This window comes from Perca flavescens, chromosome 4 (genome assembly GCF_004354835.1).
Source record: "Perca flavescens isolate YP-PL-M2 chromosome 4, PFLA_1.0, whole genome shotgun sequence".
Lineage (NCBI taxonomy): Eukaryota > Metazoa > Chordata > Actinopteri > Perciformes > Percidae > Perca > Perca flavescens.
Genome location: NC_041334.1, coordinates 11,800,984 through 11,937,310, shown reverse-complemented (window position 1 = coordinate 11,937,310; position 136,327 = coordinate 11,800,984). Strand labels below are relative to the sequence as shown.

Sequence of the window (136,327 nt, the reverse complement as noted above, 5' to 3'; positions counted from 1 at the left end):
TTGGATCTTTAACCTGTTTTTCCAATTTTCTGTTTTTTATTCAGAGGATCAGAAATTGAGAAAATTACAAAATTGCATCTGAGCTCCAATTATTCAATACTGCAATGGTATTCTCTACTTTGAGGAATATGCAGGTCATTAACTGCGTATGGACCAAAAAAAAACGGATAGACTTTGGAGTCAGAGGTGCTTGCAACTGATGGTTATGAGTGGGGGGCGGGGCGTAGCTAGATGGAACGGGGGCGAGAATACCATTGCAGTGTTGAATAATTGGAGCCCAGATACTCTGAATAAAAACAGAAAATTGGAAAAACAGTTTAAAGATCCAATTTTTTAATTTGTCAAGGTGGGAAAAATTGGATATTGGAACCCATTTTTCAGTTTTTCCAAATGACCATTTGTGCTTATTGAACTGATAAGCACGAGCACGTTCATGGCACACACATAGACCACGTTCAAATATTCAAATTATAATAATTATAATTAGCCTCAATGTATCATATACAAAACATCAAAGAGACACACAAACACCAATGACAAGACGAAAGCTGTGTCGGAAATCTCTCGTTCACTCATTGGCTGTTATATGATTACAGTGTTGTGCACAGTCATGGAAAACCTGGAATTTAAAAATCTGATTTTCCAAGCCTGAAAATGCCATTGTATTAGTAGCTAAAATTCAGTATTAGTAAAATTCTCAAATATTTTGGAAAAGTCATGGCATTTTGTTGTTTTGTGGTCTAATGAAATTGATTGTTAAAGGTCTAAGCCAGTGCAGGTTCCCAACCTTTTTTCCTTGGCGCGCCCCCTACTCAAAAGCTGAGCCCCCCGAAACCGAAGTTGAGGTAACTCTCGAGATAGAGCCTTAATTATTTTTTTTTTGAGTTATCAGCACTTTTACGTTTCTCCGCCATGTTTCATTCAAATAGTGATACCGTGTCTGATAGTAGCTAGCAGCTGACTTGTTGACAGCAAGGGCCCCAGGTTAAAGTGATGGTTCGGAGTAATTTACCCTAGGGTCCTTTGCACCATGACCTCGAGCCAAACACCCCCCCAGAAGCTTTTTTCACCTGGGTCTAACATTGAGCGAGTTAGCGTAGAGTAGCGTTAGCCGCTGAATAGCTTAGCGCTGGGGCTAATGGACCCACGTTTGTATCTCTTAAATGACCCCACTAATAAGGTCCGAAATGATACCAAAGGTCTACACTAGTACATATAGGTTATGCACTCATAAAACAATGGATTTGGCTCGTTTGGCTCGAGGTCATGGTGCAAAGAACCCTAGGGTAAATTACTCCGAACCATCACTTTAAAAGGTCCCGGAGGTTTGGCCTACTAAATAGCCTGCCTACAATTTTAAGCGAGAACAAAAATATATGGTTTTTATACAGACTTTTGTATACATTATATATTCTAGTGTATTATCATAATTTGTTTAACATGTGCAAATATTCTTTTTTTTACCTCAACCTCAAACCAGGTAAAGACTTACGCACCCCCTGTGATCTTTGCCGCCCCCCTGAGGGGTGCCCGGACCCCAGGTTGGGAACCACTGCTCTAAGCGATGTTGGCTGACGTTACTTCTTGTTGACATTTAAAGTATTTTCAAACAAAACGAAGACTAGCTCGCTCCTCCCTCTTCCCTACTCCTCTTCCCGTTCCCTCCCTTCTGTGCTTCAGCGCACACAATCGGCTCTGTTTCCCCTCATGCTTGAAAGCCAGTGCCAGACTGATAAAAGTTATTGTAAGTGTTTTTTTAAATTATTTAATTACATTTTTTTTTTTAAATAATGACAATGTATTGACAGTGTTTGTAGTTTGAAGTATTTTAAGTAAATATGACCATTGAGAGGTTTAAAAAAAATCCTGTTAATTTGGAGTAAAGTATACTATGTTTGTGTTATATGTTGCAAATGGTCATGGACATTTTATTATGGGTTCTGGAAAAGTCATATTAAAGTTTTAAAATTTGTCCATGGAAATGTGTGGGAACCCATAAATACTTTAAAGGTCCCATGGCATGAAAATGTCACTTTATGAGTTTTTTTAACATTAATATGCGTTCCCCCAGCCTGCCTATGGTCCCCCAGTGACTAGAAATGGTGATAGGTGTAAACCGAGCGCTGGGTATCCTGCTCTGCCTTTGAGAAAATGAAAGCCCAGATGGGCCGATCTGGAATCTTCTCCTTATGAGGTCATAAGGAGCAAGGTTACCTCCCCTTTCTCTGCTTTGCCCGCCCAGAGAATTTGGCCCACCCATGAGAGAGAGACATCATGGCTTTCAAACGAGCAAAGTGGCAGTTGGTCAAGGCCACACCCCCACCCTCCACCTTGCCGCCCCCTCTCCTCCCTCAATAGCTACAGACACAGAAATGGCACATCCTAAGGAAAGCTCACTGTGGGACTGGCTCTAGTGGCTGGAATTCTGCACCAAGGCTGAATTTTGGGAAAGAGACTTCAGATACATTATTAGGGGACCACTAAGGTCTATATAAAAGAGACTTCAGATACAGTATTAGGGGACCACTAAGGTCTATATAAAAGAGACTTCAGATACAGTATTAGGGGACCACTAAGGTCTATATAAAAGAGACTTCAGATACAGTATTAGGGGACCACTAAGGTCTATATAAAAGAGACTTCAGATACAGTATTAGGGGACCACTAAGGTCTATATAAAAGAGACTTCAGATACAGTATTAGGGGACCACTAAGGTCTATATAAAAGCATCCAAAAAGCACCATGTCATGGGACTTTTAAAGCTAACTGACTCTTAATAAATTACACTGAACAGGGGCCAAATTGTACTGGGACATGTATCCACCCAGCAAGAAAAGATCTAATGGCTTAAAAGCACTTTTAAGCATGTTTTATCTGGCCCATACATATTTTTTAATCATAATATTAAACATTTAATTACTTGGCAGGGCTGCAAAATGAGCAACTTGTCAACATGAACACTTTAGCGGTTTTATTTTTAATTTATTTTGTTCCTTTATTTTGACAGCCCCTCCAGGGCCAGTTACTTCCTGGCGATTGACCCCCATGTTATTTCAGTTTGAGACCCTTGCTCTAGTGAGCGGTGAATTGTGAAATGTCAAACAATTGTGAATCATCAACATCTTGCATCATCACTGACAACTACAGCATCACATAACTGTCATTTTTACATGTATATGATGCATTTTGGTAGCCTGACGTCTTACTCAGATTCTAGTCAGAATATGAGTCTGATACTGCTCCATCGGGCTGTGATTATGGGGTGTGTTTCAACCGAATCAGGAAAGAAAATGACTGCGCTCAATTGGATAGACCTACAACCAATCAGAGCAAAGGAGTATGTGACGTCCCGTAGGAAGGATGGCAAAAACATCTTTCCGGTCGATAAATGCCTTGATCGCGGTTCTCTGTTCCTCTTTTAAAATGAATGCGCTGTCGATATCTTCTATACACATCTCAATTCTCCAGCGGAAGCCACCTTTGTAAACAAATTCAACCCAAGCGCTCTTTAGTGACGTGGTTGATAACGTTACTGTTGATCATCTGTCCATCATCGTATAAAGCCCGTCCTAACAATTTGGTTGGTCCAAACAGCTCTGGTTCGAGCATAGTTGCTCCACAACGGATCAAGTCCAGACCAAATTTCCCGACCTCAAATGTTGTGGGCGGGGCTAAGTTTGGCTGGCATCCAGGATAGCATTGTGGAGTTGTTTTATAAAAAGTAGTGCACATAAATGTAAATGGACTGTGTTTATCTAGCGCTTTCTAGTCTTAACGACTATACTCAAAGCACTTTTACATAGCACAGACACACACTCATTCATCCACTGGTGGCCCAGGCTGCAATACAAGGTGCCACCTGCTCATCAGATAAACATTCATACACATTCACACACCGATGGTGCAGCATGGGGAGCAATTCGGGGTTCAGCGTCTTGCCCAAGAACATTCCGACATGGGACTGCAGGGCCAGGGATCGAACCACCGACCATGCCTCAAAAACTCCCTTTTCCATTCCATTGATGACATATTTCTGGGCACTATTTAGTAAAGTATATACGCAGTGAGGCATTTCACTTTGAGCTGAAATTGTCCACCTGCTGCCGCTGCCAGATGTAAAGTCAGGATGTGTTGTCTGGAAACCATCAATTTCTGCACCAAATTCTGTACCAGTCCACTACAAAGATGGCTAAGGTGGCTAAAAAGATATTTGGATATCACATGCCTGAAATACAGTTACTATTACAAACCAACAAATCAAATAAGAAAGATTCGATGATAATAAATAACAATAATAATCAAAGAGGTTAAACAGAAGGAGAGAATTCAAATGCTTCTGAAATGATTTAATGTCAATTCTTTTCAGGCAAGACACACTTTATGCAAATGAGAAGGTAAAAAATAAAGGATTGATGGAAATTGGAACAGAAACTGAAGCAGCGGCTAATCTGCGAGAGTTTGTGATTTGGTTGAGGACTTTTTTTCCTGCAGTGAAACTAATCTTTTGAATGGTTTTGCTTCGTTTTGTAAAAAGTAGTGCGCACAGAGGGCATAGACACTATCTTCTGAAGTTGAGTTAATTCTAAATCAGTATTTAGGAGTAACAATAGACCAGAAAACCAGTTCATCAGCTAGCGAGCGAGCTACCAGGAAATATCTAATCAGTCATCAATCAATAAATCACATCAGCCAGTGACATCAGAAGTTATTGATTGGAAGCAGGATTGATTGCCTGCTTGAAATCCTTTTCTCCCTGCTCCTGTTCGGCCATGGAATGTTTGTTACTTTATTCCAGGTTATTGCGTGAAAATGTGTGTACACTGAAGTTCCAGTTTATGCTGGTGGCCTGCCCTTGCTGCGCCCAGCCTCTTGCCCAGTGCATGCTGGGACAGTCTTCTGCTTCCCATGCTGACAAGTCTAGAAGCCAAAGTAAGTCAGGAGAACAGCTGCTTCTCTGTGCTGTACCTCAGCGTGGCAGCCACTAGATGGAAGCAAAGGCTGCTGGGAGTTCTAACATGACTCAGCCCCGCTGTCTGTGCTGCACTGTTACAGTCAATTAGTTACTCATTTTAAATAATACAATTTATCTTTTGAAAAATGTTGTTAAACTTATATATTATTCTGAGCTATATTATTTTGCAAATGTCTTTCAGATCTAGAGTAGAATAAAGACTTGTGCTTATGCTAAATACGACTAATATTATGAAACATTAAAGAAAAGAAAAGAAGAGGAGAAAAAAATAGAAACATTATGCAAATGTCTGGAAGAAAAAAAATAGAAAAACACTATTTTGACAACAAGGACCCTATTTTAACGATCTAAGCGCACAGCGTGAAGCGCATGGCGCAGGTGCGTTTAGGGTGTGTCCAAATCCACTTTTGCTAGTTTGACGGCAGAAAAAAGGGTCGTCGTGCGCCGGGCGCCTCGTTCAAAAGGGTTGTACTTAGTGTCTTCATTAATTCATAGGTGTGTTTTGGGCGTAACATGCAATAAACCAATCAGAGTGTCATCTCCCATTCCCTTTAAAAGCCAGGCACGTTTGGACCTTGGCGCATTACTATTATGATGCCGGATTTGCACCGTAATTTTATTTGTAATCTTTTGCATGTTTGTGTGCTGCTGCGCTTCCCTGTGTGTGTGTGTGTGTGTGTGTGTGTGTGTGTGTGTGTGTGTGTGTGTGTAACAAGCATAGTGTGCGCACGCTGTGCACAAGCCTAGGCACATTTTACTAAAATAACAATGAAATGCTGCGCTATTGACTTTAGACCAGGTGTTTGTTGGTCAATGGCGTGATCACTAAACGCTGGCTCAAGATAGCAATACGCCAAGAATTCACCTGAACACACCTCCCTGTAAGACCAGCACGCCCATGGGCGCAAAGATGGGCGCAGGTGCATTTGCAATTTAAACATCGTGGATGCTGGACTGGAAATTGACAACTGTGTCGGTCTTAAACTAGCAAAGACACTTGCGTTGGGCTTTGCGCTGCGCCGGGTGCAAGACAGGGCCCTTATACTTTAAAAAACATGAATCATGCTCTTCTTCTTTTGCTTCTTCTTCTAGCCTACTTAATGTACAGCACCTTTCAAAACAGAAATGCAATGTGTTTTGCATAGGTAAATCAAGATTTTGACATTTCAAAATGACAAATGTATTACAGTTGTGTGTAAAAAGACTCTAAAGTAATTTGGCATTTTGCGTAGAGTGTGTTAATTGATAAATCATTTTGTATTTTAAGTTTTTATTACACTTTGTATGTGTTTTGTGTAGTGTTCTACCTCGTATCAAGCCTTATTGTAATGTGTGAATACACTAAGCTAATGAGATGAGTAAACTCAGGCAGCTAAAAGGACAACAATATGAAATATAATATAAATAGATTACATAAGTAAGATAAACAAATAAGACAACTGAATAAATAGAAAATAGGGCATAACTGTCATCAGAAAATTTATTCTGCATGTTTTATTACGATATACTCTATTATTTTTGGCTATACTGAATTATCTTACATCTGCTGCATCAACTGTGATCTTGATCCCGTCATATACTGTATAGAACTTTATGGGTTGATAGTTAAGGGATCAGTTTTTTGCATGTATGCTGTTTTTTTCACAAGATGACTGTTTATTCAGAAGACATTCAAGAAAATAAAAAAAGCCTTTAGATTCTCCCTTATGTCAAACAACCTGCAGATGCTAAATACATGTTATGGTTGTCATTTCTCAGACAGCTTAACCAGTTTGCTGTGATCTATAAGTGTATTAATATAGATTATCGTCATTCTCCCCAGGAAGCGTTTCATCTTAAAATGTTCTACATCTATTTTAGAAAGGTTGGTCTGACTGAAATGTATTACTCAATACTCTATTTCTTTTTTTAAATAGCACTTCCTATCCTTAAGTTTCAGAATGACTCATAACTTCAACGAAGAGCGTCATTTCCATCTCAACTTTTGGGGAGACTTGTACTAGTTCAAGCCAGTAGTCTATAACAACAAGAGAAGTTTGTTTTGTAATCTTTTTTAATTTCAATATCCGGTATATTCTCTTTCTTGTAAAGGGAATCTCTGGACTCGTGTATTGTCACGTCATAATCATTTCCTATCGGCCGCCATGCTGAGGTGGGAGTGGCGTACCTGCGTCACGGAGCTTACAAAGTAAAAAGTGAAGCAGAATAAGAGGGACACAGACTGACTGGGAGACTAGAGTCATTGAGAAGAGAATGTGTTTCTGATTTGTCGTGATGTTTCCCCATCCAGTTACGTTAATGTTTTGTTCGCGTCTTGAATGTCTACAAAGGAACTATCAACTTAGTGTCCAGGCTGATGGACGCCGCACCGAGAACTGGGCTGGTCCGAAATGGCACCGACTACGACAAAGTCAGGCCTCTCACTCTTACCTTCAGTAAGATATATTATATACAGTACAGGCCAAAAGTTTGGAAACACCTTCTCATTCAATGTGTTTCTTTATTTTCATGAACATTGTAGATTCTCACTAAAGGCATCAAAACTATGAATGAACACATATGGAATTATGTACTTAACAAAAAAGTGTGAAATAACTGAAAACATGTCTTATATTTATATTCCTCAAAGTAGCCACCCTTTGCTTTTTTTGATAACTCTGCAAACCCTTGGTGTTCTCTCAATGAGCTTCATAAGGTAGTCACCTGAAATGGTTTTCACTTCACAGGTGTGCTTTGTCAGGGTTAATTAGTGGAATTTTTTCCCTTATTAATAAAAAAGCTAAGGGTGGCTACTTTGAAGAATCTAAAATATAAGACATGTTTTCAGTTATTTCACACTTTTTTGTTAAGTACATAATTCCATATGTGTTCATTCATAGTTTTGATGCCTTCAGTGAGAATCTACAATGTAAACAGTCATGAAAATAAAAAGGAAACGCATTGAATGAGAAGGTGTGTCCAAACTGTTGGCCTGTACTGTATATATTAAAGTGCTCATATTATGCTAATTTTCAGGTTCATAATTGTATTTAAAGGTTATATCTGAATAGGTTAACATGGTTTAATTTTCAAAAAACACCATATTTTTGTTGTACTGCACATTGCTGCAGCTCGTCTTTTCACCCTGTGTGTTGAGCTCTCTGTTTTAGCTACTGAGTGAGACATCGCACTTCTGTTCCATCTTTGTTGGGAGTCGCACATGCGCAGTAGCTAGATAAGGACTACTAGCCAGTCAGAAGCAGAGTATGAGGGCGTGCCATGCTAGCAGCTAGGCGAGCATTATAACGTGTGTTACAAAGTGATGAGCGTTCGCCACGGAAGTAAAGGCTGGACTACAATAGAGCTGTTTGGAGCAGTTTGTGAACAGTTCTTCCTGTTGGAGAAGTCCCTTTGGGGTGGACTTGGGGCTTTTTCACATATACTTACGTTAACCTATAACATGCACAAAAAAAGATATATAACACAATTAAGGAAAGGCAAAAATCCAAAAAAGCATAATATGAGCACCTTAACTAAATCAATGATCATTAAAAGCAGCTCAAGCCCCCCTTGAGCAGAACTGGAAAGGAAAAGCCTTTTAAATGGCAAGTTCAGTTTCAGAGCCCTTCCAGATGGTTTTCTTAGCATGTACTCTTGATGTGAACTGAGTAACAACTGGCGTACGTCCAGTCTCAAATACCACTTGAGCAATAAAAACTTGAAGAATATCCTTTTAAAAGTACATTTAGAACAGATTAATTCTAAACATCTTAATTAATCTGTGATTAATCGCAAGTTAAATGAGGAAAATCATACGATTGATCGCGGTTAAATATTTTAATGGGTTGACAGCCCTAATGTTTAAATATAATCTGTTATGTACTGTATATAGCCTATGTTTACTAAGCATTCACACCGTTTTTTTGTATAATAATTTGTACACCTTTGTGGACACAAACGGTCATCAATGGATGTCCCTGCTCACTTAATCACTAATATTTTTTATTTATAGAAGTGACTTTTGTCAGTTTGAATTTCAGAATTTGAGAAAAACAATTGATTCACATATAAGTCACGATTTGTATCTTCTTGGATTTAATCCTAAAATAAAGCTCTGTGGTCAGAGGTTGATCACAATGCATTTGTATTGTAAATAGCACATGACATATGATTATTTTGAGGTCTGCTCTGTCCAGCTGCAGGCTGCCTCTGGATTGGTCGACATCCAGCAGCGAGACGGAGAGCTGCCTCGCCTTAATGCAAGAGTCCAGTCACTGCAGTCTTCAATCAACCTGAAGGACTTTCAATCGATACGTTATGAAGTCCTATAACTCAGGTCTTGCTGTCCGGCTCCAAGCAGGAGAAAGATCTATTGAAAATCAATGAAGTCACAGTTTACCAACACAGCCATATGGTCCGAAGGTGACAGCTTTGGAAAAAAAAAAAACAGGAACCAGAGCAAGAGGGACAGGTGGAGAGATACAGGCAGAGAAAGGCAGCTGCGACCACATACGTGCATGCATCCACACGTTCATGCATTCACACACACACACACACACACACACATATATTGTATGAAAAACATATGCACACCATGTAGCATTGTATCTTTGGCTTGGGTTTAGGAATTGAGCATCCCCATGGTACATCGGTAAGAATGTATGAAGGACAACAGTTGTTTCCGTTTAAGCCATTTATTTACACTCTGCAATATTCAGGGCAAAGGCAGATGATGAGGCTTCACGGTTTTGTGTGGATATTTTTTTTTTTTACGCACGACCGAAGGATTTGTGCCTGAATTGTGAGGACAGAGAACCCTCACATGCTGCCCCACACCGCTGCCTCAGGTTGCTGACAGCCAGAACAAAGGGAAATGGGCGGTACTTATAGACTAGGCCATGATTGGTAGTGAGTGAAATCAGGTGAGAATGATTAAGTCCCTGCCATGAGTGGGCCAGTGAAATAGTATGGCTCTATTCTACACACCAATTCGTATGATATCCTATGATAGCCGGCCACCAGTCACGTGACGCCGGCCACAGAGCTCTGTGAGCTGTCGGTCGTATCGGCGCCAATTGCTACTTGAGTTTAGCCGATAAAAAAGGTTACTGGGAGCCGGCTACAGAGCACTGTGAGATGACAGTCCTTTCAGGCGCTGTGGTAGTTAAGTTCAGCTAACAGTAAGCGAGCGACGTGCAGCGTTGACAGTTAAGTTTAGGCGCCAAAACGACGAGTTAAGATTAGAAAAAAAGATTGTGGTTTGTGGAACTTCCCTCCCCGGGTGAAAAGCCCTGTGTTTGGGCGCCTGGGTAGCTCACCCGGTAGAGCGTGCACCCATATGCAGAGGCTCAGTCCTTGTGACCCTGACCTCCTCCCTACGCGGCCCAGAACACTCTTATACAGCAGCAGTCAATGTGGTGCGTACAGTAATAAAAACGTGGAATACATACGAATTACAGTGCTTTACTTTTCGTAGCTTTATGTACGAATGGTTCATTAGAACAGCCTGAACTGACGGAGCAAGCTATAGAGCCTCTGTTTGCAGCTAATAAAAGAGATAAAACAGGAAGAAATTAAGACAGGCTGACAACAGAAAGCAAAACTGCTTTTCATCAATTCAACCTTTGCTCATATAGAGTGGAAATGCAATACAAAAACAAACAAATGTAACCAATATTACATACAGATGTAGCACAAAAATAACATTTGAAGCATACAAACATGGTTAAAAGATTGTAACTTCCTCTAAAACCCGAATGTTTGTGTGGAATTAAAACAAATGAGGTCCAGTGTGTTTGCTTTAGGCGTGTTGGGAGGCATATTTTTTTTTAACAGAGGGTTGAAGTCCTCTCCTAAGGCCATCACCTGTCAGAAGACAGAGAGAATAGCAGGAAGATCAACAGCAGTGGCAAAAACACTGGAAGAAATTTCAGTAAAGACGCATGAGAAAACAGAGAGACGGGAATGCAGACAGACCAAAGACTGACACTGATGAAAGCACGCATGCACTGTGGTTGGTACGGATCGAGATGTTGAAAAAGAGGATTTGCCTCTGTGCAGTTTGTAGACATGTGAATGAGCATTTAGGGTTAACATGTTAGTTAATGGTCCCCGTCTCTGTGCTGCGGGTTTAATCTCAATCGCATGTTGGGAGAGGTTCAATTCCTCAGCCTGTTCTTTTGTCTGCATCATCTGTCACTCTGACACACAGAGAGAGAGAGAGAGAGCAAGAGAGAGAGAGGATGAAGAGGTATGTGTTTCTCCATGGGAGTGTGTGTTCTACAGATTTTGTGCACGTGTGTTTAAAAGAAAGACAAGATTGTCTCCTCATTCACAGTCTCTCAACGTTTGTGTTTTACACTAGACCAAACTAGGGCAGGGGTCTTCAACGTTTTTTAAGACCCATTAACTGAGAGAGAGAGAGAGACAGATTAGTATACTACATACTATATATTGTATACAATTAAGTTGCATATTAAACTGGGCCTATAATAAGGTGTAGGGCGGCCACGAGCCTTTATACATACCTTTTTAGTGCATAGAATTATAAGCTATTAAAATATTTGATTTTATATATCATGTTTTAATGTTAAAAATACATGTGGCACAGTGGTGACTACCTTACCTTTAGGCCAGTAAGCCTATCATCAATGTGTTGTTTTTTTTCACAAAGAGGCGGATTTATAGTTGCTAATAATATGTTGGAATTATGTTAAGAAATTTAAATTTTTGAAACAAATTGAACAATTTTGTGGCCCCACTGATCTCCCTAGGGGCCCCGCACTCCCTGTTGAACATCCCTGCACTAGGGCATTTACCAATTGTGTAGTTTAGTAGTCATCAACCATTCCCCAAAAGGCTACGAATAGTTGAATATTGGCAGGATATATGCAATCTCACCAATAAACATGAATGTCCTAAGATTTCATGAAGTTTATGAATGTAATTCGTTGATTGAAAAACATCAATAGTGTTCTGACACACAGCGGAACAAGCTGTCATGAGGACACATTTTCCTCAGATGTGTAAACTATAAAATAGGCTATAAACTAAAAATTCCAAAACATAGCCCACAGGTTCAAAATGTCCATTTTCTTTCACCAGCCAAATGGCAAGTACATGTTCAAATTTTACCAGCCACTCAATTGCCATTGCTTTTTTGGCTGGTGAGTGAAGCAGATCTACCAGCCAATTGCATATTTTACCGGCATTTGGCTGGTGGATGGTGCTAATTTGGAACCCTACTCACCACAATAAAATGCCATAATGAAAGTGCAAAAATAGAAAATATCCAACATCTGTGTGTTGACAGTAACTCGCTGTCGCTACAGTCCTTACTTTTTGTCCTCATTTTGCACTCCTAGTTAGCATTTCAATCAGGTGAGACTAAAAAAAGAAAAATATTTATTATACAACTGCATGATAAAATGTACAAAGTCTTTTGGAGATTAGACTCCATCAAATTAACAATTTTTTTAAAGGGGTAGAGAACAGGAACATAACCCCCCGATGGAGTCTAGACCGTATCCGGTCGGCAAAACTTCAACGTTCTTCAGTGCCGTTCTTTGTTCTTTTCTCAAAGAAAAGCTTAACTCCAAGTCTTTCAGAGTCACGGCCTAAAGACCGTTGTTCGCCAGCAGCAGCCATCTTCTTTGTTTTCAAGTAGCAGGGAATTCACACGGAACCGTCGTAACTCTGCCGTCATTATGTTAAACCCGCCCACCGACTCTATACACGATGTGATTGGCCTGACTAGAGTTTGGTTTTTCCAGCTTACAAGCCAACGGAGAGTTACTAGATGACCCTGGCTGCATATTTGCAGCCAGGGTCATCTAGTAACTCTCTGTAAAAACTTTCACAACAATCCATGAAATAGTTGTTGAGACATTTCAGTCTAGACCAAAGCGGTGGACCGACCGACGCACATTGTCATCCATATACATCCATAGAAAGAGACACAGTGCTTCTAAAACACACTTTTTTTTTCATCTGAAGACAGCAATAAAAAATCTTGCATGTCCAGAACCGTTGTTTTTCAGGAAATGAAAAAAGGCTAATTGGAAAATATTTCATTGAGAAATTTTTCTCAGACGAAATCACCTCATCACTGTATTTGTAAAACCCACAGACAGACGTAAAGGATGACCAATAGCATTGGTTAATGAACACATTTAAATGATGAAATATGGAGATAAGAGGTTTCTGCCTCGAAAAAAAAAAAAGATGTATAATTGCTTGTTAAAAGCTTGTTAAATGAAGCCATGCAAACCCTTTTTCATTCCTTCAACCAGCTTCTTTAAAGGTCGGCGTAGCCATGTGTGCGCATATCCAAAAACCTGTTGATATCCAAGTCCTTGATAATGTTGAAAAGCTCTCCTTTTTATCGAGTCTGCAGCCTTGCAAACTGTTGGCTGGTTGGTTTGTGTACAACAACCATAGCAACGCACAGAGCTGACCATAAGTCGTAAACAGGCAAGAAACGGTAAACTGTGGTAAAAAAAAACAATTGAGACGCATATTCCAAAAGTGCTGTATACGTGTCCAAAGAATACCTCTAAAACCCAGAATAATACCAGAATATCCCACATGTCTTCAGAAAAATGCCTTATTCGGAATATCCAAACGGAATATGCTTGTTTACATGACCTGTATCAAATTCCGAATATTGTCAAATCGTGAATAATAGTGAAATACTGATGTGCATTTACACAGGGTTTTTCAACAGTTTAAGGCCAGTTTATGGCTCACAGTCAGCTCTGTGCGATGCAATGGTTGCTACACACGAACCAACCAGCCAACAGTTCAAGTGAGTCGGTAGAGATGCATGCCCAAAAGAAAAGAAACACAGCTACTTTTAAACATAGACAAAGACTTGGCCGTCAACAGGTTTTTGGATACGCGCAAACACCGACCTTTTCAAGAAGCTGGAGTGACGCTGTGTTCGTTATGGTCCAACAAGTCTGTCACCGCTGGTAAACTCTGAAAAAACCCTGATTTGCACGGCAACATGTAAAGGGGAATATTAGTGGAATATTCACTTCCATTAGCCATGTCAAACAGCTTAGTCAGAATTGTCTTTTTTGGAAAATAAGGGCCAAAACCGGAATATTACAGTATGTGTATCCAGGAGACATCATTTTGTTTGTTTCTGACATGAGCTACTCATTAATACTAAGAGATGTTGACCAATAAGCACCAAAGAATAAGAGGCTGCACGTGACTGTGGTAGCTGCACATGATGAATATATTAAACCTATATTTGACAGCAGCAATATTTTTTTCTGTGCAGTGGAGCTTGCTGCAGAATGAAGGGATCGTTTATTACGCAGATTGTTAGACCAAGAGCAGTTGTTACTATCTGGCATGCATGTAATCTGCATATACAGTATGTGCCACTGCACACTGCGTCTGTCCTGTATGAGGCCAACACAGTCTCATTACAATTCAAGAGAATTGGGTTGGACTCAGCTGTGTGAGACGATGAGTTAGCAGTCCTTTGTGCTTTTTACTCATTTCTGTCAGTTTTTCAAAGAATATGCAATGGTAAGATATTTTAAATAGTCGTAATAACATTGAAATATTGTTGATGCCTTTTAGCCAATTAAAACCGAGTGTCCGGGAAATGAATCAAATCCATACGTTCCACATTGGGTGAAGAAAGTTGAGCTGAGGACGGCATTATCTGCTCCATCCCAATATTAGCTCCATTATCTAATGGGTTTGGATATGACTGCACTGCTGCACTTACAGCAGTTGCTGCTACAACACTGCGTGTCATCAAATATCTTCCACTATTACAGACTCACTTATTGGGTTGATTAGAGCAACGGAAGGAGGGAAGAAATGAGAGAGAAAAGCTGAAAAGTGACAAATGTTGGCAATACTGTTGCTAATATCACTTATTAATCTCCATTATAAGAGTGCAGACTCATTTTCTTGTTATCACAACAGCAAGAGGGGGTGGGGGGAGGATAAAAGAGTTGGAGAGAGAAATGGACGGAGCGACGACAAAAGAGAGGAAATGGAAGAAAAACGATTGTTGGCACACTGTTGTGAATTTCACTTTACTAACTTCATTACACGACGAAACTTGGCTGTTGTGCTATCAGGACAAATATGTTGGTGTTTGTGCAACCCGTTCTCACTCCAAACTCCTAAAATACTGACGCTGTGGCTCAAACAGTGGCTCTCAATTAGAGTGCGGATCGGGACGCGGTTTTTCTGTCCGAGCCCGGCCCGCGTCCGACAGAGCAGTAACCGAGCCCGGCCCGAGCCCGACAGGCATCAAGATATTTATGTCCGAGCCCGACCTGAGCCCGACACGCTTAAAATCTTTTTTTCTCATACTAATGACACATGTACGTTTGTAGGAAAGCACTCGGAAATGCCCCCCGCGGGGGGCAACAAGTGCAAGTTAAAACAGGCTCTCGCACCTACATAATAAGCTTTTTGAAATTGAAAATGTTCAATGCCTTATCGCGCTGATGTGACCGAGCCCGACCTGAACCTGTACATCATTTCTAAATATCTGTCCAAACCTGCCCCCCCCTCCAAACGGGCCCCGACGGGCTTGGTTCGGGTATCCATCCTCTACTCTCAATGTCAGATACCGACACACTGTGCAGCCCTTTAGCGTCTCTATGGAACGCACCGGGCCGAGCAGCAGCTCGACCGCGGCGCTGTAAGATGACGTAGTATGAAGAGCGTCGACGGTAGCGAGTAGTACGAAAGACCCAAAATCCACATCAGGACACAGTGGTGGATGCTGAAAATGAGCAGAATATGGGACCTTTAAGAAATAGTAGAACAAGCGTATCAATATGCTGTGCTGATGCTTTAAATGTAATAGGAGAGTTTAATAACGTGAATAAATGTGTCACGCAAATCACTGTCTGTATTGTTTGTTCAATCGCGTCGGCGGTTAGATTGTATTTGAGATAACAATGGCGCGATGGTAAACCGCTATAATCCGCTTTACTTAGCCCAGACAAGCCATGCACGCACGCACGCACGCACGCACACATGCACACACACACACACACACACACACAAGTCTGTTTCACTATCTTTGTGGGGACCCGTCATTGACTTAATGCATTCCCTAGCCCCTTACCCTAACCTTAACCATCACAACTAAATGCCTAACCTCAACCCTTAATCTCACCCTAACCATAACCTAATTCTAACCATAATCCTAAAACCAAGTCTTAACCCTCAAACAGCCCTTGTGGGGACCCGAATTTTGGTCCCCACAAGGCTGTGCAGACTCCACAAGTATACTGTATTCTCCGGTTTTTGTACCCCACAAATATAGTAAAACACACACACACACACACACACACACACACACACACACACACACACACACACACACACACACACACTTCAAAGAGGAGATGTGCGTAAGTGCGTTGGTGTAATTGTCAAGACATAAGATTGAAGTCGATTGATCCTATTAGGTTTTTCTGTAGACACGCATGTGAACACATACATTAAAGACTTTCACACACACACACCCCAATGAACTGCACATTACCAAACTCTCTCTCTCTCTCTCTCTCTCTCTCTCTGTGTGTCACGAACACACGACACAGTGTGACTCAGCTGTGTCATATTCACAGTTAAGAGGGAACAGAGCAGGGAGTGCAGAACTAAAGAACGCCTGTCAGGTTTATTTCTGTCTCAGGCTGGCTCTTGCCTGGGCGACGGTGCGGCTGTGAACGGCGCTTCATGCTCTGATCTGCTGCAGTCCCACTTCCCCGTCCCTTCTCTCTGCTCTCCTGCGTAATGGCAAAAATAGAAATATAAAAAAAAAAAAAAAAAAAAAAAGCCGCAAAGTGCTACAGCATCCAACCTTCTTCCTTCTTCATCTACACAAACTCAAAGTAATGCAAACACCAAACATTAAGCATGAACTATTTGTCCAACTTGTACTTCTGTCGCTGCACACTGATAGAGATTTACTGATAGTTGATAGAGAGATTTAAAGAGATAAATAAGTTATGTTTGCTGCTCACGGCACAGTTTTTATAGGTTAATTTAACTCAACAGACCCCTCTTCTTTCCAAATGCACAAATATAGAGAGAATTAAATGGCCATTCAAAATGCTGACATTGTTATTTGTTAGTTCATATTTAACTACTTTAAGCACTAAGTTCACTTTAATACCTACTTTCAAAATTCTGTAATTTTGGTATGTAGGCAAATCAGTTCAGTTCTTAATCACTTAATGATGAAGTATGTCCATACCAGTATTATAATTGTCAATGTCAAGTTAATTTCATCTTTTATTGGTTCAGGATATGCATATGCATCTGTTGCAAACAGCTACTTTCCTTTATATTGGATGCCATTCTGCCCTAATAACTGTTGAAATTAAAACTGTTGTTTTGGTAATAACACTCTTGGCACACTAACACTACTGTATACCCTGCCGGCATACGTTAAACAGAGCCAGTCCAAATTCCAGGATCGACAAACATATAAGTGAAGCCAAAAGTTTGAAAAGGAAAAATTATTGTAAATTCATTCAATGTTTTCATGACACCATGATGATTAAAAAGGAGATGCAATACCACTGGCAGGACATTCACCGGCAACACTTTACTTGAAGGTATCTACATAAGAGTGTCATGACACTGTCATGAACACATGACACTGTCATGACACATGAACCCTAACCCTAACCCTGACTTGTCATGAGAAAAACCAAATGACACTGAGGGGCCATCCAAACGGAAACGCTTTTTGGTCCAAACGCACATGTTTTGCATCGTTTTGGCCGATCGTCCACACATATCCCGAAACGCACTGCCTGAAGACGCACTTTTTTGAAACCTGGTCCCAGGGTGAAAAAAATTTGTTTGGACTTGCGTATCGATGATGTCATCGCCACACCCCTCGCCCTCTAGCCTTCGACCTCTTACCCCGCGACGACGTCTCATAACAACAACAACAGCTACATAAACATGCATCCGTCCTAATCATGGATGTATTAAGAGAACGGGTCCTAGGGGACTACAGATGAAAAATAGCCTTTTGGCTAATTCTGGCTTTTTTAACCATGTTTGTTCATGTGTTTTATGAAATTGCACTGTCCCCTTCTAAATAAACCAATAAATCAAATCAAATCAATGCCCACAACCACACGGCATGGAAGGTAGCATATAGCTAGCTAGCTTGTGTTTGGTTTCTTCTTCTACTGTCTGTTTGTATACAGCATGCTCTGCCTCTTCTTCTCCGCCTCTTCTTCTCCGTTTTTGGTGAATTTCTCTATCAGAAACAGCGCCACCTATAGGCGTGTTGAGTCATTTACAAAATGGATCCTAATTTTTGTGGAACGATGCCAGGGAAGACGGGGAAAAAAGATCGTTTTGGTACGTGTGGACGTGGCCTTAATGACAGAAGCGTTATGTCATAAACGTTTATGATTTCTTTATAATGTTTACGACACGTTCATGAGAGTGTCATGTCACTCTTATGTAGACACCTTCAAGTAAAGTGTAACCGATTTACCAATATATTGTCTTTCTTTATGATGTGCTATCTGTATGCCTTGATATACAATTAAATACAAACACTGTACTGTAAGTTGTCCTGTAAAACTCGTGAACTTGTGATATGTTCCGACTCTTACATGATCGTATCACATAGGTCAACTATATCTTCATCGCATGGGACAGCTGAGGGGAACTTCCATGTGCGTTGCAGGCATCAACGTAATTGTGTGGAACGATGGAAGTCCTCCGAACCCCAGACCAAATCACCAGTATGTCGCGCTAACACAACAATCACCTCCGGGTAGACAACTGGCCGTTGATTTGAATGGCGGAGATATGTAAAATCGGCAAAACTTGTTTATTTATGTTGTCATTTTCAGCCCAAACTGTAACGTTTGAAGATATACAGTTAAACACGGAGGTCCGACCTATCTGACGTCTCTGCTGTTTCTGTCCTGTGTTGCTTTGCTAGCGTCTTTGATAAACCAAATCTAGCGTCACGGACAGCAACATCTCACCGCCTGTCGGACTGACGTCAGGAATCCCACTGGGTACGTTGTGATTCCTTGTTGTTCCCGACCGCCTTGATCTCATCTAGAATTCAGAATTTGATCCATTTAGTCCAATAACATTTGGAAAGTCTAAGGACAGTAGCCCGCACCGCTCCAAAACTCAAACAGTGTATTGGATGCACAGCAGTGGCAAGGATCAAAGAACAAAAAATGCTGGCACTCACAGATGAGTACTCTTTTTATTTAATGTGGGCAAAAAAACCCGAATGTGTTTCAGCTAGAAGCCATCACCAGCGTTGACTTAAAGAGGAGCCGTTAAGGTTACATTATTTTATCCCTTTAATGTGTGCGGGTTGCCAACAGGAAGTCAGCCGGCTTGGCCAGCAGGAGTCTCAGGAGAGTGCTCTCAACCGGCTCGGCTGGAAAATGACTCTGCACATGCTCCACAGGCCCAAAAACATGGCAGCATGAGGAAGCCTGTAGAGGCTTCTTTGTCAAATGCGCCTGGTGAGAAACTTTCATAGGACTGAATGGGAAGCCATCTTTAAAACCTAGTTCTCCTTAATACATCCATGGTTGGCCACCTGTCCTCTGTTGGATTAGAAAAAGATGCTGGGAGGCAGAATTTCGAAATAAAATACTTGCAACAGCATCATTACCACACAGTGCAGTGCCGACTCCAAAATACATTTTAAGTGTGTTGTTTTTTGGTGCACACTGTAACTGTTCTTGCATAACAGTTTCCTCTGCTGATCCAGACTGAAGAGGTTCCAGGGCCAAGGGTAGCTGCTCTTTTCACTAGGGATGGATCAGAACACATTGATCATCGCCATGGCTGCCAGATGATGTCACCGTCGTCACGGGTAGCCAGGGAAACATTCTCCTCTCACACTGACTCCAATCTGTCTTCTCGCTGTGAAACTTTGGCCTTGATCAGACGTTTGTGTGTGTGTGTGTGTGTGTGTGTGTGTGTGTGTGTGTGTGTGTGTGTGTGTGTGTGTGTGTGTGTGTGTGTGTGTGTGTGTGTGTGTGTGTGTGTGTGTTAACCTGTACTCTGTATGCATATATTGTGTTCAGGCCTGTGTTTCTACATTTTTCCAAAGCTTTTATGTTGTGAGAAACAATTTGGAGTTTCAGACTTTAAAATCATGGATATTGTATTGTGATGTCTTTGTATTCCTACTTGTGCATTTAAAAAAAAAATGTTTGTAGGATTTCTATTCTATTTTTCAATTTCGAAATAAACATTTGATTACAAAAAAAATAGGAAAAAGAAAGCATGAACATTTTTTAAGAAGTTACCTCAATTGGCAGTTAGAGTAAGTTTCAGTGTTAATATAACTAGGTTTAGGTTATTTGTAGCGGTAGAGTTAACCATGTAGCCGTGTTTATTAGGTTATAATTATGTGTTAGGGAATGTATAATGCCACTGGGGGGCGCTCACAAGTATAGATAAATGTGTGTGAGCATGTGTGTGTCATAGGCTGTGCAGTCGCAGTGTGTTTCTCTCTCTGCCAGGACTGGCACTCCGAACAACCAGTAATGAGATCTCACTTCTGGCTCGCCTTCCTGCAGCGATGGCGTCAGCACACACAGAAAAAGACATCCTCCAATTAGACACAAATATACTCACTATGCTTGAGAGATACATACACAGGAAAAAGAAAAAAAGAATAAGAAAACTGATCTGTGTGAAAATGTGTTGCGACTCAGTTCGCTGTTTTGTGAGTGAAAAACAATTCTCTAGGGTAATTGACCTCAGTGTTCTGTTCTTTGTAATATTGATTGAATGGTGCAGCAAACAGGGAAATGACACCATCACTCCTGAATGTTCAAGCTAAGCTAAATGATATTTTCTGTAATTGTTTCCTCACATGGACGTCTGCCAGAAATTAAATTCCTTAATTATTTTGTTTTGTCATCGTAGTATTATTTAGGGCTAAAAGTTGTCAAGTATATAATAAGTAAATATTTTGAAAAAAAAAAGAAAAGGTAATCCTTAGGTAAATAAAGGCCAGCATGTGGTTTTAATTATTGAATGGAATGGGGGTTTCCAGGTACTATCCCTGAAACCCGCACTTTTAAATGTCCTCAATATTATCTAAACACCTGGTTACAGTCAATGAGTCAAAACTAAAACAAAAAAGGCCTTCTATGCTTGTGAGAAATAAAAGTCAATTTAAGAGGAGCATATGTGCATGTAATATAGCTGCAAAGTGGAAGGAGCTATTTCATGTAGCTCTGGTTCTGGAAGTCAAAGTTCAAATTCGGTGATATGCGCTGTGTTGGGGACCAAGAGTTTGGTTAAATCTGATTTTAACCAAAAGGCCTCAGATTAAACTGACCTCTGGATACAGGACACACATGTGCTCAGAGGCAAAGGAACATGTGACCAAGACAAAGGAATCTTGGCCTGTATGTAAACCCCAAAGCCGGGGTAATTCACACCTCTATGCAAAGTGACAGCCAGAAGGGAAACGCCGCACAACTGGCAGGAAGTCAAAGAACTACAAGATTGTAGTCTTCACCCTTTCAAGAGTTTTGAGTCTTCCTATTGGTTCAGCGGGACCATAAACACAGCATGGGGCCTTAACCTATAAAAAGTCTGATCCTAGGAAAATCCTCGTCTTCACTTGCAACTCCCGTTGCGGAAAGGAGGCGCGCAAGCGCTTGTGCTGAACTTCCATTTTCTGGAGAAAGTGGATTTTATTTCGGTGGATCCTTGAAAATGCACCAGTGTTTTCATATCTGCAGTGAGAAGGACACAACGTTTTTCTTCTCAAAGTCGACTAAACTTGCCCCTTGCTGCTTTTGGAGGGAAGTTTCTCCGTGGCTGCTGACGAGCGCCAAGGGATTCGTTCTGTTTCATTTCTGTGGAAATCTATGGACAGAAACAAACGGACTGAACACACCGTAAGAAGGCTTAGGTCTGGGCAGAGATAAGTAGTGTGTTTATTAATGAGCAAAGGGTTCGCTACCATTATTGCCATTAATGTGATCTGATTTAATCATGTACTGGTCCATATGTGATTATTAATCTGTTCTGTGAATGTATAATCGATCAATTATACCGTTGGTTTATGTTGTGTTAAGTAGCTGGTTTAAAACCGTAAGCGCTACCTGCTAAGTCACTCCTTTCATGGAGTTTAGTTACTGTCTGCGAGCCAATCGCGGAAATCAGCTGTTAGCCACTGAGCTGGCCGTTATAGATAACTAAGATCAGAGTGCCTTTTTTTCTTTACTCTTCTTCTCTTTCTTCTCTCTCTCTAACACACACACACACAACACCGGCTAGCCGCGTAGCTCCCGAGCTAACGCTGTAGGCTAGCTTCACACGTGGAATCGGCTTACGTTCGTACAGAGCTAACACAGGAACTAGCTACCATACCGGCTAAGCGTGCGCGTTGCCTAGCAACCCCCGGCTTCTTCAGCCCCTGCCCGTGCACCCAGCACCACTACCGCCCTCTTGAGGCTAAATAGTTTTGTGCAGCTCACAGGAGTAGCCATTTTTGGAGTTGTAATAATTGCTGGTCGATCAGGTCCGTGCTTGGATTCACCCCTTCCTTTATTTCCTTTTTAAAGGATTACCACAGAAATGAGACTGTTCCACAGTTTGATTATTGGTCCCTGACTTGCAGGGTGGTGCCCCATTTTGATTGTTTGTCGATTTGATAAAGTTATTAATAACCATATTCATAACTTTATTAATATTGATAAAACATCTTTGATAATTTGCCAATGATCAAATCTGTACCCTACGAGAATCCTACAGCTGCTAAAGTCGGGAGAAAGCTGAAGATGTGTGTGTCATGTGGATGAAAGACAACAACTCCCAGGATGCACTTGCTTCGCTTCCCTACGAGGCCACTCCCAAGCCACGCCTGCCGGTTACAGAGGGCAGTCAAGTCAAGTCAAGTCAAGTGGGTTTTATTGTCATTTTAACCATATACACTGTATATAGTGAAATGAAACAACGTTTCACCGTGGCTCAAGTGGTGTTACCATTTAAAATATATAAAAACGACATTTTATAAAAACTACATTATACAAAAACAACATTATTTGAAATCGACATACGAGATAGGCTACATTGAGTGCGCACACCTTATAGACTATACATAAAGTGCAATTACTACTTAAAGTAGAACATTTAACACAGACAAGGGACACGACAGACAACAGACAACAAAAGACAGGGCATAAGTAGACTTGAAACAGAGCACTGATTGTTGTAAGTTAGGTTCACCGTGAGGTAAAGGTAGGATGTGAGAACTTTCTTGAGATTTGCGTGGTTGAAATCACCAGCAACAATAAATAGTCCATCCGGATGTGCGCTTTGGAGCTCACTGACAGCTCCGTAAAATTCAGCTAACGCATTCATAGCATTAGCGCTTGGTGGGATGAAAAAGGTTTGTGGTTTAGAAAAAAAACTGGTCCCCTGAATACTCACGGGACAGGAACACCCGTTTCCTGGGTGAGAATCTTGTGTTTTTCCCGTAACGTCCTTCAGGACACAAACCCCGATCCCCCGCTTGAAAGTCCTATGTTGAGGGACCCAGCCGTCCACCCAGACCCCCTCCCTACGCAGATTTTCAAAACCTGTACGATTGTTGCATTATCCGGGAGAGTCCTTTTAAGGAGCCTTATCTCATTGGTTCAGTTGCATATTCACATTTAGGAATTTGACCAATTGGTTAAACAATGGAATTCCTATGTCTGCAGAGAGAGATTGCAGAGGGCTTTCACATGCTTGTACTACTCAACATCACATGTTTGAGTCCAGCTCATAAATCTCTTCCTGCCTCAAAATATTTTTTCATTAATGCCGAGCAAACCCAACTACATTAGATCCATCGATCTCTGAAAACTTCAACTCACGCCAACTCCAAAGAATGATTGATAGTTCGCTTTGCTTTGCTTTGTCATACATTTTATAGCGTGTTACTCCTTCCAGTAAACCAACAGCTTATCATCATGAGTCTGACCAGATGGAGTCCTGGGCTATGTGAGATTCCGTCAACAGAATCACTTTTCATTGTAACAAAGATTTTAAACATTTTTGTTTAATGACCAAACTGTACTGTAAATTCCTTTTCCATAGATGGGAGCTTTGCAGCCTGCATACAACTGATTATCATATTAATACCAATTTAAAAAAATATAGAAAAGAAGACAAAACTTAGACAATTAAACAAAAATGACTCCACTATGACAGATATAGGTGTGCATTAGGGCTGCATGAGATGAGGAAAATATTTGATATGAGATAACATTGTTGAATATCGCGATAACGATATTACGTGTGATAAACAAGCAGATATTAAAGTGAACTCAGTTCCGCATTTCTGTTGTTTTCAGTTTTCTGCTAATATACAACTAAGTGCTTGTTGAATTTAAAACACATGAAAGGAAATAATTTCCAACATTCTGTTATTGCACAAATTGAACATTGAATTCAATTTAAAAGGCACCACTAAAAAAGTGCAGTTTGATATTGTCTTTCGTGATCTGATTATTGTGCCAGTTGATATTGCGATGACAATAAAAAAACAACATATATTGTGCAGCCCTAGTGTGCAAGGTTATCTTTACTGGTTGGAAGATGGTTGTGTTTATTTTCATTTTCTTTATCCATTTATTTATTTAATACCATTATTCTTATTTGACCATTTCTTTGGGTTTGTCTGCTTTACTTTGTTACCAAAATATAAAATAAATAATGGAATAAATTGAATAATTTCAGTGAGCCGAAAGCTTACTAAAGTGCCCTTAAGCAATACAAAGACTCCCTGCCAGCTTACTGCTCTGCAGCAGAACCTGCTCTACGCTGCAGGTGAAGAAACACAAAGAGTGATCCTACACACATCAGCATTATTATCCAGTCGGTGACTCAAAGTTCACATACAGTATAAAAAGCACTTTTCCTCTGATTAAGTCACGTATAAATACTTGTATCATTACACACCGCGCTCACACCTATCTCATTGCTTTCAAGTGCCTGGCATGTCTATTTCTGTGCAAGCCTGCTGTGCACAGCGAGCGGTGGGAGCGTGCATGTGAGGCAGCTGCTGGCATAGGACTGGGAACTTTAACCACACATACACACACACACACACACACACACACACACACACACACACACATGCCAGAAACCGGAGCTGGCGAGGGCTTGGGCCCCAGTTATTTCAGTCTGCAGACACTAGAAACTAAGAAGACTCATTCGGCTTTGTTTGGCTGTGACACAGATACAAATGTTTTAGCAGGACTGAAATGTATTATTCAGTCTCACAAACAGTATCACACTCAACATTTTACTGTAATATTCATGCTTTGGTTTATCAGATTGACCAATATTTTATCTTTACGTTGCCTTCTGTGTATGACTGTGATGCAACTAAATGTCATGATCAACACCAAATACAACTAAAATGCTTCTTCATGTGTTTTGGCTTTTGAAACAGTTATGAACATGTTTCTGCTCTAATAATAATAATAATAATAATAATAATAATAATAATAATAATAATAATAATACATTTTATTTATATAGTGCTTTACATGGTACTCAAAGACCCTTAACAGTAAAACCAGCAAATATCACATTAAAAACAGATAAGCATTAAAACCAACACATAAAACAAGCATATTAAAAGCAATTAAAAACAATAAAACCAGTAACTATCAGGTGAGAAATGTCAGACTATTGTATGTGGAAAGCTAATCTGAAGAGATGTGTTTTGATTAGTGTTTTGAATGTGTCCAGCTCAGTACAGTCCCGGATGTGTTTGGGTAGGGAGTTCCAGAGGGAGGGGGCTGCAATGGTGAAAGCTCAGTCAGGGGGGATTGTGGCAGTGGAGCGGATCTGTGAGGTGTAAGGTTATGGAGGGCTTTGTGGGTGAGGACAACCTGAACTCAAAATCTGTGGCAGTTTCATGGAATCGCAAAACATTCTGTAATGGGCCCACGGAAGAATTTTGTGAAATGAACACGGATCGCTGAAAATTCCGTGACGGGCCCACGGAAGAATTCCTTTAAATAAACACGGACCCTTAAGTTAAGGAAAAGGTCATGGGTGGGCTTAAGGTTCCGTGACACATGGGAAGAATGGGACGATTGGGTTCAGGAAAAGGTTGTGGGTGGGCTTACGGTTCTGTGACACGCGAGAAGAACGGGACGGTTGGGTTTAGGAAAAGAAGAAAGCGACTGGGGACACAATCCCCGGTCTCCTGGGGGAAAGTCCTGTGTTTGACTCATCCATCACCCCAACCAACCTCCTTACGCAGATTTTCGGGCTTTCATACTACTCGAATTGCTAGCGTAGTCGCTCCTAATGCTACATCATCTTCTCATTGACTTTACATTGGCATTGTTTTTTGTGGTGGCCACATGGAATTTTCACACATTCCGTGCCACCACCACTTTATGCGCTGTTAACAGTTCGCGATCATTTCACGGAATTCTGGGAGACCAGGCTGGTGTTTAAACTGGATGCGTTGGGAAACAGGGAGACAGTGGAGGTTCTGAAGGACGTGAAAGTGATGAAGGCATAAATCAAAGTTTCGGCAGCAGAGAAGGTGATTGATGGGTGGAGATGGGCAATATTTTTTAGGTGAAAGAAGGCAGTTCTGGTTATTTGGTTGAAGTGGTTTTCAAAAGTGAGGTTGCTGTTGAAGATGACTCCCAGGTTACAGATGTGTGGGGATGGAGACAGGGTGGAGTTGTTGACAGCGAGACCGAAGTTATGGGTGTTCTTTGTGAGGGATTTTGGGCCGATTTGGTTTGCATCCAGGATTGAATATCGGTGAGGCAGTTGGTCAGGGTGAATGATATAGCTGTGGTGATGTAAAGCTGGACATCATCAGTGTAGCAGTGGAAGTGAAGACCATGTTTGCGTATGATATTTCCGAGTGGCAGGATGTAAAGGATGAAAAGGAGAGGACCAAGCACCGAACCTTGGGGGACGCCTTGTAACAGAGGAGCAATGGAGGAGGTGCAGTTGTTGATGTGTATGAACTGTTGTCTGTTGGTGAAATGCCACTGATGTTGCAGTAGGTTTCCAGTCGGGACAGGAGGATGGAGTGGTTGGTGGTGTCAAAGGCTGCAGTGAGGTCGAGCATGATAAGAATGGTGAGGTGGCATAAGGTGGTATAAGAGGCATACATGCATAAGGCCGACAGCAGCAATAACAAAGAATTAATGCATGGATAGAAGAGAATTAGAACCATTGGTGCCAGTTGGAAGTTATCTTAGATTTCTGTGTTGAAATGTCTCATTTAATTCTGTGTAATGGACACTAATAATTGGATATGCTCATTTAATTGCACAAGAAATCTCTCAGTCATTCTGCCACTTAATCTACAGTAACGTTGCTGGTATTGATACACTTTCCACTGTGTTGATTATAATGAATGTCACTAATAAGCTGTTTCAAGGATAAACTTACATCACAATTTACATATTATAACAAGCCATACAAAAGTAAATCATTGGGGAATATGTACTGAAAATAAAACAGGTTCATTAGTTTGTAGCAAAGTAGCTTCTTTATTCATTACAAATGTAAACAGACTCATTTCAGATAAACATAAAGAAGCTGTCAGTTCATAAGACTTACACATTTGATACTGAAAATGTTAGTTTGGCACAGAATTGAGATCATTGAAACAAAAAAAATCTGATTATTCCAAACTTTATGTAAAGTATGTAAAGTTATGCTCATTTTATATCACAAGGTAGTAAAAGCTGCTGGAGCTGCTCCCCCCGCGACCCGACACCGGATAAGCGGACGAAGATGGATGGATGGAAGGTAGTAAAAGCCCACCTAATGTCCCTTAGAACTATATATATATATATATATATATATATATATATATATATATATATATATATATATATACACACACATATATATATATATATATATATATATATATATATATATATATATATATATATATATATATATATATATATAAATGTTTTTCTTGTCCTGTTTCTTCAAAAGTTGGTATCAGGGAGACTACTGGATTAAATAGTCAGACTTAAGCTCTTTCTGTGTCCAGCGAACATTTGCACTTTTGTCATGTTGAAACTTAACGGTGTGTGTCCGTCTAGAAGAAGAAAAGTGGATTGGTTACATTTGCCATGTTAATGATGTAGAAAATAGGTTTCATTGTATTTTCTATTATCCTTTATTGTTACTGGGAACTACTACTTTGTTTAATAAGATTAAACAGAAACCGTTTTTTAAAATATGGATGATGCACTAACTAGACTAAGTTGGCTGTTCACATGCAAAACATTTAAAGCTATAGTGCGCAGTTTCTGTCTCCCCCATTAGGAATTCTAAGTAATGACAACAACACTGTCATTGCATCCACATTACACAGACCTTCCGTGATCGTACACCACCCACAACCCTCCTCCACGAAGTTACTTGTAGCCAAGGAGGACATGGAGGATAAAAAAAAACATGATGGACTCTTCAGATGAGGTACTTATCTTGAGTTTCTGCGCGGGAAAGTCGCCGGACTACACCATTTTGCAAACGTGGCCATACTTAGAAATACAGAGAGAGTTTTGTGAAGCTGATAGAAAAAGTTGTTTTAGTCGTGCAACAGAAACTCAGATTGGACAGATAGTCTAGCTAGCTGTCTGGATTTACCCTGCAGAGGTCTGCAGTGGCCTCAGAAATCCACCGGAGTTTAGAATTCGAAAACAAAGAAAGTGGAAAGTAACGGACATCCGGGCAAAAAGGACATCCGGTGGAATTTCCGGGGGCAGTCACAGAAGTGGAAGGTTGTGTATATAGACTAGCTTTGTATCAACTAATTTGGCGATGGCTTGAATTTAACAGACTTTCATTTATATAAAATAGTTGCGCACTATAGTTTTAAATTAGCCAGTTACTTTGAGTAACCCTGGGAGATAAGAAAATAATCCCTTTATTAGGAGGGCAATAGCTTTTATTTTTTTTATTTTTTTCAGTGTACAAATGATTTGACATTTTGCACATACATATGTTATTTGAAAGTTACCGGAAAATGCACCTAAATGTTTGATAAATAGCTGTTACGGTATGGGCCAAATGCTTGGCATGACACGGAAATAAAAACTCAAACTCAGACTAACTGTAACCACATAGATGGCGTATAACAAACCATGACTAATTAAACACTATACAGTCAAACAAGCAACATAAATAATTAAAAAACAATAACAACCATCATAAAAAACATCAGATGAGGGCTGAGAACAAGTGAGTAAGTTACATTTGAAGTCATTATGGAGTCACTTCTGTTAAATATAGAGTCCTAGCAAGAGTCATAAGCCAAATTTCGCACTCACATATTCACAATTACACACAGAGACAGAAAAAGTTCCAGCTAAAAATGAACAGACATGCAGGCAAACTCAGAAACATACTCCAGATGCATATGTCACCCACAGTTTAGGAATTCACACACACATAAAGTGATCAAAGCATAATTTGTTGAGCCTAAGTCTTTTCTTTTCATGCCACTTTCTTCTTCTGCTTTGCTACATTTCAGAGGGAAATGTTGTACTTTTTACTCCACTACATTCATCTGATAGCTTTAGTTACTAGTTACAAATTAAGATTTTTGCACACAAAACACATGTAGTTTATAAAATAAGATGCTTTAAAATAAATTAAACTACCCAACAATATAACAACTTACAAGTCCAGCTGAAATGATTAGCTCTCTATACTTACATACTTTTACTTATGTAACATTTCCAACGCAGGACATTTATATGTAACAGAGTATTTTATTTTTTACAGTATTAGTACTTTTAGTTAAGTAAAGGATCTGAATACGTCTTCCACCACTGCCCCCATGTATAACAGGCTGACTCAGAGAGGAGGCCTGTTTGTGTTTCAGCATATTTGTGTGTGAGGACAGAAACTACCCAGTCGCTATAAAACCCTGGGCACCTGTTCCCTGGATCCCATTGGGAGAAATTCCACTCCTCAGTCACTGTGTGTGTGTGTGTGGGGGGGGGGGGGGGGGGGGGGGGTATGTGTCAGTAAAGAATGTTGACACTGGATTTTCCTGTCTCAAGAGGACACCGTGCAACATCACTTCCTTCATGACCCTTCCCTATTTAAAGGCCGGTGTGGAGCCAGAGGGGCCTCAGCAGAGGATTAAGGCCAAAGCCATTGCACTCTTCACAACAGCAACTCACCCACTGACCGACTGACAGCTCCCGATCTTGCTGTGAAGATCCACTCCGGCTATAAAGGCTGAGGCAAACGGATTTATGTCCATGATCATCCAGCAAGTTTATCTTTGCAAGTGAGGTGTTTCTAAAAATTTGAGTTGGAATTTTGGAACCAACAGAAGCTAACTATTTGCTCGGACAAAAGTTTTTTTTTTCTTCTATTGACTCAACTAGAATTTTTAACAAAACACAACCAGAGCCTTTTTTTGAGAAATTCAAAGAGTTTCCAGGACTGGAAACCAAAGACACACAGTAACTCCAGTAATTGCCACGTCCCTTCTGGTATCCTGTGACAATGAGTAGTGGTGGGACCACCATAGTTTCACCACAGGAGCCTCAGGCTTTCAAACGGGCAGTACGGAAGATAAAATGCGCCGCTATGGTGGCCAACCTGGCCAAGAGCTGGCAGGGCTGGGCCAGTGAACACTCCGACAAGCAGGACGCCATCCCGAGTGGCTGGATGCCTTCATCTGTTGAAGAGGTAGACAAAAAAGTACGTAACCATGACGTCAAACTTACCGTCACCCCGCGTGTATTCGCGGTTGATGGCGCCAACGCCGGTGGGAGTAAGATTCGGACCGGTTCAGTGACCAAGTCTGTGCAGCCAAAACGCAGCGAGTGCAGCAGCAGCGATTTGGTCAACGCCATCCGAGGCAGGATGGAGTCGGGTCCTGAGGAGTGCAAGCCGTTCCTGGGCAACGAGTCACCGACGCGCCGGCGCCAGATGAGGGCGCTACAGGGCGCAGGAGGAGGAGCGGGTGGAGTCATCCAAGACAGGAAGCTTTTGCTCCAGCAGGAGAAGAAGTTGGGGTCAAGGAGCAGCAGTGTTGACACAGAGGACAGCGGGCTGGGAGAGGAGGCCGGGCTCAGCGACAACAGCGAAGCAAAAAATGAGCACGGTGACATCCAGCCCAAGAAACAGACCAACAGGCCCAAGGTAGAGTGGTTAGTCGCAAGGATAATAAATGGATGGGAAAAAGTTTAAGTTTAATAACCCAAAAAGCGACGCTTGGTCAGCTGCCTTTGGTGTTTGTTAGGCAAAAAAACCCTCCTTTGGCGTCATATTTAGACACGCTTGTTCGGGACTCTTGGCGTCACTTTTTGACGCTCTGGGTCGGGACGTACGTTTAACTGGCATGCGGCAGAAGAACGGGACATTTAGGTTTAGGAAAAGATGGTGGGTGGGGTTACAGAATGTACATTTCAGTGACATGTGGGACAAGAACGGGACAACCCCGGGCTCCTGGGTGAAAGTCCTGTGTCGGTTGACCCATCCGCCACCCCAACCTTACACAGATTTTCATACTACTCGCTACCGTTGTTGCTCTTAACTACAACTACGGTTGAGCTGCTGCTCTGCCCAGTTTGTTCCATACAGACGCTAAAGGGGATTTACCTTTAATTTTAAATTAAATTAAATTAATTTAAATTTAGCTGTTGGCGTAAAGAAACCCAAACATTTTTTATCGGTGCATCCCTAAAGTTTAAAAATGGTTATGTAACATTGCCAAACAATCAATATTCCTATATTAACAATGGATCCAATAACTTCCACATGTGTCTAATGTGGAAGGTGCCACGTGCAGTGATCAACCCACAGAGAATTATAACCTAACTCCTCAGTTATACAGAGCTTTTTAGCCTCTTTTCATCCTATTGGTATTTTTCAGTCTTTGTGCTCTAATCAACCCAGTTCTCAGCAATGGGATACAGCTGTTTTCAGCAAAAACCTGTGATAAAACAAATGTGCCTGTCCAGTACCAAATTACCAACTGGTGAACATAGTGGAGACTTTACCCACTCCAAATGGATGATAATATAGTTCCATGGCTGCTAGATTTGTAAAATAGACAATTGTTGGTAAACACCTTCACAGGTGATTATATGTCAATCTTGCTTTAAATTACCTTCAAATGAAACGAGTATAGGGCTGTCCTCAATTAAAGAAATTCTTTGTCGACTAACACTTGTACAATGGCGTTGACTAACTAATGGCTTAGTTTATTTAATCGACCGATTAAACCGAGTTTCTCCACAAAGAATCACGCAACAGCACCTGCTTTAAAACTTGTCTTTACCAGAGATGTCTCATAAGTTTCTTGGAAATAGGTCATTCAGCATGAAAAAAGCATGAAACAAGAATGAAGAAATCTTAGTTGACTAAGACCAAAACAACAGATTAGTTGACTCACTAACCAAGAGGGTGCAGCCCGAAAAATGAGATGGTATGGGGAACTTAGAAACATCAAATTACATTTGTGAATATGAGACAAGCTATCAATATGACCAGGAAACTCATATGTGATATTTATTTGTTGTTGGGTGGTGGGGGTTAAGAGTCAGTGTCACCGAGGGCCTGGGGTCTTGTTAATGAGGCTGACTGCAGAGGCGTGAGGTTAAGATTTTGAGATATGGCGTTTTTCCATTACATGGCACCTGCTCGCCTCGACTCTACTCGCCTTGTTTGGTTTTCCATTATGAAAAAAAGTCCCTGGCACGAGCTAACAGGTGCTTCTTTTAGTATCACCTCCGTCGAGGTTCCAAGCGAGCTGAGGCGATACCAAAAGGTGACGTGAAAACCTGCTGACTACTGATTGGTCGGAGAGAATTGTCACTAATCACTGCGTCATCATTGCTAGTGACAGACGGGGGGTGTCCTGAACAAACCCTCCGTTTTTAAATAGTTTAGCCAGAGGTGTTTTTTTTGCTGCCTCCAGCTTCTTTTGAAACTAAATTTGTCTTCTGGCAAACAGCCGCATGCCGAGAATCAAAAACAACACACCTTTGACGTTCTGTGTGTGTGTGTGTCGCGTTGGGTCACGGCAGTTTCCTGCGGCATCGCTTTAATGATCAGCCTCGCTCGTCTCACGCATGAGGCGGTACTATATTCAATTCAATTTCAGTTCAATTAAATTTTATTTATAGTATCAAATGATAACAAGAATTATCTCGAGACACTTTACAGATAGAGTAGGTCTAGACCACACTCTACAAATTCCAAAACCCCAACAATTACAGTAATTCCCTCAAGAGCAAGCATTAGCAGTGGCTGTGGCGACAGTGGCGAGGAAAAACTCCCTTTTAGGAAGAAACCTCGGCAGACCCAGACTCTTGGTAGGCGGTGTCTGACGGGGCCGGTTGGGGGTGTGATGAACAGTGGCAATAGTAGTCACATTAAAGATAATGGAACAGTGACTTCAAAGGTCATCTGCAATGGAAAATGGAGGACGGGGCACCGCAACTGAGCCGAGCCGAGCAGAGGTGGTACTAGCAGTGGGTAAGCGCCAATAGAGGTTGTGAGAGAATCATTTCAGTGTTGTTAATGGCAGGGTTATATGAGATCTAATATAAGCAGATTAGAGTTGTATTATTGCCCTTTAATAATTTCTTTCAAGAATTATACGCAGACACTTTCTCCAGTCTGCTTTCTCTACAACTACAGCAAAGGTTTCTCCTGTCCCTAAATCAAACACACAGTGGAAGACAAATACCCTAAATTACTGCAAAAATGTTCCCACACAAGTCACACAGCGTGAACAAACCGGTTTAAGCAGAGGTGCCTTTGATGTCACCTGAAGAAATCTAACTCCCTCATGGACAGCAAACAGCATAACAGTTGCATAACTCCAATACAAAAATATCTCCCATAAAAGGCAAAGGAGCCGGCAGGAGGGCCCTTTGACTTGTTTAAGGAGTCACTATGCAGACAGCCAGGCCAACTCATGAAAGCACCACGCTGGACCACAGCGCAATGGAATATATGTAAACGAATATAGTCATGCTCTGCAACATGTTTTCCAAACTGACCTTCATGTGAAACTGCCAGGGTGGGGGGTTGAAGGAGCATTGGATGAGAGAGGCAGTAACATGAGAGGCAGACACTGGGACAAAAATACTTTAGAGAAAAATAAGAAACCCTCAGAGTGTAAAGACATTCTATGTCTTTCATTTTATTCATCTATATTGTAATGGAAATTCCATCTGACTTTAACAGGTTTGATGAATGTTAAATAATAACGTGAACAAAGAGAGAGGTCGGTTTAACGGTAGAGCAGATTTCTTGGCCGGAAGTCTTTAAGATATGTTGGAAAGCAAACAAACAACAGCTTTAGTTTGGTCTCCACCACCTTCTTGGTTACACATTACAAAAATATCCAGGAGTGAACCAAAACAGTAAAGGTGCATAACATGAGCTAAAAGACAGTAAAAGGATCTGAATCAGCTGTGTGGTCACCTCTCACTTTTACACATTTTGGCATTTGTATGAAAATATTGTTTTGACAGCTTTGAGTAAAAGTATACAATATTGTACCGTAATGTAAAATACTCTACCACTATTACAAGTCCTGCCTTCAAAATATAACAAAAGTAAAAATGGAGAATTATTTAAACATTTGAATAATAATCAATAAATAATTGTCCAATTTAACTTTAGCGAATGCACAGAAGTATCAGCCACAATGTGCACTTTTTTGTCTTTTTATTCATTGATTTCAAACGATTTAAAAAAAATAAACGAATAAAAGAATAACAGCCACAATGTGCACTTTTTTGTCTTTTTATTCATTGATTTCAAACGATTTAAAAAAAATAAACGAATAAAAGAATAACAAAAAAAAAAATAATGGCAAATCAAGTCATACCCCTAGTAATTACCACAGACAATTTCACAATCCAATGAGATAAATTAAACAGAATAAAAAAAATACCAAATTACTACTCGTATTAACATCATACTCTATCAAGCTATTAAGAAAAAAGAAAAGAACAAAAAAAACAACCACTATTGAAATCAGTGAGATCTCCTTCCTCACTTATGTACCTTTCAAAATTATGTCTTTTGTAAAATTTTTAAAATTGCATTTTACAGTATTTATACTTTGTTTAAACGTTTCTTCAAGACCATTCTACAAAACCACCCAACAAATCAAAATACACATCATTTTGAGATTGATCCCAGCATGTTGCTAATTTAAGTTATAACCGCCCTCTCTATGCGTGAACAGTCGTTGAGTGTTTCCTAGTCATTACCAGACCTTCCTCTACAGTGCTGCGGAGGAGGGTCTGGCTAGTCCACACAGCATTGCGGGATGGGGGAAAAATGTGCTCTGGTTTATTGGCATTTCGTTAAACCAATCGTCTTGGGTCGTCTTGGGCGGCACTATGCGCCGTATGGAGCAACGGCGCCTCTGCAAAATAGCCTCGGGAAGGAACTTGTTTTGGTGGAACATGTGTACGTTCAGAGGTTGTTTTAGTCGTGCAACAGAAAACTCAGGTTGGACAGATAGTCTAGCTAGCTGTCTGGATTTACCTTGCAGAGATCTGAGGAGCAGTTAACCATAGTCCTCACAAATCCACCATGGTTTAAAATGGCGGAATTTCTGTTGGCAATGGAGCAATCCCGGAATGTTGTGGATATAGACTATATGTTTCCAGGCTGCAGTTATTTTTTTTGCTTTATAAATTTTTTGTGCAGTCTTAAATTATACCAGATCATTAAACAAACCAATCAATCTTCATCAAGTTATTGAATGGACATTTTAATCTGAAAAGTAACTTGTCGCTATAGTTGTCGGATACATGTAGTGGAATACAAAGTATGACATTTTCCTCTGAAATGTACTTGGGTAGATGCCTCAGATTATTATTTGAGTACAGTACTTTGCCACCACTGGTCACATGCCTAGACACACGATTTGATTGACAGCTGATCTTTGGAAACGCCACAGTTACAAATGCCAAGAACCAAAGATGGAGGCAAATTAGAGAAAAGAAAAAGAGTGATCAGAAGCATTAAAGGTTCACAGAGTCTTTTAAAAAAGTCCCACCGTGACAAGTCTTCACCTTTTAGAAAGCAAATACCAAAGAGATATGGTGACACTGATCTGAAGGCCTGGCAAGCTGAGGAAAATACCGATGGAGGAGAGGAGCGGGGGGGATGGGGAGGAGGGAGAGGGGGATGAGGGAGGTTGGGCAACGGCCACTGAAACGTTTGGCACCTCACAGTGACCAGTACCCGGTTCACGGTAACCTTTTCTCGGCTAAATTTAACTGTAAAGACTGCTTAACTTAACTGTGATTGGACCAGCCAACGACCACCGTAAATTCTGTAGGATATCATATGAACCCGTTCATGAGAATGGGTTGCACTGTGACTAGTAGACTGTAAAATTGTTAATGTGCCCCTGTAATGAAGAAGCTTTTGCTTTGCTTGTTCATATGGAAATGATCACATGCTCTTTTACAGTCTGATGTTAACCTAACAACCCTCTTTTCATCTCCAGATTAAGATTTCCACTGCGAGTGACATCAAAAGCCGCTGGCAGCAGTGGTCTGAGCAGCACATGGAGGGCCAGAAGCTCAACCCCTTCAGCGAGGAGTTTGATTACGAGTACGCCATGGCCAATCGCCTCCGCAAGGGCGACTCCGGCTACGGACGACCCAAAGACGGCTCCAAGACAGCAGAGAGGGGCGACAGGGCCCAGAAACACATCCACAGGGAGATGGAGGAGCTGGTGTGGATTATCAGAGACATGGGGTTTAAGGATAAAGAGGGGAGGACCATCATTACCTTCGGCCGGCTCTTTGACCGCTACGTGAAGATCTCGGATAAGGTGGTGGGCATCTTGCTGCGCTGCCGCAAACACAAGATGCTGGACTTTGAAGGGGAGATGCTGTGGAAAGGACAGGACGATGGTGTCATCATCACAGTGAGGGACTGAGGACAGATTCAATTCAATTTTATTTATAGTATCAAATCATAACACAGGTTATCTCGAGACACTTTACAGATAGAGTAGGTCTAGACCACACTCTATAATTTACAAAGCCCCAACAATTACAATAAGTCCCTCAAGAGCAAGCAGCGCGACAGTGGCGAGGAAAAACTCCCTCTTGGGAAGAAACCTCGGACAGACCCAGGCTCTTAGTAGGCGGTGCCTGACGGGCCGGTTGGGGATATGATGAACAGTGGCGATAATAGTCACATTAATAATGGAACAGTGACTTCAAATGGTAGTCTTACAAACATTAACAAACACATGCAAACCCACCTGCACATCTCCCACATCAGCTCGTCAAGAGAAATAATGCTACCAATGCTAGCCGCAATGCTACATCATATACACAAGAAAAATGGAGGAATGTCTGCAAGAGACAGAAAAAAAACACAGTATGATTAAAGATATTACACACAAAAAACATGGAAGACAAAATCTAAAAGTTTAAATGTACATACATTTACATACATACAAATCCATCGTAAAAAAGAAAAAGTGTACACAGGTGGCGTACACAGGGAGGCCACAAAACACACACACACACACACACACACACACACACACACACACACACAGACTCCAGACTCATTAGTTCGTCTCAGATACCTGACAGGTCATCCGATGAAGGGAAGCTATCTTTAGCATGCTAACCATGCTCGTCTTGCCAACTATGCTCCTACATGCAACCATCCACCACAATGCCTGCCATGCCAACACATTCTCACTCCCAACGCGACAAATAAGTGACGCTTCACCAGCTGCCTTTGGTGTTTTTTACCGGTGCAAAAAGTCTCTTTTCGCGCCTCAGTCAGACGCAGTGGGACTTTTGGAGTCATTTTTCTGCGCACTTTGTCGGGAGTCTTGCCGTCACTTTTTGACGCTCTGGTTCAGGACCAATTTGGCGTCACTTTTCAACGTGCAGGGTAAAACCATTCAGTTAGGGTTAGGGAAACAAATTTGGGTGGAGTTAAAAAAGTTAAATTTACTGGGGAATACATCATAGTTGGGGTTACAAAATGTATATGCCTGGTGTGGTCAACACAGACGCTAAAGGGTGATTTTCCAACACTGAGTGTAGTCCTTCAATGCAACATCCATCTCTCATCCCTTTCGCTGTTTAATTCTCTACTTCAGGCTCCGTCTGACGGTACACATGGTGGATCATTTGTTTGTGAAAGTCTCGATATTGATTTGGCTGGATAGCTAGCTAGTCTTGTTGTTAAACATACTGTCAGATTATATTTAGTGATTGTCAACCGTTATTGACTTTAAATCTTGCTAGCATAGCGTTAGCTGGGTAACGTCTGGCTTGTAGCTCTCCGAGCCACCGGGCTTCTATGAGCTGAGTGGACTAATATCTATCGTTGCCAAGTTGGATCTAAGGTCCGTCCTATTTACTGGAGCAGTTTGGATGCATAAGAACCTTATGGGATGGGAAGGATTGTTCCAGGTATTAGTCAAACCCTCAGGTGCTACCAAGGAAACAGACTTATTGTAATTAATTTTTTTTAGATTTTTACTACAAAACGCATGAAAATATAAATTAATGGTCTTAATTTGGCAAGTGACCATGGTATAATTGGGTTTATGCCCTTCAAGGTGTCCATTATCAGATAATTAATGGACGACAGGGACGCCACAATTGACACGTCGTCGGGCACTAACCCTAACTTAACATTTAGGACATTTACTGTTGACATTGTTTAAAATTAAACTTAGAGGTGTTCAAAATGTTGAACATTTTCTTCTTTCAAAGTGAAAGCCTGTGAGTCTTCTTACAGAAGAGTGGTGTATCATGCACAGATATTGATTACTGTAATGTACTGTACATAAACACACATGCCAACACCCATTTACTATTGAGAATGTGAAATGTTGTCATTTTTGCTGTGGTCAGAGTACTGAAATTTTAATTCTGGTATCCTGTTTTCCTTTATTAAACAGGTTAGTGTGGAATACTGAGCTACTAAGCAAATGTCAACAAGACATAAATAACATAATACATTCATCTTCAACTTCAGTGTCTGTTTATCTTTATGTATGCATCACCCACCAAGGAAAATTCCTTGTAAGTGTTACTTACAATAAACCCTTTTCTGATTCTGATTCTGGGTTATTTCATCAGCAAGTTTAACATATTCAAATTCTCCAAAGCCCAACACATAAGCATCCTTTACAGTTCGAATGGGCTGTAACAACTAACTAAAGAATACTGTAACACATCCAAGTCATGTAACGTTATCTCCACACAAAATAAGTACAGATGAAAATATTCATATTTTCTTCAGGAACACTTACCTTCAACTGCGCAAAAAGATACACCTGGTTGGTTTATCTGTCTGTGGGGGCAGGTCTTACATGAATACCAAAGTATTTGATTTGACAGATTTTGGGCAAATTGTTTGGGAGGAATCTTGAAAAAACTGTCAGTAGAAACAACTGGAAATTACAATAACGCAACAATATTCTATGAGACATTAAAAGTGTTTCTGTCATTTTCCTGGCAGGTGATAATGTTTTAAAACCTGCAATCTTAGCCTCTCCCCTCTGCCTGCCAATTTCTCAACGCTAATTGGAAACTCACATTGATTTCACCTAAACATCGTCTCTGGAAACTGGAGGCTGGTTAGAGTCGAAAGAGGAGGTGAAACGGATGACTTACAGTATAAGTATATGTATATATATATATATATATATATATATATATATATATATATACAGTATATATATATATATATATATATATATATATATATATATATATATATATATATATATATTGCCATATCAATAACTTAGAATTATTTATGTAAGGAATTTGCGGGAAAAAGTCAAGTGTCCGCAATAGCCTACAGTGAGTCCTCATAGCCCTATAAGCTACAAGTTTTAGCATACTTGGAAAGTATACTGACCATTGTCTGACAGCTTAATTAGTAACAACCAAGTCTAGACACATTAAAATAGCAGGTCCCCAGCTGTTTTCATAGTAGTTTAGCCTTTAAATTCTACTAAAATCCTATATACAACCACAAAATAGAGTGAGTAGTTTGTTTGGAACAGGACCAAGACGGTAGCCTAGAAATCTAGACACCCCCTAGTGGCAGAAAATGTATTTGGCAGCCAGGGGGAGTCTAGGCACTCTCCGTTGACTTTCAAGCTGCAAAAAACAAATTTTGGTCAGGACAATCACATTGTGTATAGAGTCGGTGGGCGGGGCTTATGGCTGCTGCTGCTGGGGAACAGCGGACTTCTGGAAGACATGGAGTTAAGCTTTTCTTTGATGAAAGAACAAAGAACGGCACAGAAATCATTCTTTAAACAGGAAGATGTGTTCGGAGTTTTGCCGACTGGATACGGCAAAAGTTTAATCTATCAACTAGCTCCGCTACCTTCTTCGTTGCTCTGCCTGGTTGTAGCGCTATCCTTTTACTTCCCCAGTGTCCTTATGGGATACGGATGACACTGTTGCAATGAATTATGGGCTATTCACTGTGAACAGTCTACAGGTTTGTACGCTTGCTAAAAATCCTTGGCGAAGTCTCCAGAAGTTCATGCCAGAGCCCTTAAGCACTTGCTGATACTGCAGTGAGACAGTCTTAAGCCCTTGTGGACTCCGCTGCTGTCAGTCCACACACTGTTAGCAAATCGCAGAGCTTTTTCATTTTTACCTCCTCACCTTCCACCATCACTACATCCCCCTCTACTACCGTGGTGTCCCTTGGAGGAGGCAGTGGAAGAAAAGGGGTGGAGCAGAGGAGTGGTGAGGGATTTTAGAGGCTATTTGGGACAGTTGGGACAGTCCAGATGTTTGCTATTGAATGTGGCACGATCACAACTGCCCAAATGTTATAACTACATTATCTTTCACCCATATGTCTTCAAGTTTTCCGTTGTTTAAAGTTTTTTTGTTGAAATTACATTAACATTTTTTTCCCCAGTTCCCCAGAACGCATCGTGTGTATTCCTAAGGATTCCATTTAACGATTCCTTACTCATTTCTAAGACTCTTACCCCGTGTTTTAAAGATAACGTCATTTTGCAACAGAATCAACTTCATGTTTGACACTATAGTGCCCATATTATGAAAAAAAATCACTTTTTCTGTGATTTGGGGTGTTATTTTGTGTTTCTGGTGCTTCCACACGCATACAAACTTGAAAAAAAAAAACATCCATTGTGTTTTGAGTGAGATACAGGTTTCCGAATGTCTTCTGCCTTCAGTCTCCGGGTGAGCTGTTCAAACTCCGCATGGCTTTCTACGTCAGCAGCCGAGACGAGGTGGCTAACCGCTAGCATGGGTCTTCTTGGTTGCGCTTTATAGCAATCAATTACCAGGCAGATTTAACTATATAACTATTACTGAGACGTCATATGCTATAGTAAATTTAAGATACAAAATTGGAACCAAAAAAGAGGGAGTAGTAGAGGAAAAAAAGACGTACAAGAGGGGAGGCGGGAACTCTTTCCCGGGGTGTCTGTGTTTTACTGAGGTGAAACATGCCGTTGTTTGGAATTGTAATTTCCCCCGTGGAGAAAAAAATGATTTATGTCTCAATTTGCATTTGCACCATCTGAGGGACTCCTGCTGGTTCATCCAATTTTTGTGTGTGAATTAGTCTTTGGGTCTTTTGTGTATGCACGTCATGCTAGCACTGGAGTGTGTTATGTGGTTCTCTGTCAGTCTGCGCATGTGCATGCAAGTCACTCCTTTGCCTCAGTGTGTGTGTGTGTATGATTAGTGTGACCTGCCTTGCTGTCACGCAATTGCTTTGTCTGCGTGCGTGCGTGTGTGTGTGTGTGTGTGTGTATGTGCATGTGAGTGTGTGTGAGAGAGAGAGACCTTAATACAAGCTGATCGCTTTGGTCGCCAGGGAGTCTGGACATCTGCCAGAGAGAAAGACAGAGGGAAGGAGGGAGGGAGAAATAATGAGTGATGTTGGGAGAGAGATTAAAAGAGAGCAATAGAAATACTATAAGAGAAAAAGGGAGATAGAGAAAGAGGTAGAAAGGAGCGTAGCTGGGGTAAAAAGCGATGGGACGTAGAGACAGAGAGTATTCCATCTAGACAGACAGACTAAAGCTTCCTACTTGATCGTCCTTAGCTGCCGACTGTGAGACAAAATGAATCCCTCCTCTCCTCTGCTTCCCTCTCCAGCTCCCAATCTCATTCTCTTCCTCCGTCCTTCTTGTTGTGAATAATGTTCCATGTTCCACATTCCTTTCTGTGAGAAGTCTGAAGGAAGTCGTTCTCATCCGTTTTATTTTTTATCCTAAATTGCAACGCTCTTTTTCTGTGTGAACAAACCTTGAGACAATCCTTCTGCCCATCCTGACTCTCTTGTATCTTACTACACGCTACGAAATGAATGCAGCCATTGTTAGAAAATACGTACATCCTTGTGTGTCTCATTAAACCTTTAGAACATTGCAAAGTGAACCCTGCTTCCTGTCGCTTTGTTCTCCGAGCTCGCCACTGCTCGCAGATGATGGATTCCAACCGCGAAACAAACGCGACCGGATTTTTTCACAACACTTCTTATTATTGTGTGTTTCCTTCTCCTCCTCTGTCTTTTTTTCTCGTTTTTACTCGCTTCCCCTCTCATCTGTTCCCACAAGAGATGTGCAGGTTATTGCGGCCAAAAAAAAGGCAGACGAAGGCGGACGTGTGGCGACGGCGTGGGACACACCGCACAAACTAGGGCGATGGTTGCTCACCGTCGGTCTATCGACAGTCAGTGCCTGTAGACACCATTACCAACATTAATAGAACACTTGAATAAAAAAACAATCAAAGCATCTAATGATGGAGTTAAACTATTTTATTGACAGCTGGAATAGAATAACAATACACCAAATTGTGCATTTACTCAACAATATAACAGTTAGCCAAAGAATCTGCAAATGTGACAGTGCGGTGAATAAAACTATAGTTACACCACTTTGCCACTCTTCTGATGACATTCAGGTCCTCAAGGCAGTAATACACGAGCAACGAATGGAAAGCAATGCAGATGGGCAATGGCTGCTTAATGCTTTGCTAACATTAGCTGATGCTATCATTTGGTGACGCCGATCTACGGATGGGATGAAAAGTATTGAAAACTTTAAGAAATTACAACATACTTGTAAATGGTAGTTTGAGATCCTTAAATGAGGTGATCAAGTCAGACAGTAGTCGCTCCAATGAAGCTATACTCAAAGACTGAAGAGATGAATGTGTTTAACCAGAGGAAAATAAAACGCAGTAAACCTTTTTTGGATGCATTCTTATCGCTGAGGAAAATTGATTTTCCATCAGCATTGCTTCCAAAAGTTGCCCATATCACATGTTCCTGACAGCACGAGAAGGCCTGTAAAACTGTCTCATCTAGTATCCCAAAACCAAAACATCACCTTCTTCTATTTTAGGGGCCTTCGGATGGTTTAGGGATGAGAATTTAAGGCTGTGAATGTTGTCTTTTTTTAAAATGACTTTGTATCATCAACATAGCAGAAATAAAAGGAGGATTTATTAAGAAGATTTTGGATTGGAGCAATGCATGAGCGGCAATGTGTGACTGAAATGTGAACTCATAGGTGAGAGGTAATTTAACATGGAATGATGTTGAGAAACACAGCTTTGGAACTCCACGGCACTTTGACTCACAGGGGTTACCCAACCTAAAAATGTTTTCACACGCGGTAATGTGGGACGCTTTGAATGAGAGGATCTACCAGATGGCATGTAGAGGGACATTTTTATGAGGTTTGGGTCGACAAAGGCCTCTAAGGGAAACATTTTGGGAACCGCTGCCTCTGCAGCACAGCGGACTGGAGGAGATGTATTGCTTTTGGGATCCACCACCACCGTTTCGTAACAGCCGCAGAGGAGCTGCATCTACCCTTTCATCCTCCCACTCCTCCATCTCTTGCCCCCGGAGAGAACATGATATGATATGTGTCTAGATATGTGCACACTGTCACTCTAAAAGAAAAGGACACAAATAGTTGTCTCGTTCTTTCTAATTAGTAAAACCCATGTACTTGAAAAGGAAAGAGATGTGGACGAAATAAGCTTCGGTATCAGATGGAACTGAAGGACTTCAAATGGAATTCTACCCAGATATACTTTTTAGGTTGATGTTCTGCAAAAACAGACAAGGAACTTCCCTGCCTTGCCTGCACACTCTTTGTACGAATATTCAGGGTTACCAAATATGCCATCCTTAAACTCAACACAACTTTAAAAGGTAAACTTTTCTGCCATTTTGCATCAAGGTTAGCTCAGATTGCACCAACAATGACCAAACACACATGAGCACAAAAATGTAGTTGTATTGCAGTTAGGACAGTAATGTGAATCATACACATTAACACAATTACTGGAGGCGCAACAGGATGCAAAGTTTACCTCAAAACAACATCCTGGCACCGGCTACCATGAGTCAAAACTCAAAAGTCGCCCACTTTTATGCAATTTGAATGCAAAAGCAACAACCTGGAGAGGAGCAAATGTGCTTCTGGTTCATGATTCCATCGAGAACCAGGGGCACTGTTGTTTTCTAATAACTTCTATCTTAATGAAGAAAAAAGTTACAATCACCTTCTCACCTGCAATAAGCTACCAGGGCTTTAATAACAAAAATGATGCATTGCTCTGGAAATAAATTACTCAGTTGTGCACTGGTTTAATGGCATTAAAAAAAGTCTTGATTTTCAGAATTTGAGCCTTTTGGGTCAAATAACGTTTTAAAATCTCTAAAAGCTGCGTCAGTAACTTATGTTCATGCCTTTCTCGTGTGCACAGAGGCAACAAGAAGTCAGCCCGCACGGTTTTACGGCCCAAACCTGTGGGAACCCAAGGGAGCCTGAAAGTCAAAGGTTTTTGATTGCCTTAACAAATCTTCTGTTGTCCTTTAAAATGAATGTTTAAATGTTCATTTACAGTGAGGAAAAATACTTTTGGAACCGATGGTACACCTGCTTCAAACCATGTAAATGCTACTGTTTTTTTTTTAACAATAGTTACAATATTGTGCACATGTAAATATAGCCAGAGGGCTGGAATGCAAACAATCAAAGTTACAGATGTTTCTATATCAAGAATAAGGCTATCCATCATTGAATTGCATTGTCAGAGACAACATGTTACCTTTGTTTTACATCTAAAAGTTGAACAGCTGAACACGCATGTAGCACAATATGCTGTATAACATACAACTGTCCCTATAGCGCTTTCTCTATATATATATTGGGCAATGGCCCCTTATGGTGCCAGATGATAGAGTAGTACTAATGGATAATGGTCTGGTTTTGCAGAATGTCAACCTAAAAGTTAGAGTGGAAAACTAAATCAGGACTCCAGTACAATTCTTACAGATGGTGCAGATGGCTACATTAAGAATGTTCTTTTGTTGTTTTCATTTGACTCTACACAATTAAAACCACAAAGTCCCATTATGTGCATTGAAAGATCAATAAAGAAACAACAGTGTAATTTTTCTAAGTTTAGAAAATAGGTCTTGTTAAGAAACAGGTCAGAATGTTTGAGTATCTACTCCGCAAAAATGTTTTTTTTTGTTGTTGTTGCAGTTTGTTGAATTAAGCCCACACCAAGGAGTGGGGAGAATACACAAATAGTCAGTTGAAATATCAGTATATCAGAAATTCATTAGGAACATACGCAAAGGTAATCATTCCTGTACAGTGGATGACACTTGAATTACTTTAGGTGATGGGTTAAAATGGTGACACTGTAAAACCTTTTTTTGCGTCGTTTTGATTTACTTTGTGACAATTCTCAGTCCTTAGCCCTGACAAAATGTACATCGGTGTGTTTAAGGCCTCTACTTACATTACAATTGATAGTAGTACATAATTAACATCCATGTGGCAGACACAATCAAAATATAGGTGAATGCAAAAACGTACATTTTTGGTGCTGAATATGTCAACTATACCATCTATTAGCTCGTTCGTTTGCCTCCAAAGTTACAAAAATGTCACAAACTGTTTTAGACGGGGGAACAAGAAGCTTTTGATGAGAAAAATTACACAATACATATTTAATAAACAAGCATTAATCACTCTTAATCCTGCTGGCAATGCGGGCATATATTTTGTCGCTCTCCCAAAACAATTGGAGAAGAACATTTTCTTGCAAGGGTCAGCTGTAGCCATCAAAGAAGACCCATCATTCACTGCATGCATGCCATAACTTTGTTGCCATGCTGCTCCACCCTTTGAGAGGAATGTTTTTTTTAGCTTTCAAATGCTGCAATGAACAATCAGCTCTTTGTAAACCTTGTTTAATGCTTTATAACATATCTGTTCACCTGTGTTTTACAGGCAGCAGCTGCAGGCTAGATGTAAACAGATGGGGAACTTCTATGATGGTTACCGCTAAAACGTTACATTCCTAACTTTCTTTGTGATCTATCTCCACTAAATCTAAATCGTTATCATGCAATATTACTTTTGTTTCAGCCAAAGAGTTCTTGGTTTTTGGACACAAAGTAATTTCTTTAGACCAGAATGTACTCTGTATCTACTCTGCTTGTTTCATTTCGAATGTTATCACTTGATTGAATGAATTGTTATCAGTGGTTATCAGCCTCATAGATATAGGTTAGAAGGGGCCTGCTACACCTACTGGTAGGTTTAGAAAGCTGTTATTATATATTCATATGGTCGCCATTTTAAACACGTGGATAATGTTATAAATTGAAACAAAAATACTTGGTTAAGTTTAGGAAAAAAATGGTTTAGATTAAGGCTCATTTATGCTCAATGTTAGCTATGTATACCGTCCATACTCTGCGTTCATTTCATCCGTATTTGTGCAGGTTTTCTAAAAGCTTACGGATACGTCGAAGCTAAGCAGTACCACGGGAAAATCGTGGGAGCAGTGTAGCCAATAGTTCAAGTGAGACACGAACATGGGACACGACAAAGAAAATGAGAACATTTGGAGAAGAGGCTAGGTGAGTTGGTCATAAATTCATATCTCTATCTCGATGATGTTAGCCCGGGAATAGGGACACAGTTACAGTTACTACAGACCAGCTGGGAGGACAGACGGTCCCCTAGGGGAGTGATCATGTACGCATGGCACCCACCGCGCCCACTTCACGAAATGAAAGTCTTACTTTTGTTTGTCCCATCCATCCACGCAGACATCCTCCCTACTACAACACTCCCTACATAGTCTATATCCACGACGGTCCACTTCCCGGGATTGCTCCAATGCTGCTGGAAATACCGCCGGGTCACGCTCTTTTCGACCGGATGTCCGATACCTTCTGCTTTTTTGCGTTGGAAAGTTAATCTCGGTAAATCCAGACAGCTAGCTAGACTATCTGTCCAATCTGAGTTTTCTGTCGCACGACTTAAACAACTTTTGAACGAACACATTCCACCAAAGCAAATTCCTTCCCAAGGCTATTTTGCAGCAGCACCGTTGCTACCTCCTGTGCTTAGCGCCATCCATGACAATTGTGATTGGTTTAAAGAAATGCCAATAAACCAGAGCACGTTTTTCTCCCATCCCGGAATGCTGTGTGGACTAGCCAGACCCTCCTCCGCAGGGCTGTGGAGGAAGGACTGGCAATGCGAGACTACTTCCTACATAATAACGGCCTACTAAGCAAACTAGGAGGTAGAACAAGGCCATACCTATCTATGGTACTGATAACAACTGATAACGCCCATTCAATCAGCTAAAATTTGAAGTGGGTGATGGGTTGCTGGAATCTAAGTGTAAACTTTCTCTTTCATCCGTCCTTAATTGGGAATCAGCCCTCAATATACGTTTACATTTTGGCACAAAAGAACACTGACAAAAACACATTCTTTGGGTCACAGTAAGAGGAGTTAATTGATTTGAAATATATTTATAACATATTTATCAACTTTTCTAATATCACCTCATTTTTAAACACAGTCCCTTTTTGTTCTACCAGGCAGTCATTGTTACCAATGCATCAAAATCCATGTCACTCAATGTCATTTTAGGATGTGAAAAATGATCCCGCATTTTTCAAATCAGAAATTTGTATGTAACATGTATTATATTTCAGCTCCTTTTGAATTTGACATAGATTCCTTAGAGACCACATGACAAAACAAAAACATGAATGTGCTGGGTTTAAATGACATGAAATGAAATGTTAACAATTGATTTTTGGTTCCTGCATTCAGATTTTTCAAGCTATTGTCAATGGGTTTGTCAATCAAAAATCCTGCATGCTTAAAGTTTTCTCTTGGACAGCAGGACATTTACGATTTGAGCAGTAACATGTAATGGAATCACATGTTTCAAAATTCCTGATATATACAAGACATATTCCACAAGATTACCTAAATTGTCTTGTTGAACATTATACTTGATGAATCTGACTGCAGGGAAAACCACTGGCTAAGCTTGTCATTTTCCACAGTTTGCACTGTGCAACTAAAAAACTGCAATGACTGGATGTTTTTTTATTATTGCTTTACGGAAAGTAGCTGATTTGTTTTTAAATAAATACAGTATTAATATCCCTGCAACACTGCTACTGGCAAAAAGACAGGCCACTTTTGCAAACTTTTTTTTCAGATTAAAATTACTCCAGATTGTATGGTTTATTTGAAATATTAGGTGATTAGTATAAGAGAAATTTGATTTTGTTCTGAAATCTTGCTTCAAAGTTAAAAAGAATTACAGATCCCAGTTGTTGTCTGTGAAAGGAAAAAGCCCCAAATAAACTTTGAATCTGAATTCAATTGCTACATATGTTTGTATCAACCCAACATACTTTAATTCATTTCTCTGCCTTCAGTGTAGCGTATAGCTCATGCTTAGTCTTATAAAGTAGTCTGCTAATTAATTACAAGTTTTAATCAGTCATGCGGATGCTACCAGCTAATGCTACAATCTTACGGTAACTAGCAAGGATATCCCTTCCCTTCCTCAGAGATTTAACATTAATCAACTAAGTTATTATAGATTAACTTTGGCTCACTTCAAAAGACACTAACAACCATAATATTTACACATAAAAAGACATTTAGAATCACAAAGTGCCCAAATTAAATACATATTCTTTTGTTATTTAATAAACTTTAAATTCCTCTGCAGAGTGCACCTTGTGTTCCCTTTAAATTCACCCTATTTTTGTGTCCCTTCTTGAAATGTGTAAAACCTGACGTTAGTGCAGACAGATCCTTTGTTTGGATGATGCAAAGTACATTTCATGCTTCCTTCCTCTCTCTTTCCTTTTCCTCCCTCTCTTCCTCTCTCCATACTGAGTTATAGCATGGCTAATCACCAGGTGCCTTGGCTGTCTGCGGATTAGGACTGTAATTTAGAATAAAAGCGACGCTCCTCTGCACAGCCTGAATACTGCTGTCAGACGTTGTGAGCGCTTGTTTCTGTTCCTCCCTCACAATAGCACATGCCGCAAGGTAATTGAAGAAGAGGAAGAAGACACTTGCTGGTAAAGATTGGCACAATAGACAACTGTTAGCCAAAGCTTTTTTTTTCTTTTTTTTAAAGAGATAAGGAATCTTAAAAATCTACTTCTAGACTATAAGCTAAAGAGCATTCCGAACTACAATTAAACTGGGATATACAGCAAAGTTCTCAGGCCTACACTGTCAGCCAGGCTACCTCTATGCTTTTGGAAACATCTGTCTTTATTGTATTAGCATCATGTGCCAGTGCTACAGCACAGGTGCAATACCTCCTCCTGCACTTGATGTGACCTGCACTACCAGGTGGATGTGAAACGTTAGAACAACACAAACTTTAGAACAACACAGAACAGAATTGAACCAAATGATGACAAAACATTCCTTATTTCAGACCCCATTCACACCTGGCTGTTTCATGCTAGTTGTATCTAGATTGTATCCTGATAAGGTTTAACGACATCGCATTTGGACGCGATAGGTTCATGCATCCATTTTTAGCCGCTTTGAATTCTAATCGTGATCTAATGCAATATATTGCATGCATTTTTACAGTCTATGATATGCATTGCATATCATAGAAAAATAAAAATAATGGACGAAGCTTCCGGGCCTGAAACGTGAAGCCAATGCGGAAGTGCCTTAAACCTGCATTCTATCTAATTTCCAGCAGGGGGGTGACTCCTCTGGCTCCAAAAAGAAGTCTGTTTCTATAGAAGTCTATGGGAAAATGACCCTACTCCTCACTTTATTTATTACCTAAGTAAACATTTTCATAATGAGTTTATGGTTGTAACCGCTAATTTCAAGTCTTCTTCAATACAGCATGATGTTGATTTTGTAAACTATGGTCCCATTTATTTTAAAACAGATGATAAAGGCGTGGACACACCGACCTGTCAATCAGGACAGAGGCTTAGCAATGCTAACCATGGCCCTATTTAGACAGCCGTGAACTTGTGTTGTCCATGTTTTCCGTCTAAAACTTTGTTTTCACTTCATCAAAGTTAAAGCTAAAAATGTCATGTTGAGCTATCTGCTAACCAAGCTAGCTAGCAACTGCTAGCATTAGCTGGTAACTTGAGGGAAAGTTTGTTTCTGTACTGCCGTACATGCAGATGAATGGCGGCAGTTCTCGGAGGTCTGCGTTTACCCACCGGTAAATCTCCACTGGATGACTCGCTTCAGAAAGGTTAGCGTGTAGCTTAGCGCAGCGCCATTGAAACCCTAAACAATACTGGCTTAGTTGCTTCCTCATCAAAAACCAAGATGGCGAAGCCCGTATCTCCAAACTTAACGCTTCATAACGGCATTCCACACACCAATGGGTGACGTCACGGATGCTACGTCCACTATTTTTACACTCTATGCATAATATCCAATTTAGTTTGACTGTGACACCAGATATCTAGATCTGCCATTTTTTCCACTTTGATATGCATCTTCAGTGGCAACGTTATGCACCAGGAAGGGTTGTGGTTGACACTTTTACATTTGAATCCCATCTGGCTAAAATATAATTACCTCCCGAAGTCAGGCAATCAGATTTAAATTCAATCAATTTGCACCTGCTCGCAAAAGCCGGAAACAATTTGAACCCAATCAATTTGCTACAGATTTATGAAACAACCGGGTAAAATGGGGGTCTAACATCACTTATTCTAAGAACCCACATAGCTGCATGTTTTCCTTCCTACCAAACACAACATTGGCTGATTAATCTGATAATCCCCTTCCACAACAGATGAAAAAAATCAGCTAATGTCACGATTGATTGTAATGAAAATGTACAGGCCCTTGGGGCATACTGGAGCATGGTCTTTGGGAACTCAGTACCTGCTAGTTCTTATTTTAAACCATATAAATCCACTCAGGAACCAATTAAAACCTGGCACTGCAGGTAAATACCTGGTAGTAACTCGTAGGATAGAAACCCAGCAGCACTCTGGATCCCCAAGATCAGGTTGAAATCTAGATCCTTCCAGGAGATGAAAGGGACTTTCATTAATGCCTCCACTCACAGTCACATAGTACCAAATGAACTGAACATTGAAGGGCCAAATGTGTGACACAAAAACCAAAAACAGCTTGAGTCAGAGTGTTTAAAACCAAGATGTCTTGTTTGGTTACAACAAATAGGCTATACATAGCTATATATATATATATATATATATATATATATATATATATATATATATATATATATATATATAAATAATTATTTTTTTTTAAAAGTCCTCTGTACTCCTGCTGTGCACAGATCCATTCACCTACAATCTGCTGTCCTCATGCTCCTGCAAAATGGGAGGCTGGTGTCTCAAACAGTCTGAGGACAGTCTCACTTTCGCTCCAGACGCGTGGATGGACAGATAACACTCAGGAGCTGTCCAGCCCCTTAATGAGGAGGCAGAAAGACAACAGGGAGTCCTGGGAACGAGAATCGAATGTAGGCTGTGAAGGCGCATAGCAGAAGCAAAAGCTGAGCCCGCAGTGTGTTGTGGTCCCAATAGGATGTGATCAATGTCGGCAGCCGAGGCCTCCTTTGAAGTATCCTCATTAAGTAGGTTTTTGTTTTCTCCTCAAACAGATCTGAAGAGAGCAACATTTTCCTGTGAGTCTGAGAGGCGGTCCGGTCGGTTGCAACAACAAAATAAATGTGCTTCCTGTGAGTCTCGGGAAACTGTTTGATACAATATCAAAAGAATGAAAGTACAGTATTTCCAATGAGTGCCAAAATGACCTACTAGTTAGTAAATTCATTTCCCAAATAAGGGGAGTGGTTCAGTGTGGTTAGACCTGTTGAAGTGCCCTTAAGTAAGATACTGAACACCTACCTGCTCCAGGCGCAGTACTACCTGGGTGACCCAGGCGCTGGGCTACAGACTAAATAAAAATGTGTCTTAGGATTTGGTTGAGACAGCAATGGCATCTGCGTCGCAACAACAGATCTATATATTTTTCTCGAGTCTTAGGATCGCTCACAACAGGGCCCAATGGTGCTCTCCAGGGACATCTGGGAGGAGTGGCGGATGAGCGGCGCCATCGTTGGGTCCACCATGGAGGAGGTAGGGAAGAGCTTGTACCAGCCAATCACCATTGTGCTGAGGTCCAACTCCTCCAACAGGATTCGAGCTACGCCCATGAAGCATTTGCGGTCCATCCGTCCATAGTTGCCCCAAACGATCACCTGCGGAAGAGGGTGGCAAGATATAAATTAGGAGGAAGAAAGTATATGTTCAATTCAGTTTTGCATTTCTGCGGTTTATATGTCGTAGTACAGTTATTACACATAATAAGAAAGTGTGCTTTCTTCAAAATTGATTCATGTTATTTACCTACTGTCATTTTGTTATTTTCTGTAGTGTCTTATGTGTCATATTTGTATTTTTTTCTATGCAAAAAGGGAACTGGTTCGTATGCATAACTCATGCATATCATGTAAATGTTAATTGCATGTCCCTGCAACACTTAATAATCAAAGTGGGAAAAAAGTGAGCTGTCTTTCAGCTTTATTTCAAACCTGTCTTCACACTAAGAAAATAGACTTCAAAATCCACACCTTTTACACCAAGTGTGCTACAAAAATAATCACTGACATGATTGAAAAAAGTGAATCGATCAGGCGCTAAAACGGAGCATTTCAGACACAATGTAATTACAGGTATATTCAGAAAAATAATGTGTTTTTTGAACATTAGAACATGTTCTAGTAGAAGCCCCAAAATACGACATAATCTTGAAAATGAGCACAGTATTTAACTTTAAGTTTCCTTTTCCCTGTTTACTTTACTGCCACCATAATTAATTAAAAAAAGTATAATGATGACTGAACTCATGATCTGCATTTACATATGTTTTATATATATTTATATATTTAAATGTAAGTGATGGTAGTTCCTTTTTTTAAAGTCAATCTTGCAAACAACAAAAGCCTACTGTACGTAGTCTGTGAAACATGCAGTTTTACCTGACAGTGGAAAAATGTAACGTTGCACTTCACAGTCTATTTTCAATCTATCTTAATATTCACATATTCTCATGGATATCACATAATCTTGAATGGAAGGTAATGATCAGCAATGTTCTGTCTACAGCTATAAATGTTTCCAGCCCAATGAAGAGAAATCAATTTATTTCAAGGGATTTAGTGCATAAGTATGGCTTGAATCGTGCACAGAAAGCACCCTGGAGGTAATGGAGGACCAGAAAGACACAGATTTTAATAATGAACAACTAAACACGTTACACACTGGACCTTTAAAGTAAATGAAGAGGGATTGTGTGTGTAAGGGAGTGAGCGAGGGATAGAGGAGGAGATGATGGTGGTATCTGCTTAGAAATGTGTGTGAGTGTGTGTGTTTGTACTTTAGGTGTCCTCTGTCCGCTGACATACTGGTAACATCAGGGCTCATCTCAGATGGCCCCACATCTTGTCAAGCGGCGGACAAAATAATCAATATCTGTCTTTGTGCTTTTGTCTGCTCGTGTGGCAGTCTTGTGTGTCTGAGCATGCCAGCATACCAATTGGTTTGATATATATATGAATGTGTGTGTCTGCATGTGATTTTTACAAAGACCCAGAGGCCAAATCAGCTTAAATCGAATCCCTCTGTCTTCAAAAAATAAATAAATGGAAATCTCTTTCTGTCTGCCCGCGATCAGCTCTCAAAACTAGATCCTGACCTCAACCACTACAACTTAGAAGAGAGAGAGATTTGGGAAAAGGAGAAATGCATGGTAGCACAAGAGAAAATGGCTGGAGTGTTATTATGGACAATGAGAAATAAAGTGTCCTAGATCCTTTCCTGGTCCACTTTCTAGAGAGTGGAACTCACAAACAAACACACACACACACACACACACACACACACACACACACACACACACACACACACACACACAATGCAGGTGTTGATGAAAAGACAAAAAGGGATTTGACAAAAAACAATACCCAGCATGTTGCATTGAAGTGAGAATAAGTGAATACAGACAATGGATGGATGGACTTGAATTCAAAGGAAGTGCTCTGAAAATGGGACAGCAAAATGAATTTGGACATTCTTGCAAAATACACAATATGGTCAAAAGTCCTTTAGTGTACTTTTGGTCTGGGGCCGTTTGTCGTAGCTTGGATATACTGTAGCGTACAATGATGTTCAATATAATGCACATGTATACTGGGGAAACAAAAACAACCTTGACACAAAACTCAAGACTCAGCAGGTTACTTTCATCCGAAGGATAAGGGACACTCTTTTGAGAACCACCAGGTACATATTTTAGACAGAGAAGAGAGATGGTTTGAAAGAGGTGACAAGGAAGCCAGTTACACCTGGACAGAGAAAACGTGGAGGAACAGTGGAGGAGGTCTGTGACGCCACTTCTCCCCCAATTCCAATGCTGTCCTTTCATATCTTCCAAGGAAACCAAACAAACGCTCACACTTGGCATCATGTGAGAATGCCAACAATGGTCACTCAAGACTTGGCCTCGATTGTCTCCAAGGACCATAACAGCTGTCTTTAAAACAGCCGGGAGTACTAAAGTACAAAGTATCAATCATCTTGACAACTACCGTTTCCCTACCGTTCAGGCAGAACCAAAGAAGACTCTCAGATGAGAGACAAAATGTCTTCGAGAACCGTAAACTGAGTCCCTGTTGCCCTTCCTTAGAAAATTATGACCTGGATGATAAAGAACCATCACAGACAATCATATTCTAGATGTTCAGGGGTCTCATTTATAAAACTGTGCGTAGGATCCTTACTATAAGTGTACATGCGCCCAAAAGCCCAAATTAGCGTATGGCGGAAAAAAGTCAGATTTATAAAACTTTATAAATCACAGATTTACTACAAGTGTGCGTACGTGGATCAGCCTCTTATCCCGCCCTGTATACGCCCATTTTTAACCATAAATAGTCAATGTAAAGCACCTCGTGAATGCTGATCAGTATGTTAATGACCCTGGCAGTTGTTCTTTGTTACACCGAAACATCCCGAATCATGACGATTGGCGGAGAAAACAAACAAACAAAAAAAAGACTCTTGGGAATTGCTGCCAATTTAATTATAATTCCGGCCTGTTGTCGCACAGCGTATGGAAACCGGCTCTATAGACTACTTTTATTAATAACATTTTCCAAATCAGCAGGCATTACGGCACTCGGGGACAGCTTCGATATACCAGACATATATAATAAGATTTAACAGAACTATATATTATATCCAAACAAGCCTTAGTGATGAAGTTGAAGGTTATATATAATATTTATTTTAAAAAACACTTAGCTGTCAGCTGGCGAGGACCTGTATTTGGACCGGGATGGCACGGTTCCGGCGCGTTGCCCTCTCTACTGGACCCAATTCAGTAAATATATCCAAGAGCGCAGCTATATTACTATTACAGCTACATTAGGGAATCGTCATGGTCCCTGAAGTCTCTTTTTCTCCTGATTCTTCCATTGCTGTCCTCCTGCAGGGCCAGCAGTGCCATCATGCAGCATTACACACGGGTTCACCGCAGTATTTATATGTTTAGTCTACAACAACTTGTGATTGTTAACACCTTGCTAAAATCACAGCAACAACTAGTGGTATCCCCCACCCCGAGATACAATTTGAAATCAAAATGTAATAGGCAAACACACTTTTCTTCATGCAGGGTTTGTTATAAACAGTATTACATTTTAGACTGATAACAAGGACATAGAGCGTAAAGATTGCGCGAGAGCTTAACGGCTGTATTTCCAGACTTTGACATTTGATGATATTTGCACAGTTTTAAAGACAGATATTTAGTTATTTACACTGTGTTGTGCAGTTATCTAATGGTAGGGTATTTTATGCTATCCTGTATTCCATGCAGTCGGGCCATCTCCTACTCCTGCGTTCCGTAGCGGACAATGTGACGGTGAGACAGCGCCGATTAAATATTAAGAATGAGTTTTTATTTAAGATTTGAGTTTGAGGTGTTTATGGAACAATTATCACTCAGTACAAGCGCAAATAACACTGCTGGATTTAATCTTCATATGGTGTGAAGAAATGTGCGTGAGGCATTATTTTTTAATACTTAAACATATTAAGAGTAATATTCCCACATGTAGGCCTACTTTCTGCAGTCTGACTTCAGTTCACCACCTCACCATCTGCGTCGCCAATTCCTATTTTGTCTCCAAAATGTACGTACGCATGGGTCAGAGTTTGCGTGGAGGACCGCACATTCTCCCGTCAAGTTTGTTTTTTTATAAATCACAACCTTTGCGTGGGAAATGGCGTACGCACATTTTCAGCCCCGTTTTGTGCGTAAGCCACGTTTATAAATGAGACCCCAGTTCTTTTAAGGCCATTTCCTGTTTCAACTTAACAATGCCTCCATTTACAGGTTTATGAAGAAATGGCAATGCAAAACTAGGTTGCAACATTCTTCTGTAATGTAGGTGATGCTGGATGCTTTGTGTACGAATGACTACTTCAGGGTGCAACACAAGACGGCTTGCAATTGATCAATGATGGAAATTCAGGTGTCAAAAGCACTGCACAGGTTTACCTCGCCTTGGGGATCTATTGATTCCCTTTAAATGGATTGATATCGGCCAGATATGTCACTGTTATAAATGCTGGTGTGACTGAGCCCTCAGGTATAGAATCAGATAGAGAGATTACTTCAAATGCCCAGCATGTCTCCATCTGAGCCACTCGCAGTTTTTCGACTTCAGAAACTCCCCCTGGTTAGAAGAGACAGAATAATAAAGAATGATGGTAAAGAGAGAGAGAGAGCGATAACATTGTGAGAAAAATACAAAAAATCCTGGATTTGCTACTTTTCCCTGGTCTGAAAAACCGCATATTTATGTGGACAGTGAAAAAATGCAGCATTAGCTGAAAAATATATCAACTGCTGTCACACGTTAAAGGAGCTGTAGGTAGGATTGCCAAGATCCAGGACTTAGCCAAAGAATTTGAACATCGACAACTTCTCAGTCCCTCCCCCCTTTCTGCTTAAGTCCAAAACGGTCTCCTAAGCCCCTCCCCCCACAAGGGAGAATGAATGTGAGTGCATGAGCAGTGAAGTCCCAAATGGTCTCCTAAGCCCCTCCCCGCCTTTTTATTACCTGCTTCATGTAGTTCTATTCAAACACAGTTTCAGCAAATATGACAAAGTTAGTCTTATCTACTGCATCTTTAAGGGAAATATATTCTAACTGTTATGAGCTGTTATTATTTTTTCTTATTGTTAGTCGACATTATTTGTTTAAACTCTAATCTCTTGTTATGTACTTAATTTTGCAACAATGGTTATTACCAAAATAAAGCCTATGTAAATAACAGTTCATGTTTAAATAACAACCCAATGGAGATCTTTTGCATCTAAATGCATTCAGAGACGAGCACAGGAATCAGGATAAGCTGACATTTAGCTTGCACTAACCCCAGAAAACCCCAAACCAAACACTCCGTAGCGTATGGAATAAAAACGTCGTCAGAGAGAATGAGAGCAGCCTCGTCACGGAACACACAGGATCAAACCTGTAACCTTCAAAACCAATACACACACTCCTGTCCCAACGGCATGTGTGACTTGCTCAATATAGACAAAATATCGAAAAAAAACAACTTTGACTTATGTAAGCTCCAATTTCAAACAATGACACATAAGGCGCTGACTTGAATGCAAATAACTCCTGCTTCCATTTACAACCGGTCTAAGCTATTTGTCGATGTTTGTCTGTGTTTGCGAGATATGGGTTTCTGAATCTATCCTGCCTTCAGTCTCTGGGTGAGCTGGTCAAAATCGGCAAGGTTTGTCTACGTCATCGGGCGATACATTTGGTGTGTGCTAACCACTTTAGCTAATACCACATCAGCTAGCTGGTTCTCCAAGTTCGGTCAGTACAAGGCAGGATTAGCCGGGAGACTTCTTCTAAACGAGGGCGCACTTCCAACTTTGCGTGGAATACCTGCAGAACAGGGACATGTAAGTAGTTCTATACAATTTCTTTTGTAGATTAGGGTGAACTCGTGTGTGTTGTAGCAGTGTTTTGCCATTGAGAACAAGGTGGCTAACCGCTAGCAGCGTTAGCTTCTTGCTAGTAGCCCAGTACCTAGCTACTCCACAGTACCTAGCTACTGCCCATGTGCGACTCCCAACAAAGATGGGATAGAAGTGTGATGCCTAACTCTATAGCTAAAACAGAGACCTGAACACACAGGGTGAAAAGAGGAGCTGCAGCAATGTGCAGTGCAACAAAAATATGGTGTTTTCTCAAAATACAATTATGAACCTGAAAATGAGCATAATAAGGGCACTTTAAAGCTATAGTGTGTAGTTTCTGTCGCCCCCATTGGGAATTCTAAGTAACAACAACAACAACACTGTCAGAGCATCCACATGACATAAGCTTTCGGTGATCGCGCACCACCCCCACCTCTCCTACATGCAGTTGCTAGTAGCGTATTACCCTGTCAAATCAAGGAGGATGTGTAGGATTAAAAAACACATGATGGACTAAGCTGAACGCTGCTATTATCCTTTCTCAGCAGTTACGTAAAACACATCACTCGAGCTTCTGCGTGTGAAAGTCGCCGGACCACACCATTTCGTAAACATTGCCATACTGAGAAAAACAGAGAGAGTTTTGTGGAGCTGATAGGCTTAATTAGCTTTGTATCAACTCATTTGGAAATGGTTTGAATGTAACGGACGTTAATTGATATAGAATATAGAATAATTAATATATAGCTTTAACTCCCCTGATATAAATAGTATGAGATAATTGTATGCAGTTGCCCGTACTTTTGTCATGCACCAACAATACAGTAAAGGCATGTACAACCTGCAACCTAAATTCGCCACATCTAAAGTAAATGTGATGTCAGAATACAATGTGACAAAAAAACCACACAACATAGACATTTAAATAAACGTGTATACAATCATGATGTGCATGTGCTTTGTAAAGCTGAAAAAAAAACAGAGTCAGTCATGGAGTCAGTTGAGGAAGGATTCTGAATGAATTTTTAGTGCGTGCACTTAGGCAGTGCTCTGCTTTGCTAAATCAGGAAGTGAGAAATTGTAAAGCACTGCTGATTTCAGCGATTTTCGTTATCAACTGTGAATGAGTTTGATGAAACTCGGAGGACACAGCGACGCAGACAGCAGATAATTAAGAGGGAGGCGTTTAGTGCCTAATTACACAGCGACCGGAGCAGCAGAGCTGCAGGCCTCTCCACTGAAAACACACCGCTGTTTCCACCTGCTGATTACTGAGGAAACCTGCCACACACACACACAAGTTATAACGGACGGGCTTGTTGGTGTTACGACACCTTATTTAACCATTACATTAAGAAAGAAAGAAGAAATACAACAACATACAACATATAAGAAAGGAATAATTAAAGATCCCCTATTATGCTTTATTGGATTTCCCCCGTCTTTTAGTGTGTTATATAGCTTGTTGTGTATGTAGTCGATGTTTTAAGTACACAGACAGCCCTTTTTATCAACTGCCTGAAACGCCTCGCCCACATTCCTGTTTGAAATTCCACAATTAGTGATGACACTGACTGAGAATGTCAGCACAGTTTTTCATCAGTGCTCCCATAGGTCACATGTGTCAAACTCAAGGCCCGACGGCCAAATCTGGCCGTTTGACGATTTTGATCCGGCACGCATTTCAATATAGGTTCACAATAAATTTGACCCACTTTTGGTGCTTTTTTCAATGCTATAGGCACTTTTTCCGATTTTTTTGCCCCTTTCTCTGACGTTTGTGGTGCTTTTCTAGACAATATTGGCACTTTTTTCTATGATGGCTAAGCAACTTTTTTTCTGACTTTTTGGGGGCTTTACGTGGCCCAAACTCTAAGGGAGAAAGCTATATGCGACATGCAATAATGCAGTCAAAATATTTATACATACATGTCTGGCCCTTAATGTGATTCTCATTTTCCAGTCTGGTGAAATTTTCCTTAGTGAAATTGAGTTTGACACCCTTACCATAGATGCTGCCTGAGCAAGCTCAGCCCATTGGCTTGTTTGAATTTGGTTGACCAATCACATCAGAGTGGGCCAGCTGACCAATCGGAGAAGACTGGGCTTTTTCAAGAGCTCAGAAAGAGTGTTTCAGGCAGCATTGGACTGTATGAGAAACATAAAATGTTTTTTTTCTGAACATCAAAGCATGTAAACCTATTCTAGTAGACCCTAGGAGTACAAATATGACGCTGAAAAGGAGTATAATAGGGGCTCTTTAATTAACATGGAAATATTATAAAGGACGCGAGACAAAGTAGGAAAGGATGGAATGAAATAAAGATTGAAGGAGAGAGAAGAAAATGATGGAAGGAGACTAGAACGACCTGGAGAGAAGGACGCTCTCAGTTGGTCTTTTGTGGCATATTTGTTCCTGAGAGCAGCTGAAGCTCAAACAACTGAAAGAACAAAATCAGCCCCAACGGCCTCCATGGTCCCTCAGGTCAGATGCTCACTGTAAATGTCAAGCTATTCCTCCCAGCCTCCTCTCGCTGCGTCTCCTCTACAGCTCCTCAACATTTTCTACATACTCACGAAAAGACAGCCGGGAGCGATTTTTCTAACATACACTCATCAATACGCATGATCCTGGTGAAAGTCATTTTCTTCCTATTTTATGATGTGGTGGGACTGGTATGTGATTGGTGTTGTGAATTAACTTTTATCTATCTATGGATGGCAATGCCTTGGCTGTCGGTCCGTCCACCACTTTGATTCAGACTGAAGTATCTGGAAAAATATTGGATGGATTGCCATTGCATTTTGTGCAGGCATGCATGTTCCCCAGAAGATTAATACTAACTAGAGAATGCAATTTCTGAAGAATGGCGGTGAATGCTGTATGTTGAAAGGCTGACGCCACACTGCATTGCTGGCTTGAATGTGTAAGAAGAAGGTGAAGTAGTGAGAATAGTTGAAAAAGTGGGAATGGGTTTAACTAGTATGAATGTCATTGAATAGTTGAATAATACCAATATTGTTTGAACAGTTAAGTTTAGCCACCAAAAGGTGACCGTGAGACAGCGAGATGACAGTTAAGTATAGGCACCAAAACAAAAAGTTAAGATTAGTAAAAATGTTTGTAGTTTGGATTAAAACCTTTTTTAAGTAGTACTTTGTACTACTTAAGTAGTACAAAGGAGAGGAACATCTGTTTCCTGTGTGAAAGCCTATGTATGTCAACGTCTACCGGTTGGATTGGCACAAAGTCCTATAATGAGGTTCACATTCGGGGGTTTGGGGTGAAATGTCTTTAAAACTATTGGATGGATTGCCATGACATTTGGTACACATATTCATATGTGCCCCTCAGGGTGAATTGCAATCATTTTGTTGATCACCTGATGTTTGATCTAGCAGTCAGGTCAAATGTTTCTTCAGTACTTTACCTGGAAACCTAATGACATTCCCAACAGCCTCAGCTGTACTTTGTGTTGAGTGCTAGTTAGCAAATAAAACAAGGGTAAACTAAGACGGTGAACATGGTACACATTAGATCCTGCTTAACATTAGCCCGTTTGCTTTGTCATTGTGCATGTTATAAGGCTGGATTCAAACTGAAGATGCATTTTGATTGCCTAGTAACTATCATCATCTCTGTCAGAGAAACGTCACTAGCGGTCTTGAGTTACAAGTGTGGGCATCACCGATGGGCCCAAGGCAAAGCCAGAGTCGGTAATGTAGGCTACTACAATAAATACGGCATGGATGGCAAGCGCACCACAGCAGATGTCAAAACGGAGGCAGTGCCAGGTTAGGTTATAAATGTTCAAATAAGATACTTTTAATTGTTATTTTGGCTGTAATGAGTTTAGTTGAACATATTTTTCGGAATATGAATGTATGAAATAATTACAGTTTACTATACCATGATATGAATTATTGAAACAGCCTATTACTACTCAAATATATAATTTAACTCTAAAGAGATTTCTAATGATATATTAACACAATACCTGCATTAATATCCCAATTGGGTATTTATCATGAGAGATTCTAGTTTGGAATCTGGGGGTCAAAATGACCGCTCACGGCAATTGTAGTAGTTATGGAATTCCGGCACTTCTAGTGTTAACTGAGTCAGGTTTCAGGGTTCAAGGCAATAAAGGATATTGTAAGTGGTTTCCATCTTTTAAAATACATTTGCTATCTCATCCTTCTCTTGGTTGTTTTGAAAGTAAACAGCGTGAAACAAACTGTAGAAGCTGAAAACAAGTGTAATGTCTCTTTCATTTAATACTATTTGCTGGTTTGCCTGGGTTGTGAATCAGTTAGCCATGATGGTGTATCTCACCTGCACCACTTTCCCCTGTGGGCTTTCAGAGAAGACCAGGACCTGGTTGTAGAGAGGATCCAGAGACTTCCTCACTGACTTGGTCTTCTTCTTGGCCACACAGATCCCGTTCTCCAGGAGGTAAACTTTGATGTAGGCCGCTGGAACGACAGCAGACAGAAAAGTCAAACGTGAACTCCCTCACACGTAACCTGTTCTGTTTCCCAACGTTAACTACGTGTTTAAAACTGCGCCCGATACGTTAAATAGAGTGGTCACATGATTAAACCGCCACTGTGCATCAGTAAATAGAACGTTCGTATGTGTCGTTTTGGGAGTTTTTGGAAATCAACCTATTAAGAGGTTTAGGTGTGAAGATGTTGGGAGTAAACCTGCTTGCAGATTAGCTCGCTAGTGTTAGCGCTAGCTCATCAAGCCCATCGTTGCCTAGAGTTTCGCAGAGTTCAGTCGAGTAGAGTAGACAAAGGCAGAGTAGAGTAGAGGGAATTGTGTTGCACTGTGGAAAATTCATTCAAAAAAAGCTAATTTGTAACCAACAGTTTTTCTGGTTTTCTGTGTGCAAAAAAGGACTCAATCAATAAAGTCCTCAAGAAAACAGAACAGAATAAGTAAAAACAATAACATTTTGTTGTCATCACCAGAGTCTGTGCAATGGAGAGAGTACAGCCCTCTCTACTTTTTTTTGGGCATTTTCATACTACAGTTCTGCACCACACGTGAAACAGCTTTAAAGAAGAAATACAGCATACTTATACATATGTACTTGTAAGAAGGGCTGGGCAATATGGAGAAAATTAGGTATCCCGATATTATTGACCAAATACCTCGATGTCGATATTGCGGCGATATTGTAGGGTTGACAATTGATGCTTTCATATTTTCACAATTGGATTTTAGATAAACAATCATCTATTATTTAAATATAATGACTATGTGGGGAAAGACAAATAATAGAGCAGCAAGAACAGGCTGGTTAGTTCAGAAAAGTACATGACGTTACTGTAATGCAGCCTAAAAACCAGGAAAAAACACCACTTACCATATAACGATATTACAAAATCCGAAATCTAAGACGATATCTGGTGTCATATCACAATATAGATGTAATATTGATATATTGCCCAGCCCTACTTATAGGTATAATTGTATGCCCTGGAGTGAAACTTTGTTGCCAGGTGACAAAAGCCAAAATTATATAATAGGTTAAACTTCTGATTTTGACTGACCCGCACGCACGCACACAAACACACACACACACACACACACACACACACACACAGGTTTGTGGCACTATCTTTGTGGGGACCCGTCATTGACATAATGCATTCCCTAGCCCCTTACCCTAACCTTAACCATCACAACTAAATGCCTAACCTTAACCCTTACCCTCACCCTAACCATAACCTAATTCTAACCCTAATCCTAAAACCAAGTCTTAACACTAAAACGTCCCTTTAAACTTGCGGGGTCCAGCATTTTGGCCCCACAAAGCTGTCGGGACAACACAAGTATACTGGACTCCTTGTTTTTGGACCCCACGTATATATTTAAACAAGCCCACAAGCACACACACACACACACACACACACACACACACACACACACACACACACACACACACACACACACACCTAAGCCTTTGTATGTTACAGTATGTGATAAGATTAAAGATCAGACCCTGGCAACACTGTTTATGGTCCTCTTCTCTTTTATCGGTGTCTTTCTCACAGTTTTTGTTAGCTTTTGTAATTCCTTATTTGCAGACGCTGTTTTCTCCTATCTTTCTTATGCAATTAGGATCAATTGCTGGTTTAATATTATGCAACCACAGAGGGGAGCCACAATCAGAGTTAATAGTTTGTTGTTACGTAATCCAACATGCTGCAAAATGAAAAAAATAAAAGAACAGCTAGTCCTGTTTCTATTTCCTATAACAGGCACATATGATTCATTTGTTTTTGTTTTGATTTATTCATATTTTTTATTTTATTTTGTACTTCTCTATCTGTACTCATTTCTGTCTTGTGCTGCTGCAACACCTGCATTTCCAGTTAGGGGATCAATAAAGGATTATCCTATCTTAACACAGTAAAAAAAGAGATAAAGGTTAACTGATCCGATTAATCAAAGCTGATTGTTCGCTTCAAGAATTTAGTGCTCGGGTGATTTACTGCTTTGCAGCCAACTTATTAACAGCTCTTCAAGTACATTTAGATTTTGTATATATTTCAGGTGCAATGATGCAGGAAGCTGAAACCCCTTGGAGTGGGCTGTAGATTTGCGACTGAATAGTCTCGCATTGCCAGACTTTCCTCCACAGCGCTGCAAAGGAGGGTCTGGCTAGTCCACACAGCATTCCGGCATGGAAGAAAAAAACGTGCTCTGGTTTATTGGCATTTCTTGGGAGGCGCTAACCACCAGGCAGAGCAACGGCGCCTCTGCAAAATAGCCTCGGGAAGGAACTTGTTTTGGTGGAACATGTGTACGTTTGTTGTTGTTGTCTTAGTCGGGCAACAGAAAACTCTGATTGGACAGATAGTCTAGCCAGCTGTCTGGATTTACCCTGCAGAGATCTGACATCCACCGGAGTTTAGAATTCCAACACAAAGAAAGCGGAAGGTAACGGACATCCGGCCGAAAAGAATGAAATCCGGCGGAATTTCCGGCGGCAACGGTACAATCCTGGAAGTGGAACGTCGTGGCCTACTAGACTATGGCACCTGTGACGGGGGCTGTAGTTAACGGAGATTACATTCTACTTCTATTACAAACACATGATACGGCGCAGTTAGCCAATATCAATATAACATCAATGCCAATAAGAACTTTAATTTAAATGTCAAGATTATAATGTAATTATAATAAATAAATACATACATACAATTACAGGGTTTTAGTATTCAGTTAAGTGATAGTCCTGGCATTGTGTGGAGGGTTTTGAAGCAGCATTTAGGGAATAAAAGGACATTTATACAGAAAAAGACAGAAATCATATTTTAACATTAAAGATGCCCTCTGGAGTCGTCTTATAAACAAGCAAACTTTACGTTAATAATCGGCGTTTCTTACCAAACACATTGTGTATATCCTTGAGGTCTAACAAACGTGTTGGATGCATTTCATAAAACATATCAAAGCTGCTTTTCCTGCTAGCAGTATTCTTCCCCCCTGCCTTTGATGGTGCATTGCTGTGTTTCTTGGCACACCTGTCAATCAGTGGAATTAATAACGTGAAATAACATGTTACCCACGTGCATGTGCACATATGCGATTGATTTCACAGCATGCAAGTCCAAGCAAGTCCATGAGCTGCTAATGGTCTCTATCACACCAGGGTTCCTTTAAAAGAATATAGAAGATTTCATAATCCCCGCATTTTCGTTGCAAAACATTTTCCCCTGTTGCCATGGGAACGTTAGGAAGTGACGTAATTACGCGACGTGAACATCGAAAAGCAGGGTGTTTGGGGAAATCACTTTTTTTCTCCTTTTCATCAAACCGCAGTTTTTGCAAGTTCCTGCAATTTTTTGCTAGTTCTCGCAATTTCATCGCATAAAATTGCATAAATATCCTGCATATTCCATCGCATTTTTTAAGAAAACGTGCTGCATAATCAAGGATTTTTGCCCGCAACAAGCACAAAAAAAACTCAGCAGTTTTCTGGAAGGACTGCCTATAAGCTAAAAGGTTATGTAAGTCAATATACCATAACAATTAATAAGGTATTCAAATTATGTCATAAATTAAAAAAAATTCAAAAATCGGACCTGTGTTTTCTTTTTTACTCAAATTTGACTAAATAAACACACAACACATATGATCCAAAATATTTAAAAATTTAGGAACATAAACAAAATATGTGAACTATGCAAATTTTGAGATGAGATATGCTCATTTTTAATGAGCAGAGTGTAAAGGCATTTTGATGGTTTTACCTGCAATATAAATTGTAACGTGCGGTTTTGCACCGGATGTGGCGTAACACAATGACGTCAGCACGAGCGTACAACGCGATCCCGCGAAAGACAGAAGCCTTAGCTTTCTGCTGCAAAAAGAAGGAATGCTCTAGCTGTTATGGTTTTCATTTTAGATCAATTCAAACAGGATCACGTTAACGACGACACCCACACAGAACCACCGTCTGCCCTCGGACGAAGCTGCGGGGAGCATGTTGACTCGAGACAGATGTCTCCGGTCGGGCAGTTCTCCAGACTAGGTTGGCCATGAAAGGCGGCGTCCTCAGCCCCCCGCCACCCCATATCCATCTTTGCGAGAGGGTTAAAAAGGTGCACAGGAAACAACAACCTTGATAAAATGATATACGACACTGCCAAATCACAGACAATGTTCACACGGGACTAATATTATCACAGGACCTCGGTGTTCGGCGAAATATGGTAGGTCATTTGCAGGGGAATTTTGAAATGACAAATTGTCTAGAGGTCACCAGGTAATACTACAGGTTAAAGGAACACGCCAACTTATTGGGATTTAAGCTTATTCACCGTAACCCCCAGAGTAAGACAAGTCCATACATACCCTTCTCATCTCCGTGCGTGCTGTAACGCTGCCTGACGGTTCCAGCATTAGCTTAGCCCAGCACAGATCCTGCAGGTAACTGGTTCCAACTAGCCAACTGCTCTGAATTGTGACAAAAGTGACAAAATAACGCCAACATGTTCCTATTTACATGTTGTGATTTGTATAGTCACAGCGTGTACAAAAAACAACGTAACATGAGACACAGCCATCTTCTAACAGTAAACAAACCGGGAACTATATTCTCAGACAGGCTTGCTGTGAGCATATCACTCCGCCCAAGTACTATATTCTTCCGCCTGAGAATATAGTTCCCGGTTTGTTTACAGTTAGAAGACGGCTGTGTCTCATGTTACGTTGTTTTTTGTACACGCTTTGACTTTATAAATCACAACATGTAAATAGGAACAGGTTGGCGTTATTTTGTCACTTATTCGGAGCAGTAGGATTACTGGAACCATTCACCTGCATGTTCTGTGCTGGCCTGATGCCGCTGGAGCCGTCAGACAGCTTTACAGCACGCACGGAGATGAGAAGGGTTTGTATGGACTTGTCTAACTCTGGGGGTTACGGTGAATAAGCTAAATTCCCAATAAGTCGGCGTGTTCCTTTAAACATTTCTCGCTTGCACTGGGGATATTTCTGGATTCATGACCTCATTGTTTCTAAAGATCTGTGTATGTCCGAACAATGTGACACAGAACGTTCTATCTGCGCTGATCTGTTTTCAATCTCATGGCATTATAGCTGGCAAACTATTTCTTGATTTGTTAAAACACACTCAGAAAGACTTTTTTTTTAACCGCACAGATACTACAGAGCAGCATTCAAAGTCACAGCAACATGCGACGTGTTTCACTACAGCATTAGCAGAGACAAATGTAGATCTTACTTATTTAGCGGATCATCTCCCTCTGCTGTGTGTGTTAACTCCCTGAACACAGAAAACACCATTTCCTCTTTTTCAGTCATGCATCTTTCATATCGTCAAGGACCACAACTGTTTTTGGAGGCTGTATCCCACTAGATTCAACACGTCCGCTGCAGGCTGTCCTGTTTGTGTGTAGCTGATGCTATTTGCTGTCTTGTGGTGCATTCATGTTATGTGGGAACCTCAATGTTCTAAGACAGGGGTCTTCAACATTTTTAAAAACAAGGACCCCTTAACTGAAAGAGAGACAGTGCAGGAAACCCCTACCGCATATATTGTATAAAATTAAGTTGCATATTAAATTGGGCCCACAAGAATGTTTAGGGCGGCCTAAAGCCTTCATACATACCTTTTTTGTGCATGGAATACTAAGGTATTACAAGGTTTTAATGTTAAACATACATGTGGCACACATCTGTGGATGGCTGGTGACTACCTTACCTATAGGCCAGTAAGCAGTGGGGATATATAGTTGCTAGTAATATGTTGGATTCCTGTTAAGACTTTAGTTTTTGAAAAAAAAAATACAATAATTTGGAGGCCCCATGCATTGATTCTCTGAGGACCCCCTAGGGGTCCCACATCCCCCTGTTTGTCGTTTGATGAACAGGAGCCTTTTTTTTTTGTTACTTATTATTATATTGTGTATATTTATTTATTTATTTGTGCTATTGTTTCTTTTACAGTTATTGTTTAAATGTGTTTATTTTTAGGTATGCACCTTCCACCAAGGCAAATTCCTCTTAAAGCTATGGTGCGTAGTTTCTGTGTCGCCCCCCATGAGGAATTCTAAGTAATGACAACAATTCTGTTGACGCGTCCACATGATACAAGCCCCCACCCCTCCCCCATGCAGTTGCTAGTAGCCCGGGAGGACACGGAGGATTAAAAGACATGATGGACTCTTCAGAAGAGGTAATTATCTTCCTTTGAGTTTCTGTGCACTAAAGTTGCCGGACTACACCAATCTTCTAAACAGAGCCATACTGACAAATACAGAGAGTGGAGCTGATATTCTTGATTAGCTTTTGCATCAATTTTATGTTTTGACTCCGAACATGTGATGTTTCTGAGGAAACGTGACATCCTGTAGAAAACACAGCTTTGATTCTTTTGATCGAGCACTGAACAGACAAGAGTGGTACCTGGAGGTCCCTTTGATCCTGGTTTCATAGTGAGTCCTCTGGCCTGGACTACCTCCACCTCCAGACCCCCGTTCCTCTCCATCAGACCGATCTCTACGTCACCTGGATGGGAGAAAAACACAGGTGTACTTTAGCAATGAGGATGGAGGAGGTCAACATGTGCATCATTCAATCAAGTTCTTCAAAATTCTGGCTTTTACATTATAATTCTTTTTTTTTTTTCACATTAATAACATGTGCAAAAAGATACATTTCTAAATAGTGCACACATCTGTCTTAATGTAAATCAATTGTTAAAGGATTTTGAAGGAGCAACTCTTTAGGTGTTCTGAATAGAGATGGCCCGATAGTATTTTTTGCTACCCAGATACTGATTCTGATACCTGAACTTCAGTATTGGCCGATACCGAGTATGTCATACATTTTATTATGTTTTAACAGCTGTATACTATGTATGGATGTGATTTCTATCTTTGTTGTACGGCCTGGCTCAGGTTAAACCTTTTGTTGGAAGAAGATCATTGTTTATTTATTTGGTTGCTCAATAAATAATAAATAATACAAATAAAACAGACTTTCTTAGTCAGCATTTCTCTACCACTGATAATTGCACGGACACTAGTCTGGCTCAACGGATGCACATTTCTGGGATAAAGCCGGTCAACAATCGGGGCTTCGCCCCGCCCAGGACGGATGTGATTGGTTTAAAGAAATACAAATAAAGTAGATCCCGGAATAGATAGGTGGTGCAGCCATACCAAGGCTGGCCCTGACAAATTTGGTGCCCTAGGCAAGATTTTAGCTGGTGCCCCTTTGCATCACAGCCAATTCCACCACCAATCATTGCTCACAAAGAAACTGCATAGCTGTATGTCTTATAGGACATTTTTATTTTGGAAACATACACTCTTGACATAGGTCCAGAGAGACCGAAACATTGGTAATATCAATAAATTGTGGTGCTGACCAAGAGCGGTGTGTGGTGTCTTCTTTTCTCAAGAAAAAAAACCCACACAAAAACAGTATTAAAGAACCAATGCTACGTCTCCGGGCAATCCAGAAAATAGGGCCTAATAAAGGCTACAGTATATAGTTATGTTGTTGTGTGGGCTTTGAGGGTCCTGTGGATGGATGGCGCCTTTAGCCCTTGCCTATACTGCCTATGCTACGGGCCGGCCCTGAGACAGACCATACTCCAGCCCTGACGCAGTGCTGTGGAGATCTGGCAAGGCGAGACTACACGGAAACAGAAACATCATGTGAGTCTTGGGTCTCTGAACTTCAGCCTCCTCAAGTTAAATATGACAGTAGGAGTTTATCAATAAATCCAGTTAGCTTTTTTTTTTAGCATCTTTTGGCTCATTGTTTTATTTCATCTTTAACACATGATTCAGTCTAGGGGTGCACAATATGAGGAATATATGCAATATGCGATACCGTTGTTGCATATAAATAAACAGATATCAAAGTTTACTCAGTTCTGCATTTCTGTTGCTTACAGCATTCACAAATTGCTTGCTGCATTTAAAAGAAATGAAAGGAAATCATTTCCAATGGTATTCTGATTTTACACAAATTGAACATTGAATTGGTTATAAAAACCACCACTAAGAAGAAAATGCCAGTTACATATTAAATAGCAGTTTTTTACTGATACTTTCTCTCAACTAACACAAAAAAATCTCTGAGTGTCTTTGGCAATATGTCGCAACCTTTCGCGATGTGTTTATTGCGACAGTTGATATCGCGATGACGTAAAAAAAAAACATTGTGCAGCCGTAGTTCAGCCTCAGCCCTCTCATCAACCTCATTTCCAGCCCCAACAGATGGCTGATTTTAGCAACTAAGCTATGATAAACTCACTGTTTCGGCTTTGAACGGCACCAAACGGCAAAGAGCAGGTAAAGAAAGTGGAACATTGGATGACAGTTTTCAGCTAAATATCCCCAAATTACAAATGCATTCCTTTGAAAGTGACAGAACGCAGATGACGGCCAAGTTATTCCGGGTTCTCTGACATTATATAATGTTGGACTGGACTGCAGGTTTGGAGTGGAGTTGGTCCAGTCAGTGTCACTGTTGGCGGGCCAAGGACCCTGTCTTGCTGCCAGCGAGGAAACTGACCCACTTACAGTAGATCACTGCTGTGGAGGACAGGCTGCATACAATATATATCCAGTATATACGGCTTGGATGTGAATATGTGCAAAGGGATGAGGAGGAAAAACTCTGCAGTAGGACATTTTTTTTTTTTGCCAATGTGAAATCATTTTAGCAGTCATTTGGTGCAATTTTATGATGAAATACACTGCTTTTCCTTTTCAATTTTCAAAGCCATCTTTTATGTGGAGAGCTTCAGAGGCTTTTCACAAAATAAAGGTGATAGTTATGAACATCGAATCTTAATCATTTTCCATCTCAAGTTAGAGATTAGAGTTAGATTGCGTTTTTTTAGTCTTGCATCTTCGTTAACATGGATGAACTGCTGAGAGGCTCCTGTGGCTCATAGGGGGAAAAGCTTTGCAAAACGGTTATGGCAAAAATACGTCCTCTCTTACCCATGGATGTTGTCGCCAGTGTTTGTCGCCCAACAAACTGAGCGGGTCCCATCCCATCCAAGAAGTCGCTGAACTGTGCATCCGATGCCAAACACATGCCACTGTAGTTCAGGCTGCAGAGAGAGAGAGTGAGAGAGGCAGACAAAGAGACAGATGGTTAACTCTTGTGTTGACTTGAGAATCAAGAGAGGAGAAACAGAGCAAAGGGACAAAAACGGCCTGGAGGAATAAGGAGATAGGAGAAGGGAAAAACAGGAAGTGATCAGTCCTTTTTCAACTTATGCCGACCTTATACCAAAAAAACTTTTCAAGCAATTTCCAATATAGGAAAGAAATCATGAGAGTCTTGCTAGAGTTGGGTCGCGCTCCCATCATCAGACTTTTCAAAGTCTTTTCAGAGCCTTCCAGTGTATTGGTAGGCATTAAACTCCCAACTCTGAAATTGGCTCCCTGAAATTAAACTTAGACTGTTGCTTTAATGTTGTGTCCTTATTGTGTGTGTATGCAAAGAAATCAGCATAGAGTGCTTTTGTGGCAAAGTGCCAGGTATACTACAACTGTGTGTGTGTGTGTGTGTGTCCGATGCAAGGACAAATCCACTCCAACAGGTTCTGATGCTGATGTATATCATCTATCTGTGATGCTTTACTTGTATCTGAACCAGGATGTCAGCCCCCACTAATGGTAGATGAGTGTTAACACTCAGAGCATTGGTTTCTGTGAGCAGCTTTCTGCCTATAGGTCCTGCAGCCATGGTCCACCCACCCAATTACTTCGGAGCGGTAAACCTCCTTTAAGGGTGTGTGACTGGTATTGATTGATTGACACCTCCCTAACTCTGCTGGTAGTTTCATTGGACTGGTTACTGTCAGTAAAAACATAACAATACTGTAATGTGAAATTCCTCCATGCTTAATGTAATGCCTGCATATGAAATTTTACTTGTGTGAAAGCATACTAGTATTAGTTTTTAAAGGAAACATACAGTACATTAACAATGTTGTCAAACTACTATTAGAAGTATTTTAATATTTTGTGTAGTATGCAAACTCCATGTCATATTGGAGACAAGTAAAAAGTAGATTAAAAGGTGCTACGGGTATGACACTGCACCGCTAACACCCTGGACATGCTCAAGTTCAAATTATTGTCTTATCGACATAATGTAACATCATTTGTTTTATATATATATATATATATATATATATATATTAATGTGTGAAATTATCTGAAAAGGAAAAACAGAAGAAACAATGAAGTGAATTTTTGACAACTTGGAAACTATTCTTTCCTCAGTCAGAAAACATGTTAAGTGAGTAAGGAAAGTATTTCAAAACCACTTATTAGATGGCAAGAAAGTCTCTACAGCTGTGGCTTACTTACACAATCTCACAATCAGTTAGCTATTTGGATTAACGTCAATTTCTACTATTGATTTGATTAATTAAAATTAAAATCATGCATGCTTTCTTACACAACAAAGCCATCATTAATGCTATGAGTGTGCTTTAAATGTCTGCAAGTGAAAGAAGTGTATTTTTAAGCCATCTTGATGGAGTCAAAAATTGAGGAAGCTATGGCCACACCATTTCAAGTAACCCTGTGTAACCACTGTTGCTAACTTGTCGACTTTCTCGCTAGATTTAGCAACTTTTTAGAACATCTTAGCGACTTTATTGCTAAAAAGCCACTAGCAACAATTATGCGACTTCAAACCATCAGAGGAAAAGCAAGATTTATTATATTATAATTCATTTCAATGCATGCTGCTCAGAGTAATCACAGTCCAGGGCTTCTCTGCCAACAGCACGGGGTCTTACTCCTTCTCCCCTTTGGCCGTGAGCAGCAGGCAGTTAGCTGACACAACCACTAAGCATTATGCAATGATGCATTATGATACGTGATGATGTCACCAATGTGGAAATGAGTATATGACATCATCTGGCATCTTTAACGATTTTTAGAGCTAGTACTACCTACGACGTTTCACCTGTTTTTTATGGCATCAAATTAATAAAAACCAAACTTATCAGAAAAATGAACACTTAAACATAGATCAGTGTGCAAATACTACCTTAAATGAGAGAAACCATCTTTGGAAAAAAATTATTTGACGTGTTTGACTTTTTTGGTTTGGTCCATGTCCCATCCGCTAACATTGAACATGTATATGCATTAACCCCTGGTGACAACACACAATTTTTTACTATTGCTAATGGCTGCTGGATTTGCTGAGTGCTGCCTGAGCCGCTACAGTATATCCTTGAAAGAGAGGGAGCAGTGAAAAGGTGGAAGTCGCTGCCACATAAAAGAAGCCACAGCAGAAGCTGCCACTGAAGTTGTTACCAACTTTGTCCACCATTGCAAATTGCAAGTTTTGAGTTTTGTCTGCACCTTCTGTGTCTAAAAATGAACGGCTAACATGCGGGTCATGGAACTGGGCTGGACGACTCCCACAAAGAGAGGAAACAGATTAATGTGGAGTTGGACCGGACATTTCCTTAACAAATCCTACAACCAATGCCAATACATTATGTTCAAGTTTGGCCCACGGCCCTGAAGTCCACAAGGCTAATCAACTGAAGTGTTCTCCATTGCTAGGGGTGCCTGGTTGTTGTGACACAAAGGAGGCATGTTTGCAGTCAGTTGTGAGACGGGAGCCAGTGGTACAAATACGTCTCTTGAATTGACTTTATCGCTAATTTAGCAATCCGGCTAGCTTGGTGGAATGTCGTGACTGGCTAGCACTAGTTTGTTTGCGGCTAGCTATAGTTTCCCGGCTACAAAGCTAACCAAAAGCCCCACAAGTTACTATATCACTAGTCTATAGCCACGACATTCCAATTCCAGGATTGCTCCGTTGCTGCCTAAAATCCCACCAGATGTCCCTCTTTTTGGGCGTGTCCGTTACCTTCCTCTTTCTTTGCGGTTGAATTTTAAACTCCGGTGGATTTCTGAAGACTATGGTTAACTGCTCCTCAGATCTCTGCAGGGTAAATCCAGACAGCTAGCTAGACTATCTGTCCAGTCTGAGTTTTCTATTGCACGACTAAAACAACTTTGAATGTACACATGTTCCACCAAAACAAGTTCCTTCCAGTGGTTATTTTGCAGAGGCACCGGGGCTCAGTCTGGCGCTTAGCTCCGCCCAAGATGATTGTGATTGGTTTAAAGAAATGCCAATAAACCAGAGAAAGTTTGTGGTCGAAGGTCTGGCAATAGACTACTATATCACCAAACATACAGGAACACGATTTGTACCACTGTTTGGGATGACCAAGCACTTAGATAGTCACATCCATGCCATGGTCCAACACCCTGGACCAGGACTATTGCAATCGCATAACTTTAGTATATTTATTATTTATTATGGCAGTTCTCATCTTCTTTCCGCCCTTCTCTTCCTCTTCATCTCTTTAACCATCTCCACCCCCTTGTCTCTTCTTTCATATTTCATTCTCTCTTCAATCTTTATTCATCCCTGCTCTGATGAGACTACTTTAGCTGCACATTTAAGGAAACAGGTGTATTATTATTTTACACCAAACAGTCTTTCCACAAGGACTGTGACCTAAATTACCCAACAGCGTTGCCATCATTGTTAAATAAAAGAAAAGAAAAGTACTAAAATATTTACTAGATTGTTCCAACAAAGTCACACAGGCTCACATTTAATATTAACTTCACACTGAGTAGCCAAACACAGCTGTCCTTACAAAATAATTTACAAGGCAGTCTCTCTCCACTATGATCAACACACAAAATCACTTAGCCTAAGATTAGTCATTTACGCAGATGTTGGCAAACATTAAATTATTGCAGGTCATTTTTTTTTTTTATTTAGTATTCATTTATGCAGATTTATTTGTTTGTGCTATTGTGTGTTCTTACGTCCATGTGTGTTTCTGATTATTTACATATTTTTTTACATATACTATTTAAGGTGTTGCCCTTTATCTCCTACTTTAAAAGACAACTAAAAAAATATTTCTTATTAACCTATATTTAACATAAAACTGTTTTTTCATGGACTGTATGTGTATGATTGTATGTATATGTAATGTTATGTATGTACTGGTGCACCTTTCGCGTGGATCTATTCATTATCATTTGTGGTAATTGTGTATTCTATAGTTTGTACCACTATCCTTTCTTGAACCATGGGCCCCCATCTATAAGCTTTTCTAGCTTCTTTGGGGGGCCCATACACTCCACCCAATTGATCTTGTACCCCAGCTGTATTATTGTAATGCTTGAAGTGGTATTGTGAATGAATGAATAAATATTCCATATTCCATATATTTAAATGTTTGTGTGGTCCAGGTTTCCACTCCTGTGCATGCGTGCGCCTAATGCTTGAACATGGAATTAATAAATCAACATATTACTGTGCCATTTTGTTGCTGGCTGCTTTTCTTGCAGGTACTCCAGGTGGCTCATCAGTAGAGTGGCAGCTCCTGGGTTCATCAGTAACACTGGCAACACCTGGGCTCTGTGGGCCAGTGAACTTTTAAAAGCCTCTTGGGCTCAGGTGTGCTCTCTCCTTTCTGACACATCATCATGGCTTTTGGTTGCTGCTCTGCTCATGCAGTCTTCCACTCATGTAACGACTGACACTACTGAACTTACTGATCACACATCACACTGTTAGTTAAAATTTTCTCTTATAAATAATAATATAAATAATTTTGTCGTGGCCGTGTGGCCCAGTTTGAGACAATTTGATTTTAGAGAAATAATGAGATAAAATCCTGTGTGTGTGTGTGTGTGTGTGTGTGTGTGTGTGTGTGTGTGTGTGTGTGTGTGTGTGTGTGTGTGTGTGTGTGTGTGTGTGTGTGTGTGTGTGTGTGTGTGTGAAGAGTGCTGACATGTAATGAGTCAAGCAACATTAGCCGAGTGGGTATTACTGGGTGATAAAAATCATGAGCTTTAGATTATATTATTGATGCGTGTGAGGCACATCTGGGGATTACACAGCAGTTTCGCAGAAATGTGACGCTCAATGTAAACTGCGGCTGCGGACAGATGACACACTGGAATTATTTTAAATATTCAAGGTCCTATATCATTCAGCATTTAGGATTATTTCCTGACAGTTCATCATCATTATGTTTTGTAAATGAAAATGAAGTCAAAGCCTGGTTTGAATGTGTTAAGAGGGAATGAAGGTGAGGAATTATTGCTTCATTCAGGTGGTCCTTACCAACATATGAAGTTGGAAACACGAACTGGACCAGTGAAAAATCGAATTTAGACTTTGTGTGCGTTGTTATAGTAAGCATCCAAAGCAAGAAAAGATTAAGTCTAACCTCATGCTTATTTTTCTTTATTGTAGGCCTATTGTACAATAATACGAGGACTTGGGCTGCACAAATAATCGCATATACAAATCGCAGGGAGGGGCAATATTTATTAAAGGCAAAATATGTGTCAAACTCTTCTGAATGAAGTATTGTGGTGCTGCAGATACATCCCCTCCTACAAATCCTATCGACTAAAGAAAAAAAAATCTTTGGTACAGATCGTCGCCAAAATCACACTTTAATCATTTAAATTTATTTTTCATTTAAATATTTTTTTCAATAAAAATGATACAAAAATGATAATTCCCTCCAATATCGTGAATCTAATTGCAATCACAATATCAGTCAAAATAATAGCAATTACATATTTTCCTTATATATTGTGCAGTCCTAACCAGGACTAGCTGTAGCTGCTACACATTTCATCTAGTCTTATTTGCATCATAACCATGTATTATGATATCATACGGTACATAGCCATTACATACTTATGTTTATTTTGCCATATTGTCCTTTTCAAACAAGACAGCCTGACACAGGAAAAAGTTGGACCAATTTATAGATTTAACAGAATAGAATAAGCAAGCTAGCTACAGTTGATAAATTCTGATGATGGTGAACCAAACAGTTGCTGGCTAAAAAATGAGAACGTAGGGTTTTTCCTACATCAATCTGAAAGTAAGAATTTTGAGTGGCAAATCTCAACCCTGTCTCTAGGCCCGGTTCAGATCTGGCATTAACATGCGTCTTGCGTGATTAAATCACAAGTGGATGGCTCTAAGTACGGGTGTGAATGCACCCAAGACGCGTGGAGATCCAATCACTCAGACAGCATTCAGATGTGGTCTGGGCCACTGTCTATAGCCACACTGTTTGGCAGTGTGCTAACCACGCCCACTTCTCTAAAGACTCTAGACTGATATCATAACACAGGGAAATCACATAAAATACAGTATCTTGTCAGTTTAATTCAATTTGGGACTCATTATATCGATTAATACAACCATAACCAGCATTCCTTGAACAACCCAATCAAATGTCAACAGTGTCTTTACGGACCATGTCTGACACATGAGCTGAACAGACACACACACACACACACACACGCACGCACGCACGCACGCACGCACACACACACACACACACACACACACACACACACACACACACACACACACACACACAAGCCTGGTCCTTAATTGCCATAAATCAATAAGCTCATAAGTGTGATTGGACGGTGTAAGCTAACAAAGTGCTTATTCGTGCTCGCAGAAACAGAGCTTTTCAATCAGCAGACTGAGCCAAACAGCTGACGGAAACACAGATGGCAGGACAAGAAGACAGGAAGAAAAGCAGCGGTTTGCTGCTGCTGATTTAAATAATGTTGTGGTACAGCTGAGTTTAATGACTCAACTATAGTTTCTCTTAAATGTATTTATGCTTGTAGCTTAGAGCAAACAGATTAGCATTTGAACCATTCAGCTCCTCTGTCTGAAAGAACCACGAGATAATAAAATTATTATGTAACAATAGTATTATTCAGACATTTTCCAACTTTTGAATTTAGGACGACCATCGTTCGTTAAGGCCATGACTTTGATGCTTCCCAGAAAATCATGGCTTAAAGTAAACTATTTTTCTGTAATTATCATCCATCCATTCATAATGTATACCCGCTAATCCTATGCAGGGTCACAGGGAATTAACTGAAAGTTAAGCTTCTAGAAATAACTGTGGTTAAACTGTATGGTTAATGTTAAACTCGTCCTTTCGCGGAGAATAAGCTGATTGTGGCGCACCCCTCTCTCTCTGCCTTTTCTGACTTCAGACTTATTGTCTGTGTAGTCTCGCATTGCTAGACCTTCCTTCACAGCCCTGCGGGGAAGGGTCCGGCGAGTCCACACAGCATTCTGGGATGGGAGAAAAACGTGCTCTGGTTTATTGGCATTTCTCTAAACCAATCCCAATCATCTTGGGCGGTGCTAAGTGCCGCACGGAGCAACGCTGCCGCTGCAACATAGCCTCGGGAAGGAACTTGTTTTGGTGGAACATGTGTACGTTTTAAAGGTTGTTTTAAGGACCGGACACACAGAGCCGAGCCGACGGCCAAACGTCGACAGAAAAGGCAGTTGGGCTGATCAGTCTCCCCAAATTTTTCAAAAAAGTGCCTCGGAACGGCCGATTATCGGCTCTATGTGTCCGGGCCTTTAGTCGGGCAACAGAAAACTCTGTCTGATTGGACAGATATTCTAGCTAGCTGTCTGGATTTATCCTGCAGAGATCTGAGGAGGAGTTAACCATAGTCAACATAAATCCACCGCAGTTTAGAATGCAAACACAAAGGAAGCGGAAGGTAGATCCGCATTTCAAGCCATCTGCCATACCTGAGTAGACCTTGGCTGCTCTGCGAGGACACAGAGCAGGATTCAGACCAGAAAAATATCTTTCCCTAACCTTAACCGAGTGCTGCGAATGCATAAACATAACCACAACAAAGTTTTAGCATGCTCTTGTTGCTGTAAGCGGATATTGTAGGAAAAAAAATTAAACGTTGTCAGTGAACATTTTGCTGATACATTCAGGATCAACAATTTGTGACAGATATGTTAATTAACACATTTCCCCATAATGTCAATAGAAAACATAATCCGGGCGCTGTTGTTTCTTTAAAAAGCATATTTGCAGTTGCAAATTAGAAGTATAAAAACATAATTTCCGAGACACAGGGTTGCAATTAAGACTGTGACTGGACAGAATATGTGATTGGCTTGTGACGTGTTTTTAGTTTAGCCCAATTGGATGAGGCGCGAGAGGAGTAAACACTTCACGGTTTGAAAAAGTGAACCAAAACTCTGTGAAAACACAGATTACACCTCTCCCTTCCTGGTGCACTTTCTCAGTCTTCACTCTTTTTGCATCTGACTCTCTGATACTTAGCCTCAAACTGATTAAGGCATTGGTGTGGATCTGGCATTTACATCAAAGATTCAATCACGTCTTTTTTCCATACAGCTGCCTACTGTATGCTGCTTGAGTAACCCAACATTGAACTGTATATCGACTTTGCATTACAGAATAAACCAGCTAGCATCATCATATTTTAGCACAAAAAAAAAGCAGCAGCTCATAAAGAGAATATCTACTTGGTCCAAATATAAATAGAATATTAATATGCATGCAAACACGCTCAATGCAATCATCCTCCCTCTGATTCACAAACTCGCCTTGTTCTCCTCGCTCCTCTGTGTGTCTTAAACCCTCCCAGCCCCAATCTGTCCGTCTGTCTGTCTGCCTCCTCTTGTTATGTAACTGTAGGAATTCAAGCTGGTAGCCAGGTTGGCATGTGGTCTGCATGTGTCCATGTGTGTGTGTTCAGAAGTACTACACTAGTATCGCTGATGTCAGAGGCACTTTTCCACCGGGATTTAGTGTATACTCTCTCTCTCTGTCTCTCTCCCTGCCGACTGTTTGTTAGATTGGTGATAGAAACCTGGTGTATTCAAAACCACCAATGATGGCTGCATTCCATTTAGGAGAGGCCCTGGTATTGTTCATGCTGACTCAATGAAATAGCTCACTGGGACCCTTGATCGAATTGAGCCATCGTTAAGGTTATCAATTTCAGCTGTGCTTTTCCTACTATGACAAGTCAAAATGTCTGCCGTGAAAAAGGTATATGCGGAAGAGCCTTAAACCTGCATTCTATTTCATTTCCAGCACAGGCGACTCCACTGGTTACAAAAATAACTCAGTTTCTATAGAAGTCTTTGGGGAAATAACCCTGGTTCTATGGGATCAAATAATATCCTGGTTTCAGAATCAAAGCAAACTCTGATCCTGGGTAGCCTGACGTCGTCCTACTCAGATATGAGTCAGAATATGAGTGTGATACTGCTCCATTGCGCTGTGATTATGGGGCGTGTTTCAACCGAACCAGGAAAGAAAATGCCTCTGCACTCAATTGGATAGACCTAAAACCAATCAGAGCAACGGAGAAGCTGCAAGTCAAAGGCAGGCTTCGACAGACATACAAATTGACAGACAAATTCAACCCAAGCACTCTTTGGTGACGTGCTTGATTACGTTACTGTTGATCATCTGTCCATCATCGTATAAAGCCCTCCCTGAAAATTTGATTGGTCTGAACAGCCCTGGTTTGAGCATAGTTGCTCCACAGCGGATTAAGTCCAGACCGAACTTCTTGACCTTCAAATGTTGTGGGCGGGGCAAAGTTTGGCTGGCGTCCAGGCTAGTTCCTGGGCCCACGGTTAACTGTAACCCAATTTCACTGCAACATAAACGCAACGTTCACGGTTGGATTCTGGCTGCAGACCTTTGTTGACCTTCTCTCTCCCCCCTTGTTTCCTTTCTGCTCTACTTATAGTATAAGGATTCTAATAAAAGCCCAAATTAACAAGCGCAAATTCGCAAAAGCTTCGACCCCACCCACAAATGCATCCACACGTTTTAGCCACCTGGGGCGAAAACTGTGGACGCCAAAGGGATGGGAAATTTCTGTCCACCGAGCGACTAAGCGAGCTATAGCTCTTCTGGTCGTAGGTAATAAAAAATGTAATAAAAATAGTATGAGAATGTGTTGGATCCAACTAAACTGACTACATTGTTTTTTAGTCAGACTCAGGGTTATGTTTGCGTAATGAGTGACTTACTTCCCCTCTGAGCCGTAGCTGTTCATGCTGTCCTCTATAGACTCGTGGCTGGCCTGTCGGACGGTCCGACTGGGCATCTCTACAGCCAGACCCGTCTCCGTACTCCTCTGGATGGTTCCCTTCAACTTCCTGCCCTCTGTATCCACTGCAGGAAAACAGACAGACACAAACACACATTTATTCAGTTGCTATACACATGTGGAACTGGGATTTTATCCACCAAAGTAGATACAATATTTTCAAAGAAAACAGTTAGGCCAGTCTAGAGCCAGTTGATTGTTTGGTGGTCTTGCATTGCCAGACCTATCTCCACAGCGCTACGGATGAAGGTCTGACCCTTCCACACATACACTCCTGGATAGGAGAACAAACGGTCAGGGGTTGTTTGCATTTCTTTAAACCCATCACAATCGTATTGGGCACGCTAAGCTCAGGTTACAAAAAAAGGGGTATCTGTAAATGGTCTCAGCAAGGAACTTTTGGTGGACAATTGCACCAAAGTTAATTGTTTACGCAATACAGTAACGTGAGCTATTTGAATTGAATACACTTTGCTTCCCTCATCTAAATGGACGCAGCAGTTCCCATTTTTGCAAACCATACATAATTACAAGGAAAAATATTACTGAAAGTGTGCTTCAGGTGTTTGGATAGAACAGGAGGCACTTTACAGTACAGTCCTCAAAAAGTTGCAGCATTCTTTGTGGCTTGTTGTGTTTTACACAACATTTCCATGAATCATGGATGTGTTGATGACATAAATGAGGAAATATTAGAGGACTTGACGACGTGATGTTGAACTACGGTGGGATTGGACACTCCGGCGGAATCTGGTCCGGGAGTGGCAATGCGCAATGCGCTCCTGGTGGAGCGGGTGGACGGAGATGGAGTGGGGGGAGGAGGAAGGGGCACAACAGGAGCTCCATGGCTGCAGCAATCCTCTCCAGACTTGGGGAGTCGCGCCGAGAGGCCACAGCGACATTTCCACCCAGCCAACACGGGCATTTATTACTTTGCCGCATCCCGGACAGCTCCCGCTGGCGTGCGCCAGGCAAATCCACCGTTATAATAGCAATCCGCCATGGAACAAGCGCTCCTGCTCTTAAAGGGAATGTGAGATTATGCTCTGATTGGTTTATTGCACATTACGCCCAAACCACACCTAGCTACTTCAGACCAACCCATTTTAGATTTGCGTCGGGCGCAAGAGTCATTTATCCCCCCGGTATAATAGCAGCAGCGCCCGAGATCCGCCCACAAAGCTACTTGCTTTTCACATTTGATACTTGCGTTTCAGATTGTTAAAATAGGGCCCTAAATCTTAACAATCATTCCCTGAACAAACAATGCAGGCCTACCTTACTGCACTAACCAAATTTTCTTCAAAACTTGCCATTTTCAGCATGTAACGTAAGCTTGCTCGCACAGAGTTTAGAGCGTAAACACAAAGAAAGGGTAAATGTGAGGGACATCTGGCGGAACTTCCAGCGGTGCCGGAACAATCCGGTAAATTAACGGTCGTCGATCCGGACTAATTGTTTGGTAACAAAAAAAATAAAAAAAACATTTTTAATACTAAAATATTAAAAAGAATCCCCACATGTTTTTCTAATCTGTTCAGTTGAAGCTGTTTATGTCTTTGTCCTGCTGTAAGCCCATCAGTGTCAGAAGAAGGACGGACACAGTGATGAGCAATCACTTTAAAAAGGCCAAGGACAAAAGCACTCGATTCCTCCTCAGAGCAGAGACATACATCTTGTTGCAAAATAGACCTGGAAATCGATGCACGGCACACTTTATGGGACCTCTCTCTGGCTGCAAGGTGTCCTGTGTGGGCGTGTGTGTTGATGGAGGTTGAGTTTATAATGAAGTTCTCTAGTACGAGGTCTTTGACCTTGTTTTTAGGACAGGACGTGTAAGTTGTTTTCCTCTTAATAGTGGGGACACACACAGGGACACACACACACACACACACACACACACACACACACACACACACACACACAAAAACACTATTTTTATTAAAATGGTAATTCAATCATTTGCATAATGGAGCTTAGTGTATTTCAAGTCTTCTGACTGAATAAAAGCTAAAATCCACCGAATTAGTGGATGAAAGGTAAAAACAGTCAAATAAAATACATATATTATTGCCCCTCCTCCACCTCCAGTGTTCGAGCCACTGATCAAATCCAGACAATGTGTACGTTTGCATGCACACTAATATTCAGAATTTGATATGGGTCATTTAAACAGCTTATTCTGTTGGGATATTCCGAATAAGCATTTTCCAACTTGGATGTTAACAGGTTTTTGAATATGAGCAAAACATTGTAACACTGACTTTTTCAAAAAAGGTGGTTGAAGGAATAAAGGGAGGGATGCTGTGTTTGCACGGTCCAACAAGTTTGGTGGAAAACCTTTTGAAAAAATCCTATTTTGCACGGCTGCATGCAAACAGGAATATTACTGGAAATACACTTTCATTAGCCATGTAAACAGCTTAGTCGGAGTATTGTCTTTATCGGAATTAGGGCAAAAACCGGAATAATATGTCCATGTAAACAGTCATGCACGCACACACACACACACACACACACACACACACACACACACACACACAGAGTGCCATGAAGTTAGTTCTGTAGTTATTAAAGTGCGACCTAGAACGGTGCTATTTCTATAGATCACATGGGACAAGACGTTGGCAGATTTGGGTTACTGCTTCATGACTGGCTCCATATGTTACCGTTATCTACTGTGTTAGACTGTGAGTAGGTGGTACAGTGGCACTGTCATACATTAACACTACAGGCAGTGTAGCCCAGTACAAAGGTCAAACTTGTGTTAAATGTGCATAATACACTACAGAAGTTTCTCTGAGTACCTTGAAAAGCGCTACATCCATTAAATGTATTATTATTCTTATTATCATAATACCTGGTGTGCCTTGGATATTTACAGCATGAAGTATACACATGCATTCACAGCGTTCATTTCATTCAGATTGATTTACAGTGAGCTTAAGAGTGGCATTAACCTAAAGTCACTGGATTGCAAGCAATGAAAATAGGGTCAGGGTGCACTTTTAATGCTTGTGGGACCGGCAGCCCAATGTGCATCACTGTGGTAAAACAGTCACAAGCCTAGCTCATCTTTACAAGGATCAGCATTCAAAGGTCTGCATGAAGTCACAGACTTCTCATGAAACAAATTTATTTCTGTCAGGTCCACTAAACTCAAGAACACACAGACAATAAAAATGCTTTAGGAAATTGTATTGAATAAATTATCAATTAAATTTGGCAGTATGGCTCTGTTCAGAGGAGTAGCAGCATTAGGGGATGCTCACACAGTTTAGGACTGGGAGAGCTAAACTATTCCCCCATATGAACAGAGCAGCAACGATGACATGGAAGCAAATGCAATATTATACATGACAAGGTGGAGTTGGGGAGGAGGTGGGTTCCATAGATGCGAGCAGCAAGCAGTTAGGAACAAACTAAAGCAGCTTAAGTAAGGCGCCCTGTTTGAGCGTTGCCATTGAGCAGCGAGGGGAGTTGACCAGCTGATGCGCTGATGCAGATCAGCTGTTGCAGATCAGCTGATGAGACCGTGTTGTTGGCCAATAGCGCTTAGCAGCGTCTTGACTACTTGGCCTGCCAGAACTGATATTGACGCTCAATTTTTTGTTTGCTGCGGGAACTTAAATTAAACTGGTAGACACTGTGTCCCCAGCATCAAACGCTCCCAATAAGCCCCGCAACGCTGGAAAATAAATGAACAGAATGACACGCTTCACAGTCTGCAGACAGTGGGCGACTTTAAAAGTCTCTAAAATTAACACACCAAGGCTCAGCTAAAAAAAAGAGAAGATTGGCTCTTGACAGTGACACAAATATTAATATTAACTGCTGCAATACACCTTATATCCAGATGGGGTGGCAGTGATCGCTTTCACGCTAGGCAGAGTCCACCATAACAGTAAACAAAAAAACTATTTTAATAATTATAAGACTTTTTTTAGTTTCATTCTAAGATGTTTCCTAAGAAGTCCACAATTCCTGAAATACCACCAATGAATGTGAAGGAAGAGTTGTGTTCCATGTTCATGTGGGAACATGTTCTTATGCATGCACTTGTGTGTGGGTGCATGATTGTGTGTATGTCCTCTTTTTATGCCTTGTCTCTGTCTGTCTGTGAACAGTTGTTGGTGTGGCACCTGGGAACAGCGACAACTGTCTCCTTTCTCCAAAAATCCACCCTATTCACTATTTAGTACACTATACAACGCATTTATGATATCGTACAAAAACTTATACACAATATTTCGTATGATATCCTATGAAATTATGGTGACTGCCGGCCGGTCACCGGTGTGTGTGTATATGTGTATATATATATATATATATATATATATATATATATATATATATTTACACTGTTTAGAAACGAAAGCCTGCTCCATTTTTCCTTTTCAGTTTTCGAGGTGATTTCTGCTTCTTCTTCACCTCCGTGAAAATGTGGCCGCGTTGCATTGTGGCATACAATTCAATCCAATTCAATTTTATTTGTTAGTATCAAATCATAACAAGAGTTATCTCGAGACACTTTACAGATAGAGTAGGTCTAGACCACACTCTATAATTTACAAAGCCCCAACAATTCCAGCAATTCCAGTAATTCCCTCGAGAGCAAGCAGTGCGACAGTGGCGAGGAAAAACTCCCTCTTGGGAAGAAACCTCGGACAGACCCAGGCTCTTGGTAGGCGGTGTCTGACGGTGCCGGTTGGGGATATGATGAACAGTGGCGATAATAGTCAAATTAATAATGGAAAAGTGACTTCAAATGGTAGTCGTAGTAATTCATGTCATATCAGTGCGCTGCAGGGCGTTACAGGATGTAGCGTGGCCCAGCAGAGCATGGATGGACGTAGCAGGAAGTAGCAGGGTTCAGCAGGACGCAGTATGACACTGCAGGGCACCGCAGAGCTTAGCAGGGAGTACAGCAGGACCACGGCGACAGCTGCAACCAGGATCTTGGTGCCAACGTTCTCCAAGGAAATATGCTGGGTGAGAAAACATAAGGACTCCGGGGAGTAAACTCCCCAGAAGCATACCGGAGTATAATGCAGGATACATCCTATGTACACTCAAATTAGCAGTGCATTTTAGGTATTTTATAGTGGACTATATAGTGAATGAAATTTACCACGGCGAATACGAACGCCACTACAAAATGGCGAGCACGCTATATAGTGCACTATTTCCATGATAGGGAACCTGTTTCCAATACAACTTGAGTGTGAAACGTGTACACTTATGCCACCTTCCCACTGGCACTTCAAATCAGCTCCGTAATACGCAATACGCCCCCAGCGGGTACTACACCGTTGAAAAGTGTTGGAAGCGACTCACAAAAATGGCAGAAAGACTAGAACGAATGATAAGTGTCTGAATGTTCGATTCTCTATGACCTCTCTGATGACGGTTATAGAGATATAAACAGAAAGGCTGCTGCGTGGAGAAAAGTTGCCCAGGACGTTGACATGTCAGGTCGGTTAAATGTGACATAGCGGTATAATGTCAATAGTTTGTTGGCTGCTGCTAGCTAACCAACTAGCATTAGCAAGTTTGTTTATCAGTACCATAGCAGCGCTAACTTCCACTGGAATTGTCGGATAGGAACCCTCCGTAGCCTGTCGCAAGAGTTAAATTTTTTCAACGCATCCAGATGACCAACTGACACGATTTCATTTCGCACCGCACTCGTTCGGACCCCATTCGCATGCGGTCTGCGAATCTTAATAGGAAATGAATGACTTCCGGCAATTTCGCAGCCGTATCGGAGCTGATTTCAAGTGCCAGCGGGAAGGCGGCTTTAGTCCCATAATGCAACGCTGAAAATGGCTGTCGGGTGACTCCACAGCTGTCCGTGATGATGCAAAATGATGATGACTGACTGAGTGTCCAAAACCTCGACTTACTGCTCACTACTGAATAAACTAATGATTATTTAAACGGGAATAATGAGAGAGTCATCGATGGAGTGATACGGGACTCAGCTTGTGTCCAAGACACAGTTCCCACCAGAGACCAGGTTGGAACCCAAACATGAGCTTTTTTTTACACACAGGCATGCTATTAGCTTTGCTGTCTGTGTGTGTTTGTGTGTATATAACCTGCTGTCACCTCTTGTCACAGGTGGTGTATTGAGGCGGAGTAGTTACATAACTAATATAGCGAGTGGATAATGGCTGGAGACACATCAGCCACTCTGCTTCACGGCGACCCTTTTCATGGCGCTGATGGGATATTATCTCACTTCAGTTCAATCTAATTCAACAAGCTTTACGTGTAGCAGAGTGAAAGGCAATCTCACCAGGCAATCAGGATAATAGATTAAAATGTAGAAGATTGACAGTTTTTCTTATTTACTACATTTCTATCCCGATTCGCTCTCCACATACCATTAGACCGGAGATGCTTTCTCTTTTTCTTTGCCTGTCTGCATCTTTGCATCTATCTCTGTTTCTGTGCTTTTAGCTGCAGTCAGCGTCTAGTATTAGCCGCTCTGCCAGTTGGTAAGTCCAAAAAATGTAAAAAAACTGTAACTGCACATGTACTATTTGGAGACACCGCTAAAGCAGGGTTTCCATTGCCAAGGGCTTCTATGAGATGAGCGGACTAGACATATCTCCCATTGCCAGGTTGTATCTAAGGTCTGTCCTATTTACTGGAGCAGAACCTCATGGGATGGGAAGAATTGTTCCAGGTATTAGTCAAACCCTCAGGTGTTACCAGGGAAACTGACTTATTGTTTGAAAAACCTTTAGATTTTGATTGCAAAACGCATGAAAATATAAGCGGGCAATTCCCCTAACCATTACATAACTATATATAGAAACAGACACCAAAATAAATGTGGTCCAAAAAAAGTCATTAGAACCTTGAATGGTGTTTGTGCAAAGCATGTTTAGAGCCATTATTTCAGTGTTATACAGTTAATTTAAAGTTGCTATGATTGTGTAGAATTCTTCATATTTCAAATTATTCTGACGGCATAATTTTTTTTTTCGTATACAAAAACGAGACAAGGCCTTTGAGAGCTGATTTAGTCAAGTTTGATCAAACAATACGTTTTGTTATGAAAAATATTCAAATGTATGTGAAAAAAAGAAATAGTAACAGAACTAGTTGTGTGTGTTCAATGTGTCTTCTGTTCTGAATAAAACTAAACTGTTTAAACCATAGAATAAGGATCAAACAATTAGGACGACTTCGGAACGTAGTTGGTTGCTATGGTACCATCAGGCAGACTCTCCGGGCTGCCTTCAGGCGCTAACGTTAGCTAGCTGGCTTTTTAGACAATGTACCATGGATGTGTTAACCCTCCTGTTGTCCTCTGATCAAATTTGACCAATTTTCAAAAGTTTCTCTATCAGAAACTTGGGTTTCTTTCAACCAAATTGTAAAAAGAAATAACGTAGATGGTTACATACGCCATACATACTCTTCACAAGCAAAAATAAATTATCAGTTTACTACTTTCATTGAATTTGGGTGTTTTATTCAAATTCATTAGCCTAGAAATCTAGACACACGTCCAGGCACTCTCTGTTGGCTTGCGAGCTGGAAAAACCAAACTCTGGCCGGGCCAATCACATCGTGTATAGAGTTGGTGGGCGGGCTTATGGCTGCTGCTGCTGGGAACAGAGGTCTTCTGGAAGACTTGGTTAAGCTTTTCTTTGAGAAAAGAACAAAGAATGGCACTGAAGTCATTCTTAAAAAAGGAAGATGTGTTTGGAGTTTTGCCGACCGGTTATGGCAAAAGTTTAATCTATCAACTAGCTCCGCTACCTTCTTTGTTGCTCTGCCTGGTTGTAGCGCTATCCTATTGCGTGCAGAGGGAATTTGAAAGACAACTGTTTATCCCGCCTTTTCGGATTGAGCCCTGTCAATGGTGAGTTCCCAGACCCAACATCTTGATGTGGGTCTGGCTTGTCAGGACAATTTCAAGACATCGGGAAAAGTGACAAAAATTTCAAAAAAGTTGACATTTTAAATTTTGACCAAGGAAAACAAAAAGTTGCATGCTCCACGGGAAGACAACACAAGGGTTAAGCGATGTACTGTTAAAAGATACCGCGACAACAATGGCTTCTCTTTAAAGTGGTATGGACAGTTTTCTTGGATGGAATACAGTGTAAATAAGGACGAGCTTTTCTGCAGCATGTGCAGACATTTGGAGCTGACAGCCTATCAGCAAGAGAGGAGTGTGTTTGAGTGCTGGCCCTCAAAGAGGTAACATTAAGTAAAACGTGTTTCATGCTTCTTGCGTTATTATTGACGTTACCTAGTAACCTTCCTATTTAGTAAGAAGATGGCTTCTAGCTGAAACCCGTTTGTGTTTTGCCCACATTAAATAAGAAGATAAGTTATCTGTGAGTGATGTAGTTTTGCGGTTTCTTTAATCCTGTCACTGCCGTGGACTCAATACACTGTAAGATTTGCTGCGTTGCTGGCCACTTTTCATTATAGCTTTCATAACTCAAACAATGCTTGGCTGCAAGTTTATTATTCTTTGATTTTCTTTTACTGCTGGTAGCGCATTTGTTGCTCATGATCTGACCATAGTCCTGAAGCAACAATGCTGTTATGAATGCACAAAGGATATGGTACATGTGCGATTTTTGTCTGATGTAGGCTATTCTATGTCATGCAGTATGTAAACGCCTTCTCTGCTCTTTGGGTTCATTGTTTAGTTGCCACTTTGTGCTATAAAATGGTTAAATTTATAACCGTGCTGTGCAGAGCTAGTGCTGCTGGTTCTGCCGGCGCTAATATATTTTAGCCTTAATAAGTTAAAATGGACAGGTTTTCCTCTATTTTGTTGTGTTCAAACATTTTAGACTGAGCTTTAGTGGTTGAGCATGTTGTAGACAGTACTTCTATTGCCGTTGTAATGCAGTATATGTTGGAAGGTAAAATGGTAGCTGTTTTTTCAGTTTGTCCTTTATGCTACTTTGTCTTTTTGAAAATGGCCCACTCACTTTTCTACTGGCCCGCCCAAAATACTATTTCTGTCTACGGCACTGATTTAGTCTAGGTGTTGCTTTTTAAATAGTGAGCAGTCCAGAATCAGCTACAGGTAATGATCCTGAAACACAAATGTTTAGGGGTATAAGGAAACAGATGTTTGGACAGCCAACATCTGCTTGGAAAGCTAAGTCGGACCACTTGTTCCCCTCTGTGACCAGCTGTTGTTGTTTATTTCTTTCCAGATGTTTGGGATCTTAAGTGTAGTCCAGCCAAATACAAATCTGGTAGCTCACTGTGTCTGAAGTCAGAGGAATTGCAAAGTATGCTTCTGTCAACCCGATTTCTCCCCTTTATTTCACCACACCCACACAACTCTGTCAGTTAGTCCTCTCAGTGTCCTGTAAAAGTCAAACAGCTGCAAGTAATCGATTTATTGATTGGCAGTTTGTGAAATGGTAGTTTTTTTCGTGGTGGCAAGCACGAAAATTTAAACGAATGTATATAAATGGGAAGCATATGTCGTGATCACAGCACGACTACGGTAGCGAGTAGTATGAAATGCCGAAAATCCGCGTAAGGAGGTTGGTTGGGGTGGTGGATGGGTCAAACAATTCAGGACTTTCAACAAGGAGGCCGGGGATCGCGCCCGCCATCCCCTTATTGTCGCGCGTCCCCCGCGACCATGTCCCAGCATGTGAGGCGCCTGTGTCCCGGCGTGTGAGGCGTCCTCCCCCGCGGCCGTGTACCGGGTTGTGATGTTTGCTTTCCCCGTTAATCTCCATATAGACCATTTTGTGCTGGCCACCACGAAAAAAATTCACGAACTGCCATGAGACCGTGTTGTTATAATATCTTGCTACGGTTGCTGAAGGTGATCCCCATATATATATATATAAAATCTCATATTTCAATATGAGCAAGAGCATTTCTCCCAATCTGTTCTCTGTGCACTGAAAAAGTAAAAATTCCCTTGCTAAAATAGCCCACTGTGTTTGTATGAATGTAGTTCACAGCATGTGATGTAGAGCACCAACTGTGATGTAGCACAAAAAGTGTCTGACGTGACGCACAAAAGTTGTGATGTAGCAATCAGAGAGCCAGGACTCATTAGTTTGTCTCCCAGCAGAGAGATATTAATGAAAGCAGAGCAGACACAAGAATAGCTGCCCCCCATTCAGCCAACTTATCTGGCCAACACACTGACAGACTGACTGACAGACAGAGAGACTGATAGACAAGGTAGGTCAGAGGCTACCTTGTGACTGGCCTTAATGACTCAAAACACATACAGGCCCAGGATTAATTCTAGAGTTAAGATTTCTAAGCAGCTTTGCCATAAATGTCCCCTAAAATTTGCAATATTCAAATAAGCCAAATGTTTGCATACTACACTAGATAAACACATGTTAAAACTTTGGTTGTGCAGATCCAACCAGTACCAGTCGTGGAAGACTATTTAGATCCTTTACTTACTTACTTAAAAATACTAATACCACTCTGTGAAAAATCCTGCAACTTAAGTAAAAGTATGTATCAGCAAAATGTACTTTAAGTATCAAAAGTAAAAGTACTTATTGTGCAGTGAAATGTTCCCTGTCAATGTTTTCCTATTACTGTACAACACGGTCTCATGCCAGTTCGTGAAATTGTCACGTTATTTTTAATCTATTGCTTTGTGTACAACAACACGTTAATCTTGTTTTTTTGTGGTGGCCAGCACGAAACGGTCTCTAGGGAGGTTAATGGGGAAAGCAAACGTCACATCCTGGGACACGGCCGCGGGGGAGGACGCCTCACACGCCGGGACACGGCCGCGGGGGAGGACGCGCGACAATAAGGGGATGGCGGAGGCAAGGCAAGGCAGCTTTATTTGTATAGCACATTTCAGCAACAGGGCAATTCAAAGTCCTTTACATAAAACGTTAAAGATCAGTTAGAAAACAATTAAAAAACATTAATAAACAAATTAAAAACATTAAAAGACAAGAATAAAATTGATAGTGCAGTATAAGAATAAAAGTTATTATTAGATTATTTAAAGAAAAGCAACATCAAAACGATAGGTCTTTAGCTTAGATTTAAAAGAACTGAGAGTTGCAGCGGACCTACAGGTTTCTGGGAGTTTGTTCCAAATATGTGGAGCATAAAAACTGAACGCTGCTTCCCCCTGTTTAGTTCTGACTCTGGGGACAACAAGCGGACCTGTCCCAGACGACCTGAGAGGTCTGGGTGGGTCATAATGTAGTAGCAGATCAGAAATGTATTTTGGCCCTAAACTGTTTAGTGATTTATAAACCAGTAAAAGTATTTTGAAATCAATTCTTTGAGGCACTGGAAGCCAGTGTAGAGACTTCAGTACTGGAGTGATGTGATCCACTTTCTTGGTTTTAGTGAGGACTCGAGCAGCAGCGTTCTGAATCAGCTGCAGTTGTCTGATTGATTTTTTTAGGGAGACCTGTAAAGACACCGTTACAGTAGTCAAGTCTACTGAAGATAAAAGCATGGACAAGTTTTTCCAGATCCTGCTGAGACATAAGTCCTTTAACCCTTGATATATTTTTAAGGTGATAATAGGCTGATTTTTTAATTATGTTAATGTGGCTTTTAAAATTCAGGTCTGAGTCCATGACTACACCAAGATTTCTGGCTTTGTCTGTTGTTTTTAACATTGTCGCTGACTTTCAATCGTTCCTCTTTTGCTCCAAAAACAACAACCTCCGTTTTTTCTTCATTTAATTTAAGAAAGTTCTGGCACATCCAATCATTAATCTGTTCAATGCACATATTTAATTGTTGTATTGGGCTATAGTTCCCTGGCGATAAGGTTATGTAAATGTTTGTCATCCGCATAACTATGGTAACTTATTTTTTTGTTTTCTATAATCTGAGCCAGTGGAAGCATGTAGATGTTGAACAGAAGAGGCCCCAGAACTGAGCCTTGGGGAACGCTGCACGTCATATTTGTATGCTCAGATATATAATTACCTATAGACACAAAGTAGTCCCTATTGTTTAAATAGGATTCAAACCACTTTAGTACTGAGCCAGAAACACCAACCCAGTTTTCCAATCGGTCAAGCAATATGTCATGGTCTACCGTATCAGGCGGAGGTTGGGTTTAGGAAAAAGACTACAGGGAAAGGACGCCTCACACGCCAGGAAACGGACCGCGGGGGAAGACGCCTCACACGTCGGGACACGGCCGCGGGGGACACGCGACAATAACTGGATGGCGGAGGTTGGGTTTAGGAAAAAAACAACGGGGAAAGGACGCCTCAGACACCAGGAGACGGGGAAACAAAACACCACACGCAACAACGTCCCCGTGAACACGAATCAATAGATTAAATAACGTGACCATTTCACGAACTGACACGAGACTGGGTTGTACTGTGTATCTGATGTTTCTGCATTACTATTGCTGCTGCATTGAATAAACGGTTTGCTACATTTTGTTGGGGCTGAACGTGGCCCTGGTAACCTTGACATTGGGTATACAACGACTGACAGGAGACAAAGGGAGCACACAAACTAAATACACAAGGTAACAAGGGTGGTAACGAGGGCCAGGTGACATGAGGGCTGATGAACAGGTGATGCACATCAGGGTGGAACTAGTAAGTTGTGGAGGAAGGTGTGGCTAGTCCACACAGCATTCCGGGATGGGAGGAAAACGTGCTCTGGTTTCTTGGCAATTCTTTAAACCAATCACAATCATCTTGGGCAGTGCTAAGCGCCGGGACAACCCGCGGTGCCGCTGCACAATAGCCTCGGGAAGGACATTGTTTTATTCGTATAACAGAAAACTCAGATTGGACAGATAGTCTAACTAGCTGTCTGGATTTACCCCGCAGAGATCTGAGGAGCAGTTAACCGTAGTCCTCATAACTCGACCGGAGATTAAAATGCCAACACAAAGGAAGCCCAAGGCAACGGCCATCCGGCCTAATTGAGTGAAATCTGGCTGAATTTCTGAATTTTTATAAGAATAGTAAAAGGTTTTATATATATATATATATATATAAAACCTATTACTATTCTTAAAATTCTTTCGGTTTGTAGAAAAATAACTGCCGCTATACCAGTGTCCGAAATCTCGTTTGGTCGTTCCCTACTGTATATAGTTACCATTTAATAAACACCATACAGAGAAAAGTGAGTTTTTGAACACAGCTAAGGCGGGAAAACGCACAAGGCAGGAAGTTGTGTATCTCAAATGAGACGAGAGGTGAGAATACAAAACAAAGTAATGACATAACTTGCTCCCAGGTGTTCAAAAATGGCAGAAACCCTTCATTTGGAGAAAGGTTCCAAAATGCTTATCTACCAATAAAGTAATTAGCTCTGATTCTGTCTTCCAGCCCGCAACGTTCTGCTTTGCCTGTCATTTGTGGTGCCAAGAGGTTTCAAAAAGCAGATTCTTATTCATCTCCAGCCTTAGTCATCACTCGTCATAGGCTGTATAGCACCACCATGGGAAAGTCATATTTTTCTCCTCAATCCTGCTCTGACAGGTACCTTATGCCAGATTCTCTCTCTTTCTGTAGGTAGTGGGCTGACGGCGACAGAGCAATTTCACTCACTGGATATTGCAGTACATCCATTTTATTTGATTTAACCATTTATTCATCCATGGAGGTTTTGCATGCGGAGCATTGCCTGGCCATTTCCTGGCCATTTCCCAGCCCATTGTTGCTTCATTTTGATTCAGGAACAGGATGGATTAAAAGGTTTTAGCCATAGACTGTGTATAAAGATGGGCAACGCGTCTCCATTTCTCCCACTGTACAAAGTGAAGCCAAAGTCATGTTAAAGCAGCCATCTTGTAATTTTGGAGCCAGAATCTGCGCACAGTGCGCAGTAGTGATCAGGCAAATGGAGCCACAGTTTCAAAATCCCGCCCATACACAGGCCCGACCAATCGCGAGTCCCCTCGCAGCTGTAATTGTGTCGTTTCACCCAATTGTTTTTTATAGGATCAATTAACCAAACTTATCAGAAAAATGAACATTTGAACAAACAGCGTGATAAGAACTACCTACGATGGCAGAAACTATCTTTAGGAAAATTATTTGTGTAGGGCGATATTTAGGAAGATACACTTTCTACAAATGATCCGTATCGCACCCCAACAAGGATTCTCCCAAAGCCTGGGTGTGTGAAATAAGGTCAAGCTAAAATGCATCATGATGTTTTTACTTCCCCCCCCCCACGCCCCTTCGTCACCCAGAGGAGCTGATCTACCCTGACTGTCTTCATTAGTTTTTGTGACAGACTCAGTGTGGAGGTACAGGAGGGCGGGTGGGTGGGCAAAGGGATACGTCACCAACTCTCAGCGCGACATGAATAGAGCCTAGTTGAGAGTTTTGAAACTTTAGAAAGGGTTTCAAAAGAAAAAGGAGTCCTTAGGAGAAAGTAGGGAGTTCATCTTATAGTGTGTCGCACTAACACTGACAGGGCTAGGACTTCCCACTGTGTAACCCCCCACACACAAACACACACACACACACACACACAAACTGTGCTGCAAGTGGATGCATTTGCAGTGCTGTCAGGAGGTTTGGATAAAATCCTGCACCAAATGTTGGCTGGGGTAGTGCTTGTTGTTTATTTGGAGATGTAACTCTCCACATCCAAAAAAAAAATAAAAAACACACAACACATCTCAATCTGCACATCTTTCTCAACACATTCCATTCTAAAAGTCTTGTTATATTTAGCCATATTTAATAGCATGGTAGTATGGGTATTGGAATGCACAGTATCTGACTACACACAGGATACACAAATGCGCACAAAATTTACAAATTCACACACAAAATTTTAAAAGCACAGAAGATTCACAAATGCATACAAAATTCATAAATGCACACACAATTCAGAAATGCAAACAAAATTTACAAATGCACACAAGATTCAGAAATGCACAGGACAAGATTCAGAAATGTATTTCTGATGCACACACAAATATATCTTGATTTACAAACTGCTTGCGGTCTGTGAGCTGTGAAGCATTTGTGTGTGAATTTTGAGACTGGGGGAGTCTCAAAATTCAAATTTTGTGCGCATTTGTGTATCCTGTGTGTGTATTTATGAATCATGTGTGTGCATGTATGAATCCTGTGTGTGCATATGTGAATGTTGTGTGTGCATTTATCTTTATTGAGACTGTTCTAGCTCCATACTAATGTGACTAAGGTGGGAGTCATGAGCTGATTGATGCAAATGTCATTAATAAATTAAGTAGTCCAGACACCACACGAATCAGGATCTGTTTATGGTCAGGGGAGTCTCAAGATTTAAGGGATTTTTCTTCCTACTGTCTTGTGATTTCATTACTTAAGTCTGGAACCACAGAAGACAGGCTTCACAAACAAACTGAAAAGAATAGGAATAGAGATGAAAAACCAAAATGTCCACCACTGCCCAAGGATGGTGTAAGACTTTAAGTGAAGCAGCTTCACAATTTTTAAAGAGTAGATTGTGCAGCAAGGAAAGGAAAGACAATTCACAGACTGATGATTTGTGCTAGCTGGGAATTGTATTTTTACCAATTGTAGAATGCTAACAGCCAAAATGCACAATCGTCATCAACACTGGGATTATGATATGTCACAAAAATCAATTGATGATAGTTTAAGATGTCACAAATTGTAACAATATCAAGCATTTTTCATCCCCTTTCTGTCCAGAAAAAAACATCCCCAAATTTGGTGATTTTGAAATTGAATGTTTGAAAATGAAGGATGAAGTGAGAAAATGATGCTACTTATTAAGCTAAGTAAAAAGCCTCTTGGATCTGCTGGAAAATGCATCGTCACAGAGCTGAAAACAGGGCTGTTTTTCTGACTCCAAAGTTAAAAACACTTTTTAGAGATATGTGGTTCTCACAGGGCAGTGACACTACCAACATATGATGATCTCATAGAATATGAAACATTTCTGGTAGACCATTATTAATATTAACACAGCCTTAAACACCTACTGCAGTAAAATGTAGGGTACACATTCAACTGAAACGTGGGTGCATTGAACACCCTGTTGTGTGCTCAAGCGCTGTGCGTTTTTATCACCACGAGTTTACAGACACGTCTCTGCTGATTGGGTATCACCTGTGACACAGCCACTAAATGAGAGACACACCCACCAAACGAGAGAAAACATATCTTACATCTCGTTCAACCAGGAAACCTGCAAAACGGTGCACAACATTTTGAGTTTGAACGTGCCCCAGCCTTATACCTAGCATTAGTGCCTTATTCTGTGTCTCAAATAGCACACTTCTGTACTTACGCTTGCTATTTTGAGTACATAGTTTAGAGTACATATTTTGAGTACATACTCATACTTAAGCACTGTAATTCGTAAGCATTCCACGTATTTCTTTTTTGCTGTATTCATTACATTGACGGCCGCTGTATAAGAACGCGGCTGGCCGCGTAAGGAGGTCATTGTGGAGGATGATTGGGGTGTTAACATAGAGAACTTTCAAGCCAGAGAGTAGAGTTCACTTCCCGGGGAAAACTAAAGCCTTTCACCCAGGAAATGCGTGTTCCTTAGGAGTGTTTTAATCCAAACCACGATCTCTTTCCTAATCTTAACTAGTCATTTTGGTGCGTAATCTTAACTTTTGTTGCAGCAAAACGCTCATTTTGTGGACTAAAGTTAACCGTAATGTCGGCCCAAAACCACCGGCAGCTCACAGTGCTTTGTACCTGGCTCAAAGTCACCTATTTTCGGGTAACTGATCCACCAACTACCGCTGATACAACGGAGGTCCGTAGCCGGCTTAATATGCATGAAATGTACGACTTGGAATTACAACTCGCTGGAAATCGCTACGTTCGTGACTGCTGTGTTTTCATTATCACTGAAACCTGGCTTCACCCGGGGATACCCGATGCTAGCATGCAGCTAGCAGGTTGCACTCTGCTCCCCTGGGAGAGCTCCGGTAAGAGAAGAGGAGGGCAGAGGGGGCTCTGTATGTACGTACTCAGAGCCATCTAGCAATCAAGATTCAGGTAAAAATCCTTTTAAAGTTCTCCTTTTAAAATGCGTTCACACGGACGAAGTGTGGCCACATGCAGTGCACTAAGAGTACCCGGATGGTGCTCTCAAAGTGGTCAAAATGTTGCGTGTGGATCACTGTACACCACTCGCACTCAACGGCTGCCATCTTTGCTATGGAGCAGAAGCTACGGGACCACCAACTTATTTTTAAACTTGAAATGGCGGGCGAGGAAGTTGTAGCGGTTACTATTGAAACGGCGTAAACACAAACTATACAAATGTAATATATACATGCTTTTTCCCCCGATATGTACCACTATACTGCCGTCAGTTAGTGAGAAAACAAGCCGTTTTTTGGAAACCTTTAGTTAGTCAATTATTTTACTGCACCAGTCCTTCGTCTGCATTTGGATTCTTCTCCTGCTGCCTGTTCTGCAACTGTGACAGATAATAAGTAGCACTGTGCACTGTTATGGCATTAGCTTCCCATTTTACACAGTACCTGCCAGTAGAATAACAGTGACATACTGTCTTCATGTGGCATACTGCAGCAACATACCAACAGCAGCATTTCCAATTAACGAACCATGATACCTGGGGAGTGCTAAACCTTTAAAAATCTTTACCTGGTTAAAAGGAAGTGTTTCAACACAGTCTCTGTGTGTAATTCTGCATGTATAGATTCCCTTTACATTATCTCTTTTGCCTCCTTACGGCCACAGAAAATGTCCCTGGAAAATTGGATGGAGGTACTCAGGGTAAATTAAGTTTCCCGATGACGCAGAAGAGTTATTGAGCGGGCCAGCAGCTGCCAATACTCTGCTTAAACCTATGTATTGATTGTACATTTTTGTCAAAAACATCTTAATTCATCATTGGTTCATTAATGTACTTTTATCCTGCACTGAGTTTGACCTGCTATGAGCTTTAAACACACACACACACACACACACACACACACACACACACACACACACACACACACACACACACACCGTTAAATAAGTGCAGAGAAATGAAAATGTCGAGCTGGATTACATCTAACAGGATCAGCGTAATCTGATTAGAGCATTAGGAATTCAATCTTCAAATGATTGAATACTGCACTATTTAACTCTAACATGCTGATGTTTAGCAGCTTTAAAGGAGATCTGTTATGCTTTACCTTATTTTCTGTCATATCTATAATGTTCCAGTTTCGGATGTTTATATGAAACGTGGCCGAAGCTTCAAATAATGAGGTAACCGTATGTAAAAGTAGTCCCTGTTGTGCAAAACCCTCAGAAATTTAGACCGTTCTGAATCACAAAGTCCCGGATGCAGCAACGGTGCCTTGGCAAAATCAGCCTGGTTATACAGAATTCCGTGAAATTTTCACAAACTGTTAACAACGCATTACGGGGTGGTGTCACGGAATGGGTGAAAATTCTGTGTGTCCACCACGGAAAACAATGCCAATGTAAAGTCAATGAGAAGATGACGTAGCAAAATAAAGCCGAAATTCACCCCGGAGGTTGGAGTTCGCCTCCCGGCGTGTAGCGTGTCCTTTCCCGTAGTTATTTTCCGACGCGTGGCGTGTCCTTTCACTCCGGAGACCGGGGTTCATGTCCCGGCATGTGGCGTGTCCTTTCCCCGTTGTTATTTTCCTAACCCCAAACGTCCTGTTCTTCTGGAGCTGAGATAGCAAAAGGGGAGGGACATCCAGTGTGTGAGGGACGTGCTGGATGTCTGGCTTTATCCCAGTAATTGACATCCGTTGAGCCAGACTAGTAGAAACCCAGAATACAAGTACGAACCTAAATAATTTGCATAATATATCCCCTTTTAACATGAACCATGTTTAGATTCATGTCGGACTCACTCCACCAATCAGATTGGAAATAACGAGCAGGGGGAGTGACGAAAGCCTCTCAAAATCTGCCTCTTAAAATGTTTTCTAGAAACACGTTTCAGTGAACTATTTTCGTAAAATAAGAGATCGTATTTCGAACAAGCCGCCATTACTATCGGCTGGAGAAGCCAGACCCATGCGACGCGTTCGTCATTTCCGGTTACCGGACCTCGGGGAGCAGACTGATCAGTCCGACTGCCTTTTCTGCCAATGGTCAGTCGTCGGGTTGATGTGTCAGCGGCTTTAGGAAAACATCGTCTGGGCACCGTGAGTGCCAAGTTGTAATTCGTTTTTTGCAATTCCTGCCAATCACCAATGGAGGTCACTTATAAAGGCAACACACTATAATGCACTTTTAATCTACTTTAGCCACTGTATTAGGTCAGCTAAACACTTAAGGAGTGAAAGATTAAATGTAACCACAGATTGTGAATCAGTCATGAATTTGTAACACTGTGAGGACGTTGGCTGAGCCCCAGTCAGCCATCTCCTTCCATCCCTGAAACCTCTCCAGGGATGTGTTCAGTGTGCTGGCAGCAGGGAGGATATGAGGACGCTGACGTCAAAATATTATTACATTATTTACTCACACAGGCTTATATATCTCCAGTGCATATCATTTTCATACACATTGGTGTGCCTTGCTTCTTCTTCTTTTTTAAATACACCGGGAAATTGTGAGATATAATGTGTTTTATTTGTAGAACCAACTTTGATATATTATGCTGATGGAGAGACAACGAGATGCAAACGGGGAGAAGAGGGAGAGACAAAGAGGGAGGGACTCCGAAAAAAGATCTGTCGAGACGCAAAAGAGAAGGAGACAGAATTAAAAACAAGACAAGAGTGTGAGCGACAGGAACGAGAGAGAGAAAGAAGAGATACAGATAGAAAAAGATAAAACTAGAGGCGGAGAGCATTGCTAAAGCACGATGATAAAAGGAAAGATCACATATTCTGCTCCTCCAAACAGACAGGTACTATGTCACAGAAGCAATACAACAAACTGATAAACTATTTCCCAGAGAATTACAACGCTGATATTCATCTTCATTGTGAGACGGACGAGACCCCATAAAATCAACTTCTCTTCTTCTCTTTCTCTTCTTCTTCTACTTGATATAAGCAAAAGACTTACTGTAAACGCTTGTGTATAACAAAGTTAGATCACACTCAGCATTAAACTGAATTCTCAACCAGAGAGGCTTTCAATGCATACTGTAGTCAAATGGGATCTGAGGCAACACAACACAGTTTGAAGCAGGTTATTAGAGCATTAGAAATCTACCTTTAGTTCAGGTTATTTTGAAACTCATGGTTTTAAAATGTCATGTTAAATGTTATGTTCACAAGAAGACAAAGGAAAACATTTCATTCTCCTTTCAGTCTGAGACTGTCCTCCAAAACACGCCCACATAAGTCCTTCGTTGAAGCAGCAATTACGACACATATTTACGTTTAGAGTGGCAGTGCCCTCTGGTGCCTGTAGTAATTATGACAGGAGCACAGCAGAAAGGAAAGTGACTAAAATACAAGATCACCAACTTCCTCATAACAAGGCAGGTTGTGGAGGTGGACTGGGTCAAACCAAAGCCTACAGAAAGCCTTTCCACTGCAGCCCCGTTGTATCGAACGGCTAAATTTGTCTCTTTTGCCTGATTGTTGTTGAGAAATCTCAGATTTGATTATAGTTTTTGCAAGTTCAACATGGATTATAGGTCGAAAGTTGAATGAACGAGTACTTATGTCCTTTTGATTTCTTACAGGTTGAGAATTGTTGCCCTTAACACTATAGCATTCTGCTAATGAGCATTCTGCTAATAAATGCTGATTGGTCAGTGAACGAACAAACAGATCTGCGTCACGTTCTGCATCATATGCCTAACAGGAAGTGAAGTAATATCTGATTTGAACCAAAACCACAATCTTTTTCTAAACTTAAAGGGATACTTCACCAATTAGCATTAAGCTTTGTATCAGTAGAAACCCGGTAGTATTTTCGAATGACCATGCTTCCGTCCCTCATGTCCTCCTGAGACGAAAGATATCTGTATTTTTTTGTCTGGAAAAAAATCCTCCAGGATTTTTTGGCCAGAGGCTAGAGACTAGAGCCACTAGTAGGAGCTAGTTCCGCATATTTTCAACCCGCCTATAGGGGGTGGAACCTCACTCCCAGAATGTACAAATAGTGTCAGCCATCTTTTTTTTAAGCTAATCTATTAGGCTCTTATTCTGTAGAGAAAGCTGAGTAGTAGGCTAACTACGATGGCGGAAGGTAGTTTTTAAGATGATATGGCAGAAGGGGAATTTGAAGATCTGGTGCACGAATCCGATGCTCGTGGCTACCTGTACGAGCCGCACATGAACCAAAAATACATTTTCTGGCTTTTCTTGGTCTAGAAGGCACTAACTTCAAAAAGAATTTCACATTTCTACTACATAAATGACCCAATTTAAATACACATTCATCTTTCCAGCGGTGAAATGCTCCTTTAACTAAGTAGTTTGGTGACTGAACATAACCAAACTGCGACAGTTTCACAACGTTAACGGTGGTTATGAGGATGGAGAACACTCCTGTGTGTCATATTTCCTGCCACCGCTCGCGGAGCTGATTTATGAAACACTCCTGTGGGTCATATTACAGGGTAGCAATAAACAACCTATATCATCGTATGATTTAGAGCAGTGTTTCTCAAATGGGGGTATGCCATAGACTCTACCCCTAGGGGTACTTTGTAGTTCTGCAGGAGTACTGCAGGGGGTACGTAAGGTTTAAAAATAAAAATAAAAACATTAGTTATGTATTATTTCTAAAATAATTAATAATACCATAATAATACATGAATTTAGTCATGGCATCCAAATATTTGAAATGTAGAATTTTAGTGTTTTTCAGGAACAAGGTCATTGTTTAGTAAATCAGACACTGATAACGCAGCACTGTACCTTTTTAATAGGCTTCTTTTTCTACCAAAAACGTTTTGCGCAGGTCAAGGGGTACTTCACTGAAAAAAATATTTCAAAGGGGGTACATTATTGAAAAAAGTTTGAGAAGCACTGGTTTAGAGGACTTGTTGTTCAGTCTTCATGCTAAGATAGGCTTAACATGTAACAGACCTGCAGTGAATGCACATAAAGTCCAAATATTTTGAAGAGTTGGCCGACTAATGCTCGATACATTATGTAAATGAACTCAACAATTCTTTATAGAGAGCCAAAGTCCCGCCCCTTCTGTTTGCCTCATAGATGGTCATTGGCGAAAGACAAACTATTTTCTGGTCCTGATTGACTTGTACCTTGGATTACCCATTATGATGTTTTTCAAAATAAAAAATTATTTTACATGTCAAGAATTTCACAGTTTGTCGCAAGATAGTTAAGTAAAATGCCATGGGAAAATACGAAATTAGACGGACTACAAGTCCAAGTTTTTTAACTGACGTCACCACATTTTCCTAACCCGACTCCGCCAGATGGATTGCTTCACATTTGCTCGGCATATCCATCTGGGAACTTTCCGTTGGAGAACTTTTGGGAAGGGGCGGAATACTGGTTATTTGATTGGATGAACCATCTGTCTATCACCTATGTTGGTGATAGATGGGCCAAATCAACCAATCAGATCCACGAAGAGTATGAAAATACAACCACAAGCCCGCCCCTGCTGCTGCAGGCAAAGCATAGCTTGTAAGCTCAGCATGCAAGCAACATGTCGGTAAAGGAGATTTGCTGTTTGTGTAACGAGAATTTAGGAATAAAAGACACCATTTCAGGTTCCCGGACCATATTCCAAAAGAAGGATCCAAGAGAAAAAAAGCATTAGCGAGCGGCTAACAGAATTAGGGTTACCGCTGGCTGATAATACTGGTTAGCTGATTGGATAAACCATCGGTCTATCACCACCTAACCCACCTCAAAACCAACGCTGATTGGCCCGGTCGTTTGGCGAACGGCTCCAAATTTTCTCTGCCTCAAGATGCCAGACTGATCTGCGAGAGGAAAACTGGAGCTCGCGAGATCAGGACGGTCTCACGAGGCTAACATTTTCCCTCCACTCACGGTTCTGTTCGCCCTTCTGTCACAGCTAATGTTGGTGTTGTACCTGTTGTTTTCACCTCTTTTGATACTCCTGCCTTCATCTTGGAAGAAGACGGTAAAGCTCGACAAGGAGACAGCCATATTTCTCTGGTGCTGTATATTGTTCGAGACGAGAGATTTTAGTTCACTAAGCGATCTCACACAAAACCTAATTTTGTTCAACTTCTTTACTTCAAATCGTTTATCTCTTGACATGTAAAATTATCTTTTAAATTTACACACATTATTGTGAAATGCATAGCACAATTTGAACCAGACCAAAAAATAATTATCTCTCCATTGACTCCCGTTCATATTTTTTTTGAAAGATAGGTCCCATGGACCGGAAGTAGAAGGGCGTGACTTCGGCTCTCTATATTGTCCTCCCTGAAATTTCAGACACTAAACCTAAGTTACATCCTGAGAAGATCTTGGTGAAATCCATTTATTTGTCATTTGTTACAGTCTTTTGGCTATAGTGTGTCTTCATTCTCTGTCTTCTACGTGGGTGCAACGGCTGGACAGTTTGACCGTGTTGCTGACGGGAGAGCAAATCACTTTAAAGGGGGACCAATTCTGTTGGTGCTTCCAATGAAATAAATTTCACATGATCTTGGCTGGATCTTTGACCAAGAAAAAACACACACACACACACACACACACACACACACACACACACACACACACACACACACACACACACAGAGTCCTCTCCCCCTCTATTATAGCTGGCACTCTGGTGATTTGTTCCTGCCAAGGTCTGTATTTGAGTCTGCAGGGCAGCGGGGAGGAATAACTGGTCCAAAATGGAAGTAAAGGCTCCAACAAGGACTTTTTAAAATTAGGAAAATGTCTGAGCAAGGACTTTTGGAAATGAAAAGACTACTCTGAAGACCCGACTACAACAAAGACATGATGCAATTAGAAAGGGGCTCCAAAGGAGCTCCTGAAGCCAAGTAAAAAATAAATAAAAAAATAATCGAAATGGTTTCATATCAACACATTAGGCCATGTTTAAGGACACCTTTCTCTAGAATGTGTTATGCAAACAATGTTCCGTATTTTCCAAAACTAAGACGACCCTATAAAGCACAAGCAATTTTACAAGCAATAACCATCAAAAGTTCTATTCAAAGTTTATTTAGGTGATCCGCCTCATCCAACCTCCCTCTGAGTGCTTTATACACTCTGAAAGCCTAACAGCTGTTACCGTTTAAAATGTTTATTGTATCAGAGGACAGCACGGTGTGTTTCTTTTGCTGCAACTCTTTATAATTCACGATGAGCTCCACTGGAGGAGTCCCTCTAAAATAATTCCCCATCATTTTAAAAATAGGAAACACTCTGATGATGGATTGGCTCTTATTAAAGCAGAGACAATTTGTTAACATGCATGAGGGTCACATGTGGAATTGTCCCAAGGTGCAAACAGATGAATTAAATTCTGACTGGCTGATGCAACAGACACATTCTGCACCGAGAGAAGAGTTTGTAAGCAATCAAACATGCATATTTGCATAATAAAATAACTTTTAGAAGAAATTAAGTTGCAAATTTCCGTCTTTAAGTTCTCCAAATTTAACAACACAATACATTTGTCCATCGGTGCCCTCTAATGCAACACATAGAACACATTTGTGATCTGATGGATTTTTTTTATCCATGTTGAAGTAACCCCCGATACTCTAGGCTGATGTCGAGGCGTTATCGTTTCCAAAGGTCTGTGTTTCCGCCTGTCCAGACTAAAACGCAAACTCAAACAGGGTCAGCAGCGTTTTCAAAAGTCTCCATTTTAGGGTTTTGAAAACGCCGGAGTAGTGTGGACACTAGGCAAAAAAGATAAATAATAGATAGATAAAAATATAGCAAAAGTTTTGTGTTTTAAAATGAAAATGCATTAGTATGGATTTAGCCCTACAGTAACTCCTACAGAAGCGCAAGGGTTTTTGTCACTAAAACAAAAAACAGATATTGCACTTTCAGTGGGGCCCTAACAATAGGTTGCACTTTATAGCGCCTTTCAGAATCACAGTTTAGTAATCGCTGAAACTAAAGTGAACTGTTTGAACTGTCAACGCTGAGCAGAGAGAAAATGTGGTGACACCGTTGAATAGCAATAACAAAATCAGCGCCTGCGTCCTTAAACATAGCAACGATGGCAAATCTCGTGCTGTCGACCGCTCCCCAGACACTCATAAGCACAGCGAGCAACAAACAGCATCTTACCAGATAATGACTGGACGATGCAGCAGTCAGCTATAAAGTGCCGCATGTGGAGAGAAGTGCCTCTTTTACTGCTCGCCCCTTGGTTCAGGCAGTACAGCTTTATGCTTCACCATAAAGACACATTTACATCGATTTTGTACGTCCACACATTCACTTAATGAACGTACCGAAGGGAAGGGAAATTATGTCTGCAGCATGCAGCTGTAATTACAGATTGTGTAACTCTATTGCAAGAGTTAATGCACTTTTCTACACGATAATCACATCACGAAATTACACAGAAAATGAAATCAGAGCTAATGTGCACCTTCACGTTCAATTATTCAGCGACACTGCAGCAGAAGGCGAGAAACATCTGACGCTTCTCTGAATTATGGCTCTTCAGAAGGTTTCAAAAATGTGATGTAAGCAGTACTAGATTCAATTAGAGTCATTAATAAAACCGGCAATCACGTTAGATAACTACACACACTTAATTTCACTGAAGCTTTTCTGTGTTTCCAACTTAATCATGACACCAAAGAGGTGTTTAGCATTCATTGCTCTCTTCATTGTCACAAAAATATGGCTCATAAACAAAGATTAAAGTTAAAGGGTTTTGTATTCGCTCTCTGTGATTGAGCAGCACTGCGCAGGTAAAACAAGTGATGGAGGGAAGGTGTGGTTGTGAGCCATGTGTTTGATGCTGTCACGGCTTGGAGCACACATTTCGGGGCATCAAAAAGCCAGCCTGGTTGCACAGAATTCCGTGAAATGATCACGAACTGTTAACAGCGCATTGCGTGGCGGTGGCCCCCTCAGCTACTCAGGTCTGGACCACACGTGTAGTTAGGACAGACTGAGACTTTTGACTTACTGAGGGAAACTTTGGTCATTATAACCACTCCAGTGGCTAACAGCTGATTTCGCGATTCTATCGCAGACAGTAATTAAAACTCCGTGAAAGGAAGGATTAAGCAGGTAGCGATTACGGTTTACCAAGCTACTTAACCAAACAAAAATCGAACAGTATAGTGATCAGTTATACATTCACAGAACAGATTAATAATCACATATGGACCAGTACATGATTAAATCAGATCACCTTAATGGCAACAAGTGGTAGCGAACCCTTTGCTCATTAATAAACACACTACTTATCTCTGCCCAGACCTAAGCCTTCAGTCCGTTTGTTTCTGTCCATAGATTTCCACAGAAATGAAACAGAACGAATCCCTTGGCGCTCGTCAGCAGCCACGGAGAAACTTCCTCCAAAAAGGCAGAAAGGGGCAAGTTTAGTCGACTTTGAGAAGAAAAACGTTGTGTCCTTCTCACTGCAGATATAAAAACACTGGTGCGTTTTCAAGGATCCACCGAAATAAAATCCACTTTCTCCAGAAAATGGAAGTTCAGCACAAGCGCTTGTGCGCTCCCCTCAGCAACGGAGTTGCAATGGAAGACGAGGATTTTCCTAGGATCAGGCTTTTTATAGGTTAAGACCCCCTGCTGTGTTTATGGTCCCGCTGAACCAATAGGAAGACTCGAAACTCTTGAAAGGGTGAAGACTACAATCTTGTAGTTCTTTGACTACCTGCCAGTTGTGAGGCGTTTCCCTTCTGGCTGTCACTTTCGCATGGAGGTGTGAATTACCCCGGCTTTGGGGGCCAAGATTCCTTAGTCTCTGAGCACATGTGTGTCCTGTATCCAGAGGTCAGTTTAATCTGAGGCCTTTTGGTTAAAATTTAACCAGACTCTTGGTCCCCAACAAACAACAGGACTTTCACTCAGGAGACCAGGGATCGTGTCCCGCGTGTTACGTTTCCTAAACCCAACCGTAACCGTCCCGTTCTTCTTTTCCTGAACCCAACTGTCCGGTTGTTGTCCCTCGTCCAGATATTGTTTTCCTAAACCCAACCATCCCGTTCTTCTTTTCCTAAACCCAACCTTGCCGTTGTTGTCCCGCGTGTCATGGAAACGTAAGCCCACCCACGACCTTTTCCTTAACTTAAGGGGCCGTGTTCATTTCACGGAATTCTTCTGTGGGCCCATCACGGAATTTTTTGCGATTCCGTGAAACTGCCACAGATTTTTAGTTAAGGGGGCGTATTCATTTCACGGAATTCTGTGAGATCAGGTTGAAAAAGCACATGCATTAACTCAGAACTCATACCTGTTAGTGTGTTCAGAGTGTCTGGAATTCAACCTTGTCCCTTACAAATGACATGTACGTATATACTGGAGGGAAGTATGACGTATCCTTATATTGTATAGATGTCATAGGGAGGAGGCTAAGCATGATGATTGGACGTACAGAGCAAAGCACTCTTGACACTGGAGACTGGAGTTCATGTGTTGTTCGGTTTAGGCCACTAACAACATCTGGTTGAGGCAAAAGTTCCACATTTTGGAAAACACTCATTTTATGACTGGGAGTTGGATGAGAACACTCTCATGTCTGTTAAATAGAATGCCAGTTAGCTTAGCTTCGCATAAAGAGAGAGGGAAACAGCTAGCCTGGCTCTGTTCAAAGGTGATGGCTACCAGCACCAATTCATTTATAGGAGAAAATGGAAATGGAAACAGCTCATGGCATACTGTGATACTTGAATACGACAAGTCAAAATGTCTGCTGTGAAATATATGCCTGTTTTGCCACATTTCGCCTGGATTTCAGCACTAACTTTGTTGAGTATACTGTTACCGTAACTGATAAAAAAAAAGAAAAGAAAACCCCAGATGCTATTTTCCTTTGAGTTTGGACATTTTTGAGATCAACCTAGAACACATATAGCCTTTTTTCACCAAAATTAGCGGCAGACCTCTTCACCATTATGAGTAAACAAGTATGCCTTTCTGGTTTTATTTGGGTGTGTCAAAGGGTTAGTAAACACTAAAAGCAGCATGAAGGCCTGATCTGTTACTCATTCAGTCTCTCTTTCACACTGTGCAAACCGATATGGAACGATATTTGAGCGCTGCTTGCCCGGATACAGACGCAAAGTTTTTATCCGTGGATACTGCAGAGTCATTTTGTCATGGGAATGAATGGCAATTATAACCTTTCCCACTAAAGACAAAAGCCAGATGTTAGTGCAGGTGTTAGTGGTTGTTTTGTCCAGTGGGAAAGGGGCTCTAGAGAGAGGAGGAGAAGAAGAAGAATACAAGGAAAAGGAGAGAAGAGTGTAAGAAGAGATAAATACAGTAGTTGACTAGGGACAAGAGAGAGAGCAGGAGGTGAAGGCAGAAAATTAGAGGTGATGAGAGGCGAACACTGAAGAGGCTGAGAGAGGCTGATGAAAAAATATGAGAAAAAAGGATAAAACTGGTCCCCCCCCTCCTCCTTACTAATATTTCTATTTCTTGATGAACAGACATTCGTATCAGAACAATCTACAAGCTGTCCGAGCAGGAAAGGGAGGATTTCACCTGTCGTGAGAGAATATGGGAGGTGGCTGTCAAAGCGGATCAACACATTCAATTTGCCTCTCAGTGATTTCCTGTCATTACCACACAAAGCACGGCTGTTAGCCGGCTGTGGCATTAAGAATGAAATCGCACTCTCATTCATTATGTAATGGTATGTTTGAAGAGGCGTCGCGAAGCTCGTCTCGTGTGGCTTTGTCTCCACTTGAAGCCCACATGACAACTTGACTTCCTGCACTCAGTCTGGCACAATGCAGCCTGTCAGGACAGTCTGGCCTGTTACAAGTGAATCATTCAGACTTCTTCTTCTGTCTCCTGCACGGGCTTAATTTTTTTTCAGACTCTTTCCATCTCTGAATCCTCCTCCACCTTCAATCCTTGTCTCCATCTCTACCTGGTGTGTACTCTGAACCTCCATTTGGATCTCCATGGGTTCATCATCATCATCATCAGGCAGACGTGTGAATGTGCAGGAATAAAAGGCGAAATGTGATTATGAAGGGGGGGAGGGGGAGGGCTAGTGGTAGTTGAAAAGTTTTTAGGAGTTCTTTGTTGGGTTTGAGAGCAACACTTAATATTGTTATTGACAAAAAAGTCTCCTTAAGCGTCATATTTAGACACGCTTGGTTAGAGACTCTTGGCGTCACTTTTTGACGCTCTGGGTCACGACGTACGTTTAACTGGCATGCGGCACAAGAAGGGGACAGTTAGGTTTAGGAAAACATCATGGGTGGGGTTACAGAATGTACAATTCAGTGACACGTGAGAGACTAGCTACTACCAAAGAGAGACTACTGTATTAATTTTAAGAGAAGGTTTAAACTAGAGATGGTCCGATACCGATACCATAGAGTTTATTCACCGATCCGATACCACGTAATAAAGCCCTAAAGAAAATCTACGTTAAATTAGTTTATTTATGTTCTTTTTCCATTATAACTGACTGTCAAACTGGATAATGAAATAGTTTTGTGGCGTTCATTGTTTGTATTCGTTCATTTTTTACAAAAAGTTTAACCTGAGCCAGACCGACAACAAAGATAGAAATAATATCCCATCCATACAGGGATAGTAGTACACAGCTAACAATATGTATTTGTCATGACAACTTGACCTTACATTTCTGTGTCCTTATTAAGACAACTTGACAGTAAACAGGATGACATTATGTCAAGTTGTCATGACAAAGACATCCTCTGGTAATGTCATCCTGGTTAATGTCAAATTGTCAATACAAAGACATCCCAAAGAAATGTAATGTCAACTTGTCATGACCAAGACAACTTCTGGTAATGTCACTTTGATTAATGTCAGGTTGTCATAATCAAGACAAGCCAAACAATGTCAACTTGTCATGACAAAAACCGAATAATACTTAATGACAGAGGTCATAAAAATTCATGACTGTTTATAACGTTTATGACACATTCATGACAGTGTCATGTCATAGTTATGACAGTGTCACGTCACGGTTATGTCGTATAATAATAATATAACATAGCTCTAGTTGTTTTTAGACAGTTTATTTTCTGAAAGGTTACACATTATTCCTTCCCTCCATAGCTCTTTAGTTCTTCATTTGGTAAAGATGAACATACTGATGTATGATGTCATATACCGCTGGGTAATGAAATGCTAATTCATCAAACCTCTCCCTAACGTGTGGCGCTGCTGATGTGCACGGCTGCCGGGTGCAGCTTTTCTGCATCCTGCTGAGAAACACTGCTCTGAAAACAACAACCACAGCGGATATTGATGCACCAGACTCTAACACGCTGAAGAACACCTTTCCTACTGCCGTACTGCTCAGGATAACAAATGAACACCTGCAGCCTTCACCTGCTCCTCCTCCTCCTCCTCCTCCTCCTCCTCCTCCTCCTCCTCCTCCTCCTCCCTATAGAATAGAGCTCCTTTGCTGGCAGTCCCATTTTGTGCTCCTGACTTTTCTGGGTCATCTCTCCAACTCAGTGGCCCACCAGAGACCTTTCTCCTCTTGTTCTCCCCTCTTTCTCCTTCCCGCTTTCTCCTCTATAACTCATATCTTTGACATCGGCTCCATGCATCTTTCTGCCTCATTTTGGTACTATACATTATCGTAGCCCCATTCGCAGCACTCCTGCGGGTTGGAATCACACTACACTACATCTTTTTCTTTAAAAAACATTCAAGATTTACTTTGACTTGGAAAACTATTTGTTTCTGTGTTTGTGTGTGTGTGTATGTGTTTGCTTCAACTCCCCTTTTGTCCTCCATGTGACTTGACTTGAATGAAGACGGAGGGATGGAGCAATGATACAACGAAGGGTAAGGACGGGGGATGCAAGAGGAAGGAGAGATAGAAGACAAGGGTAATGAGCAAGGAGGGAAAAAGAGACCTCCTGAGCCATTTTATTTCTCAATTCTTACTTCTTCCCTCCCACTGCTGTTCTTTCACCTCTATCACTCTTCTCTCCTTCCTTTCAGTCGTTCCGTCTTCGTGCATGCTTTATGATTGATGCTTTCTTCTCTTCATTTCTTTCTCTTCATATTCTACTTGGCACTTTCCATCCCTTTTTCATCCTCCTTTCTTTCTTTACTCTGTCCACCTCTGTGCCAACATCCATCAACTAACTCTGCTTACATTTTCCCTCCATCCTCCCATCTCTCTCTCTCTCTCTCTCTCTCTCTCTCTCTCTCTCTATTTGCTTTCCTCCCTCATCCATCTTTCCTTCCTTTCGCTCTTTTTCCATCCATCCCCCGATTCATTGAAGGCTAATGTTCCACATCATCCCACAATGAGCGACATCTCGTTACCTGAGCTGCTGTAATATCGGACGCCTGCTTACTAGGGGTGTGACGAGACGCTTACTCCACGAGACGAGACACATCACGAGATTGGGTTCACGAGAACGAGACGAGATTTCTCGTCGAGGTGAAAAGTTGTCTCATGAGGCGATGTGATGTCAGCGTGATGGAGCGTGGAATTACTATTGAAGATCCCCCTGCCACTTTTAAATCATTTGTGTGGCAACATTTTGGTTTTCCTGCGGAAAAAAATAAACGGGGAAAGAGTGACAGACAAGACGAACACAATATGTAAACTTTTCACCTCGACGAGAAATCTCGTCACGTTTTAATCTCGCGAGATCTCGTACAACGAGATCTCGTCACACCCATACTGCTTACGCTTCACACACATTTGACACTCTCCGCCGTCGAGCTGTTCTCACAGCTTGTGACCAAGCACACATGCTGACTGGTCAGTGGCCTTAAGTGTCAGATACCGACGTCACCCTTTAGCGTCTGTATGGAACGCGTTGAGCAGAGCAGCAGCTCGACCACGGCGCTGTAAGATGACGTACTATGAGGAGCGACAACACAGGACTTTCTTCCAGGAAACCAGGTTTCGTGTTCCATTTCGTGTCACTTAAACGTACATTTTTTAACCCCCCTACGCTCCTTTCCTAACCCTAAGTGGTTTTACCATGCACATTTAATAATTACGCCAAAGGGATACTCAAAGCATTAAAATGTGACGTCAAGGGTCCCTGACTAGTACGTTGTAAAATGACGCCAAATGGATACAGATAGCATTAAAAAGTGATGCCATGGGTCCTGACCAACCACATTGAAAAGTGACGCCAAAGGGATACCCAGAGCGTTAAAAAGTGACACCAATGGGTCCTGACCAAGCGTTTTTTTTAAATTACGATAAAGGAGTAACCGTACCGTTAAAAAATAATTCCAAGGGTCCTAACAAAGCCCGTTGAAAAATTACGCCAAAGGGATACCCAGAGCGTTAAAAAGTGACACCAATGGGTCCTGACCAAGCACATTCTAAAATGACGCCAAAGGGATACCAATAGCATTAAAAAGTGATGCCTAGGGTTCCTGACCATCATTATACATCAGTATTTGACGAGTTGGGCGTGAGAAAGTGTTGCTGTCATAAGTAGGGTTGGGCATCGAGAACCGATTTCTACTTGGAATCGTTTCAAAAATTACGATTCCATTTTAATCGTTTCTTTATTGGAATCGTTTGGAGGATTTGGTTTCAAATCTGATCATGGGTTCCAAATTTAACATGCGCAAGTTTTGGTTTCCATAGCGGCCAGGCGCTTGTTGTGTTGCAGCCATGGAGCACAGTAATTGGTGGTCTAGCGTGGCTTTATTTTCCATTGAAAAAGCCCCGTCAAACTGCAACCCACCTTTGAATCAAAATAAAACTTTCCTCTTATTTGTGAAATAAGCATGTGACCGGTTTCAACTCCACCACTCAAAGAATCGGAATCGAGAATCGATAAGAACCGGAATCGAAAGGAAGAATCGGAATTGGAATTAGAATCGTTAATATCCAAACGATGCCCAACCCTAGTCATAAGTCACAAAAAGCCAGGACTCTTAGGAGGAAACGTTGGCTTCCGCTAAACCTTAAGGACACTCTCTAATTTCTGTATCATGCACACAGATATACTGTATACTCAGAAACAAACATAGCTAAAATGTAAAGCTATAGACTACTACGTTACCTTTAACTTACATGTTATCCTAGTTCTAATCCTAACAGGATGTTGTCCGAAATCAGCCATTTAAGAAAGTTGGGGGCCAAAAAAGAATCCTCCCTTTGGAAGATTTAAATTTTTTCTCATCTTCTGAGAACATTTGGTTCCCACATGCAGAGAATTACAGCAGCAAACACTCACACAAAGAAATATAGACTCAATTAGTTTCCCTGAGCAGCAGCCTGTTCTGTTTTTCTATATTAGAGATTTTTTTTTTCTCCATCTGATTAATGGAAAGATCAGAATGAACAAGAAAAAGCCTGAGAGGAAATAAAACTCCTTAAAACACTTACACCATTACTTCGTTAAAATTGCTTTTGGCAATATTGTACCTTTGCTTTCCCGGGCCATTTTCTTCAGTGCACAGTAGTTTTGCATGTCATTATTAGTATAAAGGTCTAAAGTATGGTATCTATATCAAGAAAATGGACTTTAATATATAGTTTTTTTTTTTTGTTTATGTACCCTTAAATGTCATATCTTAACTTTACTGACATAGATTTGTGCAAAGTTTGTAGAGGTGTTTTCACATTCGTCTCCACTTCTCTAAAATCTAAAATTCAAACGTACCCGCGGCCGCGGCTAACATTTATTTGGCACTTAACAGACACGAAAGCCAATCGCTGTCTAAGATGCAAAAGCCAGAAAAGATACCTGAAACCCCAGTGCACAGCACACCGTCGTCATAGCTGTCAGCCACTGCCAGTTACAAGCTAACAGGCTAGCATGCAACATAAACAAATAAAAGATGCTAACTACTCTTAAAGGGAAACTATGTAGGTTTTTTTTAGCTTAATTTACCTTAACTGAACAGCTTCCGAGTCTTTGGAATGGTTATATGACTTTTTTCGGATTGAATGGTGGTCGTCTCGCTTTCCCGTAGCGCCTTGTGAGCTAACAAGGTAGCAATGGAGTTTTTCACACTATCGTCATGGCTGAGCCGGCAAAAAAAGACGCAGAAAGCTAGGAAAGCATCATCGGAGGAACAGAGAAAGAGGAAACGGCAGACTGACCGAGCGAGGAGTCAGACACAAGTAAACATAGGAGCTGCCAAATATCTATTCCGAAGCTGTAGGGGAGCTCTATAGAGAAACCTGTGAGCAAAAACGCGACTGCATAGCGCCCAGTTAACATTCTGATACCTCTGCTAGTGGCTGATTTCATTGGGATGCCGAAAACTATTACTGTAGATTATGGAGCGCCCTGTCTGAACAGCCCAATTGGTTTTAAGATGTATCAGTCCTTCCAGAAAAATGTGGAGTATTTTTGTGATTATTGCGGGCAAAAATGCTTGATTATGCGGGCCCGTTTTCTTAAAAAATGCGATGGAATATGCGGGATATTTATGCAATTTTATGCGATGAAATTGCGGGAACTTGCAAAAATTGCGGGAACTTGCAAAAACTACGGTTTGATGAAAAAGAGAAAAAAAAGTGATTTCCCCAACACCCTGATTTTCGATGATGTTCACGTCGCATAATTACGTCACTTCATAACGTTCCCTTGGCAACAGGGGAAAATGGCTGCTCTTGTGTGAAGTAAACGCAACATTTTTCAATGCTTCATCTTTCTGCTAAGATATATTGGACTTTTTTGCAACGAAAATGTGGGGATTATGAAATCATGCAAGCCCCACATATTTTGCGTGGAATTTATGCGGTGAAAGTGCGGCGTATTTGAAAAAATGCGGCCCCCGCATCAATATGCGGACTTTGGCTGATTATGCATTGAATTATGCAATCGCATAATCGCATAATTTTCTGGAGGGACTGATTTATTTATTAGGACCATGCATTTTAATCAACAATTCTGTAAATGCGCCAGTGTTAGCCAGCTGGCTAATTTTCAACTGTAGTCCTAGTTATCTAGAATACAGGTCTTTATTATTATTTAAAAGAAAGCGGGCAGCGCTTCGGGCCACTTCCGCCTCCTATCTGAACCCAGTCTGAAGTGTTTTCTTTTTATGTGGGAAAACCATGTTTAACTAAATATTAATCCTAGCAGATACTTTAAAATGTGTCCGGAGTGGGAATTCAATTAGGCCTGTATAGGAAAAATTTTGAATCTGCAGTGATGTACGTACAGCAAGAGTCCACAAGCACGGGAGATTAACCAGTGTCACCTGTCTCATATGAATGGGTCAAAAATTGCGTCATATCATATTTGCCTCTGCTAAGGGAGCATAAGTAACATTTTCAATGCAGTACTTGTATTGGAGTAAAATCAAACTCTAGTATCAGTGTTCTCTCTTATAGTGTACTTGTACAGTGTACTTATTCCACCATTGACTATGTAAAACAAAAGATGGCAAACGCTTATTTTTATAGTTGCCATTTTGCAACCATACAGGAAGAGATTCATCGCAGAAGTGGACAGCCATTGTCAAGAACACTTCTGGGAAATGTACAACGAGAACATCTGAGGGACAGTGAGTACCTTCTGGAATGCTCTACAATACTGTAAACATTATGACTTTTAGGGGGATTTCTCCTTTAAGACAAATGGATGTTGGATGTTGCTTTATGTCAGTCGATGAGTGGCTGAGTGAACATTTGATTTTTCATATTTAACAGAATCAGCTCAGCTGTGAGTCTGTCACCAAGAGCAGTGAAATCTGACACCTGAGCTGCTAGATTACACATATATAAGGGTGTGTGTGTGTGTGTGTGTGTGTGTTTTGTTGCTGATCATCTGAGGAGACGAGAGAAAAGAGGGGAACAACACCAATCTGTAATTCAGGTCAGAGAGAGAGGTGTAGGTTATGTTATCATGTTGCATCTGTCACTTAGCAATACTCATGTTTAAATCAAATCTGTCTTTTACTTTCACTCAGCTGATCAGATTGTAGAAGATTTAGTGAATTTAGCGGAACAAATAAATTATTAGGAACTGGAGGCCAAAACCTTGACCCAAACACCTTCCACACTGTAGACTTGCGCCATCAGACAGAGAACTAGACCAACCCGCCACAACCAGTGGGCCAATCATGTGATCTCTCTCTCCTCTCTGTGGGTCGATCAGAAAAAAAAAAAAAAAAAAAAAGCTTCCGACCGTGCAGCCCGCACAAATATGCCAGCCCAGCAGGAAATCTCCTGCTACTCCCGATGGCCAATCCATGCGTGCATCGCACTGTTTGGTCCAATTAAATAAAATAAAGTGCATACACCTAGTCCAGACAGAGTATGTAAAATCCACCTCATATCATTATGAACCACTGAACATTGTTTCGGTAATAATAATAATAATAAATTGAATTTATATAGCGCTTTTCATGGACTCAAAGTCGCTCGGTAAGCCTTTCAACTCATTAATCTATTACTCAAAATGGACTTCCTGCATCATCTCACCTGTAACCTGGAGCATCGTGCCCACACCATCACAGCCCATTTTGATTTTCTAACACCAAGATATTTAACATAACTATGGTGGGAATGTTAAATGTCCAGGTCTTCAGAATCAGCGGCTAATTCCTCATGTAAACAACAGTTCAGGCTGTAGTTCTGTGTTCCACCGTCTATTTTTATTACTTCACTTGATGCTCTGCTGCCGTGAGAAAAGTCGTCCTTCCTGTCCTGTCAGTGAAATATATTTGAAAAGTAGACTGAACTGAAGTGAGAGAGTTAAACAAAGAGAGTGAGGGGATAGAAAAGGGAAAGAAAGGGAGGGTAAAAAAAAAAAGAAGGGGAGGAAAAAAGGGATTAAAAGACAATTTAAGGTGGAAAGACAGAGTTAACCTGCAAACAGGATTTATAAACCGCAGGGTGAAAAGGGGGTTGAGAGAGTGAAGTCTTGACAGAGAAACATGGAGACGGAAAAAGGAGAGAATTAACCTGCAATCAGGCCTCTATTTATCTGCAGTCAGCCACAATCAGCAGCCATATTAGCGTTCAATTAGACTGAGAGCCACAAACCACGGCCTGCCGCTCTGCTCTGATTACCTCACACACTACTGCTTTCATGACTCTGTGTGTGTGTGTGTGTGTGTGTGTGTGTGTGTGTGTGTGTGAACCGACGCTCCTAAAAGTAGGGCTGCCACCTCTTATTCGATTAGTCGACTAATCGGTCGTTTTGGTCTTAGTCGACTAAGATTTCTTTAGTCGATTAGCCATTTTTTATGCTTATTCATGCTTAATTACTTATTTCCAAGAAACTTCTGAGCATATTTATGGTAAACACAAGATTTAAAGTGGTGCTTTTGCAGGATTAATTGTGGAGAAACTCAGTTTTACAGATGGTTAATTAACTACATTTATATTGTGCTTTTCTAGTCTTAACCACCTCTCAAAGCGCACAGCTCTGTCAATTAAATCAACTAATCGATTAGTCGACAAAATCGTATAAGTGTTAGTCGACTAAGAATTTCTTTAGTCGAGGACAGCCCTACCTAAAAGTGTGTAAATGTGCGTCTCTGCATGGGAGGGCCTATATATATGAGAGCAAGAGAGAGTTTGTGTTATACTGTATTTCCGCTGTACCTGGGCCCTATGTCAGACATGGGGCATGGCTGGCTTATCCAGGCAGCAGACAAGGCACGCCTGCTTCCACTCACCTCATCAACCTGCTCCATTGAATTCCAAAAAAAAAAAAAAAAAAAAAAGGGCGAGTAGAGTCAAGACCATGCTGTGGGAAGACAGAATGAGTAAGAGCCTGAGCACAAAACGCATGAGTGTGTGTTGGTGTGTGAAGGAGGAAGAGGGCGTCGGCAGTTTGAAATCTGTTTGAAAGTGTAAAAAGAAGAAGAAAAGAAAGGTGATGTTCCCAGCATGCCGCGCTTCATCCGGCTGTTTCTCGATTAGTGTCAGCGAACACACATACCTTGGAAGCAAGTGACAGCGTGAATTAGCTTTGGCAAGTTTTTTGTTGTTGTGGGTGTGTGTCCTGTGTGCCCAGACATCACTGGGATCCAATTTTCCAGGACATTTTGTTAAATTTACACAGTAGATATGCTAGCTGACCTGACACACACACAAACGCAGTTAAACTCATCTTACTTACCGTTTTAAGGTGACATGTAAGGTGAGACTTACAATGAAAATAGTGAAAATTAAATGAATATCATTGAATATAAACTGAATTAATATCAAGAACCCAGGATGTCCCATTCAAAAAGATTAAAGCTGTTTTCTCACATGAACGTGCCCTTTCACACATGTAGCACACGACGGTAGATTGCCTGTGTCAGACGCGTTCTCACTTGGTTTAGGGGTGGCGCCGGGTAAGACACAGTCTATATCGACGACGTTCCATTTCCGGGATTGCTCCGTCGCCGTCGGAAATTCAGCCGGATTTTATTCTTTTCGGCCGGACTTCCGTCACCTTCCGCTTTCTTCGTGTTGGCATTCTAACCTCCGGTGGATTTCTGAGGACTCTGGTTAACTGCTCCTCAGATCTCTGCAGGGTAAATCCAGACAGCTAGCTAGACTACCTGTCCAATCTGAGTTTTCTGTTGCACAACGAAAACAACCTTTGAATGTACAAAACAAGTTCCTTCCCGAGGCTATTTTGCAGAGGCACCGTGGCTCTGCCTGGTGCTCAGCACCGCCCATGACTATTGTGATGTGTTTATTTCAGGAGATCTTTTATCAACATACCTTTGCTGCCTCTCTCTCCCCTTTCATGTCTTCATCTGTCCTGTGGAAATAAAGGCCTAAAAATGCCCCCAAAAATAATCTTAAAAAAATAAAAAAAACATACAGTATACTTGTATCCTTTGCTTCAATTTGTATGTGAAAGACAACCCAGTACTGCAGTTTTCCAGACAGGATTAGTATGAAATTCATGTAATATAGCAATAATACCACTCCAGAGCTAAATGAATTACATCATCTGATGCACCCGATTTTAGGAAATACTTGATCCTACCGACAATCTCATCATAGCTAACCAGACATAACCACGCAGGTGTGCACAGGCTCTCTCTCTCTCTCTCTCTCTCTCTCACACACACACACACACACGCCTAAACACAAGACACACACACACACACCTGAACACTAGACACACGTGTCTGCACACACACTAATCTTTGCCTGATTTTGCTACGATAAAAAGATGATCTGATTCTGAATGAAAATACATAAAAATACGTGCAATTTCTTTAATTTAAATCACATGCGTGACACGCGCTATTGAAGGATATATTTGAAAAGAAATATGTAAAGACAGACCACATTGTGGTCAAGACATTAGAGTCTGCTCAGGTCAGGTCCCTCAGGAGACATGTTTCATATCTCATCCCTTTCTAAACTGACTTCTACAGGCCGCGATACAAAATAACTAATGGGACCGCAAAAAGTAAGAGACGAACACTGTCATCAAATGAAGAGGTTTAAGGGCCGCTTGTTATTCAGAAAGCTCTCGAGTGACATTTCAGAGGATGAAATCACTTGTAGTTTTGTGTTGCAGACACCACGTTATACCTACAGTATATATTGGACACACACACACACACACACACACACACACACACACACACACACACACACTGAAGGATTTCATTTGGTTAAATGCCAACATTATCAGCTAAGTGGACATCTGCCATTCAGATAAACATCAGTCATATCTATATTTTATCTGTAATCTTACCAGGGCTGCAGCTAGCACATTTCTTTTTCCAATATCATTTAATATGTCTATTATCTTTTCAAATGATAGATTAATAATTGACTCTATGAAATGTCAGAACAGGGGAAAATGGCTGTCACAATTTCCAAGCGCCCAACATGATGTTTTTTCCAACAACAACAGTCCAAAAAACAAAACATATTCATTTTAAATGGCATTAAACAGGGAAAAGCAGCAATTCATTACACTAGGAGCTATGTTAGCTTGATCGATCACATAGATGATTAAACCAATATCATATCGTTTTGTCTTCCAGACGATAGCTGTTTCAGAAATAAATGTCAGTATCACGTTTTACACATATTGTGCACAATATGGACAGTATACTGTGTCTTAAAGTCAAACCACTGGATCAACATTTAGCAATTTAACATGAACTAAAAAATGGGGATTTTTGGATATGAGAAAATCTGCCAACATAAATATTAAACATAAACACTATACAGGAACGCATGTTGAAAGGATAGTGAGACTGTCCTCTGACAGATTAACATAACATACTGCCTGACGGGTGGATGGAAACGTCAGTTTTCCAGCAGACAGGTGACATATAACACGTGTCCTATGTTTTATGTATGGCTCCATCAATCTCATTGTGGTTTTATGTGTGTGTATGTGTGTGTGTGTGTGTGTCACCACTCACCCCCATCATCCTCGTCGAAGGAGTTCATGCAGGGGAAGTAGATGGCGAGGGCCTCGAAGGACGCCGACAGGCTGATGCGGCTCTGCGATCTTTCCATGTAGAGGCCCGCGGTCGGCCCCGGGTCGGCCGGCTTGGCCAAGCGAGGCTGGGCATTCTTCACGCGGAGCACGGCTCGCGGCGTCTTGGATAGCTGTCAGCTGCCCCCGACGGCAGATCCACCTCACCCCAGAAAAAGAAGAGTCCGGCAAGAAACACCCCCCCCCAACCCCCCGAGACGCTCGCACCGAAAGGAAATCGGCGCAACAACGTACTTGCGGCGAGTGGCAGCAGAAGTAGAAGTCAAAGAAAGACGTCGACGTTTCTCGGCGGCGTCAGACCAAATGCAAACGCATCCCTCTGAAAGTGAGAGATCTCGCTGTCGGTTGCTCACTTTTGAGGAGGTTTTAGTGTCTCGGATCGATGGGATCTTTGTTTATGCTTTTCTTTCCAAATGGACATCTATCTGTGGATGTGCGTGGCCGAGTTGAATCGCTCTTTTCCTGTCATTCCTGCTCTAGTTTCTGGGATTCTTGTTTTGCTTCCGTTCTCGGGCAGACGCTGGTGTACATCCTCCTGTTTATGCCCCGTGTTGTCCTCAGAAGTGCAGGTGATGGTCTGACGGACTTGTTGTTGTCTTGGTTGCGAGTCCTACCTGATCTTCGCGCCGATAAAAACCTGTTCTTGCTCTTTTCGTCTGACGGCAAAACTCCCTGACCTGTGCTCTCGGCATGTCAACCTCGCATCCTCCGCCTGTTTGTGCATTCACAGCTCGGACGCCTGGTCTTCTTCAGATCCCGGCGAAGGATAGAAAGATGGGAGGGGACGCTGGCGGCCGAGGTTGCTGTTGGCGCCCAGCGTGAAACGTGTTGCTCTCTCCGGCTGAATCTGAGCTTTTTTTTTTATTTTTGGGTTGCCGTATGCTCAGCGTTGCCTTTCCCTCGTGCTTTGACAGAGCAAAAGCATTTCTTTTCCGCGCAGATGAAACTGACTTTTAAAACCCTAGGAGACGTCAGCTGCAGGAGCTGTTGCAAATCTGCTTCATTTCCAAGGCTTGGATCAGCCAGGAGAGCATCAGTTGCAGCAACAACTGCAACTGGGGGCAATCTGTTGCTTCTGCTTTGATTTGAACCGCCTTCCAACTGATGCTGTGCCTCCTAAATGCTCCTGATGTCGTGTTGCTGTCAGCGAGGTTCGCTGTCCTCTTCTTCTCTGACTGTCAAGTCCTGTGTCGCTCCCGTGTCTCTCCCGTTGCTGTGCCGATGCTCCACTGACTGTCTGCCTCTGAGACGGGAAAGGACAGAGAGAGAGAGAGAGAGAGAGAGAGAGAGAGAGATGATAAAGGAGAGCAACAGAGAGAGAGAGAGAGAGTGAGAGAGAGAGGCTGTACTGTTTAACAGCTTGTGTCTGACTGGATTCATTCACTGGTGAGCTGTATGGAGAGCGAGGGGGGGGGGAAAGGGAGGGGAAAGGAGAGAGAGAGAGAGAGAGGGAGAGAGCGGAGGGGGAAACAGAGGGGATGGAGAGCAGACTGTTGCTGGCAGCCCCACCAATCAAAATGTGCATGAGGGAATATGGGCGTGGCTTGGGGGACAGTGGAGGCAATGCAGGGCAGGACAAGTTTACAAGGTCTCTTTCTCTCTCTCTCTCTCTCTCTCTCTCTCTCTCTCTCTCTCTCTCATTGTGTCTCTTGATAGTGGCGGTCGCCAACCTTTTCCAAGCAAAAATCATCAGAAACACATGAATCAAAGCCCAAAGAGGGGTTCAAATGTTGAACGATGCCTTTCTCTATATTTCTTTTAAAACACTACATTTCACCGCAGCTTGGACTACAGTTACAAAACACAATGCAAAAGTGAAAGAAGAAGCACCACTGAAACATCCATTCACTCCACACCTCTACTGACCTCCTTACCTCCTTCACAGCAGGCAAAAAGACTTGTCTTTACCAGCTCTACAAGCTAACAGTGAGACCAGAAATCTCATAGTAAATCCTGGGGCGCTGGATCAATCATTAAAGATTCAGTTCATGAGTTCACAAAGAGCAGGAGATCTGTGTGACAGTTGCCTGTGGATGTTACACATTTCACAAGGGAAATGGGATATCTGTGGAGAGTGTTGTCTTACCTTTTAACTAGATTGTTTAGGTGTGAGTTGCCCAGTGTTGAGATGTCAGCCTTCTCTCCAACGTAATGGAACTTGATGGATCTCGGCTTGTGGTGCTCAGAGCGCACCAAAAAATACATTTGAGAAACCCAACAGCAATGTCTCTTTACAGAATCCATAACCCGGTTACTCAAGATGTTCCACAAACCTGGTTGTGTGCAGTTTCATGAAGGAACTATTTTCTTTCCTTATCACCATCAGGAATGTCTGAACAGATGTTTGTACCAATCCATTCAGTAGATGTTGAGATATTTCAGTCACAGTGTTTGACCGACTGACAATAGGCTCGCTCGAGATGAGCCGCAGAATCGATCACCGGCGATCGGCGCCCTTCTGAACTCTCTCTTCAAAGTTCTTTTCAACTTTCCCTTAAGGTACTTGTCGACTATCGGTCTCATGCCGGTCAGATTTGTGTCCGACTTGATCCCGACGACTCGCTCTGACATCACGCACACGTGGGCAACTATAACCTCACGAGATCAAGGCGGCCGCAGTTCTGAGACGCAGGCAGCGCAGTTGCTTTTCACCGACCCAGAACCAAGACCCAGGCGGACCCAGGGCATGCTGGGAAACGCCGGCCTCTCAGCTGATCTAACAGCTGATTGGTTCAGAACCGACTCAACATGATGACGTTTTAAATAAACTTTTTATTGATTTTGAATCGGAAGGATTTTAACTGCTATTTGTCTGATTTAAAGGCTTATTCTGTACAGAACACCTGTTGTGTGGCTGATAGTTATGTTTACAAGTCAGAGAGACTAAATCCGTTAGATTACGGATCATCTACAGGTGTTAATTAAAATCAGCAACAGATCACATGTAGAGCAGATCACATGTAGAGCATAATAAAAACAACTGGAGACTGTGTAGGAGCTGATATATGGGCCTGATAACATTTTATTAAATCGGAATCGGGCCACAGTGTTTCTGTCACTTCCTGTTCAGCCTGAAGGCTGCTGGAAATGGCTGGAAAACTGTCCGACTTGACAGCAGATTTTTGTCACCGCCCCCGGCTGCTCCCGCCTGCTCTAGTCCACCTTACAGGCGAGGCGCAGTTCATCTCCAACGAGCCTATTGCCAACAACGGTTTGAAAGACATTGTTTACGCAGCTTGGTTACGTTTAGGCACAGAACTACTTGGTTAGGTCTAGGCAAGAGAACTACTTAGGTAAGTTTAGAAAAAGATTGTGGTTTGGGTAAAAATCAGTACATTCACTATGCTACATCACTTCTGTTCATGCATGTGACGCAGCTCCGGTTGTTCTGTAAAAAATAGGAAGTAATAAAAACCCGAAAAACTTGACGTTTACTTTAATTTTCAAACGGGACACAAACCCTGGTCTCCAGGGTGAATGCCCTGTGTTTGTTCGACCCATCCCCCGCCCCTACCTCCTGACACGGAATTTGGTACTCAAACTTAAAGGAACACGTCGACTTATTGGGAATTTAGCTTATTTACCGTAACCCCCAGAGTTAGGCCTAGTCCACACGGACACGGGTATTTTTATAACCGGAGTTTTTTCTCCTCCGTTTTTAAAAATACCCGTGTCCGTGTGGACTAGGCCTGAGACAAATGGAGGTTTAGGCAGCCGAGGAAGAGAAGAGGGAGGAAGCGATTTGGTTCTGTTGTTGCTATTTTCGGGATTCTGATTGGTTAACGTGGGCTTGAGCTTCTCGTTACACTGCCACCTATAGGTCTGACATGCTCATGATGGCATTGACGGCATATATACACGGGTACGTGTAAACGAACACTTTCTGAAAACTGACAGCAGTGCACATTATTTTTGAAAACAGAGAGGTTAAAATGTACGTTTATGAAAATAGCCAGCCAAGTGTAAACGTAGCACTAGATCTTCAACAGGGGTCCTCAGAGTTACTTAAGGGGGGGGCACCAAATTATTGTTATATAAGGTTTTTCAAAAATAAAAATGTCTTAACAAGACTCAAACATATTATTAGCAAATATTTGTAAGAACTCCCACTGATGATAGGCTTACTGGTCTATACTGTAGGTAAGGTAGTCACTAAGGCAGCCATCCACAGATAGTTAATCCTGAGGATTCGCTGTGCACATCTTTACATCTTGATAAATACTATTTAAGTAGGTGGTACATTTATATTTGCCACTTGTATATACGTTTGTACATTCTTTCCTTTGTATTTTTAAATCTTTATATTTGAATAGTTGTTCTTGTATTCTATCCTATTTATTATTTCTCGTCTATTCCGTATGTGTGCAGTGTGTCTTATATTTTGCTGCTGTAGAACTGAAATTTCCCAATTTGGGATCAATTAAGTCAATCTAATCTAATGTTTAACATTAAAACATAATTCATAAATTCATGCCAACAATTATTATTTTAATAGCTTAGTATTCTATGCAAAAAAAAGGTATGTACAGAGGCTTTAGGCTTTATTGTAGGTACAGTTTAATATGCAACTTAATTGTATGCAATATATGAAGTATGATCCATCTCTCTCTTTCAGTTAAAGGGTCCTTGGCTTTACGAACATTGGAGTCCCTTGCCTTAAAACTCATCACTGCCTGCCTGCTCTCTGGATCAGTATCAGCCTTGAAGCCATCCAGCTTCAGCCCTGCTACCCTCTGCTCCACATTCAAACATGAGAATTGACTTTTTGCATTAAAGACACCTTAAAACCTGCCTCTCTGAGGCTCGTGTTTAATCTGTGTTTAATCTGTGTTTTAGGTCAGAAAACTGCTCAGAAAATTGCAACCTAACAACATTAACATAACATTAAATACAGATGTTTTGTAAATTTATAGACACACACACACACATACACATATATGTATATATATATATATATATATATATATATATATATATATATATATGTTTATATTTAGTTAAAATTAAAATCTACTTTGACTTCGCTGTTCCTGCCTTCTGCCTCTGCTTGCTAAACTTTACAACAATAATCCTGCTTTGTCAGTCGGTTTTGTATTTATTTTTTGCATGAAGCTATGATGCACAATACATTGTCTCAGAACTTGTACCACTCTCCTCCTCCCTCCACTGTCGACGTCCGTTCACTTTTGGTCCGTTCAGCAAATACGTGCCAGAGAAACCGAATTTGTCAAAGTCAGAAATATCAGCAGCAAACTAATCCTGTAATTGGTGATAAACAACCTTATCAACCCTGTGCACACACTTATCATAATCTCTTTTGCTCCGGGACAGTAAAACATTTTATATATTAGGGCTGAACAATTTAGGGAAAAAAGTTCAGCTAAAGTTCAATATTCACTGTGTAACATATAAAACATGTCATGGAGCATAGTAACATGAGACACCATCACAACCGCTCTATATTCTTATGCAGGGATAAGAACATGGATATGAATTGCCAGCAATATAAGTGTTTTTCTTTTAACAAGCAGGGAACATTGAACAGTCAAAAACAGAACATTTATCACAAAAACTAAAGTTATAATCATAAAAAAAAACATTCCATTAAAAAATATCAGTTCTTTCCTGTAAACTGAAATGTCTGAAAGGCCTCAGTTCAACAGCAGCATTGACATATTGCGCCTACTACCATCATGGTGAAGGAATAACAAATAAATGATGAATCCACTAAAAAATATGACATTTCTGTAAACAATCTGTGATATAGAACATTGTTTCAGCATTTGTCTTAGGAAAAAAACAGTAGGCCTGAATATAATAAAAACAAGAATAAAAAATGTTAAACCAAATGTTAAGCCAAACATTCAACTAAATATTCCATCCATCCATCCATCCATCCATCCATCCATCCATCTTCGTCCGCTTATCCGGTGTCGGGTCGCGGGGGGAGCAGCTCCAGCAGGGGACCCCAAACTTCCCTTTCCCGAGCAACATTAACCAGCTCCGACTGGGGGATCCCGAGGCGTTCCCAGGCCAGGTCGGAGATATAATCCCTCCACCTAGTCCTGGGTCTTCCCCCAGGCCTCCTCCCAGCTGGACGTGCCTGGAACACCTCCCTAGGGAGGCGCCCAGGGGGCATCCTTACCAGATGCCCGAACCACCTCAACTGGCTCCTTTCGACGCAAAGGAGCAGCGGCTCTCTCCGAGCTCCTCACGGATGACTGAGCTTCTCACCCCTATCTCTAAGGGAGACGCCAGCCACCCTCCTGAGGAAACCCATTTTGGCCGCTTGTACCCTGGACCTCGTTCTTTCGGTCATGACCCAGCCTTCCTGACCATAGGTGAGGGTAGGAACGAAAACTGACCGGTAGATCGAGAGCTTTGCCTTCTGGCTCAGCTCTCTTTTAAATCTAACGGTGCGATAGATTGAATGTAATACCGCACCCGCTGCGCCGATTCTCCCGCTCCATTGTCCCCTCACTCGCGAACAAAACCCCAAGGTACTTGAACTCCTTCACTTGGGGTAAGGACTCATTCCCTACCTGGAGAAGGCACTCCATCGGTTTCCTGCTGAGAACCATGGCCTCCGATTTAGAGGTGCTGATCCTCATCCCAACCGCTTCACACTCGGTTGCGAACCGATCCAGTGAGTGCTGAAGGTCACAGGCCGATGATGCCATCGATTAATCGCGCTCTTCACGATTATCTGATCGCATTCTTTCAAATTGCGATTTCCATTTGAAAACGATTAATCGTTCAGCCCTATTTTATATGGTGGTTTTCTTAGTTGAGGTTCCTGTTCATGTTTGGGTGTCGGACGAGGGGTGGAAAGGGGAATGAGTACCCAGGGCCCTCATGTGAGGAGAGCCCAAAAAGATGCTAGAATGAATAGCTGTGGAGAATGCCTTTCTACAGGGCCCAGTATTTTGTTGCTACGCCCCTGCATGTTTGTGTAGCTTTTAGTCAGCAACCTGTCGATGTTTCATAAAAGGCTCTTTACACTGCGATGCTCCTGTCCTTGTGTGCTCTGCTGAGTGAACTGTGGCCAGTGAAGTGGACTGGTATCCTGTTGACAGTGCCCGGCCGCTCGCTGTGAGCATGCTGTCCAAGCATGCCTTATCACAGGAGCATTGACCTTTTACCACAAGTACCTGCCTCAGTCTCTCTCTCTCTCTGCCTTTTCCGTGTCACCGCCTGTCTCTCTGCCTCCCACCTTTTCCTTCCATCTGCTCCTCTGTCAGAATATCTGTCTTCTGCTTTGCATTTCATCAGAAGTCTTTCTTTACTTACTTTACTTAATTGTCTACCTGGCAGTCCTTGTACACTCCGCGAGTTTGATTTGCTGAGTTATTTTTTCTTCAGTTCCCCACAGTCTTGGTTATTTATCTGCCTAAAATATGTTTCTTAACCTTCTCTATATAGTCTACTTGTCTTTCTGTCTCTGTATATCTTAACGGAAATTACATTTCATGGGTTATTTTTCTGCTGCAGCATATACGTGTATCTGTTCTGTAAATCTCTTCTCCTTTGAGAACAATTCATATACCAAAATGGAGAAATTTACATTTTGTAATTTTTGATTTCATGATTGTCCACACTGGAAATAATGTTGCATTGCGCTTTTTTTATGTGCTAACCTCTGGGTTTGACTAAGCATCCAAGAATGTTTTTATGTCTGTTTTTTAGTTAACCAAAATAAAAATCAATCAGTCAATCTAGCCTGGCATCACAGGACTAATTCGCAAATGCATGTCTGGAATCTGAGTTCATTCGTTTGTAGTCTCGCATTGCCAGACCTTCCACACAGCATTCTGGGATGGGAGAAAAACGTGCTATGGTTTATTGGCATTTCTTTAAACCAATCACAATCGTCATAGTCCTCAGAAAATCCACCGGAGTTTGATTTCAACTTTGTGTTGAAATTCTCAACACAAAGAAATCAGAAGGTAACGGACATCCGAAAAGAGTGACATCCGGCGGAATTTCCGTCAGAACGAGAGCAATCCCGGAAGTAGAACGTCGTGGATATAGACTTATTTGTTCGTTATCAATGACATGGTCTAAAATGTCTCTGGCAACAATTGAATAGACCTACAACCAATCGAAAACATGTGACGTAGCGCTGAGCAACACATGCAAGTTGGGGCGCTGCTTGGTCACACTGACTTACAGCCAGACAGCAGCAGCCTGCTATACAGCACAAGGTTGGTATCCTATCATCTACTGGCTTGACATGTTTGAGTTGATTCTGAAAGCAGTCACAAGCGGTGATTAAAGCGACACCAAGCAGGGTTCCGTTTACTGTGTTCTAAAAGTCTAATGAGGCTACATTTACATTGCTACGTTTTGAGCTACAGGAGGACTTGATGGGGAGAGGGCAGCAGGATGGTAACTCGTCACTTGTAACCGCGTTACTTAAAATGGCAGGAGTTTCCTCCTCCTGCTCCTCGGAGCGTTTCTTACTGAATTTAAATAAAAATAAGCTGCTTTGCTTTGCGTTTCATATGAGCTAATAGCTACACTCTGTGTCTGTCTCATTGAGCTTGCTTGAAAAGCTTGCGTGCAAACGTCATTTATTTCATTGGATCACTTGTTGGTGACGATGCAGCCTGTGGGCAGGCTTAAGAGTCCACACGTGGGGTAGAAGCCGCTGATTGGCTGAGAAGCTTTCACTCAAAGCTTTCCTCGGGCTGCTTATTGGATGAACTGCTACAGTGAAAATCACTCACTACTCACTATAGGCCTGGGGCAAAATGGGCGGAACTGGTGCAAAGTGTTGCGAGGAATTATTTAGGAGTTACTGCTCACTATATTGACTCTATATTCAAATGTGTGACTAGAGTCAGACATTTTTCTTTTGTTTACAGTAAATAAATAAATCATTAACAAATACAAATCTTAAAATCAAGTTCATAAAGTCAAGTTATTTGCATTCATTTGATTCCCAATCCAGATACACTCGTAAGAATTGCTTTCCATTGTTAATATGTACTTAAAAATAGTTCTGAAATGCAAAATAATTTGAATCATGTGATAAAACATGCGATTAATCGCAATTAACTATAGAAATTTTAATCACAATTACATTTTTTTTATCATTTGACAGCCCTAGTTTTTACAGAATGAAATGTAACTGATGTCTTGATGTTGAATGGTCAAACATTCACCAGGGAAACGTGCACTACTAATGTCTAACGTTTGCTGGCTGTTCCGCTGCAGTCCATTAAACAGCATCTAAATTAGAGGATAGATACACGGTCGGGTACCGCCGGTACCCAAACGGGCCGGGCCAGGTTCGGACAGCTATTTAGAAATGATGTTCGGGTTCGGGTCTGGCTCGGTCAAATCAGCGTGATAAGGCATTGAACGTTTTAAATTTAAAAAAGCTTATTATGTAGGTGCGCGCCTGTGTCAACGTGCGCTTGTTGCCCCGTTTGCGCTCATCTGTTGACATTTACGAATGCCTTCCTACAGCTACTTAATAAAAGTGGGCTTTCCACACAAACAAACGTACATGTGTCATTAGTATGAGAAAAATACGAGATTTTAATGTCAGGCTCAGGTCGGGCTCGGACATAAATATCTTAATGCCTGTCGGACGCGGGCCTGGCTCGGACAGAAAAATGCGTCCCGATCCGCACTCTAATGTAAACTCACCTGCAGATGTCACTTTGGTCCTTTTAGATGCTGCGGCGGTCTTTCTGTACTTCTATTCTGATAACATGGTGTCTGCACATGGCTTGGAAGCTAACAGTGCAAGTTTGTCTCCTGGTCTCTCCTTCTCCTGCCCGAGCTCAGTCTCCTAAAGCTACAGTGCGCAACTATTTTATATTAATGAACATCTTTTACGTTCAAGCCATTGCAAAGTGAGTTGCTACAAAGCTAATTAAGACTATCGGCTCCACACAACTCTCTCTGTAGTTCTCAGTACGGCTGTGTTCACTAAATGGCGTAGTCCGTTCACGCAGCAGCAGCTCGAGTGATTACACTACTGAGAAAGGATAACAGCAGCGTTCAGCTTAGGAGATAAAGAGGACATTACAAGATGATGACCTCTTCTGAAGAGTCCATCATGTTTTTTGAATCCTCCGTGTCCTCCTTGATTTGACGGGTAGAACGCTATTAGCAACTGTGTGGAGGAAGGGTGGGGGTGGGGCTGGGGACCACTGAAGGCTTGCATCATGTGGATGAGCAGACAGTGTTGTTGTCATTACTTTGAATTCCTCATGGGGGAGACAGAAACTACGCACTATGGCTTTAAAATGTACAAAATCTTCTTCTGGGGGACCATGCCCTCGGACCCCCCCCTTAGAGGGTCCGTGATCCACCCACCACTATCTCACTAAATCCTGTGGGAAAGACAGGACATTTATCAGATTTTGTGCATGTTTATTTTTTCTTTATTTCTGCTACTTTAATTAATTCAAAGGTGCAGTAAGTGATGTTAATCCAATACACTTATGTTATGAAATTAAGTGAATATCTCTTAACGGTCACCTAGTTCTCTGTTTTCTGTGTGTGCTGAACATTTTTTTGTTGTTTGGGGTGGTGGATGGGTAAAACAACACGGGACTTTCACCCAGGAGACCGGGGTTGGTGTCCCGTTCTTGTCCCACCACGTCTCAATGAAAGGTATATTCCCCACCCATGATCTTTCCATAAACCTAACTGTCCCGTTCTTGTGCCGCATGTCAGTTAAATGTACGTCCCGAGCCAGAGCGTCAAAAAGTGACGCCACGAGTCCCTACAAAGCGCGTCTAAATATGAAGGTTGGCTTTACAGCAGCAGTGACAGTTTGCTTATCGTTGGCTAACATTGACTCTATATTTCGTTTAGTCAGCAGAGACACCAACAGAAGTGGTCGCTATCGCAATGCAAGAATAGTCCGTGATGCTTGGGGGGGGGGGAGAATCTGAAGGGGGAGGAACTTTTGAACGTACACACGTTCCACCAAAACAAGTTCCTTCCTGAGCCTATTTTGCAGAGGAACCACTGCTTCCAGCGCTTAGCACGGCCCAAGACGATTGTGATTGGTTTAAAGAAATGCCAACGAACCAGACCACGTTTTTCTCCCATCCCGGGAATGCTGTGTGGACTAGCCAGACCCTCCTCCGCAGCGCTGTGGAGGAAGGTCTGGCAATGCGAGACTACAAATCACTTAAAGTCAGATATAAAACTGAACCTTGACCTGGAAAGTGTGATCAGGACATAAAGGTCCCGTCCATGCTGCCTGCCGGCTTGGCTGCTTAGCCTGCCCGAACCGGGGCGTTGCCAAGGCAACTGCAAGTTGCAGGGGCAACGTCAGGATCAGCTGACACTGATGTGGGATGACAAGACCACCCAGAGAGAAAGAGAATGGGGAAGGAAAAGAAATAATCAAGGAACACACTGAGGAGTGGAGGCACTTCCTAACGGCGTATATTTAAAGTGACGCGCTGTAAGACAAAAACACACCTGATGGAATAAGATGGAAACAGAGACACAGACAGAAGAGGAGAGATGAAAACCTAGCAGGGAGGGATCTCACCAGTGTTCAAATCAGGGGATTTTTGAAATCGTTCCAACTCTAAGCTCACACGCACGCACACACACGTACACACATCCGTGTAGTCCACTGAGATTATGCAATAGAATGTGTGTTATTCCATCATAATCCTGCCTCGCTGGGTATTAACATTGAAACTTTTATGAGTAGAGTAGAGCAGTTCGAAAGGGTTCTCTTATTCTCCTTCTCATCTTCTTCCTCACCTTGCTGTTGTTTGTCTCTCACACAAACACACACAGACACAAACACCCTCATGTCCTTTTTCTTTTCTTTATGCATCCTCATGTTTTCTATGTTAATTTTGGCAGCTGATTTTGATATTGAAATGTGATGTAATGCATTTGAGTTTTAGTCAATTTCCCTCACAGCATGATTCAATACCCAACATTAATCTGCCCCAGTGACCCTGATGAGGAATAACTACAGAAAAATAGGGAAAGGTTCCCTGAAAAAGGAACATTGGGACGTTTCTTTGGAGTGGCCCAGATCAGCCTGACGGGACGCCTCCATGTCTATCTATTGCAGATTATTATTGAGACAACCATTTTTCACACATCTTTCAGTATCCTATTACAACTGATTATTAAATGCTTTCATTTGTCTGAAGACCTGTGGACCGTGTACACTGGCTGAGTGTGACACACACACACACATGCACTCAAGCGCACACACACACACACAAACACACACAATGACGTCAGTCTGTCAGTCTTGCTGAGTCTCTGGGGCCCATCCCGGAAGAGACAGAAAGCTGAACAGCCAGAGGTAAAGACCTCCACTGAGCTGTGTGTGTGTGTGTGTGTGTGTGTGTGTGTGTGTGTGTGTGTGTGTGTGTGTGACACAAAGTAGATGTATTCATGCTCCCCTTTCTGTGACACCATGCTTTTCTGTGTGTGTATGTGTGTTCATGTGCAGGCATATAGAAGGGACAGATAAAGGTTATATAACCATGTCATGATTGATCACTAGGTAGCCCTGTACTGTGTGTGTGTGTGTGTGTGTGTGTGTGTGTTCCTGTCATAGTAAACTCAGTCAAATCTCTCCTCCCTCCAAAACCTGATGGCTATATTACCCACAATGCAACTCGACCACCGACAGTTTGGGTTGTGCTAGTAGTGGCTAACGTAGCCCCGAGCAACTAGCAGAGCTCAAACATACACACTTGGATATTTATATATACACAAATGCACACAGTAAGCAGGAACTTACTTCTCCACATGTGTGTGCTATTATATAATAATGATCACAAGCAAGTATTAACACACACATACACACACACACACACACACACAGAAATGAGAGCAAACAAACCACCAAGAAAAGAGAAAATGTGAGTGTGTATGTGTGTTCTCGTTTAACTACATTTGTGGGGTCCAAAAACCGGGAATACAGTATACTTGTGGGGTCCGCACAGCTTTGTGGGGCCAAAATGCTGAACCCCACAACATTAAAGGGCAGTTTGAGGGTTAAGACTTGGTTTTAGGATTAGGGATAGAATTAGGTTATGGTTAGGGTGAGGGTAAGGGTTAAGGTTAGGCATTTAGTTGTGATAGTTAAGGTATGGGTAAGGGGCTAGGGAATGCATTATGTCAATGACGGGTCCCCACAAAGATAGTGAGACGTACTTGTGCGTGTGTGTGTGTGTGTGTGTGTGTGTGTGTGTCGGTGGTCGCGCAGATATAGAGGTGACATTGATTTGTCTTGGAGGATGAGGCGGTCCTTCCCACGTGGCTCGCTATCTTTATTTCTCAAACCTGTGACCTCGTCCTCTCCTCCTTTTCTCCTTTCATCCCTCCGTGTTGTTGGTCTCCGCCAACCTGTCTCCTTCTCCTAACTCAGACCTTCCATCTCCCTCCTTACCTCTCCATTTGTCACCTCTCTCCTCCTCCATCACTCTCCTGTCACTCTGTCCTTCTTTCTTCTAATCTCTAATCACAATGAAGAGGGATGTGTTTAATCTCACTGAAACCCAAGATGAGTAATTTGAGCTTGAGTCCTATTAACGCAGCTCTTTGCCAGTGTGATGTATTTCCTGTTGAAACAGGAGATCGAGGCGGGACATGGCAGCAGCAGGAGTTTAAATCACTTGTTTCAGTTAGGTGGAGGAAGGCGGTTTATTTAATGGGAGAGGCGAAGGGATGGGATTGATTAGAAATGTGTAATTATTTTATTGATTTAGTTTCAGTGAAGGGAACGAAAGAAAAGAAGTTTGTCATATGTGGTGATAATGGTGATTTTGTTTTATTTTAACTACAGATAATTTTACAATTTGCATAGCCCCCTTAACGCTAGCAGTTTGGCTGTAGGGATAGCAATGCTGGTTGGTCGGTCCACCACTTTGGCCCAGACTGA

At 41.3% G+C, this 136,327-nt stretch overlaps 2 protein-coding genes across 5 annotated transcripts; one reads left to right on the top strand and one right to left on the bottom strand.

Moving 5' to 3' along the window:
- The first annotated feature begins 30,068 nt into the window (after positions 1–30,068).
- abraa (actin binding Rho activating protein a) lies at positions 30,069–37,008 on the top strand. Its single transcript, XM_028576371.1, has 2 exons — positions 30,069–31,145; positions 36,493–37,008. Exons 1-2 carry the CDS (start codon positions 30,504–30,506, stop codon positions 36,928–36,930), a joined length of 1,080 nt encoding a protein of 359 aa, XP_028432172.1. The 5' UTR covers positions 30,069–30,503; the 3' UTR covers positions 36,931–37,008.
- Positions 37,009–52,304: 15,296 nt separating this feature from the next.
- On the bottom strand, positions 52,305–122,450 carry rims4 (regulating synaptic membrane exocytosis 4). 4 transcript variants are annotated; one of them, XM_028576708.1, is made up of 7 exons: positions 122,354–122,450; positions 105,940–105,947; positions 81,896–82,029; positions 71,923–72,035; positions 69,365–69,466; positions 62,750–62,889; positions 52,305–52,603 (listed from the first exon to the last, which is right to left on the bottom strand). In XM_028576708.1, exons 1-7 carry the CDS (start codon positions 122,448–122,450, stop codon positions 52,385–52,387), a joined length of 813 nt encoding a protein of 270 aa, XP_028432509.1. In that variant the 3' UTR covers positions 52,305–52,384. The 4 variants fall into 4 exon arrangements, with proteins under 4 accessions (XP_028432509.1, XP_028432510.1, XP_028432507.1 ...); XM_028576709.1 differs by lacking the exon at positions 105,940–105,947 and adding an exon at positions 88,077–88,086 and having other exon boundaries at positions 81,896–82,024; XM_028576706.1 differs by lacking the exon at positions 105,940–105,947 and having other exon boundaries at positions 81,896–82,040.
- Positions 122,451–136,327: the final 13,877 nt, after the last annotated feature.

Excerpts from the sequence above, each read along its gene's own strand:
- rims4 (XM_028576706.1), bottom strand. The coding sequence starts at position 122,450 with ATGGAAAGATCGCAGAGCCGCATCAGCCTGTCGGCGTCCTTCGAGGCC. Across the intron at positions 69,467-71,922 it reads ACTGGCGACAACATCCATGG|GTGACGTAGAGATCGGTCTG; the intron begins GTAAGAGAGGAC and ends TCTCCCATCCAG. Across the intron at positions 52,604-62,749 it reads CACAGGGGAAAGTGGTGCAG|GTGATCGTTTGGGGCAACTA; the intron begins GTGAGATACACC and ends CCTCTTCCGCAG.
- abraa (XM_028576371.1), top strand. The coding sequence starts at position 30,504 with ATGAGTAGTGGTGGGACCACCATAGTTTCACCACAGGAGCCTCAGGCT. Across the intron at positions 31,146-36,492 it reads AACAGACCAACAGGCCCAAG|ATTAAGATTTCCACTGCGAG; the intron begins GTAGAGTGGTTA and ends TTTCATCTCCAG.